A 144,179-nucleotide genomic window follows, 5' to 3' on the forward strand; every position below is an offset into this window, starting at 1 on the left:
GGGGTTACAGGTCGGCAGTGCCATGTCTGACAGCACTCAGGAGGCAGGGGCAGGTAAGGATCTCCATTATAGGTCAGCCTGCTGTGCACAGCAAATTCCAGGACAGCTGGGGTTACAGAGTGAGGTACTGAATGAAAGGAGGGGGAGGGAGAGAGGAAGGGGACTCAGTTAGAGGTCACCTTAGCTTATGTGGTGACTTTTAAGAGAGCTTGATCTACAGTCTGAGACACCCCCCCCTTTCCACACATCCACCAAAAAAGCACTAGTACTAGTGTTTTGGCACATGCCTGCAATTCTAACTTGCCAAAGCTGAGGCAGGAGGATTACTTATTGTCCAAGGCCAGGCTGTACTACATAGTAAGTGCCAAGCCAAACTCAGTTATTTATAGAAACTATTTCTCAAAAAGGGTAGTATTTTGGGCAAAGTACACATATTCATGAAATTGTGAAAAATATAAATTTAAAAATAAAAAATAATGAAAAAGGATGGCTTCAGTTACAGAATCCTGATCTGTGTTCTGTAGTAGCAGCACCTCCATAGAGCAGTCTCCACCAAGCAGAAGGAACTGCATGCCTGCTACCTAGAACCTATACTCTTGATTACTTTGCTCATGAAAGTAGAGGTAATGACCTGTTTCTGTACTGAAGATTGTATTCATATAGGAATTCTACAGAAATTGCAGAAAGGCTTTTACTACTATCCCCTTTGGGACTCACTGATGATTCTGATGAAAAGGAAACTAGTAAAGGCATTTGAGAGGAACTGTGTAATACACTGTAGTTGAGTATCCAGAATGAGGAGAAGAATTTCAGCAAGAGGGTGACCAGTACAATAACATATGGCCTGGTCCTAAGTCCTGGACTGGTTCATGGCAATCAGAAGTTCATGCATTTTAAGTACTCGTGACTCTCTGAATCTTAAGCAAGAGTTTTCTTGTAATAAATAGAATATCTTTTCTGTCATTGTCACATGCTTCAAAATTTCATGTCTTATATAATACAACCATTTTATATCCACTTTTAATTTATACTTGTGTAACTCCATACCATAAATTGAAAAGAGAGCCTCCCACAAGTTCTAGTATATCATTTTTGTATGGTATTGCCAGGTCTCATATTCACTAATGGTTTTGTTTCTACCTCCCAAGTGCTAGACTGTAGGTGTCCATCAACATGCAAGTTTTTTTCTTACGTGTTTCAGTTTTTAAAATTAGAGGTGGAAAATTGAATACAGGGTTTTATGCATGCTAAGCAAGTATTCCACTAACTGAGCCATATCTTCAGTCTTTAAAACATTATATATCTATGTGTGTGTGTGTGTTTTATTTATGTGTGTGTGCCTGCTTGAGTTTATGTGCACCATGTGCATGTAGGAACCTTCAGAATCCATAACACAGTATCAAGTCCCTTAGAACTAGAGTTACAAGTGGTTTTGAGCCACTATGTGGGTTCTGGCTAGAGAACTTGGACTTTCTATAAGAAAGCAGCAAGCTCTCTTAACCACTTTCACCAGGTTTCATGACCTACTCTTCTGAAATTTAATCTTTTGAGATCCTAATCCAAGTACCCTATTTTCCCTCTTCCCTTTCTGCCCCTAACCTTTCTCCCACATACTCTACCTTTTGCACTCATTCAAATTTGTGGCTTCTTTTTCTCTAATTATTACAAATATAATATATAGTACACACACACACATACACACACACACACACACACACACACACACACACCTGAACCTCATTGGCCTGGTAGCTTAGCCAAATCAATGAGCTTTAGGTTCATTATGAATGCCTATCTCAAAAAGAAGGCAGATTGGGTGAAAAGGAAACCTGCCACTGACATAGGTCTCTACATGCACACATATACACACATATACTGGTACAAGCACCTACACTCACATGTGTAAAGTACACTGAGTGTGGTCATTTGAATAAAAATGGCCCCCATAGGCTCATATATTTGAATGTTCAGTCATTAGGAAGTGACACTACTTAGAGGGATTAGCAAGTGTGGCCATGTTGTGGTGGGTTTGGCTTTGTTGGAAGAAACATGTCCCTGGGAATTGGTCCTTGGGGTTTCAAATGCTTAAGCCAAGCTCAGCAGCTATTTCTGCCTGCTGTCTACATATCCTTGCTGATGTAGAACTCTCAGCTCCATCTCCAGCACCATGTCTACTTGCATGACACCATGTTTTCTGCCATGACAATAATGAACCTCTGAACTGTAAGCAAGCCCCAATTAAATGTTTTCCTTTATAAGAGTTGGCATGGTCATGGTGTCTCTTCACAGTAGTAAAACTCTAAGACATTGAACAAGTATATACACTATACATATGCATTCACAGGTTTTGTTAAACATCATTAAGTATAGATTAGATTAGTGATGCATGCCTAAAATCCCCACATTTGGGAAATAGAAACAGGAAGGTTAGGAGTCATCTTGAGCTACATAGAGTTGGAGGCCAGCCTGAACCAAGATCCTGTCACACCCACAAAAAAAATGCTGGGTATGGTAATGCTAACCTGCAATTCCAGAAGAAGAAGCAGGAGGATTTCCACAAGTTCAGGGTCAATTAGAATTGTACATATGAGGCCTATATCTATGTCTACATAAATTATGTATATATATATATATATATATATATATATATATATATATATATATATATATATTCTCTCTCTCTCTCTCACACACACACACACACACACACACACACACACATCCAACATCAAGGAGGAGGCTTTCAGGTCAGATCCAGCTTAGGTCCTCTGGGTCTAGTGTCTGAAGTACATGGTGTCTTCAGCACTAGGAACGTAGTTTCCAGCTCTGGGGGACAACTGAGGACAATAATAATGGTTTGTAGTATTTTAGGGGTCTCTTGGACAACTCTGACCAACAACTTAAAAGAAATCTTCTCATGACAGATGTTGATGTTTCTTTTAAATAGGCTTTGACTCTTAAGGGGAGGATTGTCAAACCGATGGTAAAATTTCATTTAAACTATGCATGTATATGTACACATAGACTTCCATGTATTATAGATATTTTAAGTAGATAGGTAATTCCTTATGACTTATTTAGACATGCAAATATTTTACCCTCCTACCTCCTTCTTCTGTATTTATCTCTTCCCCGTCCCTAACAAAAGCTCCCACTCAATTTTATCCCTTTCCCCCTCAGATCACTTGTACCCTGCTACTCTCCTCTCTATTGCTTCTCCTGACCACAATGATTTCTTTTACTTTCCTGGTTTCTAAAGTTACTCTAGGTAATACACTCACATGGAAAGATTTGGTACTAGGGATCTCAGGTAATAAAGAACATACAACATTAGCCTTTCTGGGCCTAGGTAAACTCACTACATATGACCTTTTTTAGTTCCATCCATTTACCAGCAAAGTTTATTGTAGTGTGAATTCTAATTGGTCTTAATAATAAAAAAAATGGATCTAGATATCGAGTAAATAATGAAAGATCAGAGAGATAAAGGAACAAGCTACAGCCAGCTTCTAACTTGCTAATTCCTTAGCCATAGAAAATAAAACCCTCCATCTCAGGGCTGTGGGGTTGAGCCCCACATTGGGTGTCAGTTTATGATTTAATTTTTCTTTACAGATGAATGGTGTTCTTTAATGTATAATGCACCATATTTCACCATCTGTTCAACAGTTGAAGGATATTTGGGTTGTTTCCATTTTCTAGCTATTGTGAATGAACAACATGAATAATGACTGGAACATATGCAGAGGAATGGTATGACAAAGCCATATAGTAGATATATTCTTAGGTTTTTGATGATTCTCCACACTGATTTCAGGAGTGACTGGACCAGTTTGCAATTCCATCAACACTTAACAAGGGGTCACTTTTCCCAGCATCCTCTCCAGTATTTGTCACTTGTTTTGTTGATCTTTGCTATTCTAAATGGGGTAAGATGAAATCTCAAAGCTGTTTTGATTTGCATTTCCTCAACTGCAAGGGAAGATGAAAAGTTTATTAGCTATTTATTAGTTATTTTTATTTCTTCTTTCTAGAACTCACTGTTCAGATCCCAGGCCTGTTTTTGAATGGATCAGTTTTGGTTTTGACTTTGCTTTTTGAGTTTTTATATATTCTGGATATGAATCCTCTGTGAGATGGACAGCTGACAAAGATTCTTCCCCATTCTGTGGACTTCTTATTCACTCTGTTGATTGTGCAGATACTTTTCAATTGTATGAAATACCACTTGTCGATTATTCAGTTCTGGAATAATGGAGTCCTGTTCAGAAATTCCTTTCATACACCTTTATCATGTAGGGTAATACTTATTTCTTCTAGTAGTTTTGTAGAATGAATTCTAACTGGTCTTAATAATAAAAATACAAAAATAAAAATAAATAATAATAAAATAATAAAAACCCTCAGTCAGATATTAGGGGGTGAAAACTGAAAGATCAGAGAAGTAAAGCAGCCAGACTGGTGAGGGTGCTGGGATTGAGACACAGAGGCTTCTTTTCAGGGGGAAAAACAGCAACCTTTATTTTTCCCCGAGCTAAAGCATTTTATACCTCTACTGCTTCTGTGGAAAACCATTGGCCAGAAAGAACACAAGCATTCTTGTCAATTACAGACCATAAGGAAGTTCTGCTGTTGGTCAGGGAAAGTGAAGGCAGCTAGATCACAACAGCTAGCCACTAGAGAGACTTCTTACTTCTACCCAATCCTTGGACCGAATGGGCCTGAGATCCTATCTCCACCTCCATAGTGCTGGGATTAAAGATGTGTGTCTCCCAAGTACTGGGATCAAAAGCATGAGATCCCAAGTACTGTGCTGAGATCAAAGGTGTGTGCCACCACTGCCTGGTTTTTATGGTTAACTAGTGTCTAACTCCACCCTCTGATCTTCAGGCAAGCTTTGTTAGAGCACAAACAAAATATCACCATGTTTTCCCATTTTTGTCTAAAATAAAAAAGGTTATAACTAATAGAAGAAAACTATATACAATAAGTATAATAACTATATATAATATATAGACAATAAATACAACAACAATGTCTAGTCCATTAGCAATTCCCAAATTCAGAGAAAATACTCCATATCTATCCTATCTTGATGAGTTCAAAAGGTTGTACCTAATTTATTTTCTAATCTGACTTGACATTACCCAAACTATCTTTTAATGTCTCTCAACCTTACGTACTTTACACCTCTTTAGTGAATTTCTTTTCTGAATCTAGTAACAAGGAATGCCATATTCTGTAGATCTCTGAAGTGTTTGAAAATGGCCTGTCTATCTAAAATATATTATCTCTGTTTGACCTTGAAAACATACATGACTACAAGTTTGATTAACTACTAACCTGCATTTCCTTGTTATCCTAAATAGTTGGTAACAATAACTTTCAGGGCTAGAAATTTGCATTACATTGCTAAATGAGCTGTATAGTTACAACACTTTGAACAAGATTAGAAATGTATCTACAATATGTTTTAAGAAAAATAATCTTAAATTTGTGTCAATGTACAAAAATCCATATCAATGTAAAATATTTAAGACTATTGCTTTTTTGGTTTAAAAGTAGATTCAATAATCTACCCTTATCCCATCATATCTATATCCCCTTTTTTTTCTTTTCAAAACAAGAACCCTGTATCTAATCTTTGTTCAACATTTTTACTGACCACTACTGATGTGGGAGTGATTTCTTTCTAATCTGTTGCTTTCATTGCTTAATTAATAAAGAAACTGCCTTGGCCCATTTGATAGGCCAACCCTTAGGTGGGCAGAGTAGACAGAACAAAATGCTGGGAGAAAGAAGCCGAGTCAGTGAGTCGCCATGATTCTCCCACTCCAGACAGACGCAGGTTAAGATCTTTCCTGGTAAGCCAGCTCGTGGTGCTACACGGAATATTAGAAATGGATTAGATCAATATGTAAGAGCTAGCCAATAAGAGGCTGGAACTAATGGGCCAGGCAGTGTTTAAAAGAATACAGTTTCCATGTAATTATTTCGGGTATAAAGCTAGCCGTGCTGGTGGCCGGGTGCCAGGAACTTAGCCTGCCGCTCCTATTACAACACCACTACCAATAACAACTTGTAACCAGCCACCCTAAACCATGACCAATATTCATAACCTCCTGCTGTCCGGGGGCAGCAGCATTTTTAGGAGATCCTGAAAAGAAAATTTTGGGTTAATTGTCAAGTCTGGGTAGAGGTAGCTATATCATTTGTTATCTAGTCTCTGTGTAATGGGAAAGTGCAGGGCTTGTCTCAAGTCCTAGCTAAAGTAGTCTGTGAGACTGGATTATTTCAGCTAGCTACCTCGAAATTGTTCTGAGCAGTTTATACTCCAAAGTCAATCTTTAGGTTGTGTTTTTTCAGCTTAGTGGTGTTATCATAGTCCTGGTAGAATCGTCATTGTGCGTCCCAGCCTCTTTTGGAGACTTCAAAGGTTGCTGTTACGTTCGGACATGGTTCACTGTAGAAAAGTTAAGCATTTAAAATGTCATATGCAGCAGATCTCAGAGAGGTTGAAGGATCAATATTTGTTATGTACATCTACACTACTAAAATTTAATTTCTAGTTACCTTGATAGAGACTGAAACCTGAAATTATGTACAGGAAACTAAATGAAACCCTTTTCTAGAATTAGTTAGTACTAATTAGTTAATAATTAGTTATTAATAATTAATTAGTTAATTAGTTCGTAATAATTAGTTAATATCATGAAAAAAGTTTAAAAATATATTGATCTTATAAATTTTGAAATAATATTTATAACTTAAGAAAAGCCTTAAAGTTTCAAAATAATACCAAAGGATTATGAGATTAGTGAGAATACAATACTTTCTTAATTTTTTGTTTTTTTCTATCCCATATCAGGTAACTCTTTTGACATGAGACAGAGATTTTGTTTGTTTTGTTTTTTGAGACAGGTTTTTCTGTGTAGCTTTGTTGCCTGTCCTGAAACTAACTCTGTCTACCAAACTGGCCTCGAACTCCCAGAGATCTGCTTACCTCTGCCGCCCAAGTGCTGGGATTAAAGGAATGTGCCACCACTGCCCAGCAAGACCGAGATTTTGGATTTTTCTTTAACAAGCATGCTTAGATTTAGAGAAGGAGAGAGCCATATTCAACTTCAAGGCTAGGTTTAATTTTTAATTAAACTGGGATTACAAAAAGGCAATTTGCATTATATGTCTGTAGAGAACAGCAGAAAGAAACATTTGGGGAGATTTATGAAATTTTATCCTGTTGAAAATGTCATATACCAATAGGCTAATTTACTCTTTTTTTCTTGGGACAGTTTTTCTAGATGATTTGTCCTTTCTCTTTAGTTGTCACATTTTTCTAGGGTTCTTTGGATTCCTGAGATGGATGCCTTTATTCTCCTGAAAGACCAAAACAAAACCCTACCCTAACTCTAAATTTTGGGGAGGTTCCTTTTTGGCAAGTTATATATGATCAAATGAGAAGCATTTGTTAGTCATATAAGTTAGTTTAGATTGAATGGTAACAGTGGTTGGTGAACTATCTCCTCTTCTAATCAAGAGGTCTCTATTGTTCATATCTAATCTTTATAATATTTACTTCATGGCTTCTCCTGAAATTTTTGTTTTATTTTCTGTACCTGTTCTATCAGTCAGAGGAGTATGGTTTCTTACCGTAGGCATTAGGTTCTTTAATTGCTCTGGGAAGGAGTTTGCCCCACAATGACAGGAAATGACTGAACCAAATTTGACATGGGGGCCTGCAAGAGGCCCCTCAGGGTGTTTTCCAATGGCAAAGAGCTACCATGATTATATGCTGTTGATCTACATTCATTAGTACAACATTGGCCTTTGCCACACCTTCTGCTTACTTCAGAAGGGAGGGGTGTTCTGATTGGATTATGCTTAGAAAAAATAATGTTTCTAGGAACACCCTGTTTACAATTCCTTTTAAGGTGACCTTGTTCACCACAATTGAAACACTTGACATTTCAATTTTTCTTCAAACCTCTAGAAATCACCTCTTCTATGCAAGCATCATCTGGTTATGAGATTCAATACTGATTGTATAGCAGATACGTTCCTCCAAGGGTGCTGATCTTGCCTTTAGTGGTCTAATTACCCTTTTGTATTGCTCATTAGCATTTTCAAAAGCCACAGATTCAATAATTATTTGTCTAGCTTCTGAATTTGGTATCATTCTATTTACTGCTGAAGTCAATCTTTGTAAGAAATCAGTGAAGATTTCCTTTGAGCCCTTTATAACTTTAGTAAATGACTCAACTTTCTTTTCTGTTTCTCCAATTCTGTTCTAAGCATTCAAAGCTGCTGTGAGACATAAATCCAGGGTGTGTGGTCATTATACAGAAATTACCTTTGTACATGAGCATAATCATCCTCTCCAAGAAGTTGATATTGCTCTACTTCATTGTTCAATTGGTCCTCTATTGTAATTGCAGACTAGGCTCCAAGACTGCTGTAACCAAGTCTCCCCCATCTTGAGGGATAATTCTATTGCAAGGTGACCATGGATTTAACATCTGCTTCACAAAAGGTCAATTCATGCCATATGAAATTATTGCTTCCTTGAATCTCCTTGAATCCAACATTTCTACAGGAAAATCAGCTCTTACACAGCCTTGGGGATATCTATCATTTGGCGATTCCTGTAAGGTTACTGGATAAATTAAAGTTGGTTGTTTGAAAACCTTAGGCTGTTCCTCTCTAATGTTACAATGCAACGCTAAAATTGGTTCTCCTTTAAATTCCCATGTCTGGATTTGACTATCTGTTTTAATAAGTTTTTCTTTTAAGCCCTGTATCTTGGCATTCATATCAACCAACTGTTTTTAGAGATAAACCAAGAATTATCGAACCAATAATAAGAGTTATCAAAATAATAATCAACATTATGTCAATCCTGGTTGATTATACCTTCATTTATTTGTTCCATTTTTAAACCGTGCATTGCACAATCATCCAGAGACTTAACTCTCTCCATTAGAATAGTGTCTCCCATTTTCTTATATGGAAAAAAAAACTTTCTCTTTTAACTAATTTCTCCCTTTAAGGATTCCTAATTGTCTCACCAAATTGGCTGACAATGGCAATGAAGATGTGAGGTTTACTGCTGCTGCGCAGAACAGAAGAAGCGGAGTGGCTTTCAAGGCAGCTACCTAGTTTGGCAGCAGCCAAAGAAGGGAGTCCAGGAAAAGCCCACAACCTACCGGGAGAAAAGAAGCCAAAGAGCCGGCCATCTTCATCGGGGAACGTATGGAAGTGCCTAATCCTGTGGTGTTCGGAGCTCAAATGCCTGTGGAGTTTACTGCAGAGAGGCTGCAACAGAAAAATCCCAGACCTGCTCAGAGTGCTTGAGGAAAAGAAAGGAAAACCTAGCCTACAGGGTGTTGACTCTGGCTAAGTGCAGCTCTGGCCTATGCCAGTGGCTGCAAAGTCACAGGCAAGGGGCTATTTAGTGAATTTGTGCCCCATGTTGAGTGCTGGGTGCCAGATGTAGAGAAAATTCTAATTGGTCATAATAATAAGTTAGTATTATTATTATGTCAGATATTAGGAGGTGGAAGCTGAAAGATCAGTGAAGTAAAGCAGTCAGCCACTAGAGAGACTTTTTACCTCTACCAGATCCCCAGCCTGAATGGGCCCATGATCCTGTCTCCACCTTCCTTATATTCCTATCTCCACCTCCCTAATGCTGGGATTAAAGGTGTGTGTCTCCCAAATACTGGGATCAAAGGCATGAGATCCCAAGTGCTGGGATCAAAGGTGTGGGCCACCACTATCTGGCATCCACCCTCTGTTCTTCAGGCAAGCTTTATTTGTTAGAGCACAAACAGAATATCACCACATAGTTTCAGTTTTCATACTTAAGTCTATGATCTATTTGGAGTCAGTTTTTGTGTAAAGTGATAGATATGGGTCTAATTTCATACTTCTGCATATGGACATCAAATTTTCCCAACACTATGTGTTGAAGATGCTTTATTTTCTCTTATTTGTGTTTTAGCATCTTTGCCAAATATCAGATAGCTGAAATTATGTATACTTGTGTTAGAGCCTTTGATTTTGTTCTATTTATCCACATATTTGTTTTATGCCAGTACCATACTGGTCTTATCGCTGTGACTATCTTTGTGATATATTTTTAGATCTGTAATTGTAATCCTTCCAGCGCTGTTCTTTTTGCTTAGGATCATCATTCTAGGTATTCATAATCTTCTGTAGTTCCATATGAATTTTAGGTTTTTTTATTTCTGTGAAAAATGAGATAGGGATTTTTTTTATTGGTATTGCATTAAGTCTGTAAAGGAATTTTGGTAGAATGGTCATTTTCACAATGTTAATTCTACTAATTCATGAACATGGGAGATCTTTTAATTTTCTATGTCTTGCTCTGTTTCTTCAGAAGTTTAAGTTTTTCAGTGTAGAGTCCCTCCTTGGTTAGCCTTATTATTATTATTATTAATTATTATTATTATTTTATTTTCTCTTGTGAATGGAAGGGTGTTCATAATCTTCTGTGTTTCTTTTGAGTATATAGAAAAGCTATTGATATTGGCAAGTTGATTTTGAAACTTCTCACATTGCTGAAATTTCTGATCATTTCCAGAAGTCTTTAGGTAATTTTCTTTTCAGGCATCTCTTATTATAATATCATGTCATCTTCAGGTAGGGATATTTTGGCTTATTGTTTTCCTGTATTTCTTTAATTTCGTTCTTTTCTATTATTGCTCCACGTAGTGATATGGGCACACCATTAAAAAGAAGCAGAGACAGCAGACAGCCTTGTCTTGTTCTTGATTTTACTGGCATGGTTTCAAGTTTTTCTACATTTAGGATTAGGTTGTTTGTGGGTTTCTCCTGTGTAACTTTTATTATGTTGAGATTTGTTCCCTGTAGTCTTACTTTCTCTATGACTTTTTCTTTTTTCCTTTCTTTCCTTTCCTTTCCTTTCCTTTCCTTTCCTTTCCTTTCCTTTCCTTTCCTTTCCTTTTTTTTTTCAAGACAGGGTTTCTCTATGTAACAGCCCTGGCTCTTCTGGAACTCACTCTGTAGACCAGGCTGATTTTGAACTCAGAGATTCACCTGTCTCTGCCTCTTGAGTACTGGGATTAAAGGCATGCACCACCACCCTCTGGCCTTTCTCTATGACTTTTGTCATGAAGGCATGCTGGAATTTTATCAAAGGTTATTTCTGCATCTATTGAGTTGCTCACTTGATGTTTTTGTCTTTAAGTGTACTTACATGGTTTATTTCCTTTATTGGCTTGCCTTTGTTGAATCATCCCCATATCTCAACTTGGTCAAACTGGATGATCTTTTTGATTCATGTCTGTATTTACTTTGAAAGTATTTTATTGAATATCTTGAAACTATATTAATCCATGATGTTAGTCTATAATTTTCTTTTTTATTGTTGTTGGTCTTTACTTGCTTTTGATATTAGATTGATCCTGGTTTCACAAAGACCCTGTGAATATATGGTGTGAATTTGGGTAATCCAGGCTAATATCAGTATGTGCAATTCACCAGCAAATTTAATTCCTTCTTATAATGTAGTATAACATAGTCATTGTTTCTGAAAACTTAGTTATAAGTATGTTTGAAGGAGTATTATATTGCCTACTTCTGGGAGTTAGATATTAAACAAGTAAATAAATAACTAAAATATATTAAGATAGCTGTAATAAGGACTGTACACAGTTATGTTGACTCATTTCTGTAAACCAAGCACTCAGAAAGCTGACACAGTAGAATCATCATGGATTCCAGGAAAGTCTAGCTTACATAGTGAGCTCCAGGATAGCCTGGGCTACATCATCTCAAAACAACAATGAAAATAACAAGTTCCAGGAACGGAAAAACTTTTCCACATTACATTTACCACTTTTCCCTTTGTCAAAGAGAGAAATTCCATTTAAGAATTAAGGAGCAAGTACTGGAGATTGAAGGATGGAGTGGTCAATATCTGTGGTCCAGGAAGCAGAGGCAAAAGGATTGGGAGTTCCTTAGCTACTGGTAGGTTTCAGAGCTAGCTGAGGCTAAATGAGATTCTGTTTTCAAAAACAAAATTAATAGCAGCCAAACTAAGTGGGATTTAAGCTGTAGCAAGAAGAAAGGGAGGAGCCAGGAAGGTATGCCGCTGTAAGCAGATAGCAGAGGCACACATGCAGCCTTGCCTAGGAAGTGGGGAAACTCAGGTGGCAACAATTTACAAGAGTGAATATGGTATCTAGACATGGTAGCTGATATCATTGCAGCACTCAGAAGGCTGAAGCCGAGGACTGGCATGAGTTAGAGGCCAGTTTGGGCTACCTAGGAAGTTCCATGGCAGCTACAGTATGAGACCCTATCTCAACCAAAACCAAAACATACAAAATAAAACAATTTCAAGGAGTAGATGTGGTGATTACATCCCCAGTACAATCTATAATGCCAGAGCCCTCAGGATGGCAAGGATCTCCAAGGCCAATATGCTAGTCTGGGGCATTCTGTGTGGATGTAATCCCTTGGAAATGGAGGCAACTAGAACATTGGAGCAGCGGAACGCTGATAAATACAGTCGTGGCTTACGGGTGCAGCTAGGCAGTGGGTGGATCTAGACAGAGGCTTTGGCAGGGGAATCAAGATGATCTCATCTCTGTCGCAAGCATCATCAATCAGGAGGCCTGGCCTAGACAAGCTTCTAAAAGATGAAAAGAAAAAGCAAGCTACAGCCCTTTCCTTTGGGAGCTTTTGTTGGTATCTAGACAGCATGCCGCAGTAGGAACAATAACACCTCCATTTCCTGAGCATCTGCTGCAAAAGAGAAGCCCACGGACTCCCGGGCCTCAGATTCTGTCTCTAGAAATGCTAGGCACGTAGTCTGGGTTGTATCTTAACAGAAAAACCCACTAGCCAGCCTCTGTAGCTTTTCCCCAAAATATTTTAGTTTTTGTATTAAAATAGTTTCAATGCAGAAGATAAAGAACTACACAGCCATTCATCTTTTCTAGGAACTCACTTGAGCCTCATTTCAGAGAGCACTGGCTTGAAAGTGTGGAGTAGTCCTCCACCTTGAGAAAATTCATTCACTTCTCTTAGCCTTAGTTTCCCCATGGATAAAATGGAAGCATAAGCTAAATAGGGTAGTCCTGTAGTCCTTACGTTTCTGAGGCTAAGGCAGATGAATTACCATGAACTTTAAGCTACCCTTTGCTGCATTGTGAGTTCCCAGCCAGCCTGGTTATAATGTGAGAAATAGTATCAAAAAGAAGATATAATAAAACATCAAAATCAATAAAGAAATAAAACAAATGGAGGATATAAAGACTAGAAGATGGGAAAGGTGTGATCTTTGTATTCTTTTTGTTTGGAGCCAGAGTATCGCATGGCCCAGGGTGTTTTGTAACTCAATATGTGGCCTTTGCTGGCTTTGAATTCCTGATCTTGCTGCCTTTTTCTCCCAAGTGCTGGCTTTATGGGGGTACACCATCACATCCTCTATAGTTATGATTGCTTAGAATTGTGATTTCTAGTTTTTAGAGTTAGTCATTACATTCCATGAGCTACACACCGGATGTTTCCTTCTCTTTCAGATATTGCGATATACAAGATTAATGACTGGACAGCTATAGACCAATTCAACAGGGGAGACATTTAAGTCTTTATTGTCTTGAGGAGAGTAGAGCCAGATCTCTTAGACTCCCCAAACCCACATTTTTGGAGAAGGGGAAGCTGAACAGTTGGGAGTGGTGTGTATGAGAGGGCAAACTAGAGGACTGGTCCTTCTTTTCCCCTGCATCATTACATTGCCAGGATGGCATGCTTTAGAGTCACTAGGGAAACCCAGAAACACGTGATGTGGTTGGCTCAGGGGTCACTGCAACTGTGGAGGAGAGCCCTCCATTTTCGTCCCTGAGGCAACTACACATGGGTTCAGAGCTGCACTCATGCATGGCTGAGATGGGTATAAAACAGTCCCGTTCACACAGCGAGAAGGAAAGGAAGTCTTTTTTCCCCATAGATTGGGTCTCATAGTGTATCACAGATTGGCCTTGATCTCACGATTCTCCTGCTTCAGTCTCCACAAAATATGGTATTTTAGATATGCAGCACTTAATATAAATTTAGCAATGTTTTCAATCTGCATTTCTTAGCTGAAAGACTATAGAATGTTTTCTAGCCTGAGACTAGGATCTAAGGGACGAGGCAAAGTGAATGTGAGCTGTGAAGGCGGCCATTGTCTAATCAGATCTACCTGGAAATACATAGTTGGCCCAATAGTACACATGGAAGCAAATGTGCACATAAACAGGAAAGCCCAGGAGCATATGGACAATACACATGATCAAAGAGAAATACATCTGAACGCTAATGCTTATACCTGCAATTCACATAACTATAATCACTATTTTTCATTTGCAATTACTTTATGGTTTGCAACACACTTCTCAAACTTCCAGTCCCAGCACTGTTAAAGTGGAGGCAAGAGGATTATGAGTTCAAGGCCAGGCTGAACTACGCAGTGAAACCCTTTCCACACACTCTAGCTGTCAGACATGAGAAACCGATCTCAAATCAACAGGAAAATTTCCTTTTGGTTGGCAAGTGTTCATAGCACTGAGAGGTACGATGTAAGATAGGCAGCAGGATAGAAAATACATCCATGGACTTCCCAAGCCCCGGACCCTACATGCTACAATACCAATGTGCCAGGGTTGCATAACAGATAGGGGGTAACTAACAGATGTTTGATTGGATTTGAGGCCTGTTATGCAGAAATGAATTCATGAATGACACTGTAATCCTGGTCAAAAATCTATGGCTGGGGAGGTTATAGACCCTAGGGTAAAAGACGCCATTGTTGTTTTCCTAAAGGGTCATGCTGTCAAATTTTCTTCTAAATACATGTAGACCTGGGCTTTATAAACCTTTGTCAGAGAAAGTTCTTCTTGAAGTGGGCATCAATCAATGTGCTGAGAAGAGACTGGGTGCCCATCACTAAAAGGAAAATCTTTAACTTTCCACCAGCTTAGAGACCATCAAGGAAGCAGAGACAGGAAGGATGGAAGAAACAGAATGGGGACTTGTTCTGTGAAATTCTGTCTTCTGGACATGACATGGCCATTGTGATGACGCGATCACAACACCTGTAGTTACCCGCACAGGATTCAGTCAGCCGAAACTCCAACATGGATGGTGTCCTGGTTTGGTTTCTGTTGCTGTGACAAAACACTGCCCCAACATAATGTGGGGAAGGATAAAATGGCTTACTTTTATTATTTCTGCTTATAGCTTATAGTTCATCATGCCGTCAGGGCAGGAACTCAGGGCAGGAACCTGGAGGCAGTGACTAAGCAGAGGCCATGGAGGAGTGCTGTTTACTTGTTTGCTTCTCATGGTTTGCTCTACTGCTTTCCTTATCCATCCCCAGTCAAACTGCCCAGGGATAGTATCACGCAGAGGGCTGTGTCCTCCCGCATCAATCATTATTCATGAAAATATGAAATGGATCCTCTCCTTCCACTTTTATGGAGATTCTAAGATTAAACCCAGGTTGCCAAGCTTGCATGGCAAGCACTTTTACCCACTGAGCCATGGCTCCCTTTTGTTTTGTTTTGTTTTGAGACAAGGTCTTATGTAGCCCAGGCTGGTGGCAATTCACTATGTAGCTAAGGATATCCTCCAACACATGCATTAGCTCACACATGTGCACATAGCAAAGTACATGTCCAAAGGTCAGGTAACAACGTGTGAGAATGAATTCTTTCCTGCTAACACACAGGTCCTACGGATCAAGCTAAGGTTGTCAAACTTGCTGGCACCCTTACCCATTGAGTCATTTTCTTGGTTCTCTTCCAGTTTGTGTTTTACATTTTTTTCTCTTACTTCCTTTATCTTTACTTCTTTCTTCTCTACCTCTTCCTTCTTTTCTTCTTTCCTTCTTTCTTTCTCTGTTTTATTCAGTTACTTCATTTTATTATATAATTGAAATGGTGGTCATATATAGCCCAGACTGGTGTCCAATTCACTATATTTGAGGATAACTTGACCTTCTTGTCCTTCTGCTGAGATTAAAGACCTGTACCACCAAACTGAGTTTTATGTTATGACTACGACCAAATCCAGAGTTTTCTGAATGCTAAGCAAGTATCTTACCAACTGAACTATATCCCATCTCCCCTTTCAAGCCTGTATGTATGTGTGCTCCATATACATGTCTAATGTTTTTTGAGGCCAAAGAGGGAGTTGACTCTGGAATTGGAGTTACAGGTTTTTGGGGACCAACCTGTGGAGACTGGGAACTGAACAAGGGTCCTCCACAAGAAGAAATGCTCTTAAACATTCAACAATGCCCCCAACTCCCCTTCCTTTTCTTTTATGACAAAGTCTCACAATATATCTCAGATTGGCCTGGAACATTTTATGTATCCCAGGAATGGCTTCAAACTCACTGCAGTCCTCTGACCTTACCCTTCTGAGTACTACGATGATGAGTATGAGTCACTATGCATGGATTATTTTATATATCATTTTAAAGGTAGTTTGCGCTGGGCTTTGTGATACACACATGTAATTCTAGCACTTTGGAGTCAGAGGCAGTAGGAACACTGCATGCTAAAGGCTAGCCTGATCCACATAGCAAGTTCCAGGCTAAGTAAGAGTTTCAGAAGAATTACAGTATTCCAGGGGCCAGAGAAGTGAATCCGAGGTTAAGAATGCTTACTGCTCTTCCTGGGGACCTAGGTTTAGTCCAATATCTACCTCCAGCAACACACAACTGATGAGACTTTGTTGAAAATAAACAACTGCAAAAGAATACAAGAATACCATGCCCTAATTCCACCCTCCCTGCCCCACAGGAATTTATGGCAACTGAAAAAATCAACAATGTGTACATTAAGAAGCAAAAGCGCCTCATTTCTTTTAAAGCGTTTTATTTTTACTTTGTAAAATTTCTCTCTCTTTCTCTCTCTCTCTCTCTCTCTCTCTCTCTCTCTCTCTCTCTGTGTGTGTGTGTGTGTGTCTGTGTGTGTGTGTCTGTGTGTGTATAGTTGAGTACAGGACAAGGTTTCAGACCCCCGGAGCTGGAGTTATTAGGTGGCTATGGTCTGCCCAAGATGGATTTTGGAAACCAAATTTAGGTTCCCTGAAAGACCAGAATGAGTTCTCAACCACTGAGCCATCTCTCCAGCCCCCTTATTCTTCTCAATCCTGCTGTTTCCAGAGATAACTATTGCTATTAGCTTGCCATTCACCTTTCTCCTCTGGAGACTTAGAAATATGTATAATTCATAAATGGTATCATATCATTAATATCTTTTTGTGACTAAATAATAGACTGAAAGTTCATTTCATGGTAGTTTGTGTGCTCTTAAAAGGCTGAACAACATCCTGTTGAATTGCTATGCTATTTTTGTGTGACACCATTGAGCTGCATTTTCAGTATTACAATAATGTGTTTTAAAGGCCACTAATGATTGCCATTCAGATTGTTTTATTTAATTGTTATAGTATTGCAGTGAATGACCTTGCAAATGCCTCTGTGCACAACAATAGAATGTTTCTCTGAAGTGCACTAACCGCTAAGCTGGGACAGCGTGTGCTTTTTGTTGTTAGGAACCGAGAAAGTAGTGAGGAGACAGGAGAGGCTAACAGGAGAAGCTGAGCAAGTCCAAAGTGGAACTTTTCCCTTAGAAGGCAGTTATACTAACCATTATATCACCAGTACCATACCAACTTTTGCCCTAAATGGGCCAAGGCAGTTTTTTTTTTTTTTAATGAAAGTAACTCCTCCATCACCCTTAGAAGACCAAAACAGAATATATTCTATTTTAAACCTGCAGGGCTAGAAATAAGAGTCACTGTCCTCTGGAATGGAGGAAAAGAAAGAAAACAGCAGCAGTTGACGAGACAAAGCGAATGTGGAAGGGAGGCCTGATGAGCACTGTTAATTGACTGTGCGTGCTATAGGAGCTAAGGGGAAGCAGAAAGTTCAAGGAGGGAGCAGAGACTGGGGAGGGCTTCATGTAGGTGAGGCCCAGGTAGCCCAGGGACAAGAGGGAGCACACTGCCTGTGGCCAGAGTAGCCTGGCGGGAGGGCAAGGCCCGTGCTGGGGAGCTGTGGGAAGAAAAGAAGGCTGGGAAGGGAAGTGTGTGCATCATGGGGCAGGCCACCTGCCAGCTCTGAGGACAGGTCAAAGTCCCCGTTTCTGAAGATCACCATGCTAACCACATGGAGGGAGGATGGCCAGGGCGGGGAGCCTAGAGGCAGGAAGACCAGGGAGGCACCTGTTTTCACAACTCAAAACAGTTGGTTAGGGAGGACCTCAGGCACTGTTGGTAGACACGGCAGGGAGGAAGCTGTAAAGGACAGACACACAAAGAGCACGGCTTGGTGACCAACGGGAAGGGTCCAACAGAGGAGAATTCAACAAGATGATACTGTGCACATAACAGACGGTGCTAACAACAAAACCACTAACAGATACGGAGCTGCTGGGGAGGATGAAGATGAGCACAGCTCACAGAGCCTGGCCCCTAAGAGGTGGCCGGCACTGTGGGACACACAGCAGGATGGAGGGATGGGGCACGTCCTTCTCGAAGTGTAGAATGTGAACTAGGCATGTTTTGCTGAGAGAGCACAAGCAGCGCATGCAGACTGGTCGCAAATGACTGGCCACTGGTCTCTGGGGACAGAGCTGGGACCTACTGATTGGACTGGGAGTCCCTGTTGGCAGAACTCATTTCATATTCCAAGAGGACACTCGTTGATATCGAGCTGATCGCCCAGCTGAGGGAAGCTCCTGGATGCCTACGGCTTTATGTGAGGAAAAGGCAGGAAGAAAACCTACCCTCTCACTGGGGTCCATTAGTGTGATTAATAATAAATGTCCTCAGGCACTTGACGTTGGCAAGATGCCTTGTCCCTGCTGCTTATTACCCGTCCCCTGTGCCCAGCTTCTAGCCAGCCCATTAGGTGCTGTACTGATACAAATCATCAAATGCACCTCTTTCCTGACTATGCCTGTGGCAGCCTGGGACTGAGGTCATGGTGGAAAGAAAGTAGACTTAAATTTACACGACCCGGGGCCCGGTTTCTTATCTTATTAGTGAGAAACCATGTGATTTTCCAAAAGGTACTTTATTTCCCAGACTCTCAATCTCCTCATTCTGAGCTTGGAAAAGTCTTTTGTGATGCAATGCGAGTTACTAAATGGCTTCGCTAATATTCACTATATGGTAGACTGCGTTTTATCTGCAGTCATTCAAACTCTGGTTTTTGTTTCCAAGAAAAGAGTACCCTGTTCCTTTGGTTTGTATTCCCAGCCATATTGTGACACAGGGTGAACTTTATCTGTGGGGTGACTGCAGTATATTCTTTCAAAGTACTGTCTGGTTTCAGAATGTATACACCTACACACACACCACATCCCCCCCCCCCCCGTCAACACCCATAAGCTCATGCACAAAAAAAAGCCGGGTAGCATGTTAAGGAGCTGAGCAAACTACTTAAAAGGCAAGGCAGGCATAGGAATCCAAGTGCAGTGGGAGAGGATGCCGAAGGGTGGGGGAAGGCAGAAGAGTGAAGGCAGTCGTTATAAAGAGGCTGAGGGAGATGGGTGGGATTGGTCCCAGGCAAGGAGAGATTGCAATAGTGCAAGTGCAGATTTTGCTGATCAGAACTATAGAACTGTGGTAAGTCTTTTCTAGCCTGATTATATGGCTGATTTATGTAAATGTGTACCGCAAGATCTCTGGCTGATCTGGGCGCTCACTAATTTTCTTAGCTGGCTGGCCAAAGGGCTTCTTGGATCTACCTGTCACTGTCCTGTCGTCATGCACCTTCTTGCCAAGCTATTAGGGGATGGTAGAATTCAAATTCAAGTCCTCATGCTTATCGGGCATCCATTTTACCAACGGATCCAACTCTCAAGCCCCTAAATCCTATTCTTAGTCTCCTGTCCCTTGACTCTGATGTCTCCAGCTTTCTTGGACGCTGGGCCTAGAATGCTCCTGCGCTGCATCTCCTCATAGTGACCCTTGCCTTGCTTTACTGTTTGATGCCAGACTTGCGCAACCTTCCTTGAATGGTAGGAATCTACCTCATCTAAAACCTCAGATCTCTCTCTTCACGCTCCCTCTTTCTCCGTGGGGAGCCAATCTATGTGTGGACAGGTAGACTTTATTCTCATGTCTCTTTCTCCAGAAAGACTGGCATAAGCCAGATCATATATAAACTTAATTGTAAGGATTCCTCTGGTCCCAGAAAGACTGGTATAATTCTCAGGTCACATATGATCGCAGGAAACGGCTGCATGGAGGGAAGAACAGAAGTATTGATCATGGGAACAAGGAGTTGGTATACAAAGAGGAAGGAAACTAAGACGGATTTCCCTGCCTCTACTTTTCTCTGATAGGGAGACTAGGTTAGGAAGTCTAACCTCCCAGTAACGTCCAGTTGCTTGACCACAGTCACCATCACCACTTTAACCAGCGTCTGTTTGGTGAAGTGAGGATGCGGGGCTTTATTTCACTGGCTCTTTTTTGTCCCTGATTTTAACCATCATTTTTTTTTCTCACTTGTACTATTGCAATCTCTCCTTCCCTAGGACCAATCCCACCCATCTCCCCCAGACTCTTTATAACGACTGCCTTCACTCTTCTGCCTTCCCCCACCCTTCGGCATCCTCTCCCACTGCACTTGGATTCCTATGCCTGCCTTGCCTTTCTAGTAGTTTGCTCAGCTCCTTAACATGCTACCCGGCTTTTCTTTTCTTTTTTTTTATGGGAAGGTCTTTTCTCATTTGCTGTAGTATTTATTATCATTATAAGGAAACATCAAAGAACAATGAACAATTATTAGCGATGGGAAAGCCAAAGTGGTAACTGGATAGAATCTCCTAACCATTTCTTATGGTTAGTAATCAGAAGGATAAGGATAAGGTTGTATTCTAACTCCATAGGGTGGAAGATCAGTATTGGTGTCTACGGTTTTAATTGGCACATCTCAGCCATCACGCCTTTCACTTCTCTCACCATGCTTAGAATGGCTGTCTGAATCTTCTTTATTTTTTCGTGTGAGGGGAAAAATGAAGTGAAGTGGGCACAGAAGAGAGGAAGAATAAGAAGGAGAGTAAAGGGAAGAAGAAGGAGAAGAAGGAGAAGCAGTGAGAAGAAGAGTAAGGGTAAGCGCTCCCCAGTTTCTCTTTGTGCGTGTGTTTGCAGGGTGTGGCTGTGGATGTGCACATACACATGGGGCTTAGGGAATGGCATACTGGGGATTTCCACTTTCCACAAAGTTGAACTAGTCTATCGTGAACTTATTTTATTTTAGGTATTTATTTTAGCGCCCAAATCCTTTAGGTTCTAGGTGACATGAATGAAGAAATCAGTAAGTTCCTTTAACTTTTTGTAGGGGGAAAAGGTCCACGGTCCATGGCAGTGTCCAGGACTGTGATTGGATATGCTACCAAGGTCTTCTGAAAGGTGCTGCTCTTCCTTGGGGCAGATACTCAGGTTTTGTCAGAGGACACTCTTTTTCCCCTCCCAGCACCCGTCAGTGAACTGTGGTATCAGAGACAGAAATGGAGGCATGTTGACTCATGGGCTCTGTTAAGTTGTGAGAGGAGGAGATAGGACTGTTAGGTTCCTGAGTGCAAATGCCAGACTTTATGCAATCGCATCTTTTTCCTTTTTTTTTTTTTCTGTGCAGGCTACTTCTTTCTCCTCCTTTTATAATGTTTGACTGGGAAAGGACCTTGGAAACCCAGTAGTTTGGCCAGTTACAGAAGGGGAAGGGACTTACCCAAGAGAGTGCAGAAAACACAGAGTGAGTTAACAGCAAAACTATGATTTGAAGCCAGGTGGGTGTTCTGGTTGCCTCCTTCAAACGACCTTTCCACTATTCTGCATTTGGGTCTCCATCATTGAAGTGTATGGTACATTACCTCAAAAAAGACACACAATCTATGTTCCCGTACAGTTGCCAGAACAGGAGTGTATATCTCATCTGAGACTTATACCCTTATCAAAAGGTGAATCTGAGTCTGGTGTTGGGGTACCTGTAATCCCAGCATAGGGTGGCAGAAGCAGGAGGCTCAAGTCAATGGGTTACTGCTACTAGTGTTAAAAAAAAAAAAAAAAACAAGGAAATGTGTAGAAATGGTGGCACACACCTGAAATCCAGTAGAGACAGTAGGATTATTAGTTCTAGACTAACCTAAGATAATATAGTAGGATTGTGAGTTCAAGACTATCCTAAGCTACATAGTGAGTTTAGGTGCCAGCTCCGGCGACAAACAGATCAAATAAAACTAATGTGTTGGGGAAGGGCTAAAGAAAGGATTGTTGTACTAATCTGAGTAGAGTTGAGACTGCAAATAGGAGGAAAGAAAGTGAACTTAGAAGACAGATATTTGGAAATGATCTTAGTTCTGAAGAACACGAGGCCCAAACAACGTAGAAGGAAATGTGCCAGGTGAACGGAGGCCTGTAGAAGGGAATAGAGTGTTGAGGAGGAGCTGAGACAATTTAGTCAAGAGGTTTCCTGAGGAGAACTCTGAGGAGCTGGACAGCAGAGGCTTTGCTGTGTTCACAGGGAGCTTAGATGAAGCACAATTGGAAGTCACAGAGAAAAAGAGTTCAAACGTACACGGGGAACTTTCTAATCAGCAAGAAAGCTTAGGGAGGGAATAGGCAGTTCTAACGGGCAACTGGTGACCCAACAGTGGTAACTCACAGTCAAGGGCTGCACCAGCTACTGCTAGGGTGTGGCCCCCCAGTAATGCTCTGGCTCAGACTGGGGGCGGAGTCTGATGGTGAAAACTTGAAGGGTTAGGGACAGTGAGAAAGGTGGGAGGGGGGCAGAGTGGATTTGGGTGGGGCGTGGGAGTCCTTCCTGGGGCGTTTGGGACCCTGGCCTGTCCCCCACGTGGCCGGAGTGACTGCACTGGGCTGGGCCGGGCTGGGCGGGGCAATGCCCGAAGTCGCGGGCAGGCGGGAGGGAGGGCGGGGAGAGGCGCGGAAGCCAGGCCACATAAAGGAGCGAGCGGCGCAACGGGGGCGGCTCTTTCCTGGGTGGGGTTTGTAAAGTCGTGGCCCGTTAGCAGGAAGCGGAGCAGTCGCCCTACACTAGAGTGGGACCCAATCTGAGCACCCGGCTCTCCCGAGTCCTTGCCGAAGTGTACTGCGCGCTCAGAACAGCCCGACAGTTTCTAGCCAAACTTCACCAACTCGTCCGCCTTTGCCGCCACCATGCCGAAGACGGTGAGTGCCGGGGCACCGACTCTGTCCGTCCTGGGGGCTCCAGTTTGACCTTTGCAACTCTTTGCCTGGGGGCTTGCCTGGCCACAGGCCTGCCGGGGATGCCAGGCTGTCCCTCAAGGTCCTAAGAAGGAGAGGATAATGGGGTCCTGATTTGAGCGCTCTAGACGGCGAGGGGGTGTCCGAACTAGAAGTGTGGTTAAGGAGAGGCCAACCTTTCTTAGGGTCCAGCTCCCTGCCTATGGGATGAGGCAGTGGAAACTCGGGGTTGTTGGGCACTGGGACGAGACTCTGGAGAATATTTCCCCGGCCCAGGAATTGGCGCCTTTCTGAAGTAAGGCTACTACTGTCCCAGAAGAGCCCCATGGTAACAGAGAAGCAGGGAGGAGAGAGGAAGTTGCTCAGGGCGGATCCCACACGCCCATCCACCTTTCCCACAGCCGCCTCCCTTCTTCTCGACTCCTGCTCAGTCCCCTTCCACCGCTCCTCCGCTCAAACTGCTTTCCCCTGGGAGATGAAGGGGATGTAGGGGGGCTCATCTGCTGGGTTACTTCCTTTTACCCAGGGGTGCAAACACTTCACTAGGCACAAGTCTGTGGAGGGGCCCACTCAACCTACTGGAAGAGAGGGCAGGTTTCTCTTCCTCTACGAAATCCCTGGTAGACACAGTGCCTCTCTATCCCCTCAGGGCTGTTGTGTGAGGTACGGGTTTTCTCCTGTGGGGGCCACACCTATCTTGTGTAGTGGTTGATTAGAGATCTGGTCTCCACCCCACTGGCTGTTGCTAGAAGAGCAGAAGCCTCCAGGGAGTGAGGCCTAGGGGGGCCGGATGCCCAGTAGGGAGGGGTGGGGGAGGGGTGTGCTTGACTAATGAGCTCTGCTTGCTTTTGTGCAAGTCACGCCAGGTCCTTGTTCATGAAGGGCCGATGACCGCTGTGACTTGAGTCTCTTAGGTGAAGGAGCTTGCTGGGCTGCTATGTTGTATGTTGCTAACCCATCCATCTTCCTGGGACTACGTGAGCCTGGTGGAGCTCAGATAGTGACCAGGATGCTTAAGAAGGGATGAGGGCCCCTGGGAGGAGAGGAGAGTGAATAGCTAGGGGGAGGCCTTTGTGTCTCTACTGAGGTTTGGCTTCCCCCTTACTGCATTCAAGCTTCGCTGCTTGGTCGTTCTTGCCTTCATAGAGCTCGGTCCTTAAGGAGCACAAGTTTTTTTTTTTTTTTATTTTTAATTTTTTTTGAGAGAGTCTCATGGTCTTATGTAAAATTATACTTGCGAAAGCCTATACATATGTGAAAATATACGTCGTTCTCATATACTGCCCTCCTGCCGTCTCCGTTACCCGCAGATCTCTGGCAGGTTCTTTTCCTCCCCTCAATCGTAACTTCTATTTTCTTACCACATGTATTCCGTTGCTGGGCTTCTTGGTTTTGGCTCTTTTTGAAGCAGGATCTCGCCCTATAACTCAGGCTGGCCTGGGACTCCCCAATTAATGCAGATCGGTCCTGAATTTTTACTAGTCTTCCTGCCTAGGCCTCCACAGTGCTGAGATTACAGGCTTGTAAACAAGACACCACACTCCTGGCTTGTTTTGATGGTGGTCTGATTTTAGCCCAGGCTGGTCTAGAACTCACTCCGTAGCCCGAGGTAGTCTTAAAATCTCTTGGAAGACGCCCTGCTCCACCCTCCCAATTGCAAGGATTATAGGTTTGAGCTGTCACCAAACTTGGCTGCTACTCTTTCTCTATCGTGTACTTAACCATTTACTTCTAAATTATGAAAGACACAGAACAGGAGTGTAAAATCAAATGCCTTCGTTTGTATTAGCCATGGTCAGTTTCACTGTTAGAGCCAATTTTTCCTAGCCAGGCCAGCCTGCATTAAATCTGTTGAAATGAGACTTTCTTGGACCGTTGTCTGGTTGCTAGTTTTCGAAGTCTTGTCTTTGATGTTTATCGAGACAAGGTCCCACACTGCAGCACAGGCTGCCAACTCCTAGCTGTCTTGATGCAGTCCTAGGAATGCTAGGGTCACGGGCTTTCACAATATGGCCAGCCCATCTATCCCTTCTGGAGAGAAGGCAATTCTAAATTCAGATGTCTTTCCTGGGACTTGGAGAGGTGGCTCAACAGTTAAGAGCTCACTCTGCTCAGCATTGGGTCTCAGTGCCCACATGGCAGCTTATAACTGTCTGTAACTCCAGTTCTAGGGTTTCTGACTTCTTCTCCTGGCCTCCTTGGGCATCAGGCACAAATATGGTGCACATACATACATGCGGCCCAGACACTCATACACTCATGCACATAACAGAAACCCCTTTCTTTTCTTTTCTTTTCTTTTTTTTTTTTTGAGGCAGGGTTTCCTCTGTAGCTTTGGGGGCTGTCCTGGAACTAGCTCTTGTACACCAGGCTGGCCTCGAACCCACAGAGATCCACCTGCCTCTGCCTCCCGAGTGCTGGATTAAAGGCGGGCACCACCACCATCCAGCTCGAAATCTTTCTTTTGAGAAGGCCTTTCCCTTTCACTCCCAACTTTAACTTAAAAAAAGAGTTCAAAGACTTTGGATACTCTTTTGGATTCTCTAAAAAGAGATGGTGAATTTTCAGGGTCTTGAGGGTTTTTTTTATATTAAACTTTATGATTTATTAAGTGCTACAATTTATTTATTTACTTAACTTACTTAACTGGTTTTATGAAACAAGGTCTCATATATGCCACGCTAGGCTTGAACTCTGATGCTTTTGCTTCCACTGCCCACCCAAGTGCTGGAATATGAGGCATATGCCATCATACTTGAACAATTACCAATTCCAATTTTTCCCATGGCATAGATGAAGACATTGAAACTCGCAGTCGGGGAGGACCGACCACAAGTGATACAGCGTACCAACAGGAAGGCTCCAACTTGAGTCTAGGTCTTCAGTGGTCAGACTTGGAAAATCCCGTTTGGTTTACTGGGATTCTAGCTTTAGAGCATCAGCAGGTCAGGGAAAAGGTGCTCAGTGGTCGTTTGATGCTATCCTCCGGGATAGCAGACGCGGAGCCCAGCTCCTTGAAGTATTCAAAAATGTCTGGGTCTGCATTCAGCTAAACTTTAACAGGGGCTAAGAACTGTTTATTTTCCTGCCATTCCTAGCATTGCTTGAGCCACTGAAGTGGCACTAAAGTGATACTTGGCGAATAGGGGGCAGAATTTCAGGCTTCTAACCCTTGAACCAGCCCTGCCTGGACACTCGAGGGTGGGGCGAAGGATCAGGAATGAAGATTGTGTGAGAGGCTTCTGCCTCTATCCACTGCCCCACCCCCAATATGTCTCTCGTTTTTTGGAGACAGGTTCTTGCTCTGTAGCCCTGGGCGGCCTATAGGTTGGTTTTTAACCCACAGCGGTCTTCTGGACTCTGCCTCCCAACTGCTGGAATTACAGGTGTAAACTGAGGCTGTTTTGTTTATTTTGAGAGTCTCGTAGTGCAGCCCAAGTTGGACTTGATTCCAGGCCGTCCTACTTTCCTGCCTCTTGGATGGTTGAATTATATAGTCTCTCCCACATTAAAACATTATTTAACTTATTTGCATTGTTATTGGTATGTGTGTGTGTGTGTGTGTGTGTACGTGTACGTGTGTGTACAAATGGAGATTAAAGGGCAAGTTTCAGGAGTCAGTTCTCACCACTGTGGGATCTGGGAATTAAACTCAAATTTTTGGCTTTGGCCCGTAAATGGTTTACCCTTTAAACTGTCGGGGAAGCCATTTACTTTGTATTGTTTGTGACAGGGTCTTATGTTGCCCAGTTTGCATTTGAACTGAATATATAGCCAAGGATGACCTTGACCTCTCTGTCTTCCCACCTCAGCCTCCCACGTGAGTGTTACAGTGTCCAACTTTTCTCAACTTTTTGATTTTCCATTTTTTGAACCCGTTGTGAATGTGTAGGTGGTGGAGAACAGAACAGGAACCATCTTGGGGATTTCATCTATGCTTATCCGTGACAGATCTCTTGCACAGGGAGGGAAAAGTCAAGGCACAAAATAGTCTTTACTCTCACGTTAATCTTGGGGGAAAGGTTGCTCTGTGGATCAGTGATGGGGTGGTATTGACTGTTGCATTATTTTCTAAATGCCTCTAAGGCAGCCTGTAAGGATAGTGTTGCCAGACATGGTAGCTCATGCTAGTAATTGTAGTACTTGGGAGGCAGAAAGATTGTAGTGAGTTTGAGATCAGCTTAAGTGTTACAGAGGGAGGGTGTCTGAAATCTCCCCCACAAAAGGTGGTGTGTTTTCTTTGGTCTGCTTTTATCATCCAACTGCTTTGCTAGGTTGTGGAAGTGGAAGGGACATTTAGAGGTCTTTCCCCATGTTTCCAAATCTAATTCTCTATGGATGAGAAGTGATGACAGCTACAATTATTCTGAACTCTGTTCTAATAGTGTTGCTTGGCAACAGTCTTTCTTAGGTCCCATTGTATATTCCTGGGAGTCCACCCCCACCCCCACTGGAATTTCTAGATGCAGAGTCCCTGGAGGGGAAGATCTGGCTACCAACAGTACTAGCAGAGTTGGGCTTTTCATGGCTACACTGGCTCTGATCTTCGAAGATAGATCCGAGTGGGATCTTTGAAAGATAGAATTGAGTTTATCATGTGCTTCTTCCTTAACTCCCAATCTTTTCTCTCTGCTAACCCCACCTCATTCTTCTGTCCTGAAAGAGGGAAAACAAGCAAACAAGCAGTACAAAAGTGGTCTTTTGGGGGTCTGTCCGTTGGTCAGGTCATGATGGGGATAAATGACGGACTTTGCTGTTCATCCCTCTTACTTCATGCTTGATTGAGCTGAAAAGCTTCTCAATTCCCAGTTCTATTTGTGGTATCAATTTGTGGTAGAAGAACCCTTAGTTTGGAGAGTTAGCTCAGCAGTTTGGATGGTGGGTGTTGGGAAATAGAAAGTAAAACTGAGCTTAGAATATTTGTTCTCCTTCTATAGAAGACGAGATGTTCTTTGATTTTTAAAGATTTAGTGTGTGTTATTTATATTTGAACAAATAAAAACTTTGCTTGAAGTCGGGTGGTGCTCATGCATGCTTTTAATCCCAGGACTCTGAAGACAGAGGCAGGCGCATCTCTGAATTCAAGGGCAGCCTGGTGTACAGTGTGAGTTCCAGGACAGCCAGAGGTACACAGAGAGACCCTGTCTCAAAAAATTAAAAAAAAAAAAAAAGGAAAAGGAAAGTGTTTCTAGGACCTTTAAAGTTCTGTGAATGTATAGATACCTGTATAGTTTAGAATAACTGAAATTCTAAATCTTGACTGAGTCTGTTTACAGAATTAAGCAGATATCTTTTTAAAATTTGTTTTTTGAAACCCAAAGTTTCTGTTGGTTCATAATTGACCTGAAATGTATGAGAATCTTCAGACTCAGCCTCCTAAAAGTATCTCTAGTTGTCATATTAAGCAGAAGACTGAGGAAGATTCTACTTGTCTCATTTTCCTTAACGTTTGTTAAATCTACAGGCATATACGACAGAGTTAGTATAAGTTAATTGTGCTTATCAGTGTTGTTTCACAGCAGCAAAGATCGAATGAAACTAAGGGAAATAAAGTTCTGAATGATGAAGAAAGTCTGGGCGTGGTGGTACATGCTTGCAATCCTAGCACTTGGGAAGTACAGGCAGGATCATCAGGCATTCAGGGATATTCCCATCAAATAGGAAGCTTGGATACAGCTTAAGCAACATGAGACATTGTCTCACAACACAACAGAAGAGTTACTCACAGTGGGCCATTTAGCTGATTTCTTTCTGTCGGCTCTCAATATCTCTTCCAGTTTATCATAAGGGACCTGTACCAATAATAGGTCCCCTACTAATACTGATATTCTTGACAGCCTTCACGGTCTAGTGGTGTAGCCTTGGCTTTCCTGATTTCACATGCATTCTTTCAGACAGTCTGTAGGATTTGAGTGTCTTTGCTGTGCAGAGGGTACTGGGAATGCAGAGTTGATAGTGCTTGCCCAAAGCTATTATCTTGTCTTCCTATGCTTTGCAGTATGGTTTGCTGAGGACCAGTTCAGCATGCGGAGTTTCTGGTTCACTTCATTAGATCCTGCCAATATTACTGGCATGATTACTCTTGGCTAGTTCTCTGTTGAGTCTTGAGGTTTGGGCCACTTTGTATTTTTCCTTACTAGGCAAGAAAGAAACCAAATGACCCTACATTGTGAAGGTGGTAAGTTTATTGAAGAGCTCTAGAAAAACAGGAAAAGCTTTAGAAGAGTAGGGTGTGGTGGCTTATGCCTGTAATTGCAGCACTCTGGAGACTGAGGCAGGAAGATGCAGTGAGACTGAGGTCAGTCTAGGCTATGTAGTGAGTTCAGTGTCAGCCGGAATAACAGCAAAACCCTGTCTTCATAAAGAAACAAATAAAACCTTTGTAGGTTTCCCGACTTCTCTCACATTGTATAGTGCCAGCCTTATAGAGTCTCACTGAAAGGTTAGGAAGATACTAGGTTCCTTTTTTGTGGGGAGAGAAAGCTATATTGAGACAGATTTCACATAGCCCAGGCTTGCCTTGAACTTGTGTAGAGGAGGATGTTTCTACTGCTTCCATCTCTAAGTATTGAGATTACAACTGACTGGAAGTTATGAAGCTCTGTCTCAAACTTATTTCTAAATATGATTGAGTAGTTAGAGATATTGGTAAATATTAAGAAGATGGTGAAGATAAAACAATCTAAGGTGTATATATTACCAGTGAGCCGAAGACTGAGTACTACGGGGTACAGCATTTCAAATAAATGCATCTGCACTTGGAACATCCCAGAGCTTCCTCAGCCCTAAGATCCACTTAATCTAGTTTTTTGTTGTTGTTTGAATTAGGGTTTCTCACAAAAGTATGTTGAGTTACAGAAAATCTGAGCTGGCCTTCTAGTTCATCCTTCGTATTTTTGATGAGGACACTGAAACCCACAATAAGGAAGAGATTTGCGTGGGCTGATTCTAGGTCCAGGACATCTTGCCTGATGCCACTATCAGGGAGGATGTTTAGTGTTTTCTGACTCAGCTGGGGGTGACTTGACCATCATGTTAGTGACTGTACAGCAGTCCCCAGGGACTCTTAAAAATGGACATAGTCACGTCCTGGACTTTACTTGGGAACTCCGTAGCACTTCCCAGATAGCTGTTTTATCTTGACTGTGAACGGTTGGTAGAAGACAGATGATTGAAGGTACCTGGGGAGAGGATATTTTCCCGTTTTCCTGCTTGGGATAAGGCCTTCCTGTCCTAAAAGCCACATTTTTCTTTGAAAGAGGATTTTGAGTCCAGGTTGAACTTGATCTAGTTATGTAGCTGAGGGTGACCTTTTGAATTCTGCTTCCACCTCTCCAACTGCTGGATTACAGGTGATCACTACCATGACTCAGTGTTTTGAGTCCCTTAAAATTATTTATTTATGTACATGTATCTCCCTCTCTTCTTTTCCCCTTCCTCCCCAATCTGTGTGTGTGCGCACTCCCCCCCCCCACCTATGTGTGGCATTGTCTATGGCATGTATGAAGGTCAGAGGACAAGTTCCAAGAGTCAGTTTTCTCCTTCCACCAATTTGAACTTAGGTCATTAGGCATAGTAGCCCTTTTACTGGCTGAGACAACTCACTGCCCTTGTATTTGTTTCTTGTTTTGAAATAGATCTCATGAGCCCTGGTTGGCTTTGCACTTGGCTTTGTAATCAAGCCTGAATTTGAACTTCTGACCTCCTTATCTCTATCGCCAAGTGTTGGGAGTATGGACTTGTACCTCCATGCTTATTAATCTCTGACCTCTTTGAATTCAACCTTCCTCTGTCTCTTGCATTATAAGAATACTATGGTATTTGTCTTTCTAATTTGATGCTGTAGCAACTGTTTCAGTATAGTCTAGAGTCAACTGATCTTAGCTCTCAATACTCACTTCTGGGTGTTTTACTAGTGACTGGGTCAAGTCTGGGGAAGGTAGTTAGCCAGAAAATGACATTTTAGGCTTTCTTAGAAAGGATGTAGGATTAACAAGTACCAATTCTAGAACTAGACTGTTTGGACTTAGATTCCAGCTATGTGACCAATGATGTGTTCGTAACATGCACAAAGCCCTGGGTTTCATCTCAGAACTAAAAGGAAAAGGAGCAAAGTAACGACCCCAGCTATAACTCATTAGTTGCATGTGCATACACCGAAATACACATGTGTGCAGGCACACCTACATGCATATATGATGAAAAATTGTTTCTTCCTTCATGCTTCTGTTTGAATTAAGTCAAGAAATAGAACTCCCTGAAGACTTTCTCTTCTCCCGTTGGCTTTGTTGTGAGAGGAGATGTCGTGGGATTGTGACAGATGGAGGAGTACGAAGCTTGCTGACCAGAGCCTACCTACGGCATGGGCACCTTGGATTCTGAGACTATGATTTGGGGATAATATTTTGAGTACTGTTCTTTGGGTATACCTGACAACAGAAATTGGAGATTTAATTTGATATAAAATTTGTGTGATTGATGAAAATTTGTATGGTACTGATTGAGGCAAATTATGGGAAGAGTTGAGGTTTGAGCATTTGGACAAAGTAGAGTCCTGAAAAATTACATCTTGATTGTGTATTTGGGAGATAATAGGAGCCAACACCTGTGAGAGAAAATAAAGCTTCTTTATGGGGCATGGCCAGCATTTCTTCTCTTTAGTTCTGGTCTCCTTTAGAAAGATGGATGAAGCCTCATTCTTACTAGTTGTATAAGGCAGGGTTTTACCATGTGGGTCAGTGTGGCCTCAAACTCACAGAGATCTACCTTCTTTTGCTTTCTGAATTCTGAGATTGAAGGCATGTGCCACCAAGCTTGGAAAAGCCATGTTATTCTTAAGATCGCTGAAGTAGTTTCTTCTCTTGTCATTTTGTTCTAATCTACCCCCATCTCTGGGTCCAGGCCTTTTTCACAAATCTTAGGCAGATTTAAGTACATCTAAAGGCTCTTTTTTGATGGTTATAATCTTCAGTTAGTCTGTGAGATGGGGTTGGAGGTGTCAAGGGGAAATTCAGTATGATTGTCGTTAGTTAAGTTGCATAAGTCTTTGCTATCTTCAAGGGTTTAGAATAAGCTAAACACCTAAAATCATCATAATAGACACTTATGAGGAGACTGACAAACCTATAAGTGTTTTACTAAAACTAAAAATTACATGGCCGTTTTGTCTTGGATTTGCTCTTTCTGCAGCATGAAAATATCAGCGACTTCAGAGACATGTAAAGGTAGAACTTCCTCCCCCATGTTCTTTATTGTTTTTGGTCGCTGGCGGCGTGGGGAATCTAGCATGTACCCAGGAAGAATATCGGGCGTTTGGCTTCACGGTTTCTTTACTTCTCTTCTTTGGGTCCTCGGGGGGTGCTCATGAAGCGTTTGAGGTGGCTCTGAGAACACTTTTGTCTATTTGTCTTCCTGCAATAACCTAGGCATTTTCTTATGATTGGGAGTTTGCTTCCTGGCCAAAGGCCAGTTGCCAGAGGAAACCAGTGACTAAAGGCTTCCTCCCTGTGATGTCACCTTCTGGAATCATTCCTCACGATTCCCTACGAATCAAGTGACCTTATTTGGCTATTTTTGCCCCCCTCAAATACCCATCTCACCTCACTTAATCTCCTGTTCTTCATAGCAGCAACTGCCTTCTTCAAGTTTTCGCAACTCTACCTGTGAACTGTTCTCCTTAGGTAGAGCCCTGAGAGAAGGAGGAGGAGGAGGAGGAGGAGGAGGAGGAGGAGGAGGAGGAGGAGGAGGAGGAGGAGGAATGGGACGTGAGGAGGATGAGAGAGCGGGTTCTGGAATGCCTGTGATTTCTCCACCCTGCTTGCTTATCTTTTCTTGCCCTCTTGTTCCTGCATAGTAAACCCCTCTTTAGTTTCTTACCAAGATTTCTGACTGCTTAAGTGTGGTCTTGCTTGGCCTGAGAAGGCATAGAGGGTGGGGTCGGACTGGAGCTCGAGCTCTCAGCATCTGAAAGTATTCTTTTGGAGTAGGGAAAGCCTTCCAATTAATAAGGCCAAGTCTTGGCATGTGCCTGTCGTATGCCTAGGTTTCATTTGGCTTTTTTTGAGCTGAGTTGAAGGTCCATCTGCCTCCTTTTCCCAGTCCTCAGATAAGGTTAGAAGAGTCGAGCTTTTGCTGCAGAATGCTTCAGGCTCTTACCTCATTGTCTTTTCTTTCCTGCTTTAAATTTCCCTTTCAGATGATTTTAGTTTATTATGTGTATAAATGTTTTGCCTGCCTGTATGTCTGTGCACCGCTTGCATGCCTGATGCTTAAGGAGGTCAGAAGAGGACATCAGAGACCTTGGAACTGGAGTTAAGTATGGTTGTGAACCACCATGTGGGTGCTGGGAACTGAGCCCTGATCCCCTGCAAGAACAGCAAGTGACGACTAAGACATCTCTCCAGTGCTGTGCTCCCCTGTTTCCTGCTTTATAGTAGAAATTGTGCAGTGGAAGCAGTAGTAGCCTGAATCAGGATATCTGGGTGACCTTGGACAAATATTTTCATGAACCATAATTTCTTTGTGTGTGAGACAGATCTTCTGATAATATGTTTACTCTTAAAGAGAATAGAAAGATGATATTTGTGTAGTGACAGAGAACAGTGAGTGTTTGAAGTTGTCCTATCCCCTATTAACGTGACTTTAAGGATGTTTTCTCCTCCATGTATCAGCACGTAAACATTCATTTCAGGAACTCTACTGTGGGGACAGTGACTTTGGGAAACAGCTCTAGACAGTGCGCCTTGGGAAGGACCTTTCTGTCCACCCTGAAGACTAGAGTGGCTGGCTAGTTTTGGTTACAGAGAGAATCGAAGACCACTGGAACAGCCATACTTCTCTCAGGAAGGGGATGGCCAGGAAACAAGCCAAAACTGATTGCGAATGAGATTTCCCCTCTCTTTATACAAGAGCCTTTTTGGGGCTATGGGGTTACTTTTATTTCGAGCCATGCATTACTAAGATTTCCTCTTCTCTGAGTCACTGGTGTCTCTCTGCTGCTCTTGTAGAGGGAGAACTTCATGTGTGGCATTAGGTGGAAAGAAGAAGAATTTCTAGGCAGGGAGTATTTTCCCCACATACTCCTGATGCTTGGTGTTGGGCTTTCAGCTGATCCCGCATTCTGTGAATATTGTTAGGCCTATACACCAAAGGTGATGAAATCATGAATTTGTTGTGAGGGCATGTTCCACTGATAGAGCATAAGAAAGAACATGCTTTTACTTCCTCCCTAGCTTCTCTGTCTTTGGCTCAGTACTTGCCTGTGAAACCCGCCTTGCATCTTAGCCATTTAGAAAGTGGCCCTGAACATGAACCTCATGGGTTCTGAAGTACTGGTAACCGTCTTCCTTTTAGGAACAATTTTCTTAGGCAGTTTGCCTAGAGATGACTTACTTGTGTAAGGCTTCGTAATGCTGTTTGGAAGAAGTTTCTTTCCCAGCATTGAGCTGGACTGGTTTCTGGGTCGCAAAGGCAGTTCATTTCTTCTGCTTTGTTGGCAGCTCCTTACTCTTCCATGGTCCCCATATGGGATCTACCAGTTGCAAGTGGTAGATCAAAATGGCTTTTGGTGAGAGACCATAGGCAAGCAGGTCACTAAGGAAAGTAATGTGTAGTTAACCAGGAGAAGAATGGCCATATTTTTCTATTTCTTCTTTTTGTAAAATGTCCCATGGCATATGAGAATGTTTAGCTTACACAGAGAACAATCCTTCCAAAACCAACTTTAACATACTAGTTCTTATTTAGATTTCTTGTCATATGTTACATTCATACCTTAGTTTTTCTATGGCACATTGATTTGAACATAAGAACTCCTATTTCTTTACCCATCACTAAAAATGATTGGATAGATGTACATTTAGGATTATTTTTCTCAGTATTTCATCAATATTCTTGATATTCCAAGCTTGCCTGTAATTTACTGTGTTGTCCAAACTGGCCTTGAACTTGGGGAAATTGTCCTGCCTTGGGCCCTGAAGTGCTGGGAATATAGTGAACATTACCACTCCTGGTCACTTTCTTTTTAACAGTGGGCATTTTTTAGGGTTGGGTTGTAGCTCAATTGGTTGAGTGTTTGCTTTGCATGAAAGAAGCCCTGGGTTTGATCCCTAGTGCTGCATAAGCTGTGAGTTTGATCCCAAGCACTGCATAAGATGGGGCAGTGGCTATATGCTGTAATCCCCAGTTATTTGGGTGGTGCAGGGCCAAGGACTGAGTGTAAGATCATCCTTTGCTTCAAAGTGACTCTTAGGCCAACTTAAGGTACATGATATCTGAACTCAAAAAAAGAACATTTTAATGGCTTTATAAAATTCCATCCAATGGCTATGTGTTTCTGTAGACGTGTTGAGTTGCCATTTTTTTTTACTTCAGTAAACTTGTAGATTTAAAAGCTTCTAGCTTGCCTTACCTCAAGAAGTGGCTATCTCCAGATGGAGATTGTCAGAGACATACAAAATTGTACAAAATTGTAGTCAGAATTTGCTTTGGGTTGCCAGCTCACAAAAACGACATGGAGGCTTATTATTAATTATGAAAGCTTAGCCTATAGCTCAGACTTGTCCCATTAGCTCTTATAACTTAATCCATTTATATTAATCTATGTTCTGCCTCGTGTCTTTTCACCCCTCTTCCATCTTGCACCTCCTGTTTCCTCTCTGTGTCCTCTGCTGTTTCTCTTGCTCCTAGATTCATTTCCTCATCTCTCTCTATCTGGAAGTCCTGCCTAACCTCTTCCTGCCTAGTTAATTAGCCATTCAGATCTTTTTAAAAACCAACCAGGTGTCTTGGCAAAGACACATCTTCACAGTACAAAAAAGATTATTCCATAACACAATTTTTTTTTCTGTTTGATACAGTATCTCTTCCTGTCAGTCCATTGTAGCCTATGCTCAATGTGTAGCCAAGGATCCAAGGATGACCCTGAGCTCTTTATTTTCCTGTTTCCATCTACCAAGTGCAAGGTTACATGCCTGTACCACCTTACTCATAAGTCTCTATGCCCAACTTGTGTTTGAAATAGGATGCCACTTTGTAGCCCATGGTGGCCTAACATACAATGTAGCCCTGGTTGATCATTTTCTTGCCTTAGCTTCTTCAGTAGTAGGATTTCAGGTATGTGCTACTGTACTCAGCATGGGCAAACCTTTTGAAAGGTTTTAAGTCAGCAGTAGACATAGAGAGGGAGGAACGGCAGAAGTTTATGTAAGGGATCCTGCGGGACACATGGGAGGTGCTGGTATCTCTCTCTCTCTCTCTCTTTCTCTCTCTCTCTCTCTCTTTCTTTCTTTCTCTGTGTGTGGTATGATGATCTATTATCAGCTATAATGAAGAAGGACCTGAGTCAGTGCATAGAAAGCCAAACTTTTTTTTGTAACCAATTACTTATTTTCTTTTAAAAGGCAATCTGTTCTTGATTCACTTGTGCTTGTTTACTGTGCCACTCCACCATGATTTTGTTGTTGTTTTGGTCTTTGGTATTTGCTCGTTTTGTTTATTCATTCATTCATTCATTTGTTCATTCATTCACTTATTGGTTTATTGAGACAGAGTTTCAGTCTATCACTCGGGATGGCCTGGAACTCATTAGGTGTAACAGGATATTGGCCTCATACAAGTTACCCTCTTGCCTCAGCCTCCCAAGTACTGGGCTTGTAGGTATGAATCACCATGTCCTGTTACTAAGCGGCCTCTTAAAGGGCTGCCACTGTGTGACTCCTATCCTAACCCTTTCCGAGTGCAGAGATGCTGCAGCTTTCCTGAGGCCCTCATGGGAACCTCATAGCCTAGTTCTTTTTATAAGGATGTATTTGTAACATAGTTCCATCTAGCCCAGCATGGCCATGCTCAAGAATGACTCAAGATGGGAGGTGCTCTCTTTAGCAGCAGGTGAGTGTGCTAGAGAAGGGTTCCTCACCCTTGTTTAGATAAAGGTAGAAGGATTTGTAGAAGCTGCAGTGAAACTGGGACCCTTCCAGGTCTCCTCGCCCCAGGTTCTGCTATGGATTCTTAGAACAGTGTTAATATGCCTGCTCATCCCAGCTGTGATGGGCCAACAGTTTAGGGGGGAACAATCCAAACTGAGTTCAAGGTCTTTGGGGGATAGGTACTCTTCTTTTCTTTTTTTTTCCACTAGGGTATCATGTATCTTTGCCCGACCCAGAAATCTGTATGTAACTAAGGATAGCCTTGAATTCCTGATCCTCCTGCCTCCGTCAGCCAAGTTTTGGAATTACAGGTGTGTGCCACTACATCTGGTTCATGCAGTGCTGGAGATTTCACCAAAGGCTTTGTGTGTGCTAGGCAAGTACTCTATCAACTGAGCTACGTCCCTTAGCTCTGGGTAGACATTCCTGCTACAGCATGCATTTTGTCTTTACCATATTCTACACATAGCTTTTTGCTGCTCTTTTGTTTATTTGCAAGGACTTTACTCTAGGATTTGTGTCTTGTAAAGAAGCACATGATTTTAATGCGTGAATAATATCTTGGTCAACTGTAAAACACAACGGGAAGGGTCTTGTTCAAAGACTGATAGTAGGGCTGGGGCTATAGCTCAGTAGAGTGCTGGGGTTCATCAGTAGAGTCCTGGGTTTGATTCCTAGCACTGCGTAAATCATGTGTGGTGGTATACACATAGAGTGTTAGCATGTAGGTAGGTGGTATACACATAGAGTGTTAGCATGTAGGTGGTTATACACATAGAGTGTTAGCATGTAGGTAGGTGGTATACACATAGAGTGTTAGCATGTAGGTGGTATACACATAGAGTGTTAACATGTAGGTAGGTGGTATACACATAGAGTGTTAGCATGTAGGTGGTTATACACATAGAGTGTTAGCATGTAGGTAGGTGGTATACACATAGAGTGTTAGCATGTAGGTGGTTATACACATAGAGTGTTAACATGTAGGTGGTGGATGCAGGAGGATCAGAAGTTGAAGTTCATATACAATTGAGTTTGAGAGCAGTTATGATAGGTGAGACTCTGTCACAAAACAGGGTCAGAAAAGTCAAGTCAGGCAGTTAAGTCAGCTGCAGCAGAAGTGTTTTTGAAGTTGAGACCACTCTCAGGATTACATTCTTAATACTGTATTTGCTGAAACTGCTAGACCAGCTGTTCTTAACCTCCCTAGTGCTTTACCCTTTAATAGTTCCTCATGTTGTGGTGACCCCCAGCCATAAAATTACTTTCATTGTCACTTCATAAATGTAATGTTTGGAATATAAATGTTATGAATCGTAGTGTAAATAAATATCTGATAATGCAGGATATCTGATATGTGATCCCAAAGAGGTCGAAACCTATAGATTAAGAACTGCTACACTAGTGTGTAAGCTGAACCCACTTGAGTGAGATTGGTTCTCACTATCCATTATATAGCTTCTATAGCATAGTGCCTGGCACAAAATCGGTACTCAAGAAATGTTTGTTGACTAGATACATTTAGCATTCATTAAATAGATATGCCAGCAAGCCAAACAGCTCCACAGTGTGCTGGAAAGCATCTAGCATAGATTTCTTTGGGTCCTGGCAGAGTGGAGTGTAATAGTGCCAAGGCATGGAAAAGCAGTGTCCTTGCTGTGTAACTCAGAGTGCCCATTTATCTGGGAGTATTCAGCCTGATTACAGTTAATTTCCACTCCCCCTTTCCATGTCTTCACACAGCAGTTTTCATGCTAAGGGGGAATATTGAAATAAGACCATTTAGTGGATTCCAATAGGCAGCTGTGTGAGCATTTCAATCTGCCTTTGTGGAGCAGCCTAGAATTTGGCTGTAGAGTACATATTTGAGGCATTACCTAGTGTAAATTTTTTTGGTATGTGTAGTGCTCATTATGGCACAGCCAGTAGGCAGGACTGAATTATGTAATCAAATCTGAAGAAGTTAGGGCAGAGTCAGGCATAGATGGGTTGGATAACAGGGAAACCCAGGAGATCATCTTGGAGGACCCAACAGCGATTGCTGCCTGAGAGCTCAGCGCTGCATATCTTTGCAGATTTGGGCATGTTTTGTCAAAGTAGGATTCTTTTATGGGACACAGAGAGGTTTTTTATTCCCCCACTCAATTCTGAGATAGAGGTATGGATATCATTGGGAAGGTCTAGTATTCTGTTTGTTAGGTAAGGGTACACGTTATAAAATAGAGCCTCTGAAGGTTATCTTGCTTTTGTTCTGTTTTATTTTGTTTTTGAGATGGAATTTCACTAAGCGGGTGTTGTATGGCCCAGAACTTGGAATACAGACCAGGCTAGTTTTGGACTCACAGAGATCTGTCCTCTTCTGTTTCCCAAGGACTAGAATTAAAGGCACGTGTGACAACACCCAACAGTTAGTTACCTTATTATTAAGAGACCTTTCCCATTTGAATTTAAAGTAATTTTCCCATCTCTTTTGCAGTTCTGAGCTAGACATTGTGCCAAGAATATTAACAGACATAGACTATAGGATAGATTTAAATGTACATTGTCTTTATTTTACAGTTTCAGACTTGACTTTTTGGCAGTACTAGGAATTCAACCTAGGGCATCATATATGCCAGTCAAGCACTCTGTTTCTCAACTACATTCCTAGCACTCTTTCTGGTGCTTGTTTTTATTTTATTATATACTATGCTTAAGATAGTTCGTGTAGACCAGACTGGCCTTAAACTTGCTGTATTGCTGAGAATGACTTTGAATTTATGATCCTCCTGTTTCTGCTTCCGGAGTTCTGATATTACATGCCTGATGTATACTCTTTATTTTGGGAGGCCTCACTAATTAAACTTAAACTCTCTCAGTAGGTCAAGCAGGCCTTAAACTTGAAATTCTACTATTTTAACCCACCCACTGAGTAGCTAGGATTACAGGCACAGCTGTGAATTTGTTTATTCATTCATTTCTTTTCTGTTTATTTGTTTATTTTTGAGGCAGGGTCTTTCAGTGTAGCCCTGCCTGTCCTGAAATTCTCACTGTAGACCAAGTTAGTCTCAAACTCACAGATATCCATCTGCCTCTGCCTCCCAAGTGCTGGAATTAAAGGTGTGTGCTACTATTGTTTTTGTTATGAAATGATTACATTATTTGCTTTGATGAAAAAACACAAGCAACAAACCTAGGGCCAGGCATGGTGATGCACATCTGATCTGTAAATAGAGCATTGCAGAGGCAGAAGGATTATGAGTTGAGAACAGACTAGTTTACATAGTGAATTCCAGACCAATGAAGGCCACTTAGCGGGACCCTCTGTCTTAGTTTGGGTTTTTATTGCTGTGAAGAGGCACTTTGACCACAACAACTCTTACAAAGGAAAACATTTAATTGAGGGAAGCTTAAAATTCAGAGGTTTAGTCTGTTATTGTCATGGCAGGAAGAATGATGGAGTGCAAGCAGCTACCTCTGCTGGAGAGTTAGCTAACCTACATCTTCATCCTCAGATAGTAGGAAGAGAAAGTGACATTGGGCTTGGCTCCAGCATTTGAAACCTCAAAGCCCACCCCCAGTGACACACTTCCTCCAACAAGGCCACACCTTCCAATAGTATCACTCCCTATGAACCTGTGGGAGCCATTTACATTTAAACCATCATACCCTCACAAACAAACAAACAAATAAAATAAAAGACAAAATTGAAAAAAAAAGGTGAATTCTGTCTTCTGTGTCTGACTACTCTTCTGAGAGGACTACTTTTAACCAATATAAATGTAGACTCGACCTTTCCTTTATTTTTTTTCTATTCTTTGTTTTTCTATTGAGTTAAAGTCTCTACATAAAGCCCAGACTGACCTTGAACTTTGAACTTTTCATCCTCCTACCTTAACTTCCACTTAATGGATTACAGGTGTGTGCTGCCATATTCTGCAAATGTAGACTATTTTAAATACATTCTTATGAATGAACCTTTAAGCATGCATGTTGCACTAACTAATCTGTGTTGTTTTGAAACTTGCTTTGCTTCCAAAGAGCTACGGGGAAAACTCCATAGGTATAGGGTAGTTAAAATTTTGAATGGGCATATTAATAAACAAATTAAGAAATAGGTGAAACTTGGTGCACATAAAGAGTGCATATGTTTTCTCTTCCTTTCTTTTTAAAATATTTGATTAAAAAATTGTGTGTCTCACTGGGTGGTGGTGGCACATGCCTTTAATCCCAGCACTTGTGAAGCAGAGGCAGGAAGATCTTTGTGAGTCTGAGGCCAGCCTGGTTTATAGCATGAGTTCCAGGACAGCCAGGGCTGTTAAACAGAGAAACTCTGCCTCGAAAAGCCAAAAAAAATGTGTCTCTGTGTGGGTATGTGCGTGTGAGTGCAAATGACCTTGCAGTCCAGAAGAGGGCATTGGATACCCTATAGCTGGAGTCGCAGGTGGTTGCAAGCTATCTATCATGTCTGCTGTGAACCAAACTCAGGTCCTCTGGAACAGTAGTGTGTACTTTTTTAACTGCTTAGCCATCTCTCCAGCCCCTGCCCACATATTTTCTTTTTGAGACAACATCTGTAGTGATACTTCATTTGTATTTTAATAAATAAAGCTTGCCTGATGTTCAGAAAAGCAAAACAGCCAGCTCTTACCTCTACCTCAGTCCAAAATGGCGATCCTGCCTCTAGTAATCTCAGAATGAGACTGTGAGTGAGAGCTGTCTCCTCCCGTTTTACATTCCTCTCTGGTGCTGGGATTAAAGGCATGTACCACTACCACCCGGTTTCTGTGGCAAACTAATGTGGCTACTGGGATTAAAGGTGTGTGTCACCACTGCCTGGTCTGTAAGGCTAACCAGTGGGGCTGTTTTACTCTCTGATGTTCAGGCAATCTTTATTTATTAAAATACAAATGAAATGTCACTACAAACATCTCAATATAGTCCAGGTTTGGCCTCCTACAGGCAGTGTAGGATGGTCAAGTCAGATGACCTTGAATTTAGGATCCCTTTGTCTCCACCTTCTCAGTGCTGGGATTTCAAGGTTGAGCAACGATGCTGTGCGTGACCCACACTCTTTATCAAAGGGAAAATAAAATATATCCTGAGCACTTGTTTGCCTAGGAGAAAACATGCACTGACAGTGGGATTTGTGGCCCTTTCTACCGCAACAAAGGATATGGAGAGTTGCTTCCCTTCCTGCGCTCATCCCGAAGGAGAAATTGTTGTGGTTTCATGCATATCTAAATGCTCTGTGAAGTACATGTTGGTAAGGCTACTCACGTTCCTGTGCATAAAATGGCCTCTTCCCCTGTTTTGCGGGTTTCCAGTTTGGAGTCGTTTGTTTCTAGGCAGTACCTAGATGAGAAGCCTAGTTCTCGGAAGACTGCTGGAAGATGAAGCTGTGTGAGATGAAAGAAACAACGGAGTCTATCCATATGTGTGATGGTGGGTACTTGCCTTCCAGGCTCTAAAGAAGACTGGTAAGAAGCCTGTCAGTTAGCAGTGAAACAGCTAAACCTTCTCCCCCTTTTAACATGCATATTAGGGATTTCCTCTGTGTGGCACCAGAGCGGGCTTTGCAAAGTGCTCCCAGGTGCCAGAATCAACAGCTGAGGGAGACAGTCATTTGTGAAGCACAGATGTAGAAGTAAACAAGCAAACAGATAAATCCAGCCTCTTTGTTGCTAGTCCTAGTCTTAGAAAGTTGCTCATTTGAGAATACTGATAATTTGGTAATACCAAGCCAAGAGAGGAGAAGCGGAATTACCTCCAACGCTGCCTTCCTTTTTCCCACTGTAGTAGACCGGCCTGACTCCTGTATTGTCAGTTGCCAGGCTTCCCCAGTGTGTGGAGAAGACATTCAGTTTTGCCCTCCTTTTAATCAAGCAACCTCCCCCACCAGAGGTTGACATCGCCCCCTCCCTCCCGCTTTGCTGGGCCTCCAGGCCATTGTAGGCCTGATTGCTTTCCCCTTTAGACAAACAGGAAGTGGCCTACAGACTGAGTGTTGGAACTTTCTGACTTCTTGTGAAGCACAGAAAGCAAAGGTCAGAGGTCACATCCCAGAAAGAGAAAGGGAAGGGCATTTTTCTTCCTTCCTTCTTCTTCTTCCCTCCCTCCCTCCCTCCCTCCCTCCCTCCCTCCCTCCCTCCCTCTGCTTCCCTCCCCTATCCCCATCCCCCTCTTCTCCTCCCTCTCCCCCCTCCCTCCCTCTCTTCTTTCTTTCCTTCACACAGTTTTAGTAAGTAGTAGTGGCTGGTCTAGAACTCATTACACTCACTACGTAACCAAGGCTGACCTTGAACTTCTTCTGATCCTCCTACTTACTTTGCAAGTGTTAGGATTACAGGTTTGTGGTGTGCTGTCATGCTCAGAAAGAACCATGGGTTGGGATTTTTTTTGAGTGTGTGTGTGTGTGTGAGAGAGAGAGAGAGAGAGAGAAAGAGAGAGAGAGAGGTGTTCTGGGGATTAAACCTATGGCTTTGTGCCTGCCAGGTTAGAGAGCTAAACCCCAGGTGTGCATCTATATGCTTTGTTGTTTAGCTGCATAAGATTTGCATCCAAGGTAGCACCTGGCATTAATTGTGGACCAGCCTTGTGGGAAGGTCAGTGCTTCTGTGTTGTCTGTGTGACTTTAGGGTAGTCCTTTAACGTCACTCAGTTTGGTATTCTCCCATTGGTGAAGTGAGGATGATTGTGCTAGCTTCAGAGTTAATGGACAAGTTGAATAATGTCAAATTGGAAAGCTCTCAACTGTTAGGTCTGTAGAAAGTCAAGCATATAGGATTCAAGTGCTCAGAAAAGTTTAAATCATGTTTTAATGGCCAATGTTGACAAAGGCAGCAGAGCATGTCAGATGAAAAACATTCAGCTCTCCATTAGGAATGGTTATGATATTTAAAAGGGTAAGCTTCGGTTATCAGAGAAAGTTCACTTTGGATCAGCTTATTCATAGTCCATTTGGGATCAATGAGGCATTGCTGTATAATCAGCTTTGAACTCTCTATTGCCTTTCCTAAGCCATGTGACCACAGGGCATGGAAACTGTTGGCTCTTTCAGGGGTAGTCCAATAGAGGATGTAATTAGTCGAGTAAATATGCTCCCTCAGATTTCCAGTGTAAAGGGTCTAGCTTGTGGTTGCTATAGAACCTCTTGTGTGCGCCTTTGTTTTTAAACCAGGGTCTTGTAAAACCCAAGAAGCTGCCTTGGAATTCAGCCTGTTTAGACCAGGCTGGCCTCAAACATCTGGTGGTCCTCCCACCTCTGTCCCCCAAGTACTGGAATTATTAACCCATCTTAAGTTGATGTGGACAACTGAACTTAACCACAAAGAAATAGCAAAATTTACCATCTAGAACAAGGGCTTTTCTCTTGTAGGTCATTTGTACTCTCACTGACCTATCCCTCTAGGCTATGAACTCAGGTCTAGTTGGCAAAGTTAGGAGGTAGGGATGCAAGCTAGACCTTGTGTGAGTGTGCCCTGTATGGACTGGGTTCCAGGGAAGGTTTGAGTAATTCCTCCCTAAGCTCCACTGGGATTCACCCTTGGTATGAAGAGCCAAGCTTGCAAGATCTTGGAAGTCATTAAGACCCCTTTTAAGCAAGATCCTTTAGCTGTTGAGTGTTTAGAAAGGGAAATTCTAAGGTTAGGGAGCTGAGATGGAGTTCTTCTTTTAGGGGATAACTGTCTGCTTTATAATAGTTTCCTATTTAAAATGGGCAAGTCAGTTATGAATTAGACACCCCCATCAGGTTTTCTAGTATTGCTCTATATTTTCATATACCCCCAACTTTCTTGCTTCCTTACCCCATGTCTGATTTTTTTTTGCCAGTATGCACCACTACCTGCTTTAATGTTGGGGATTGAAGGAGTGCAGAGAGTTCATGGGTGGTATCTAAGCGTTCTGCCAACTGAGCTATATCCATTCCCAGCCCTCTCACTGGTGGCCCAGATAAGACAAATAACACCAGCACAAATGGTGGTAATTCCTTGCATTTGCCATACGTTTTATAGTTGTAAAGCCCCCCTCCCCCCTTTACTGTTCTTCATAAATCATTTGATATACACTAAGTTTTCTCTGCTTAGCAGGTTAGGAATGATCTCTTCATAGGGAAATCAAGGCTCAAAGTGGGTAAGGAATTGGAAAGATGATCTAACGAGTCCTGGGGGAAGATTTCAATCAGGAGGAAGAAGATGAGTTTTGGACTCTGCAGGATACCACGTGGGAAAGGGAGCACACATTGCTTCCTAAAGGCTTGGACTTTCTCTCACGAAGTCAGGGTTCAGAGATTTGCAAGGAAAAATCTCTTCTGAATAGTTGGTCCTTCCCCATTCTAGTAGCTGTTAATCTCCCCCAATCTCTCTGAAAAATTTGGATCAAAAATGAAGCTTAAAAAATGAAGTTTAAAGAGAATTCTCGCATTTGAGGCTTTTGTGCTTTTGGCCACCTGTTCCATTGTTTGCTGTCTGCTTGGGGCCCCTTTGATTGGCTTCACAGTTGTCTCCTGGTATCACCCACCCTGTTGCTGGTGTCAGGCCTCTGTTTTCAAGGCGAATTACCCTTTCCATCTGGTTGAGCCAGTAACTTGCTTGGCTTTGTTATGCAGAGTTGCTTACTAGCAAGTGAGAATTGCTTGGCCTTTGCTTCTGACCTAACAGGTCAAAGTAGCCTCTCGTATGTTAGTACGAATATGAACATTGATTTAGTTTTCTTTCCTTTTATTTATTTTTGTTTTGAGATAGAATTTAAGGTACCTCAGACTGGCCTTGAACTCAGTATATAGCTAAGGGTGACCTTGATTCTCTCGCCTTAGTTTTCCAGGTTCTGGCGCATGCTAAGATGCCCAGTTTTTTTTCCCACTTTTTTTGATTCACTAATTAGTTCTCAGAATCCTTTGTAAAAAGGATAGATAGTAGAGGCAGATGCATATGTTAGTGAAAATGCATTTTAATATTTTTTTTGTGGATTCAATGGAAGGTTTAAAAACGGGGATCTTAGTGCCAGCAAAGTAGCCTGATCATGGAGTACCTGCCTAACGTGTGTAGTCTTTGGTTGGAGTCAAACTGCTGAAGAAACGAAAAGGAGTGGGGGTTCTGGGTTTGGTGGCACATGTCAGTAGTCACAGCCTTATGGAAACTGATAAAGGAGTATTGCTGTGTGTGAGGTCACAGTCTCCCTGGGCTAAATAGCAAGCCATCCAGGACTACATACAAAGCAAAACAGAAATAATTCAACGAACAAACAAAAAATCGTGATGAGGATCTGAACTCACGACTATAGTGGCCTAAGAACCGAAGTAGGGAGATGACTAGGTAGAGCAACTCTTCCTACAGTAGGAGCTGAGTGCTGTTTGGAGCGAGCTGAGCCTGCTGTCTTCTGACCTTGTGTTCGAGAAACTCAAGCTTGCCTGTGCAGTAGGTCTTGGCATATTTGTAGAAGTTCATGTTGGCTCTAGCTGGTATGAATTAAGACTGGGTATAAGGATTTTTGTCCAGTTCCCTATGGGATCCCAGTGTCGGGTAAAAACTAAGGTAACTGTATCGCTGATGGGAACTTTTCTGAGAAAGGAGAGTCCTATGTTAGTGGACATACAGCATAAATACAGTTGAGATGAGCGAAAATTCTATTCTGGACTCTTCATCCTTTGGTCTCTGGAGGTAGATGTGGCCCTGATAGTTCAATTAGGAATTCTCTAAACTTGGTCAGCGATGTAGGTAATGGAAATTGCAGCCTTCAGCCCCAAAATGCTGGAGGAAGGTTTGGGGTTCACAGGAAGTAAGGAGCCTCAAGGGAGATGAGTAGCTCTCTTTGGAGAGTGAGTTCACTGTCTGGGCATGTCGCAGGACTGGGCTGGGGTGGGGGTGGGCCTAGCACAGGATGGGAGGTGAGTAATGCTGGGGCAAAGGCATTCAGTCAGTAGGAACATTCAGGCAGTTGGTGAGTAAGAGCCCAAGGACTTGGTGACTTCACCCCTCAACTCCATATGGAAGTTCTGGCATAATGCTCTTGGGAATTGAATGCTGTTTGTTCTCCACTTCCTGTTTTAACTGGGTAGCCTTTATACCTGACTAGGGAGTGGGGCCACCCATAGATCAGCCTCTACTAGCTCGCCGCCCCTTCTGCTGCCCTGCATTCCAAGTGTTCGATTTCACAGTGTTGTCTGGGATTGTTTCCCCACTGCTTCATCTGTGTGGTACCCTGATTAGAGACTAGGCTTGTTTGCTTAGGGTCATGAGAGGATGGTTATGGGAAAAAATGAGGCTACCTTAGGCTTTCTTTTCTCTAAGCAGCTTCTAAGGGAGCTGCCTCCTCTCCCCTGCACCCATTTCTCTTCTCACTTTCTTGAAACAGAAATCATTATGTAGCCAACTTAGCCTTGAAATCACTTTGTTCTTTCTCAGTCTTTTGAATGCTAGCATTACAGGTCCGGGTGACCATACCTGCTTCTGCTCTCTCTCTCTCTCTCTCTCTCTCTCTCTCTCTCTCTCTCTCTCTCTCTCTCCTTCTCTCTCTCTCTCTCTCTCTCCTTCTCTCTCTCTCTCTCTCTCCTTTTCTCTCTCTCTCTCCTTTTCTCTCTCTCTCTCCTTCTCTCTCTCTCTCTCTCTCTCTCTCTCTCTCTCTCTCTCTCTGTCTCTCTCTCTCTCCAATAGGACAGTTGTAAAGAACCACAGTGAGCCATCAGAATGTGGGCATGCCTGAATGATGGGTTTCTTCTCTTTAGTCCTATGAGAAAAATTCCCAGCCAGATCACAGTTTCTTAGAGTAGTCACAGAAGAGAAGCTTGAAGGCAGTATTGACTACCGAATGTAAACTGTAAAAGTGAAACACACAAAACCTTCCAGCCAGTGGGCTAATGAATTGACCAGGCAGTTCTCAAAAGAAGAGGCAAATGGCCAATACATATATCATGTGCATGGCTGTTCTGCCTGCGTGTTTATCTGCGAATCACATGTGTGCTTGGTGTTCATGAAGGTCAGAAGAGGGCATCAGATCCCCTGGAACTGGAGCTAATAGGTGGTTGTGAGCTGCCATGTAGGTGCTAGGAATTAAATCCAGGTCTTTGGAGGAACAGTCAGTGCTCTTAACTGCTGAGCCATCAAAATTAATTTTATTTATTTCTTTTTGTTTAATCTTGACCACACACATTTATTTGTTTTGTATGGGGGACTGGTGGGAGGCATTCATACTTCTGTATGTGAAAGTCAGTGGACAACTTGTCGGAGTTCGTTCTCTTTTTCTACTTTGTGGGTCCTGGGAGTTGAACTAAGTTTGCCAGGCTTGTCAGTAGGCACCTCTTAGCTACGGAGCCATCTCTCTAGCCCACCAACACATTTTTGAAAAATGTTCACTATCCTTAGCCATCAAGGAAATGCAAATTTAAACCATTTAGAGATTCCACTTTACCCCAGTCAGAAGGGTTATTTTATATAAAAAAGTCAAATGACAGAAAGTGGTGGTGAGGTGTGGGAAAAGGGGAATCCTTCTTCATTGTTGGGAGTGTAAACTGGTACCGTCACTATGGAAATCAGTGTGGCGGTTTCTCATGAAGCTAAAAATAGAACTACCATATGACTAAGCAATATTGCTCCTCTATATACCCAAGTCACTTACGTTCTACCACAGAGCTTCTTATACATCCATTTTAAGGAATTTTTTTTTATTCTTTGAGATTTTCGTACATTGGTACAATGTATATGTATGTAGCATATCCATCCACCACTTCCCTGCTTGACATCCGTGAGGTCATGTGTGCAACAGCCATGCCACGTCCTGATGCCAGCGTTTTATAGTTCTCCTCCCCAGCCACCAGTTCTCCCATTCTTATCACCCTGTTTTCATCAATGTTCCCTGAGACTTGACATGGAGGAGATTGGTCACGATAACTCATCCATGGCCGAGCACTCAGTGATACTTGTTTTTGGCACTTTGACCAGTTAGGAGTCTCTGTATTAACTACTAACCACCGCACAGAAAACAGAAAAAAGGCTTCTCTGACCAGAGCTGAGAGCAGTGCAAATGCAAATCTATAGGTATAAACATAAATATTCAGAATGCAGTTTGACAGCATGAGCCTTTAGCAGAGCATGTAAGTAGGTTGCCCTCTAGGGCCTATGATCGACTCAGGCATGGACTTTTGACCAGGTAACAGTACCAGGCATGGAATCCTTCCTGTGGAGGAAGCCTCATCCAGTCAGGAAGCAGTTGGTTTACCCCTAGAACTGGTATGCCGCTGTTTTTATCAGCGGGCACATCGTGTCAACATGTCAGCACATGACATGTGGGAGTCTAGCACTGGGCAAGATCATTTTTTTGTTTGTTTGTTTTTGGGTTTTCTTGAGATAAAGTTTCTCTACATAGTCTTGGCTATTCTGGAATTCACTCTGAAGGTCAGGATGGCTTTGAACTCGCAGAGAGACTCCTACCTCTGCCTTCCAAGTGCTGAGATTAGCGGTTTATACTACCACACACAGCATAAGACAATTATTGAAGATCCATGTATATTGCTATGCTGTTCATGATAGCCAGGAAAGAACCAGGCGAATGGAAAAAGTAAATGGCTATATAAACAGTGGAGTTTTATTCAGCTGTAAGAAAAAAATGAAATCATGGCATTTGCAGAGAAATGGGTGGGACTGGAAATCCAAATAAACAAAATATTACACATTTTTTCTCTTGTGGATCCTGGGTTTTAAGTTAGACGTATATGTATGTCAGTGAGTGTGGGCATAGGGCACACAGCTGGAAAGGGGAGAAAGAGATCTGAGCAGATGGGCAGAAGGGGGAAAGCAAAAGCAGGATGATAGAATACTGGCAACATGAAAGCAGAAGGGAAGTTAGTTGGAGGGGGTTCAGCAGGAAGAGGACAGAGGTTAGGGGGTAAGGAGGAAGTCAGAAGTGAAGGGCAAAAACAGTGTGAATGAAAATGCTATAAGGAAATCCATCACTTTGTATGGTGATTAAAAACATAACTAATAAGATAGCATTGTCGGCGTGAGAGGTGGCTCGGCACTTAGAGCACTTGCTGCTCTCTCAGAGGACTTGACTTGGATTCTCAGCACCCGCATTAGGCAGCTCACAACTGGCTGCACTTTCCAGTTCCAGGCTATGTAAGCCTATAGCCATGGGCACCTGCCTCCATGCACATGTTCCCACATGCAGACCCGTAGACCTCCGTGTAATTAAAGTTAAATCTCTTTTAAAGTATTGTTAAGAAAAAAAAAACCAGAAGAATATGTAACAGAGACTGTATGTGGCCCAAAGAAACAGTTGTCAGCCACCTATAGACTGTGTGCTTTGGATTATCAATTTAGTATGCATCCATTTTTTTTTTTCCTGAGAAAGTTCTCCCTGTGTGGCTCAGGCTGGTCGCAAAGGGTCCTCCTACCTCAGCAGCTGGGACAGTTGGCTTATACACCATGTTCAGTTTATGTCCACTTCCTAGAGATTCAAAAGTCCTCTATGGTCACTTGAGCCAGGTACACTGTAGGCCTTTTACTTCTGAATTAGGATTTGGCTGCTTGTTGCAAATTAAAAATCATGTTGGTTGCCAACTAACCAAACTCCTCTCTCCCCTTCTGGGGTACAATTGGAGGTCATAATTACCTAAGGTTAGAATTAAAATTGAGTCTCTGGAATAGGAAGTAAACCCTGTAGACAGTGTGTTCCCTCACCGCACTGTTCCTTTGTGCACATTTGCTTTGCATTACAGGTGGCCCCAAATCTGGTAAGTATGTAACTGCTGTTGATAGGAATTAGAGAGCTCTGGAAACAAACGTGAAAGGCCAGGCTGTATTCAGTGTGGGCTTCTAGGACTCCAGCCAGCATGTCCCGTTCCTTCTTCCGCACTCCATCCTTGGCTGTTGTCAGGGCCACACAGAATCCACCGCGTCTTTGTGAAAAGGGCGCCTTCTTTGTGTTGTCGTGGGACCACTTTAAACATTAAGAATGCTGGAACCTTTCGGAGTTGTGGGGGTGATACCCTGGTGTGGCTGTAGTAGGGGCCTACACAGCAAGAGAGACATCTCACTTCCTTTGTGGTTCTTTTGCTCATTGCACGGGGTTTAGCTGTTGTGTGGTTCTTTGGGTATGGTGTATGCCTGTTTGAGCAGTTTTGCCATGCTGTGTCTTTGGGAATCTTGTTGTGGAGGGAACATAGTTCCACTCCCCTCTAAATGTCAGTGTACCAGGAGTTGACCCAAGTCTTGCTAGGAATGCCTTCTCTTCTTCTTGCTGCTCTGTCTGCCTCATCTAGACATACTTAGAACCGTAGGTGTTCACCTCGTCATGTGCTGCTAATCCTCAGAGACAAAAGCCACTGGAATTCCCGGCCAGCGCTTCCACCCAGGGCACAAATGAATCAAGGCTTCTTAGTCTTATCCCTTTCCCGAGTCATGCACCTCTGCCCCAGGGATGAAGTGATTGCCAGGAATCTGTAAACATCCTTCTGCTTGTCAGGACTGACACATACTTGTGGCTAGGGAGTGAGTGAGGATGATGTAAACCATCTTCTGGTGGCAGTGGAGATTATAGTGACCCTTCTTCAAGATGAGGGCACGGAGCCTGGTCAGCATTAAGGTGATTTGAGGGGAGGAAGAGTAGCAGCTGTAGATAAATGAGCTAGGCCTATTTGTAGGTGAATTCTCAACCATTACATATAGCTGTAAGTCCTTGGGTGTAGTGCCTTAACTGTTGACACTCAGGTTTCCAGTTGTGAAAGTTCAAATTGATAGGGATACTTATTTCATTGGAATTTATGAGAAAAGTACATGACTATGTTAATAAGCTGGGTGCTTAATAATGTCACATCTCCCTAAATCTCTTATCATATTTTCCCTCTAAATATGTAAGATAAAAGAATTTTAGGACTCTAGTTATGTACTGCCTCTAATTAATTTTTTGGTATTTATTTATTTATTTATTTATTTATTTATTTAGTGTGTGTGTGTGTGTGTGTGTGTGTGTGTGTGATAAATACGCTCATGGCAAAAGAGGGTCTTTGATCCTCTGGAGCTGGAGTTACAGATGGTTGCTAGCCACCTGAGGTGAGTACTGGGAACTGAACTCAGGTCCTCTTTGCAAGAGCAGTAAGTACTCTTAATCTCTGGGCCATCTCTCCAGGTCCTCTTTCTCTACGTTTAACGATGTCCCTTGGACTGCAGTAGCTCCCTTTGATTTTCTCTTAATAGATGGGGGAACTGATATGTGAACCAGTGATGATCATGACTGATCTGTTTTGCAGTGGACACACCTCTCTCTGAGTCCGCTGCTGCTGTTTTCGGGTGGAAGGGTGAACAGTTTGAGAATCTGTGGGTATTTGTCACTTTGTGAAGAGGAAGCCCAGATATGCAATTTAAAAAAGTCCTAGGCTGAGGGAGTGCCGTGGGTGGAGGGGGGTGGAGGGGGGGAAGAAGTACGTGGGATCCGAGGTAGAAAGGATAGTTCCTGTATGAGGGAGACAGAATGCTCAGAGGAGAGAAGGATTAGAGGAACCCTTACTCAAAAGGGCAAAAATAGTTTGTGAAATCAGTGACTCCCTGCTCCTCGGAAGAGGTCAGGCAGCCTGGGCTGGGGCCCACGCCCAGGCCTTTTTGGTGTTGGTAGATTTCATTTCCTTTTTCTGTGTGTGTGTTGGGGGTGAATGGGTGAGGGTTGAGCATCTTGCCCTGGTTGCCCCTCTAGATCTGTCTGTAGGAAGATAGGTTCTCTATGTGAACTGGAGGTGAATTGTAGTTCTTGTGTGATCTATAGGTGTTAGGCTTATAATGCTAAGCTGGTATCTCAGCGAAGCAGCAGGAACAGCCTCCTCTCTGTCTTGTACATTAGCCCAATTTGTCAGACCTTTCGCTTTAATATTTCTTTCTCTGCCTGCGACACACCTCTTTCCCACATCTGATGAATTGGTGTAGAAAACCAGGTTGGTGAGGTCTCTAATTTATTCTCTTCTGATAGATTCTGGGAAGCCTACGAGATGGGGAAGGAGACTTTAACATTTAACTTGATGCCCTTTGGAAGGGTTTCATTTATCACATGTATCTCTGTGGCATTTGGAAGACATGAATTGTTTGTCTTTGTTCTGCATCCTCCATTTGGTCTCTGTGTAACAATACAAGTTCCCTTTTCTTTTTCATCTATTTCTTGTGATTGTTTTATCCTTTAGAATGTGTTAGCTCTTTAGAAATGTACTTAGATGTGTCAGTGAGATAAAGGCTTCTGCTGACAAGTCTTGTGACTTGAGTTTGATCCCTAGAACCCACATGGTGAAAGGAGAGAACTGATTCTCAAAGGTTGTCCTTGGGCCTCCACAGGCGTGCTGTGGCATATGCCTGCAGACAGACAGACACACACACACACACACACACATGCACAGTAACAAGTTACTATCTGCTTAGCTATTTTCCTTGTCTATAAATCTATCTCCCTTGTGTCTCTCCTCTGCCCCAATGGCCTGGATGCCCCTTCTTTGTGTTTTCTCAGCTGGTTTTGATTATTTCCACCTTTGCCCTTGCCATACGGAAGAACAGTTCCACATTCACTGATCTACATATTACCTCCAGCTAACAAAAATTTCTTTCAGAAAGAGGTGGTGGGGAATACTTGTATTTCCAGAACTTGAGTCAGGGGAAGGGTGGTGAGTTCGAGTCCACCCCCTATCTCACATGTGCCTGCGCATGCCCCCCTCGTTATTGTAGGAGTATGGGTCCTGTTTGAAATGTCTGAAGTGGGTTGAGAGGTAGCTTTGGTTAATTTTCTAAGTCCTGTTAGACTTACAGATTTAAACACTTCGATTCAATTACATGCCTTGTCCATGCACTGCCTCCAGGGACAGACCTGAGTAGGCCAGCTAGGAGATGAAGAAAAGAGAAATACACAGAGCCACAGAAATAGGCAGGGTCAGTTTGTTTGGGCTCTCGGCTGGAGACACCATGGCACCCTGGAAGCCCAGTGTATTTACTGTGTAGATGTGAACAGAAAGGCGGAGTTAATGCATACAGCTGGACAAGGCTTAGGCAGGTTGTTAGATGTCAATAAACAAGGAGGCAGGATGTATGGCATGCAGCTGGCTCAGACTCTGATTTAGCTAAGCTCATTAGGAGTTGTCTCTGTGGGAGAGCAGTGTTCAGGTCGTGAAGGCTGAGGGGCTGAGGGTGCTACGGTGAACAGTTTCTAAATACACTGTCAACATGCGCACTCAGAATCTCCATGGGTCTTGGTGCTCATGTCAACAACATACATGCACTCAGGATTTCACTCAGTCAGGCTTCCTCTGCTCCCTAAAATTGCACAATTATGTATGTTGCTTAGGTCATTTGAAAAACCGTTGGTAATTTCTGGAGAGATCCTGGTGGGCTTGTTTTAGATAAAAGTTAAGATAATGGAGAACAACGTTCTTGTATTCAGTTTCTTGTACATTCACTTCGGTTCTGGAGCATGGCTGGGGCACGAAAAGTGTTGATATTGTTGATGGATAGGCTAAACAGTTGTTCCTGGTTTCAGTAAATTGGTAGGTCAGCTTATAAGTTTAGAGGCTACGGCTTTACCAACTCAAAAGAAAACAACAGCAACAGCAACAACACCCCCCAACAGTGTTTAGAAAGGTTATCTCAAGCTATGGATTGTCCAAAACCATTACGTTCCATGTCATATATTGTCTCACAGAGCTTCCTCCCTTCCTTTTTATTAGAGCTCACTAGGGCCTTTTCCAAAAGTAATCATAGCTCCACAGGCTCCTACTACACTCTGCTGGAAGCAGGTATTTTTGAGACTCTTCATTTTCTCAAGGCCTGTGTGATAAATGTTCAGTTTTGCTGCAGCCAGAAGGTGAACTGAGCTGTTGCACTGTAGGTTGCTGTGCTCAGTGAGTCGGTACTGAAGAGTGATAGCTGACTTCTGACTTTTGCCCTTGGATCAGTGAGGAGGCCCTCCCTAAATGTGGAATGTTCAGCCACATGCTTTACTGTATTTATAGGCTAGGAAGGGAAGACAGAGGGGAGCCAGGGAGTGAGCTGGTTAGAGAGATGTGAAGACATCAGTAATGATGGGGCCGTGGGACTTCGCCATAACTTTCAATTTGTTTGGGAGCTGTTCTTACAAATTCAAAGTCTTTTTTTTTTTCCTCCTAAGTTGGCTACTGCCATGCCAGGTCCATTAAGTTGTGCTGCCTTAGCAGAAATGCCAGAGCTGGTATTTAAGATTACTGTGGGATACTTGTGTGACACTTGGGAGCCTTTGGAAAATAGAATTGTACTGTCCTTTGTGTCTTCTGGTTCACTGATCAAAGAAGGATGCTGGCATGTCGTCTTCCAATCTTGGAATGTAAAAGAAGCTGGCAGCTTTCTTTTTCCCTCCCAGAAGGTTCATTTATTTTTTCTGTGGAAACAATTTGGGCTATCACCTTTTATCTCGAGGTGCGTCTTGTCTCCTTCAGTGTAGCAGGTGCTCTCAAGCTTATCTAGTCCCTCTTCCTGTCTCTCTGTGAAAATAGGAGATTTACTTCAGATTATTGAGCCTGGTCAGGCAGAGAACTCTGGCTCCCTCTCCAGCCAACCAGATCCTCCTCTGCAGAGGGGAAGTGTGGTAATGACATTATCTTTCCCCAGGCAACCACGTGTTCTCTGAGAACAGGATGTGGGGAGGGCTGGGGCCCAGTCACAAGGTGTGGGGGATGGCCGTGGAAAGTGGCTGGCATGTAGCCATGAAGGTTGGTGCGGGCTTCCTTGGATTTGAGATTAATTAAAAGCCCCTATATTCATTCACAAGTGTTCACTCACGTGTATACCTCACCCCTACCAAAGGCATGGCTCTATTCTTACCCCAGGAAGGACATACCAGTGAAACACCTGTGTCTGTGAGCGCCTCATCTTTGCCCTGCACTCCAGTAAACTAGCCAGATCTGCTTACTGTTATGGGCCCATTCCTAAATGATCCTGCCAAGGTGTTGTCGAACGGCTTGGCCTTAGTAGGAATGGGGACTGCCTCTGCTGCTCTTTCTCAGGGTCCTCGTTCATTTCCTACCCTAAGATGGCTCCTTAGTACACTGAGGTAATTTGCATGTTCGGTTTCGCTTTAGGCCTCATCTTCTTCCCCCTGCCCCCACGGCTTCAGCTGGGTTCGACTGGAGATGTGCTGCTGAGGGTGGGGAAAAGAGGATGTAGCTAGCTTCCTGTGCAAAGGAGGGTGGGGCTGCCGCCTTCCTGCTTGTCTGCCCACCCAGCTGCCATTCACCCAGTGCTTAACTGCCTGAAGAGGTCAGCTTGGAATGACCAGAGGCTGAGGGAATCTGCCGGGCATATTGAAGTGGGGATTTGCTCACTGGTTCCTCTTTTCAGTGAGGCTAGATGGACCCTCTGAAAGCACCTTTGGAAGCCAACTAGTCTGACCCCTTATTTCAGGCAGGGAGATGGAAGATCCAGAGAGTACTATAAGGAATTTGTGGCAGAACCAGGATCAGTAGAGTTCTAGGAGGACCAGAGTTGGAACTAACTCTTCATCCTCCCAAGATGTTAGTCTAGTAGGGTTCAAACCGGCCAAACTTCCTGGTGGACTGTGGCACCCTAACTTGTAATTGGAGGTTCCTCTGTTTCTTCTGTCCTGTCCTGCAGCTGCCTGGCTAGCTCAGGCGGTAAAGCATGAGACTCTTATTCTCAGGGTCATGGGTTCGAGCCCCATGTTGTACACTGTATGTAACTGGTCTTTTCCTGTCCTGCCAGACTGAGATGCAAAAGGATCAGACATGCAGGAAAAGAGGTAACAAGCCATGAGGCATGTGGTAGCACAGAGATTAGTAGAAATGGGTCATTTTAAATATGAGCTAATTAGAAACTAACTACCTAAGCTATCGGCCGAGCTTCCAAAATTAATAATGTCTCGGTGTTGTGATTTGGGAGCTGGACAGGACAGAAAAAGACTGATTACACTAGGCGACAGCTTATGGCTAGAGAACACTTGATTTCTTAAAGTAAATGATAACAGGCAAGCTTTTGACAGAAGGATCTTTGTAATTTTAACTAAGAGAGCTTGAGAATGGCAAATAACAGTCAGTAGCTGTAGAAACGCAGGCTCTAGGTTTATCTCTGAATTTGCACTAGATGCTTTTTTTCTTCTGTGAAATGTGCTGATTATATAGCCCAAGGTAGTCTCGAACTCATGACAGTCTTTTACAGCATGATGCTGCTATTATAGTTGTCTCCGTAAAGCCTAACTAAACAAATTGCTTTTACCTCACTGAACCTCTGTTTCTCCCTTCCATGAAAAGTTGCATTACTGCCTTGCCTTTGATGTTTGTTCTTTGTCCCTTAGCTCTCAGAGCATCCAAGAAAGGGTGTTTGGTGTTTAAGATTTGCTCATTGCCTGAAAATTCCCCTGGGAATGATTATGTGTGGAATGTTTACAAGGCAGAGAACGCAGGAAGACTCTGACAGGGGCCTTAATTAGAGCATTTTGATCAATATGTTTTGGCTACTGAAGTATCTGTACCTCCCACTGTCTGGTTCTTAACTAGATGGAAGGAAGGAAGGTTGAAGACTCTGGACCATAGCTCAGAGGTTTGACACAATTTTCTGATCAGAATTTCAAAGTTTCCATTTCCCCTGCCTGTAGCACCTGATCTGTTAGGTCCTAACTTCACGGTCCCTGAATGAGGATTTCTGAGCCAGGAAACATTTTGCACCTAGAAGCCTGCTCATACTGTGCTCTGATCTCACCAGCATCTGCGCCAGAGTGTGTTTCTTTAAACTCAGGTAGTAAGTATCTCTTGGCACTTTTTGAACTATAGATTCCCAAGACACTTCTCTCAAGAGTCTGCTCCAGTAATCCTGGCTTGGGGTTCTAGGCATCTAGGTTTTTGGCTAATGGCAGAAATGATGTTGACGAGCAGTTAAAGGGCACCATCTCATTAGCACCAAACAACACGTTTGCTACATGGGCATCATTTTGCTCATTTTACAGGTGGGGAGAGTTAAGATCCCTTGGCTCATTGCTAGTGGAGCTAGATCTTGTATTGATGGTTTTAGAATATAAATCTATGTTCTTCCTACTATTGAGATATTACTTCAGTTTGTGGCTTTAGGTTGTGGTTGTTGTTGGTAGGAAGGAACAGGCATGATGATCACTCATACTTTACAAACAAGGATACTAGGATGTAGAGGGATACAGTGACTATGGAGAGACACTGCCATCCTTGGTCTTTTTGGGTATTATGTTCAGCTTTGGAGAGAGCCTTCTACTAAGCCACCAGCCTAGATGTCTTCTGGTTAACTTTAATTGTCTGTGTTTCCCTTCAACCAGATAGTTTTCTGGCCAATTTGTCATTATGAGGCTTGTAATTAATTATCTTGGTGGCTTTTAATTTCGGATGGTCAGCCCAAGAATTCAAGATGGCTGTCCAAGTAGCCAAGAAGCCAGAATGAGGAAGGGACTCTTCCAAAAAATTTTCTCAGGTGATTCTATTGAGTCATTTTTAAGCCTACTTTATCGTGGTTGGGATACCAGCTGAGATATTTAGGATATCTTGGTAAGTTGTATTGAATGGTAAGGGTTAGTAATACAAGACAATACAGGATTAAAAAAAAAAACTCAGGCAGAATTCAGAATAAGCAAGGAAGGCAAGGCAGCCTTTGAAGAGTATTATAAATGTAAAGTATTATAAATGCTCTGCTGTATTCACTAATCCTTTATGACTCTGTTTCTTGGGAATTTCCCATCTCTCCTGAGAGAGAGAACATTAAAAAAAATTCTAGGCCAGGCTGTGTGGTGCCTGGAATCCCAGCCGCAGAGTTGTGAAGGGCAGGAAAATTAGGAGTTAAAGGTCAGCTTTGACTACATACCAGGTTAGAGGCCTGCTTAAGCCACAGGAGATCCAAATAGATTAATAAATAAACGAAGAAATACATGCAGAGATAAATGTGTCTCACTGTTGTATATGGCTTTGCATTATCTAAGTGACTTAGAAATTTCATTACATAGTAGAATTTGCACTCAAAGAGTTCTAGAAGCGTTCTTTTGAGGCCTCTGGTATTCAAACAGACTTTTGCTTTAACTCATCCCTACAGAGAGGATATTAATAATGCTAATGGCACAAAGGAAGGGGGGGGTAAATAAGCATCCTAATCTATTTATGATAGACTAGGTACTTTCTTATCTATTACTTAAGTTTAGTCTTTCAATAGCCCTGTGAGGTTGAAATTAGTAAAACCACTGTACAGAAAATAATTTTTTGTTTTGGCAAAGCTGGGCATAGAGCTCTGGGTCTTGCATACTAGGCAACCACACTGCTACTGAGCTGCACCCCAACTCTGGAAGTGAATGTTAGAAAAGGTAAAAGAGACCCCCAAACCCCGTTCCACTCCCTTCTCTTTTGCTCTTGATAGACCTGGGGCCATTATTCCCGGGAGCAAGCCCTTTCAGTATTGGTGGGTTCCCTTTCACCAGGTTTGGAAGTCTTCTCCCCACCAAAGTGGCTAGGAAGTCAACCTTAGCCTAGCCCTGGGCTTGAAAACAGTACTTTCTTATTAATTAAATTTTTTTCATTTATTTTACATACCTACCAGAGTTTTCCTCCCCTCTTTTCCTCCTGTCTCCCTCCAGCCTTCCATTTGCCCCCTCCCCATCCACTCCTTCTCTGTCCCCAGTTAGAAAGGGGCAGGCCTCCCATGGGCATCAAAAAAGCATGGCATATCAAATCGAGGCAGAACCAACTCCTCCCACTGCATTAAAGCTGGATAAGGCAATCCAGCATGGAGAAGAGGTTCCCAAAAGCCAGCTCAAGTGCCAGGGGCAGGTTCTGATCCCACTGCTAGGAGCCCCACAAACAGACTAAGCTACGCAACTGTCATACACATGCAGAAGACCTATGTCAGTCTCATGTAGGCCCCCTGGCTGTTGGTCTAGAGTCCGTGTTCCCATGAGCTCAGGTCAGCTGTCTCTGTGGGTCTCCTCCCTTGTCATGCCCTTGATGCCCCCTAGTTCTTAGAGTCCCTCCTCTCTCACTTCAGCTGGACTTGGAGTTTGGCCCAGTACTTGGCTGTGGATCTCTGCATCTGCTTCCATCAGTTACTGAATGAAGGCTCTATGATGACAATTACGGTAGTCACCAATCTGATTACGGGGCAGGCCAGTTCAGACACCCTCTCCACTATTGCTAGGAGTCTTAGTTGGAGTCATCCTTGTAGATTCCTGGGAGTTTCCCTGGCACGAGGTTTCTACCTAACCCTCTATTGAGACATCTCTTTCATTACTCTCCCATCAGGTTGGGTGGAAAACAGTACTTTTTGACTAGGCTGATAAGCTTCCTCCAGGCCCTTCATTAGTTTACTGATCCTGGCTTTAGCAACTGTAACACCGAGAGACACAGGGCTTGGCAGGATTCTGCTGAGCAGTTGAAGGAACCTAAGCTTGGTTCAACTGCATTGTTTTTCTGAGACATGATGTTGAAGGTTGAGATGCTGTGTCCCTAAGAAGAAGGAATAGAGCCCTCTTCTGGTGCCCTGGGCAAAGCCGGCATCTTCAGGCAGCCAAAAATGGTCTGTCTCCAGTCTACAAATAACTTCCTGCAAAACTTGCTGGGAGGAGCCTGGGTCAAGTAGGAAGCTGACTGGAGAGAGTGAAGGCCAGCTGGGTGTGGTTCCAAATAACAGTTTCTCACATTTGGATGCGTGTGTTATTAATGATGGGCTTGCTTCCTTTTCATTTTGCCACTTTCAGAGTTGTATGGGGCTTGAAGGACTCTGTTATTCTTTGCTACCTAGGTATGACCCTGTTTCATTTATCCCCATTTCTTTATGTTTTTGCCTCCATAGTATTAGAAAAGATTTTGTCTCCCTAGAATTCATGGTAGTACATTTCTCAGCATGGAAGTTAGATCTGCCCCCTGTTGAAAACCCAACTTCCAAATAGTGCTAGCTTTGGGTTCTTAGTGGAAGCAGACTGAAGCTGCCTCCTCCACATAGTATCTCTAGATGCAAAGGGACATGTATGGAGGGGCTACTACTTAGGAGATCGAGGATGGCATGAGGGCTCATTAAATGTGCTGTGGGAACAAGAGCCATTCTTTTAAAATTCAATCTTATTATTTCTGCTGCTGGAGAGGGAACACTAGTCTTCGTTAATCCTTGGCAAGCCTCTGGTGCCGAGCCACACTGCTAGCCTAAACAGGCAGATTTTAATCTCTCTTCTCACACTGCACGGGAGCTGTATGACACAGGGCCAGTGCTCTCTTTCCCGTACCTCTCTATTCATATTCAGCTGTTGGCTTTGAGTCAAATGATCACCGAGGGACCTTTCAGGTTTTAGAGTTTGTTATTCCACACTGAAGCTCTGAAGGGAGAAAGCAGGTGAATTTCTGGGGACTGGCCATGCTAAGGGCACTGTGGGCCACCCCATGTGCCTGGAGGAAGATAAGAGCTGCAGTTGGTCTTTGTTTGTTTCTAGGGCATGTCTCGACTCATGAGCTGCTTTTGATTAGTGAGACTGTAATTAGTTGCGCGCGCACACGCACACACACACGTAGTTTCTTTCCTGACTTTCACATGAGAGGAGTAGCACAAGGGAAAGGATTTGAGTCTGGAGCTGAGCAAAAGTCCGTGAAATTGAGGCTGCATTGAGGAAGATGACATCATCGTTTCTGATTTTTGTCATCTTAAGCCTTTGTGCTGAGCTCTTCCCCCACACTGATAAGGTGCTTGGTTGTATTCTCGCTGCTGAGAAGGTTTAGTGCTCCAAACATGGTAACCGAAAGAGCAACCCTCCAGTCTCTAGTGGGCTCTTGTCTGTCAGTTGAAATGCTTCTTGGAATTTTTCGGAGGGCAGGGCTGAGCCAAAACAAATGAAAGAGACTCTTGTCTCCTCTGCCGTTTTGGAGCAGCTCGAGTGGTTGGAGAACTAATGTTGAGTCATGAAGGTATGGGTGTGGGTCAGTCGGGATTGGCGTGGTTCTCTTTTATAAAAACTGTGGGCAGCAGACACAGGCATAGGGAAAGTGAAGCCCAGGAAGGTCTAGAAAGGTCTGGGAATAGGTCAAAAGAGAGGGAAGGGGTAATCGCACCAGGTGCAATTTCCAAATCACTAGGGAGAAAGCAGAAAAAGTTGTTGCATAGTGAAAGTGTGTGTGTGTGTGTGTGTCTGTGTGTTTGTGTTAGAGGAGGGGCCTGGTGAAGGACTTTCCAGCTCCCGGGCTTCAGAGTCAAGGCAACTCTTGTTTTCTTCCTAGAGAAAAGAGGGGCTTGAACCTGTTCTGGGATCCTGAGGATCACGATAGACCAGGCCCTGCTGCTGGAAATGCTGGGGGAAGGTGAATCTGGTTACACTGGTGACTAAGGAAGAGATTGGAGTTCTGGGGTTGCCCTAGTAAGGCTTGTACTTCCTCTGGCTCCTCTCCTCTCATCATAATTGTCTTTCTTACATTATCAGTCCCCATGAAAGCCCAGAAAGAAAGGCCACTCCCTCAAAATTCAGAGATGGCAGGTAGTCGGTGAGGCTGTTGAACTGCCCCAGAGAGACAAGGGAACCCTCCCTACCCAAGCAGTGTTTCCCAGATGTACCCAGGCTTCCTGTGCTACAGTGTGTGGGCTTTGGCAAAATAGTTACCAAGGCAGTGTCTGAAGAGAGCGGTGAAATTGCCATGACTAGAGAGGTGGGTGGAGTTATGGAAGGAGCTCCAGGAATGTCCAGAAGACCCGCCTCCACCAACTGCTAGCAGAGGACATTTGGCTTCAGTGATGTGAACTGAGCCTGTGGGTGATGGGGCTGACACAGGGTTGGTATCCAACACGTGTCTGTCACCTGCCCCTATATACTTCAGTTTTTTTTCACTTACGAACTGACAATATTTACTCTCATCTTTCCAGCAAGTTAACATGTGATTATTTCTCTCCCCTTCTCCCCTCTTCCCCGGGGGAACATCTATTTTATATAGTTAGGAACGCCCAACAGGTGGGGACAGATTACGGCGAGACCACTTTGCCGTGGAGGAGTGCTGCTTCCATGGGTGATCTAGGGAAAAGGGAGTGTCTTTTATTTGAAGCTACTGGACACATCAAAAAGCACCCTCAGCTACTGCTACCCAGACAGAGTTGGCGTCTGGCCTGATTATGTTTCAGGCTAACCAACTTGGGTGTAGGAGTGATCCTGGTGAAGGCTTTGGATGGGAAACCACCAAGATGAGTTCATTTGCACAGAGGCTTCCTGTGGGAAGTATCTATGTTCGATTGTTCAGCAAGCTTCAATGGATTTATTGTTCTTGGGCTAGAGGTGGGAGGGCCAGTGGATGTAAGAGGATGACACACTCTTGAAATTCGTACCCATGATGTTTTTTTTTTTTTCTTGATCCTTAAACCCTTCTGTTCTCCACAGATACAGTCTTCGACCTCAGCCTATGTCTGCATACTCAGGCCCGGCTTAGGCAAGGATTTAGCTGTGTAAACAGTTCTCTCTACTGCGAATTATGCTTTAAATTGCTAGTTTACCCAGATCAGCTCCTTTATTCCCTGCCAGGGAAATTTTTGCTGGATTTGGAAGCTTCAATTTCAGGGTTTTCAGAAAATTTCTGAGTGTATTTATATGTGTGCATGACCATAAGTGTGCAGAGGTCAGCGGACATCTTATGTTAGTGGGTGCTTTCCTCCCAACATACAAATGCATTGCTTGAACTCGGGATGTCAGGCTTGGTGCTGGGCACCTTTTCCCGCTGGCCACCTTTTTTTTTTAACCTTCCCAGACAAGATGTCACCTCAGTGAAATAGAAGGGCCAATTCCAAAAGGAGGACAGTAGGTTCTCATGCCCAGAGGGCCAAATGTGACATGGGTCTGTAATGTAGCTTGCCTCGTCTATGTACATCTTACATTATCAAAGAACAAACCAACCTTCCCCAGTACTCTTACCATCCGCATCACTTTTAGGCTCCATTTATTTTACTTAAATCCGCTTTCCTCACTTTTCTTTGTTTTAGTTTTTCTATTTTGAGTCTCACTCCCAAAATTAATCCTGTCCTTGGAGATCTATGGAAAAACCACCTTAACATGACTCTTAATTCACACAAAAGATTTTTCTGTTCTGCTTTTCAGGGACTTCCCTGTGTAGTAGCATTGCAGTTCTTTGGTAATTCAGTAATTGCCTCAAGGTCAGAGAATAATTCTACAGTTCTCCTACACCCTTAATTCTTTAAACACTGTGCTGCTTCTGTATTAGGTGAATTGAAATAAATTTCTAGGAAGTTCTTTAACCAGAAGTCCTTCTGTCCATGAATAACATTTGAAACAGGAAAGACCCATGAATGTGGAAACAGTTGGCCCTCAACCAACTGTGGGTTGAAAATATTTGGGGAAAAATTGTGTGTGTACTGAACATGTGCAGACTTTGTATGATTATTCCTGAAACAACAAAGAATAGTGGTTATTTACATAGCATCAACATTGTATTATAGCATTGGTTTATGTTGTCAGAGACTGAATCCAGGGCCTCTGTGTGCTAAGCTGTGGCGGTACCACTGAGCTACATTCCCAGCCCTTATATTTGGTATTATAAACTATTTAGAGATGATTTAGAGAACCCAAGAGGATGTATGTAGATTATATGCAAAGGTTACACACTTGAACGTTTGTGGAGTTTGGTCTCCATGGGGGTCCTGTAAGCAGTCCTTTACAGATACTAAGCCAGCTTTTGTTTTCACTAAGCTCTAACTGAAGAGTTATCCTTTTAATTATAAATATAAACAAAAAATTTTAGTATTAGTGGTACCTATGATACTGTCATCAGTGGAAGTCTTTAGACATTTAGTTATTCCAGCTCTCCCAAAATATCATTTAGACTAAATTTAAATTTACAGTAGTACAATAGCTATGTTGTATTCAGAAGACATGTCACCCTCCCCTGGGACTATTGACAAGGTATGCTGATTGGAGGAGCGGTGTCACTCTTTTAAATGATGTAGCCACAGACGAGCTGTCCTTGCTGTATTCACAAACTTCCCATCCATGCTTGGGCAAGGAAATCCAATTAAACTCAGTGGACTAAACAGAAAAAAGAAGCCATAAAAACAAGGAGAGGGCCTCTTTGAGAAGAAGAGTGCTAATGGAAGATGGAAGGGGATGAGAAATGTATGGATCTGTCAAAAATAAAAATATCTTAAAAATAAATCACAGTAGTAATTATTAAGACCCAATACTCGATAATGCTAGGTAACTTAATATGGTATATAAGTACACGTTATTAAATTTGACCTCTGTTTCAATATAAATTGTCTCCTTGTATTTATTTTATGCCTTTAAAAATATTCTGATATGTGTTCCATTGGCTTTGCTAGATTGGCAAGAATGGTATCTGACATAAAAAGGTCAAGAAATGCCCTCTTTTCTCTCTGTATGTAGTGTAGGTTCAGGCTGCCTGTGCCTCCACCCCCATACCATCTATGAAGCGTTGTGCATGCTGGATAACTGTTCTAACCACTGAACTGCATCCTTACACCTATATCCGTCTATTTTATAGCCTCTTATTTGATGGCTATTTATGTAACCAGCATTTTCTTGTGCCTACTTATAATTACGGAGATGTAATTCTAGAGTGCTCACCATTACACCATAGAACCACACAAGATGCAATTCTAAATTGCAAATAAATATTGAGATGAGAATAAACCAATGTATTAGAAAGGCCACTATTCCTTGCTCATATATTCCCTCCTCCTCTCATCGACTGGATTTCTGGAGCTTATTCTAGTGTTTGGCTGTGGATCTCTGCATCTGCTTCCATCAGTTACTAGATGAAGGTTCTATGATGACAGTTAGGGTAGTCACCAATCTGATTACAGGCAAAGGCCAGTTCAGGCACCCTTTTCACTATTCCTAGGAGTCTTAGCTGGGGTCATCCTTGTGGATTCCTGGGAATTTCCCTAGCACCCGGTTTCTCCCTAACCCGTAATGGCCCCCTCTATCAAGATACCTCTTTTACTGTTCTCCCTCTCCATCCCTCCCTCAGCAGGGCCATCTGGTTTCCTCACATTCCCATCCCCCATCTCCTCCCTTTTACCACCCCCAGGACCCCAGTTTACCCAGGAGATCTCATCTAATTTCCCTTTCTCAGGGCGATCCTTTTGTCCCTCTTAGTGTCTGTCTTCTTTGTTACCTCCTTGGTCCTGCCTCAACTCAACTGCCAGGGTTTGTTGACTCCCCATGGGAGGCCTTGCCCTTTCTGAGGAGTGAATTGAAGGTGGACTGGGGGAGGTGAGGGGGTATGGGAGGAGGGGTGGGAGGGATAATTGTGGTTGGAATGGAAAATGAAGCATATATATGAAGAAAGGCCACTATCCCCATTCCTCTCTCTCTGTCTATTCTTAGTCACTGTTTTTTTTTTTTTTAATTTTTTGGTTTGCTTGGCATGTTTTAGTATATATGTATGTGTGTGTGTTAGGTGTATATGCATGCTTGTATGGGTATGTGCATGTGTAGAGGACAGAGGTAAATGTGAGATGACTTGCTCTATCACTGTTTTATTTTATTTGTATGAAAAGGGCTCTCCTGCTGAAACTGGAGCTTATTGATTGACTAGGCTGATGAGCCATCGAGTTCCAGGAATCTGCCCCCCCCCCCTTGCAGTGCTGGGACTGGAAACACGCACCACTAATACCAGCTTTTATGTGGGTGCTGAGGATTGAACTCAAGTCCTCAAAATTGCACAGCAAGAATTCTGCTCGCTGATCCATTTCCTCATCCCCATTGGATAGTTTGCTGTCACTTTTCATCCAGCACAAGGTGACTTGAGGCTGTATTTAACATGGCAGCCCCTTTCTCCACAAATTCTAGCCCACTGGACCTTTCTCTCCATACTGTGTGAGGACTCATTACTATAGGAAGTGTAGGGTAACACCAAGTAAGGTGGCTAACCTCGCCTTACTCACAAGGCGCTTGATTTACTTGTTCCTACCTTCAGGGCCGTTCCTGTTTCATTGTCCGTCTTGAAATAGATTTCCTCCCTGAATCTCTGGTGAGATTTATTTACAAAGGTATTCCTTGGGTCTGGTATTTATCAGAATTCTTTTTTTTTGTTGTTTTTTGATTTTTTTCGAGACAGGGTTTCTCCATAGCTTTTGGTTCCTGTCCTGGAACTAGCTCTTGTAGACCAGGCTGGCCTCGCACTCCCAGAGATCCGCCTGTCTCTGCCTCCCGAGTGCTGGGATTAAAGGCGTGCGCCACCACCGCCCGGCTATCAGAATTCTTTAGCTGGCAAAATGGTGTCTGCTTCCAAGTTGGTGCTACCAACTTTTGTGCTTGGAAAAAGCCCAAAGTTACAAAGACTTAATAAGGTTTAATATCATAGCTATTCCATGGGGATTTACATCTTTGGCAATTCCATATTTTGGTTTTTCCTCAATAATGTGAATTTTTTATAATTTAAACAAGGGAGAAAACACAAAGCCTAACTAGCACTAGGATATTATTCCATCTGTCTGTCTGTCTGTCTGTCTGTCTATCTATCTATCTTACACATCTTATGAAGCTCGACTTGTATAGTATATGAAATATTGTTTATAATTTTATTACGTGTGTGTGTGTAACATGGAAGCACAGGGAGGTCAGAGGACAATCTCCAGAGTTGGTTCTCTTCCTCCATGTGTGTCTGAAGGCTTCAGTTGAGATCATCAGGCTTGGTAGCAAGCACCATCTTTAATAGCCTAAAAGCATAAAATTTTATGAAGTCTGGACACAGACATGTATTCAGACTTCCACTTACTAGCATTATGTATATACATCTGTGATATAATATATAAGAATATGTTAATATTTTTTCATTTAAAATATTTTTGAATTAAAATATACTTACATCATTCCATCCCTCCCTCTTCCCTCCTGCCTGATAGTGTGGTCAGTGCCTGGCTCTCTCTCTTTGTGGTCGCACGTTTGTATTGTCCACACTCACCTCTGCTGATGCTGCCGTCCTCTCATGTGCCCGGAGAGAACAGTGAGACACAAATACAGGAACTATTAGCAGACCAAGGCAGTATATAGAACAACACACTTCACTATTAGAATGATCCTTAGTCATTGCTTTGATGTCTGTCTGCCCTTGTGCAGATGAAGGAAACTAAAGCCCCCCCAAAAAGATAAGAACTATTCATGTTGGTAAATTGAGACCATTATACTGCTAGCATTGGAACCCAGTTCTAAATTTGTTTTTAGTTTTTTAGATTTTTAGTTTTCCAAAATTTCATGTACACACATGTGTGTGTGTATAAAATCATGTTTGTGTGTAGACACTTTGTATACATGCACACACATTTTGATTATATTCTTCATGTTGTCCTTTCTTATCCTCTTTACCTTCAATAGTTTATTTTTGTGCTCTACTGCATTTAATTAGGGTTTCTTGCATGAGCACATGTTGGAGGTTATTTACTTGAGCAAGTACAACTTGCCAGTGGCTGCACCAGGATGACCCCTCCCCCTGCAACAGCTAATTGCCTAGAGCTCCTTGCGGTGGCGGGGGCGATGAAGTTGCCTTAGCTTCTGCCCTATCCCTGTTGATGTGCCCAGTATTGTGCAGGTCTTGTGGAATGTGCTCAGTATTGCTGTGAGTTCATAGTTGCAGCTGCCATGCCATATCTAAAAGACAGTGTTTACAACACTCCTCTCCAGCCTCCAGCACTTCGTACCATTTTCTATGATGTTCTCTAGGCTTTAATTTGGAGTGGGTAAATGCAGGGCCAAGCACTTAAAAACCATTTAGTCTCAGCACTTTGACCAGCTCTGAGTCTGTGTTAACTGAAAGCTACTGCAAAAAGAAACTTCTTTAAGGTTCAGAGTGAAGCTAGTCTATGGATACAAGCACATATTTAGAGGCCACTTTGACTACACGTCTATTAAGTAAATCAGTGGTAAGTAGTAGGTTCCTCACTAAGGCGTATGGCCTCCCTAGTCATGGGCTTTTACAGGTTTACAGTATTGAGCATGACTTCCCTCCTGTGGAGTGGGTCTCAGAACCCACTTTGAACCAGAAAGTGGTTGGTTACTTCCATAACCATCATGGCTCTATTTCAGTGGCTCTTAACCTTCTTAATGCTGCAACTCTTTAATACACTTCCTCATGTTGTGGTGACCCCCAAACAGAAAATTGTTTTCATTGCTACCTCATCACTGTAATTTTGCTCCTGTTATGAATTGTAACATAAATGTTTGTGTTTCCTGATGGTCTTTGACCCCTGTGAAAGTGTTGTTGAACCCACCAAAGGGGTCATGACCCGTATAGGTTGAGAACCGCCACATCAGTGGCACCTTTTGCTTGCAAGGTTGCTATTGTAGCTTAGAAAGTCCACAGCAGAGAACCCAGTATTGTTTTTTTAATTTTACCTTGTTTCTTCAACCATCTCCTAGTGCCATAGATGAGCCAGACTGTAGACCAGAGGTAGGGAACACTTTGTGAAAGAAATATAAACAATGTCAATATTTTACCTTTCTCCACACCATTTTCTTATTTACTCAGCTTCTTGGCATTTGGATTTTTTCCTTCAAAGTTGAACAGAGACATTTAAAGCCAAGGAACTAATTTGCTTTCTTTCATCTCATCCTAGATCAGTGTGCGTGTGACCACCATGGATGCAGAGCTGGAGTTTGCCATTCAGCCGAATACCACTGGCAAGCAGCTGTTTGACCAGGTAAGGGAGACCTTGTTCCTTAACCACTTCTTTTGCCGGTAGGCCTCATCACAGTGCAGACTACCTACTCCTTCTGTGTTTTGGAAAAGGTCTCTTTTTCTACTTGCCCTTCCAAGGAAGGTAAAAACAAAGGCTGATTCCAGACTTGATTAAAAAGGAGGAAAAGTATAATTTTGGCAACTGAAATCTCAATCTCACTGCCCTAATAATCCTATCCTTGATCCTGAACAAAGGAGACAAGAGACAAGGAATGTTATTCTATGCTAGATTTGTTGAAAAGATGAATATATTTTCTTTCAAATTTGAAAGATGTGCTTAGTTATCTATTTATGTCTATCTATCTATCTATCTATCTATCTATCTATCTATCTATCTATAGACAAGTCTCTTTAAAAAAGCCCAGGGTGTCCTTGAAGTTACTACCTAGCCTAAGCTGACTTCTAACTCAAAGTCTGTATTCCCCAGTTTCCCAAGTGCTGGGATTATGGTTAGGTGTGTCTCTCCATGCCTGCAAGTTCCTCTCTTACTTCCATAAGCAGACTGTGGCATGCGTGCCCATGTACATACACAAATATGAAAGAAAGGGGGAAAATTCTTGTTTATATGCCTTTTGTTTTTATAAAAATGTAATATTATTTATATCTTTACCATTATCCAAAAAACCCTGATTACTGTGACATACAAGGTTGCACAAAATACCGGATCAGAAATAGACAAGACAATAAGAAAGCCCAAATATCTTGGAAGAAAGCATTATGTACAAACACGTGGCAGAGTAGTAAATGATGGGTCCCCTTCTAATACTATGATGCTTTTTGTCTCATTTATGAACTAGAATTGGGAGAGAGGCTTGATGATCTAATTTTGGATTTAGTTGGAACTTATTCCTTCTCTGGAGTTTGTTTTGTGTTTTTGTTTTGAACAGTGTAGGGTAATCACTGATGGTTAGTTTGTGAAAATACAAGTTATTCTGAAGAACTTTGAAACACATAAGTAATGTTTTGACATTCCCTTAGCTCACAAGTAATTACAGTACTAGTCTGCAGTGACTAAATGCATTTTGATTATATTAAGGTTTTCATGTGGGTTCTATATTGGAGAGCTTTTAAAGGGACAGCCTAATGAATTGGCAAGAACACTAGCTTGACAGTCAGAAATTCTGATCTCTAGAGCTGGCTTTGCCACTAATTTCTTGCTTCCTGCAAACATTTCTTCAGGCCTCGGTTTTTCAATCTGTACATGTTTCCTCAAATTTGGTTGTCTCTCTAAGATTTATCTCTGCCCCCTTTTTGACACATCTGCTTTTCTCCCTTCTGTATTTTCATTGTTCAGAGTTCAGATGACTCTTTTCTGTAAAAAGAAAGGAAATGTCTCATTTGAGTTGGTAGGAGAAGGGAGCTGGCAGAACATCACTTCTGGATTGGCTTCTAGCAGTCCATGAGACAAACATGAGGGGACCACATAGACTGCTGGACCCCTTGTTTTAGATAGTAAGGTCTTAGGAAGAGGTGCTGCGGGGAGAGTATCAGTCATGGTGGATTTTACTTTGATCTCTTCTTAGACTCCATCCAGAGTTCTGATTCTACTCATCTCCCAAACCAAATGATCCTCCTTCCTGTTCTTACCACGGGGGTTTGTCCTTTTGCTTTGGAGGGGGCTGACTAATGAAGACACGGCTTAGAGTCTGGGGCAAAAAATAATCTGTGGGTCAAGTTTTATTAATTTCAAAAAGCCTCTACTTGGTAATTTATTATTAGAATTGATTTGCTTTATGCACTGTGCATGTAGTTCTGTAGGAGGCCACTATGGCTATGAGCCCTGGGCAGATTGGAATGGTAAATTTTTGTTGGGTGTGGGGGGTTCTTAGTATATAACTCTGGCTGACCTGGTACTTGTTATGTAGTCCAGGCTGCCTGGAACTCAGAGCAATCTCCTGCCTTAGCCTCCTGACTCCTGGAATTAGACGTACGCAAGCATTCCTGGCTAGCATGCCGCTCTTAAGGTTATTGCCTCCCACACAGAGCCCTGAAGAGATTTTGATCTTTCATAATCATCGAGAAAAGGAATGAGAGAAAACCCGGATGATTTATCACCCAGATGAGCAGTGTCTTGAGAAGCATATTTATGAGCACCTACCATAGATTATCCCTGGTAGGTGCTTGAGCTGAAATTTCATTCAGATTAGAGTGACTCTGAAGTTGGGTGTGGTAGCCAATTCCCTGAAGACACAGGCAGGAGGATCAGGAGTTCATGGCCCTTCTTGAGAGTATAGTGAGCTTTAAATGAGGCCAGCCTCAGTAAGAGGAGATCCTGTCTCAACAGATAAAGGAAAAAGTGACCTTGAGTTCTATTATACAACATGCTGACTCTTATTAGTGACAGCACATTATAGTCTTAAAAAATGGTGAGTTGGGTTGGAAGTGATAAACATGTGAGGTTTTGCATATAACTGGGTTCCTTAATCATCACGATGCTCCTGTCCCTAAGAGGATACGAACATACCTTGGTATGTTGGAATATGAAGTTTCAAATGCAGTTCTGAACAGTCATACTTTTCTCCCACTGCACTGCACTGTGTGGAGCGAATGAGGGCGTTAGAGCTTGGAGATGTCTCAGAGAAGATGTGCTTTCTATCCGTAGGTACCCTGACAGGCTACCAAGGTCAAAAGAACACAGCCACTCTCTGTGAGGTCAGAAGGATCAGAGCTGTGATATTGTCGGTGAAAATTGTCTGAATAAAGTATCTGAACTTGACAAGATACTAAGCAGCTGTCTGTCTGGAGATGGTGGGAGGATGTGAGCTCTTCCCTTTCTGTAGCTTGATAAAGCCTAGGGAAGAAATCCATTCTATCCGACTTTGAGACCCATCATTCAAGGAAGCTCTTCTGCCCGAGCTGGGGCTTGAAAGGAACTGAATAACGCTCTAGGGCCATTCTGGAACTCAGCAGGCTTCTGACCAGAGAGGAAGTAAAATAAAGAGGAAGCATATATCTTGGCACCGGGTGATAAAAGCAGTGGGAAAGCGTAGCTTGAGGAGGCCCAGGGCCTGGTGGGAAATGGGAATGGGGCCCACAATTGCTCCCACTTACTTTGGTTTCTTTTTTGTGAGTGTGCTCTCTGCCAGAAAAGAGAAAGAACACGTTTTGCTTCAGGCTTGCGGCACTTGCTTGCTTTAATCTCTTAAGGCAGATTCTTCAAATGGCTTCTTCTTGAATTTTGTACCGGCCACTAGGTGGCAGGGCCACCACTATGAATAAGACTATGTTTGCCTTTTGAGATTATAATATAATTACATTTCTCCCTTCCCCTTTCTCCCTTGTACGAACCTTCCCGTATACCCCTGCCCACTCTCCTTCAGATTCGTGGTCTCTCTTTTTCACTAATTGCTATTGCACATATATATGTATATAGAAATCCTGCCTGGCATCTCAGCCATTCTAATAATTGATCTTTTAAAAAGCCAAACGTATGTGGAATGTCCTGGGAGTTTAGTTGTGGGAACCATAAAAATCACAAAGCTTTCTGATTCACTAAGGTACTTATGACTGGCTGACTTTGCATTAGGACTTTTTTTTCTGTTTATTTTTTATAGGACGATTAACATCTATTATGACACTAATATGAGTAGCAACCCCATTCTACAGATGAGGAAGTGAGGCTTAGTGAGGGGGAATGTTCTGCTTAAGGTCACGTAGCTCTAAGGAGTGGTATAGCTCGAGCTTGAACCTGGGTAGACTCTACTGTTTCCCAGTGCCTTCTGTCAACTATGCCCTGTGTGAGCCCCCTTTGTTTAGCCTCTGCCCTAAACAGAAGCTCAGCTCAGTGGCATCTGTTCTGTGAAGAAGACGCTCACTGGAACACAAGCTGTGCAGAGCAGAAGAAGCAGAGGTTGTGGTAGCGTCTTACAGATTTTTCCAGTTAAATATTGATTTGCTTTTAGATGGGTGGTGATGCAGCTGCTGCCAAGCCTGTAATAGAATCTTAGTGCACCTCAGATGTCTGGGCTTTGATGCAGTTTTGCACATAATTTTTCATGCTGTATTTTTCTTAAGGCTCTGGCCTTGCTTCTGATGCAGCTCTGGGCTTCTGAGATGGCTCATGATGCCGCCGGTTTCTTACACAGATACACGAGGAAGGTGGCACTGACTCTTGAATTGATTTCTGCAAGTAAAAAAAGAGATGAAAAGGATTCTGTCTTATCCCCCAAAACGCCTAGAAATTAGCAACGATTTTCTTACAGGCAAATCTCTTCCTTTTATTGGACTTCAGTGTTCTTTCCTGATAGTTTTTTTTTATTATCATCTGTAAATTGCACATAATAATTGCTTTTCTTTTTTGTTGGTATTTTTCGAGACAGGGTTTCTCTGTCCTGGAACTTGCTCTATAAACCAGGCTAGCCTCAAAGTCAGAGATTTACCTATGGTCCCCTTGAGTGCAAGGTTTAAAGGTGTGCACCACTATGCCCAGCACAGTAACCATTCTTAATGTGTTTTGGTATATTCACCCCTCCCTTATTCCCACTAGTCCTGCTGCCGGTCTCTTTCCTCCTCCCAGCTAGTCCCTCTTCTCCTTTCCTGTCTATCCCCGCCCCTAACCAGTGAGTTTCCTTAGGGCCATTTACAGAAGCCTGGGTACTAACCAAACTGCCTGTAGATCTTCAGGAATGGGTGTGGCATCCCAAAGCCCTTTCCGTGACAGGATCCTAGCTCAGATCTTCCGGAGGTCTCATGTGGGTAGTCACAGCTGCTGTGCCTTCCTGACTGCCCTGACCAAAGCTGAGAGCAGTTGTTGTTATGTGTGGGGATATGCACTTCATTTGACAGCAATTTGATAGGCACATCACTGGACTTCATTTTACCAGCCTACGCTGTGTTAGCCCTGCTTCCTCTCCACAGTCTATCTGGGGGAAGAGTGCAGAGTACAGAACAGAATTCACAGTTTCTATCGAGGCTTTTTTTTTCTTATTCTCCCAAAATGTGTTTATTGGGATAGCTTCCCACTCATCTTGATTCATGATGCTTTTAGTGCACCTCTCAATTCTACCATACCCCTAGGCCTCTTTGGTTATGATAGTCAACTGCTTAAGGGTTTTTGTTTTGTTTTGTTTTTGGGTTTTTGAGACTGGGTTTCTCTGTATATCTTTGGAGCCTATCCTGGATCTCTCCCTGTAGAGCAGGATGGCCTTGAATTCACAGATATCCATCTACCTGTGCCTCCCAAGTGCTGGGATTAAAGGTGTGTGCCACCATCCAGTGTTTAAGGGTTTCTTAAGGGCAATCTTGAGAAATACTAGCATAGGTCATATGAGCAGGGTGTTTGCTACCAAAGGGAGCAAATTTTTTTTTCATCAAGGAAACGAGCCATTTCTCAGCATTATAAGGACTCTACTCACTGGATCCAGAGAGGTTTGTTCCTAGAACAAAGAGCTAGATACTTTTCTCGAACTTGAAAAGCAGGACCTTTCCTACCCCAAGCCCTGGCCCACTTTGACTAGAGGTCTTGGCTACTATAGGAACTGGAAATGAGTAATTCTGGCCTCAATTTCCTTGTTCTTGAAATTGGAAATAGATCCAGGAGTTGCCTGACCAAATGGCCCCCATCACTCTCTGGACCTTAATTGGAGATTTCCTTGTAGCCTGGAGACACAGGTCATTTCTTTTGTCTTTGTTTTTTTCAGTATCAGTTCTGACTTCAGACTGTATTTCCTTCCTCCCATATCCTCACGTTGGAGCTTTAGCATAGGTTGAGAGACTGCTCATCTCTCCAAGCTCAAGAGCTTAAGGAAGTGGAAAATTCATATCATTTTGATTTCCCTATGCTCACAAAAGAAGAGGCAGTGTTCATATCAAAATCCCCTTCAGTCCTAGGTTTTCTGAGCTGCCACAACTGGCCTCTTGGTTTAGGTTAAGGCCAACTGTTTCTTTATCACTTCTCTTGCTCTTTTGTCCCACTCCCCCAGTACCTAGGTATGTTAGCCCTGTGGTCTGTACTGTCTTCAGTGGGTCTTTTTTCTCTCCAGGATCTGAATGTTTATGGAACTTTTCTTCTTCCCACCAGTTGCATTTCAGTTATAACTCTGAAACGACAGGGAAAAGTCAGAATTATTAGTTGGGTCCTGTGTTAAATGTAGGATGAGAAAGAGCTTTTTTTTTTTTCAAAAAAAGAAAAATCTTCCCATACCCATCCTTAGGTGTGAGATCATTTAACAATTATCCTCCCAACTAGATAATGAGGAAGTTGGGGCCAGCAAAAGAAATATACAGGCTGCAAATTAAAGACAGAAGATTTTTGTTCATATTTCCTGATATGTGACATCAAAGTATAAAGAGAAAGTGTGACATAGGAACACGATTTCTCCTCAGAGTGATTATTGTACGAGATGGGAGAAGGTGTTGATTTGTTTATTAGAAAGAACATTGGTGACTCTGGGTCCTTGTTTTTATCTCTAATTAAGTCTCATGGATTTTCTGCTCACTGCATCCTAAAGATTTATTTGCATCCATTTATATCCAGACTAAAAGATGAGAACTGTCTGATGTGGCTCTCTCTAGTGCTGAGCGTGCCGGTGTGGAGACTGCACCTGGACCATCAACATGGCGTGCTAGAGTCAGGGCCCAAGAACAGACTCCATCTGTTTTGGCCTTGCAGGCTCCCATTTCTTTTTTGCGCTCTGTTCAGTCTGAATGACACTGGGCAAAATAGGGTCCTTCAGCTTCTTCACAGACCAAAGTTTGGTCCCAAATATTTCATTACCCAGGAACAGCATAGCTTTGGGGTATGGGATGCTTGTACACTGTGCTCCCCAATTTGTCTTTTCAAGTGTTCTTTCTTGGGATATTGCAAGAGACTTTCTTTGTCTTAGATATTGAAATGACTCCCACTTTCTAAATAGAAAGGACAGCTATGAAATTTGAATTGACATTAATAACTGTCAATTCAGTCAATTATAATGAAGTAATTTTCTAACAAAACTAAAAATAGCCTGAGATGGGAAGCTTCTAGGTAGCTGGACAGGTAGAAGTTGCTGAAGGGACATAGGAACCCTGCCCTCCTCGAGTTGCATCTCTGTGCCTTTTCTGTCTGTTCATCTGAGTCTTTTTAAGTGTGTCTCCTTTGGTAATTTGAGACAGACATTTAATATGTAGCCCTGGCTGGCCTGGAACTTGCCATGCAGACAAAGCTGTTCTTGAATTCACAGAGACCAGGGACCAGTCTGCCTCTGCCTCCCGAGTGCTGGGATTAAGCACGGCCCACACCTACTTTTGGCACAGGATCTCATGTAGCCCCAACTGGGCTCAGACTCTGTGTAACCAAGGATGTCAACACTGAACTTCTGATCCTTCTGCCTCCACTTTCTCTTGAGGACTGGGATTACAGGCATGCATTACAATTCCCAATGTAATATCCTTTAGACTAAATAGAAAATCAGAAATAGCAAGGAACACATGAGAGTACCCCAGAAGGATATGATACAGGACTTAACCCAAGAATCTTTGTCTACAGCCTCTAATCCATTCTGGGAGCAGACAGCTGTATAGCATTGTCGGAGAAAGCAGTGGTAGAGAATTGGCTTGATTTAGAAATATGACAATTTAAATCTTGCCTTTGTCACTTCTTATCTGCACCTTGGGCATATCGTTTTATTTCTGGGCTTTTAATATTACTATCTGTAAAATGCACATCACCTACTTCTGTCATAGGGCTCTTTTGAGAATTGAAGATGATAATGCATGTAAGGTTATTGATGTGGACCGGTGTTCACAGTAGTGCTTAGTGGGGAAAGAAGCTGATAGCAATTCTTTCTCTTTCCTTTTTTGTTGTGTATTAAGCTTATGTTAATTGTAAAAAAATAAGGGATTCGTGACATTTTCATACACGTGTATTTTATTTTAATTGCAATGACCCTCCTTTCATCTATTGGTCCTGGTCCCTTTTCAAAATAGTTTCCTTTCTACTTCCATGTTCTTTTTTTTTTTTTTTAAAAAAAAAAAACAACAACAAAAACTAGACTCCTTATATGACATTAATTCCTTTAAAAATACATTTTTTTAATTATTTAAGAAGTACATACAATGTATGCAATGCATTTTGATCATATTTACCTTCCTTCAGCTAAGTTTAGACCCTCTCCCCCCAATTTTATGTACTCATTTTTTTTAACCCACAGAGTTTAGTTAGTCTTGCTAGTACTTTCATAGGTATAGAGCCATTCTCTAGAGTACGGGAAACCTACTGAAGGCACATCTCTGAAGAAAATGGATCCCACTGCTCCAGAAGCCATCAATTGCCAATGGACATTAGTTCTTGACAGCCGCTCTCCAGACTTAAACCTTAAACCCTTTCAGGGTCAATTAAGTTCCTTCTACTTTTCTGTTCCTCGATTCCTGGCACAAAATAGCTATTAAACGGTGACTGTTTTGTTTTTTCCAGGTGGTGAAAACAATTGGCTTGAGGGAAGTTTGGTTCTTTGGTCTTCAGTACCAGGACACAAAAGCTTTCTCGACTTGGCTGAAACTCAATAAGAAGGTAATCACTTACTGATCTGTCAGAAGTTCTTCCAGCTACTAACATATGCTAGTTAGCAAACCCGAGATCCTTACTCAGTAATATATTCAACAAAACAACAAAGGAAACAGTGTTTAGAGTTCTAGTTTAAAAAGTTATCTGGAGGGGAACAACCAGACTTAGTCAGCTGTCCTAAGTCAGATATGTCCATTTTTATGTAGGATTGTGTTTTCTCAGGTCTGCATGGCTGGTTTTGGAGCTTCCAGAACTCCCACCCTCCTTTTGTATTTAGAGAAAGGGTTTCTTGTTGTAGGCTGATCTCGAGCTCCACACATAGCAGACGGTGACCTTGAACATCTGATCTTCCGTTTTTTTAGAGTGTTGGAATTACAGGTAGCCCAACACCATGCTCCCCCTGATTACTTTCAACAAAATAGAGGCAGAGGGCTCAACTGAGGGAGGGTTGTTGCGTTGCCACTTTGACTTCTGAGCAAGATGACCACGCCAAAAGGAGTGGAGATGATTCTTCATTTTAGACTTGTTGCAGACCTAAGCTTTCAGTGGTTTTAGGTGTTGAGATCCCTTTCTCAAAGCCTGTAATTTGTAAGAAAGAGCCCAAATACCACTCCATGTAATATCTGCAGACACCTAGCAGACTTTTCTCCCTATACCTCCAAACTGTTTGCCATTGACCCTGGAGGTCTCAATACTGTGCTCCGGCTCATTTTCCTGATTGTATCTAGAGGTGGGCGTCTCACTTCTGCTCCAAAGATCTTGTTCTATTAAAGAATGGAGCTTTGTAAAATTACATTTATTTACTATGTCTGTGCATGTTTATGTGTGCGTGCATGCACGTCATGGGAGCCATGTCAATCCTCTCTTCCATTTTGTTGTTCCTTAAGATCTAAATGCGGTCATAGCCTTGGAAACAAGTGTCTTTACCCGCTGAGGCATGCCGGTGGCCGCAGCAGTAGCCACTTTTGCTGGACAAATTAGGAATGATTTTTCAGGCTTTGCACGGTCATCTGGTGGCTGTCTAACCTAGCCAATTCTGCAGCTTCGACCAGATTTGCTCGTCTCCAGTAGTTTATAGCGTAGGAGAATAAGATTCCCCAGTGAAAGTAATGCAGTGCTTCTGTGTTTTAGTTGTAGTTTAGTTTTGTTTCGTTTTAAATTACGAGGAGAGTGGCCTTCCAGCCTTGGGAGATTACCTGAACTTAAGCTCTCTCAACGCTCCTATCATTCCCATCACAGACTCGCTCCCATCACCAGAGTCTATTGTTCGAGAGCCTCTATAACCTCCGTGTTCCTCCCAGGTGACTGCACAGGATGTAAGGAAGGAAAGTCCACTGCTCTTCAAGTTTCGGGCCAAGTTCTACCCAGAGGATGTGTCTGAGGAACTGATCCAGGACATCACCCAGCGCCTGTTCTTCCTGCAAGTGAAGGAGGGCATTCTCAATGATGACATCTACTGCCCACCTGAAACTGCTGTGCTCTTGGCTTCCTATGCCGTCCAGTCTAAGTACGGTGACTTCAATAAGGAAGTGCACAAGTCTGGCTACCTGGCTGGAGATAAGCTGCTACCCCAGAGGTGAGTTGGTACCCTGGTCTTCTTTGACCTGGCTAAAGTGGGTCACGGGTAACAACAACCAAACACTGGCTAATTCCCACTCCCTATGGGGTGCCAGAGAAGTTTCTTTTCACTAGGTTTTGTCTAAACACTGCTGTGCTGCTCAGAGACACATTTGCATATAGTCTTATATCCTATTGGATTTCTGGTCTTCAAAAAGCGTTTTCCCCCTTTGTCTCCCTGATTTCAAAGCTTCATTACCCTGGAGATAGGCGCTTACATAGAACCAAAGATGGGTTGATTTGTTTTGTCCTCTCCTGTTTCCATTTCTTTTGCACTGATGAGATTTTATTTTAGAAATTCACGAGAGAGAGAGAGAGAGAGAGAGAGAGAGAGAGAGAGAGAGAGAGAGAGAAATAGGCAAGCCACGGGTATCATTCTATACAGTTTTCTGATTTTGCAAACTGCAAAGGTGAAAGCTCTTAAACACTTAATATTTTTGTTTTAACATCATGACAATGCCAAATAAACAAGGCAAAAGGTTTCCTTATTTTCTGGCTCAGCAAAGAGAAACACAGGGGTACTCATTCTGATTCGCCCCATCTCCCACATTTGAGCCGGAACTGGCCTGAACCCCCAATGTATTGATGATTCTTTTTTCAACCTCGAAGGTTTTGTTTCATTTTGCATCAGATGGCTATTTATTTCCATAAGCCTTTGGATTAGAGCAGGAGAAGAAAAATGAAGCAAGCCTGACTCAGGGATCCCTAGCGGAATTGGTGCTGTGATCTGTACACACACCATCAGGAGATCTTAGGGATAGGAATTGTGCCCCTGGAAACTTTTGTGGTCAGGTCCACAATGTCCAAGATGGCATATTTAAAGCAGGCCTTGTTTAATAATCTGGTAGAATTATGGGTCAGACCTCTTGGTTCTTTCAGAGTAGTTTGGGGCTAATTCCCTGCCCAGTACCCAAAACTGTCTTATAAACACCAACTCTTGGCCCCAAGGGGATGCAGGAGAGAATATCTCTGCCTGTCTCTGCTGTTAACCACTTAATATGGACTCCTGATGAATTATTGTTGAGTTTGGGATGCAACACATTATTAGCTTTTTGGTTGAAGGAAGAAAGAGGGCCTGGCCTTTAATGCCAGCACTTGGGAGGCAGAGGAGGGGGGAGCTCTCTGAGTTTGAGGCCAGCCTGGTCTACATAATCAGTTTCAGGACAGCCAGAGCTATAAAATAGAGAGACCCTGTCCCAAACAAACAAACAGATGAATCCTGTCTCAGGTAGGTAGGTAGATAGGTAGGTAGGTAGGTTGGTTGGTAGGTAGGTAGGTAGGTAGATAGGTAGATTAGATAGATAGATAGATAGATAGATAGATAGATAGATAGATAGATAGATAGATAGATAGATAGATAGATAGATAGGGAATTAACTTATGAATGAATAAAGAGAATGATCCATTGTCCTGTTTGGTCTTCTGTTCTTGGAGCTCTTATTTTAGGAAGTCCCTTAGGTCTGTTTAGGTATGTTCAACTCTCATTGTCTGTATGAATTCAGCAGTACCTCAGTGGTCTAACTTTATATTTGCATCAACTCTTTAGAGAGCTGAGTGTGCTTCCCTTCCCTCCTGTCTTTCATCTGCAATTTTTTTTTTATCATTCATTGTCTTTCTAGAGTCTTGGAGCAGCACAAACTCAACAAGGACCAGTGGGAAGAGCGGATCCAGGTGTGGCATGAGGAACACCGAGGCATGCTCAGGTAAGCCTCGCCTACCAGCTGTGAGCTTCACTGGCCTTGCAAGAAGGATGAGGATGGGGCCTACAAAGAAGAGGCAAATGATTAGGGAAATTGGTGCATTTTAAGAAAGAGAGAGAGGAATGATTTTGGGACTTAAATATGGAAGGCAAACTTGAATCATTGTAAGACTATAGTTTTAGGCTTTTTTTAAATTTATAAGATCAAAATTTTAATGTAAAGGACTTTAACTTGAAAAGATCATTAATGATCAAATCAGGGCTTCATCTTTTGTTTATTATTTTGCATGTGTGTGTATATATATGCGCGTGTGTGATACATATTGTGTGAATGTGGGTATGTGTCTGAAGGTCATAGAACAACCTTCATTTTCAGTAGTTGGTTCTCTCTCCCTCATGGGTTCTAAATATTGAATTCAGGTAGTCACGTTGTATGTCAAGCACATTTATTCACTAGCCCAGATCAGAGTTTTTTTAATTATTACATTTGTCTATGTTTTGTGTGATGCACATATGCAAGTTCTCTTTCTCTCTCTCTCCCTTCCTCCCTCCTTCTCTCCCTCTCATGTGTGTGTGTGTATGTGTGTGTGTGCCTGAGCACCTATGCTTCATGCTGGGGTGCACATGTGGAGGTCAGAGGCAACTTTTTGGAGTCTATTCTCTTCTTCTACTCTACCTTGTAGGTCCCAATAACTGAACTCAGGTCCCAATATCTGACAGACTTGCTAGTGCCCTGACCAACTGTACCATCTTGCTAACCCCATAAATTTTTGAGAAATGATCTCAGTATGTAGCCTAGGCCAGTCTTGAACACACAATCGTCCTAGCTCTACCTTCCAAGTGCTGGGATTACAGGCATGTTCTATGACTCCCTACATCCTAAACAGTTTTGACTCCAGTGAAAAGGAACATCAGGATCTCAAGGAAGTTTCTGGGCTGCTTAGTGATTCCACTCCTAAAAAGAAATTGGAAAGGAACTCTGTAGATGGAAGTTTCTGTCTAGTCTGGTTCCACTGCCATAGATTCCCAAATAAACATATAAGCTTATATTAATTATGAGCTGTTTGGCCTATTAGCTCAGGCTTATTATTAACTAGCTCCTACAACTTAAATTAACCCATAATTCTTATCTACACTTAGCTACGTGGCTTGGTACCTTTTCATAAGGCATTCTCATCTTGCTTCCTCTGCATCTGGGTGGCAACTGACTCCCTCTTCCCAGAATTCTCCTAGTCTGGTTATCCTGCCTATAGTTTCTGCCTGGCTACTGGCTAATCAGCGTTTTGTTAAACTAATACAAGTGACAAATCTTTGCATTGTATAAGAGCATTATCCTTCAGGAACACTCTCTAAATATTGTAAAAGAATTTGATGGCTGTGGAACAAATCTCATTTTACTGTCATCACTCTGTCTCAGTTCTGCTAGGAAGGCACTTCTATACAAAGATGTCACAATGCAAAGGAGGGAGAACATAACTTCTGTAGGGCTAGTATTCCAGAAGACAAGGGACAACTTCTCCTTGTTCTTTAGGTTCCTATCGGCAGTCTTTGTTTAACAGAAATCATGTATATTCCTGTTACTCATCATTTGCTTACAGTCTATTTCCCAATCCTACGTGCAAGACCATTGTCAGAAACACAGATCAGGCTGACTTTTTTTTAATATTGCTGGAGCTCTATTTTGTGATAATCCCTCTCTCATTCTGCATCATTTAGGGAGGATGCTGTCCTGGAATATCTCAAGATTGCTCAAGACCTGGAGATGTATGGTGTGAACTACTTCAGCATCAAGAACAAGAAAGGCTCAGAGCTATGGCTGGGTGTGGATGCCTTGGGACTCAATATCTATGAGCAGAATGACAGGTATACCTCAGATTTCTCCAAGTTATTTGGATTAGTCTTAAACTTAGATGCGATCCCTTACTGCAGAGCAAGGTTGTACCATTTGAATCCCATCTCAGTTATTTTTCTACCTAATGAAGTCCAGCCATATGTTTGCACAGCTTCTTTAGTCTTATATTGACTAGAGTTGTACGGTTATTATGGTAGTCACTCGCCAGATGTGAGTATTGAACATTTAAAATGTCATTACAACTGAGATGTATAATAACTGTAAACAGCATACTACATTAGAAGAACCACTATGAGAAAAAGATGTGTGCTCATAATCTTTCTGTGCCTGTAAAAGAATTCCTGGGAGGAATCAGCTTAAAGAAGAAAAGGTAGATTTTGGCTTGTGCTTTTAGAGTTTTGAATCTGCAGTTATGTGGTGCAGTTGTTTTGGACCCGTATTGAGGTAGAATTGTGTTGTGGCGAGCACGTAGTTGCTCACCTCCTGGCAGCTGAGAAATAGACGATGAAAGAGGAAGAGACTGGAATCCCAGTATTTCCTTCAAGGGCATGCCCCCAGTAGTCTACTTCCTCCATCCAGGCCCCATTCACAAACATCTGCCACCACTAATAACACCATTATCTGGGAGCCCACCCTTTAACAAATGATCTTTCGGGAGGCATGTGATAGCTAAATTATGCTGGGTATGGCAGTGCGTGCCTGCTATTCTAGCACTCAGGAGGTGCAGGCAGGGAGAATCAGGTGTTCACAGCCAGCCTTGGATACATAGTTAATTCAAGGGTGTTAAGACTAAGGTTTAGGATTGCCACTTCTCCGATGAAACACCATGACCAAAAGCAACTTGCCTGGAGGAAAGGGTTTATTTCATTTTCTCTTCCATATTTATCATTAAAAACAGAGAGGGCAGGAACTGAATAAAACAGGGCAGAAACCCAGAGGCAGGAACTGATGCAAAGGCCATGAAGAAACGCTGCTTACTAGCAAGCATGGCTTGCTCAGCCTGCTTTGGTATAGAACTCAAGGCCACCAGATGCCACCAACCACAATGGGATGGGCCCCTCAATCACTAATTTAAAAAATGCTCTACCACCGCCAGATCTTCCAGAGGCATTTTTTTTTTCAGTTGAGGTTCCGTCTTTTAGATGACTGGAGCTGTGTCAAGGTGACCTAAAACCAGCCAGCACAATTGCTGTCCTGGACTATGTGAACCTTGTTTCATCTGCTTCCTCATGTGAAAATAATTCAAACTACAGCAGTGTAAAATGTACCCATAGTTTTAAATGTTGATATATATGTTCAAATGATAGTATTAGGATCTATAGTGTTAATTAAACCTTTATAATTAGATCATAATATTTCCTTTTTATCCATTTTTCTATAGCTCCTAGGAAATGTATAAATGTGAGCCTTATATAATTATATTATTATATTATATAATTATAATTTTTGAACAGTGCTGACCTAATATCAGTTTTTTTTATTGAAAAAAAAAATTTTCCGCTTCCTCCCCGCCTCCCATTTCCCTCCCCCTCCTCCCGCCCCTCTCCCCCTCCCCCCACTCCTCTTCTCCTCCCTCTCCAGCCCCAAGAGCAGTCAGGGTTCCCTGCCCTGTGGAAAGTCCAAGGTCCTCTCCACTCCATCCAGGTCTAGGAAGGTGAACATCCAAACTGTCTAGGCTCCCACAAAGCCAGAACATGAAGTAGGATCAAAACCCCGTGCCATTGTCCTTGGCCTCTCGTCAGCTCTCATTGTCCACCCCTAATATCAGTTTTGTGAGGGTTCATAAAGTTCAAGCCTCACCTTATGATTAAGTGACTTTTGGCCTATACGTCTTACTGTACTGTTGTGTTTTTTATTTATTTCCCTTCCCCCCAGTCTGCTCTTGGTGAAATCATGAGATTATTTTTCCATTTGCTGACTGAATCTTAGAGTTCGTTATTTATCTTCCCAAAGTTAATGATGAAGTATAGAAGGTTTTCAGTTAAATAGTGCTGCAGATTCTCCAGAAGGTCTTTACAAGGTATTTACTTCAACCCCAAATGGGACAAAACAAAGGGCAATAAGTATATTAACAGTAGCCGAGTTGACAGTAGGTCTCTCTCATCAAGGGAGAAGTTTGTGTTAGTGGATAGAGTGGGATTGGCGGAGGTGAGGCAAGGTGCTAGGTCTGTTTCTTTCTTGCTTTCTCCTTGTCATGGTGTTGTTGACTCCTGTTTCTACAGACTGACTCCTAAGATTGGCTTCCCTTGGAGTGAAATCAGGAATATCTCCTTCAATGATAAGAAATTTGTCATCAAGCCTATTGACAAAAAAGCCCCGGTGAGTGACTCCTCTCTTTGACTCTGCTTGGCACATTTTTGCCAAGGTTTAGATAATTCTAAGAGCAAACACGTCATTGGGTTCGCCTGCCTCTCCATTTTCTTTTGTGTGTAGCTTGTTCACAACAGAACATTCTGTCAGAGGAAGTTAATGCTGAGAACTGGCCAGGTCATACCTGTTATTCGGTCGCTCTCTATTGTCAAGCCCCCTTTGTGGGTGAGCTGTGCTACAGGAAGTCTTAAGTGCTGCTGCTTTGCAATTATCTCAGCTTCCTAAGTCCCCAAAATGTACTCTTCGTGTACTTGGCTCGTGTTTAATTGTGGAAAGAAAGCAGAGCCAGAAGTTCAAATTCAAAGGTGACATTACAAATTTACCTTGTAGAACTTTCAATAAAAGAAGATTAAAGCATTTACTTTACACATATTTCTTTACCCATGAGTTTTTAAGGCGAAGTTTCACTTTAGCCCAGCCTGGCCTTAACTTAAAGTCACCCTCAGGCTTCAGCCCCTGAGTGCTTGAATTACATCCATGCATCGCCAGATCCTCTAAAATGTGCCTTTCTATTTTTACATTTCATTTGTTCGTTTATTTAGTATGGGACAATAATAATTTTGAAAGAGATCATGAATTTGGGGGAGGCACATGAATAGGGTGGCATGATGGACATGAAGTGCTAATGTATGTAGTTTTCAATAAAATTAAAAGCCAGGTTAAATCAAAGGCTTTAAAAAACAAATATCAATCAAGGTAGTTGATATTTAAGAAATTTAGATACTTGTGTTCTTACAGCTTGCTTTCTTGTAACTAGAACACACTTTTCAGAAATTATAGAAATGGTGTCGACACCCATGGTATACCTGTTGACTAGAATATTGCCTCTCATCCAGGAGGCCCTTTGAGACTCATTTGAGAACTGTAGCTAGACATCTAGGTACAGAGACATGGCATTGTCTGCTCCCTTAAGAGGTGATCCAGTTGGGCCAGTTAATCACTCATCCAAGGGAGTACCACTCAGAAAAGTCAATCCACCTTAAGCTAAGGTAAAGAAGTAGTAGGAGTAATTATTATCTCCTTAATGAGCTAGTGTACTTTCCCTTCCCCGAGTGCCTACCCCGTGGTTGAGTCTCTGTTAGTTGTCACAAGGTCTGTCGGATGTGCGTATCTACTGTATTCTGATGCAGAAAACCATAGCTCTTCCCTTTTGTTCTCTTCCGAGGTTTGGTCTCCAGTGCTGACCAGAACCTAAGTATGTGTTCTCTGGTGCTTTGGGCTTTTTCACACTTTGTATAAAGATCCCTCTGTCATGTGGCTTCTTTCCCACTACCTGGCTGACTTCCATATTGGCTTAATTCAAGGCCATGGCCCTCTTACGCTCCCACCTGCGAATCAATAAGAAATTAATTTCAAAACCTGAACAAAATACTGTAGCAGAAAAACACACTCCCGATAAAATATTAGAGGGTGTTATTTTTTTTTAAGATTTCCTTTTCTATTTTCCATGTTTATTCTGTGTGGAGGGAGTTAAAAGGATATGCATTCCATGATGTATACATGGAGGTCAGAGAACAACTTGAGAGAATTGGTTTTCTTTCTTTATGTTGTTTTTGGGCATCAAAAGTCTTATTGTCAGGCTTGGTAGCAGGCTCCTTTAGTTCCTGAGCCATCTTGCTGGCCAAGGGCTGCTTTACATTAACAGAGTTGAAGAAATACTGGTGTCAAAGATAAGACATGGGTTCTAGCCTTGAGTCTGCCACTACCCTGGCAATTGACTCTAGGAAAACTCCTTTCCTTACTCTGATATAGTATTCCCAGTGGAGTGCAAATAATTGGGTTCTACAATAGGTCCAGTACTTTGGGGTTTAGCTTTACAGAAGCCGGAAGGTCACTTCCTCCAAACTTTAAAAATTTTGAAATTTGGTATGCTGCTTCTGGTGTGTGCGTACATGCATTGTGTGCTCAAGGGCATACGTGAGCCCTCTTGTCAGCCCTGAAAAACTCAGCTGCTTTTTTTCCCTCCAGGACTTTGTGTTCTATGCACCTCGTCTTCGGATTAATAAGAGGATCTTGGCCCTGTGCATGGGGAATCATGAGCTGTACATGCGTCGGCGTAAGCCTGACACCATTGAGGTTCAGCAGATGAAGGCACAGGCACGGGAAGAAAAGCACCAGAAGCAGATGGAGCGGTAGGTGCCGTAGCGCTGGAATTCATAGTCCCAACTCTATGCTGTGATAGGGAAGTTTCCCAAAGCTTCCTATACTGCTTAGAGTGTCCCATCAGCCCAGGACCAGGACATATGAACTGTGGGAAGGAGGAAACCCCATATATTCAATCTCAGCACAGACGTTTTTGCTTTTTTGTTTGTTTATTTGTTTGTTTTGTTTTTCCTCTGTAGCTTTGAAGTCTGTCGTGGAATTAGCTCTTATAGACCAGGCTGGCCTCGAACTCACAGAGATCCACCTGCCTCTTCCTCCTGAGTGCTGGGATTAAAGGCGTGTGGCACCACAGCCCATCATTCTAGTAGTAGGAGACAGATAAAATACACGAATTGTTTAGCATATGCAATAGGGAAAAGTGCATGCCAAGCATTCTGAGAGGTCTGAGAGTAAAGACAGGTAGAGCCAAGGTCTAAGGATGCTTCCTAGGGGCTGGAGAGATGGCTCAGCAGTTAAGATTGCTTGCTGCTCTTGCAGAAAACCCAGGTTCAGTTCCCAGCACCCACATGGCAGCTTTCAACCATCTGTAACTCCACTTATAGGGGATCTGGCACCTTCCGGTTTGTGTGGGCTCTGCGTGCATGTTGTGTACTTATATACACATAGGAAAGCACACACACATAAAATAAAAATTCATAAAGTCTTTAAAACAAAAAATAATGCTTCCTTGAATAAGTAGTGAGGCCAGAAAAAGCAAAGACATATTCTAGATAAGCAACAAAATCTGGGAAAGGGGAACCTAAAACTAAGGTTTAAGGCAGGCCAAGTTAGCCCTAGCTGTAGACTTGAAGCGTAAAACCTAACCTCACCATGCTATAAAGCTGTAAGACAAAGTGCAAGCATTGCAAACCATTGTACAGATGGAAGGGTTGAGAACAAGAGCAAAGCCATCTGATCTAGTTGGTTACTTACAGTACCAGCAGTCCCGTTTAGGCTCATGAATTCAAGGTAAATGGACTGAGCATGAAAATCTGTGTGGGGCTGCAATGAGATGGCTAGATTATGGAGGAAAGTGAGAGTGGTCCTTGATCACAAGCTCTGCCTTACGTAGAGAAGATGGGAGCTAACAAACTCAGGTCGCGGAACTCCTCGAGGCTCCATGCACCTTGCTGTCCTGTAAGCATCCCTCCTTCTCTTTTCTAGTGCTCTGCTGGAAAATGAGAAGAAGAAGCGTGAGTTAGCAGAAAAAGAGAAGGAGAAGATTGAACGGGAGAAAGAAGAGCTGATGGAGAAGCTGAAGCAGATCGAGGAGCAGACCAAGAAGGCTCAGCAAGGTGAGACTTGGCGTCACTGTGGAGGCCAAGTTTCCTCAGAACCTCACCCTAAGATGTATATACCCTTTTCCCTGAGCTGCAGAATAAGACCACGTGGTCCAGGTGTGGCCACAGAGTAGATAAGGAATTTGTCGAGAAAAATTGTAGGAACCACTGGGCCTTGAAGTGCAGGGTTCGTAGCAAGCACATTAATGTGTCATCTTCATCTCTGAGCCCTCTATCAATTTCCTCCTTTTCTACCAGAACTGGAAGAACAGACCCGCAGGGCCCTAGAACTTGAGCAGGAACGGAAGCGTGCCCAGAGTGAGGCTGAAAAACTGGCCAGGGAGCGTCAAGAAGCTGAAGAAGCCAAGGAGGCCCTGTTGCAGGCTTCTAAGGACCAGAAGAAGACCCAGGAACAGTTGGTAAAGTGGCTTCTTGGGCTGGGGCTGTGTGCATGCAGTTTTCTTGCTAGCCCCCCTACTGGTTTATAAATTCCTTTGCCTGTGTAGCTGAGTCCTTCTAGCTCATTTGCATCCCAAAGGTCTCTAAACATTCATTCAAAAGCAAGCTGAAGTATCATTAGTATGGCCCACAGTCTTCCATAGCCCTTGGGTTTCATTTATTTTCTTAGATAGAGATCTGATCCTGTAACCTAAGAAAGGAAAAGGAAGAGGACCTGCCATGAATTGGTTTAGCCGTGTTTCCTCATTTTTTGCTTTCTTCTGTTTCTTTCTTCAGTAGCCCTGTGCAATTAAACCCCATAGAGAATAATGTGACTAGACAAGGAATTTGGGAATCATGGAGGCTGAGAGACTTGTCAGAGGACACTGCTGTGTGTCATCACGGATTTCCAACCCTTCCAGTCTCCTTTGGAAAGATTCCCTCCCTGACATCATATATAAAACAAGGGTTCTGTGACTTGGAAGTTAAGCATCTAGGGCCAAATTTCCTTAAGATAGCCCCTTCCCTTCTGTAGTATTGATGAGTTAGTATCTCTCAAGAAAAAGATGTCATGAGAAATTTGCTCAAGGGATATGGGCTTGTATAAACTCTTCCTCACTGCATAAATTGCCTTATGATATTAATAATTCATTTATTTGTTCTGGTAGCAGCAGTCTTGGTGGACCCCTGAGATAGCAGTGAAACATTTGCTCCTTGAAGCAGTGACTTCCAAGCTTTGCTGAGGGCCACTGCATATACATTTGACAACATTAAGAGGGGAAGAGGGGCAGAGATGACCAATTGTCTGCCTTAAGGAGGCCTGTAGTCTAGGAGGGGAACCGTGACTTATGAAGGGGTCAAGAGTGGAGTAATTTAGTTTCAAGAGTCCCTAGGGCGGTAAGAAATGGAGTAGCCAATTGCGTACCAGTTCCACAGAAGAACTGGGGTTACAGGCTTCTGTCTGGATCCTGAAAAGCCAAATGTCAAGCCCTTACAGGCTTCTAATATGCCTATAGGCTGCAGAAATGGCAGAGCTGACATCACGGATCTCGCAGTTGGAAATGGCCCGAAAGAAGAAGGAGAGCGAAGCTGTGGAGTGGCAGCAAAAGGTAAGATACAGAATCTAGAGCGAACCATTGTGGGAAAGAGTATGCTGTGTGTATATTCCAGTCCTTGCCTTTCTTAGATTTAGACTCCCCACATTTTAGACAAACACCATTTTTTCAGTCCTTATGGGAAAAGGTATTCGAAGCTTTCTCAAATACTGTAGAATTCCCCAATACTCATGGGAAGTTGATACTATCACTCTTATTTTCAATTTAAAAAAAAAAAAACTTCAGAATCAAACCAATAAAGTCATTTGTCCTAACTGGTCTCTTACTAGACTTGTCTTCCTAGGTATGATTAGGTTAGCAGAAGTTACCCAATCTGACTGCCGGTCCTTGTTTTTCTGTCACTGGCCAGGCCCAGATGGTACAGGAGGACTTGGAGAAGACCCGTGCTGAGCTGAAGACGGCCATGAGTACCCCTCACGTTGCTGAGCCTGCTGAGAATGACCAGGATGAGCAGGATGAGAATGGGGCAGAGGCCAGTGCTGAGCTGCGGGCTGATGCTATGGCCAAGGACCGCAGTGAAGAGGAGCGTACCACTGAGGCAGAGAAGAATGAGCGTGTGCAGAAGCATCTTAAGGTATCCAGGCTGTGCCAAAAGGTCAAGGAGACTGTGTGATGACTTAATAGCTCATGACCTTTGCTAGAGCTAGGGTATATGTCCTGTGGTGATGTCCGTGCTGAATAGGAGGCTGGGACAATAAAAACCTAAAGGGAAGACACTTTCACTTACTAGGCATACCCTAGAATGCCTCATTTAGCTCTCTCCTACTTCCTACTTCTCTCTGTTCAGAAAACACCTTGCTAACCAAATTACTACTTGAATATTTTGAGTATTATTCTGATTGTTCTACTCTCAAGAGATAGAACACCATTAATTCATTCTATTCTGTGTGTATGTGGCGCAGGCTCGTGTATGCTCATGCACATGTGGATTATAAGGCTAGGAAAGAGGAGATAAAATAACAAAGGAGAGAAATCTGATCTAAGGTGTGGAATTGGGATGAGAAGAAGCCATTGACACTTCACTCCTCTTGCATCCTCACAGGCCCTTACTTCAGAGCTGGCCAATGCCCGAGACGAGTCCAAGAAGACTGCCAATGACATGATCCATGCTGAGAACATGCGGCTGGGACGAGACAAATACAAGACCCTGCGCCAGATCCGGCAGGGCAATACCAAACAGCGCATTGATGAGTTTGAGTCCATGTAGTGGGCATTCAGCCTTTAGGGACCCCTCCTCCTCCTTCCTTGTCCCCACACTCCTCTAGTTTTGCCTAACTAACACTGTGCTGGAGCCACTAACTAGAAAAGCCTTGGAGCCATGCCAAGCATTCAGTATAGCCATGGGACCAAATTTAGCCCTTCAGTCCCCCGACTCAGATCCCTGGGCAAACAAATGGCCCACTGTGGTGCCAATGGAACCTCCTTCTTTTCTGTCACATTCAGCCTAGCTTTCTAGAGTAGGTCCTGTTTCCCCAGCTCACAGGCTCATTCCTTTTGATTTGGCAAGCACTCCCCACTTACTGTCTTCCTCTGGGACTCAAGTGTAAAATAGGCTGATAGCTAGCTCCCATCCCTTGACTTTTTTCCAAGTCTTGTGATTTGCAGAGTTAGAATATTGTGTGGTTTAGGGACAGAAGTACGGCCTTGGCTCTATCTATTAGCATGTCAGCTGACGAAGGATTTGGCCTCTTCCTGTCCATCCCTTATAGAGTAATTTAGGCTTTGTAACAATTGGAGGGTAAAGAGATGTTTAGTCATTCTTATTTCCTCTACCTCCTGTGTTGGGCTATTACAAATTCAGTCCCAATAAGCCTCGTCCCTGTGCTCGGGGACTCATTTTCTAATCAAGGAGAGATAAAGGGATGACGGAAACAGTGCGTTCAAGAGAGCACACTAACAACCTAGAAAGCCTCTTGCCACTGTGCATCTTTAGAGCCTTTTTTTCTATCAAGTTAGGTCTATGGGTAGGGCTACCCCCATGTTAGTCCATGTTCCTGGTTCCATCTCTGAATCTGTCCCTGTCCTCTCCAGTTCTCTTCCAGCTAGGACAGAGAGGACGAGCACCCCCAAACTTAGCCAGTTACATCTAAGGCTCTTGCCACAAAGGGAGACATGGTTATTCCTGGCTTAAGTATTTTCTCTGCCAGGAGTTCTAGACTCCTCCCACCCAGAGCTGATTGGACCACTGTTCCTGCTTCACAGATAGACATTATGACAAGTAAGAGTAGCTCTTTTTTTTCAGTCACCCAGTAGTCCTTCCCCAGCTTACCCAGTCCCGAGTGGTGAGTGGGTCCCGCTTCTGACAAATCTCTAACCCAGGTCGCATCACTAGCTATGCTGTCCCTTGGAGCTACATCCAGAAAGCCGCTGTGTGTTCTGGTCTTTCCCTTCACAGCCCCACACCCTTCCCTCCACTTTGGAGCAGCTGCTTCCTCTTTTTGTCACATTGTGCTCTTCTAATTTTTTACCAGTATTATATATTCTAGGGATAGCTAACTCGATATTGATTTGTACTTTTTTTTTTTTTTTGGCTAATGCACTATTAGAGATGCTAGTCTTGGAGTGGGATCATTTTAGCTTCATTATTTTGACTCCCCCTACCCCATATCTGGGAAGTATATACTGTTTTAGAAAATATTTTGCCAAAACCAATATGTATGAAGACTTCAGTATTAGTGGTTTACCTGTCACTATAGGTCATACAATCCATTTAAAATGTGCTTAATATTTGGTTTTATTGTTCTTATTTGCCTTTTCCCCAGGGTTGAGTCCCTCCATTCAGTATCCCGAGCCCAAAGCCTCCCTCAGCCCATGCCCCTTACTTAACCTTGGGTAATCTTTTATGCGTTGCTGTGAATTATATTGACACTCGGTGAGCTGCCCTATATTGGCTAAATTCAAACCTGGAATTGTGGGGGCAATCTAGCTGCATTAAGGGCAATAACCCACCCCCACAGAGACTTGGGGGGTTAGATTTATATTCAGGTTTTTTTTGTGTATTTTTGTTTTTTAAATAATTGTTTTGGAGGGGTTTGTGCTCAATCTGTGTTCTATTTCAGTGCCAATAAAATTTAGGAAGACTTCACTGTGACTCGGTCTTTCTTTCTGCATATTTCACAGTAATTTCTAGTCCATAGGCTACCTTTCTATCTTTTAGCACATTTTACTTTGACTTAAGTTCTAGTGGAAGAAGGAATATAATTATCTTTATTTTAATAGGAAGGACTGACTTGAAACACCACTAAAGCAAGAGCAAGCAGATTCAGTCCTGAGGTTACAGGTGTGATGGAGCTGATGGATCTGTTCCTTTTTTGCTGCTTCCTGACATGTTTTGCCAGTATGGGTTGGAGAAACAGCTCATCTGTTGAAGGCTCACAACCCAGTTGTTTGGTGTGGCTACGAGACCTGCATTAACCACGAGATACTCCTAGTCTTCCTTGGCAGTGGAGCATGGTGCTTTGAGGCCTGGTAACCCAGGCTGGCCTTAACTTTAAGATCCTCTTGCTTTTGCCGCCTCTGTGCTGACTGACATTCCAGGAATTTGCCATCAAGTATGGTTAGGCTCCTTATCTCTGGCACACTCCTGGGAGGGTCAGCCCCTGTTCTGCCTCCTTGTCTGGAAGATTTCTGACGCATTTTGCTCCCCACCACCCTTCCTTTACTGCACTGCTAACGAAAGACAGGGAAACTCCCTTGGGTCTTGTTAGAGAAGGCAGTGGAGGATGTTGACTGAAGTGGGTGGTACTTGGAGTTTATAAAGCGTGTAAATTCTGTAGCTTAGAAGTGGTTGTCTTCGTGTAGATGAAGAAATTGAGATCCAGACAACAATGGTCTAGACTTTCTTGGACCTGACATTCCCGCTTGTTCCCCTCTTGGGATGCAAAGATTTGGAAGGAAAGCTAATTTACTACACCTACATTGTGAATTCTCTCAACAATCCTTTGTCAGCATGTCTGCTAAATGTAATCCTTCAGAGACCCAGTTTTCAAACATTAGAAAACTTTTAGCTTTTGAGGCAAAGTATCAGTTACGTATGGAGTTTGAGGCCAGCCTGGGCTTATTGACACTGTCTCAAAATATAAAATAAATAAAAATTCTCAGACCCAAAGGAACCAGGCCCAGTGGCACAGATTCGTAATCCTACCTTCTCAGAAGACATGGGCCAAAAGATCACACACTCTGCGGGCTGGGGTCCAGAATGAGTTCTAGGCTATCCTTGACTTATTAAGAGCTCTTTTTTTTTTTTTTAAAGAAAGAAGTATTTGAGGAAAGGGATGAATGCAGACAAGGGTGTCAAGGTGTACAGGAGGAGAGGAATGAATGAAAACAAAGTATAGTGATGAATACAAATGCCACAACGAAATCCATTTCTTTGTATGTTTACCACAAAGTACTAATAAGGAAAACTCAAAGGGCAAGAAGAGGGCTAAGGATGTGTGTAGTTCAGTGGTAGAACACTTTCCTAGCACGCATGAGGCCATAGTTCAACCTCTAGGGCTCAAGAAATGAGCAATAGAAATTGAAACAACTACATGAGTGTGGTTAGGCTAAGGGTTTTGAGATAGATTAGAGATGATGCTGTAATATCCAGATCATTCTAGCATGATCACAAGACCTCTTAAAAGATGGAGAGGATGAGCTAAAAGAAGACACCGTGTTGTTGGCTTTGAAGGTGGAGCAGGACACAAGGAATTTCATTGACCTCTACAAACTGTGCCTCCCCCCCCCTCCCCGCCAAACTAAGATAATACAATGTATTGAGGGTTTTTGTTTGTTTTGATTCATTTGCGTGTTTGAGACAGGCTTTCAGACTGCACATCAGATTATCCTGGAACTGACTATATAGACCAGGCTGGCCTCAAATTTGTGACGATTCTGCCCTTACCTCCCACATCCAACTACTACAGATGGGAGGAATGTTAGTTATCAGGTTTGCATTTGTGTTCGTCCAAATGACTATGTCACACTGCCTTGTCATTCTAGGAATGACACTATTGCAGAAATAAAGAATAGGTTAGTGCTTTCCAGTAGTTAAGAATCAAGGTACAAAAGCTGACCATGGGGCTACGGCACTGTAAGAACAGTGCTGGAGGAGGTCAGCCTTTGTTGTTGCACAGTGAGTTCCAGACTTTTTCCTAGACAAACAAGCAAACCAAGAAAAATTAGCTAAATGAATAGAAAAAAGGAACAGGGTAGAAAGTATGCAGAGTAGAGCTTGTATGTTGTGTTCTATATCATAACTTTCTGTTATTATCTTGGCAGTATGCATGATAATGTATAGGATGCTACCCCCAGACAGACCTGAGTGAAGTGTCTTTGTAGTGAGTCTCTTCATTGTTTCTTTTTAAAAGATACTTTTTATTCTATTTTATGTCTATAAATGCCTTGTCTGCATGCATATTTGTGTGCATGCCTGCTGTCCTTACCTTAGAGAGCAGAACTGTGTAACAAATCCCTTGGAATTGAAGTTACAGACAGGTGTGAGCAGCCATGTAGGTGCTGAGGTCTGAGCCTGCATCCCACAAGAACAACAAGTATTCTAAACCTGCTGAGCCTTCCCCAGCTGCTCTTTATTATTTCTTACAACTGTGTATGAGTCTTTGATGTGACTTGGTTTAGAGAAATGAGTGGGAAGGGAGGGGGTTAGTGGGAAAGTGAGTAAGAGAAAAAATATCACAATGCAACTTGTTATTTTGTACACTGTAGGTAAACAGTAGCTGCTTGTAAATGCCAAATGCCATGGCAATACTATGTAAAACGATGTTTATTGGGAGACATCTCAAACAAGTTAAAGAGAATAAATAATTTCCAGCATATTTATATGCTACATTACTCAGGAACATAAGTAAATATACTACTGAAACATATAAATGCACTCACAGATATTCTGTTGTATAAAACAAGGAAAACATAAAAGAATATGTGTAGTATAATTCTTTTTTGATTTAAGAATCAAGCTTTATTTTAAAAGTATAGCACATAAAAATTTTATTAGTGGTAGAATCCTGGTAATCCAGGTAAAACCCTGCAGCAATATTAGAGCATGTGGCTCCTTTGCATTTACCATCAGAAGACAAATCCAGCATGGGTAATAAACACAGCGCAGAAATCCAACATTCAATACAATCCCAACAATGAGTCATTTCATGCAAAAATAGGTCAGGACTCTAAGTCAGCAGGCGCTCTTGCTGTGTCTAATTAAAATTTTTGAAGCAGGAAGTGTAGTTAATGCTTGAAGTTTTAATTTCAACAAGAAATTCTGAAAATGCCTCAGCATCCCCAAGTGAAGGAAGGGAGCCAAGCTCATTGTCTACTTCTAAGAGAAACGGAGCTTGTTCCAAGCAGAGAGCAAGCTAGCTGTGCCTAAGAGGAAATGCTGCTATCTGTCCTTAGAAAGTGCCATCTGGAAGATAGGAAAGTGGGAGCCATGATGTCATTCCTCCATCTGTCCTCGTGCCCATAAGCATACTTTAATCAACTGTCAATGACTTGATACTCATATTTTTAATGGTAAGTGGGGGTGTAGCAGTAACAGAAAGAAATGTCACTGATAGACTTCTGAAATGACAGCATGAGATTCCATTGAGTTCTAGAAAGAAATGACCGCACATAAACAAAAAAGGGGGGTGGGGAGAATTCCACATCTGCTTCCCATCAGCAAACAGCCAAAGCACAGGACACCAGAGAGGCCAAGTTAGCTGACGTGCCCAAGAATTTAAAAATTCTTGCATCTGGGTGCCTGGCTCGACCAAAGCAATTCTCTGAGAAACTTGAAATATACATCACCTGAAGCCCAGGAAATTCATGTGCCTGGAAAAACATTTCAAGAGGGAGCCTGATTTTAATGACCCCTGTTTCTCTAAGACATAGTCCTGTGCAAATCCTTCATTTCCAGTTCATGCATGTTGTCATCGTCACAGCCGGAAGGCACTGCTCAGGCATGCAGGCTTAAGCCGTGTCCATCACTACTCCGTCCTTTCCCAGGAGTCCTTCCTACATGGCACCAGTTTGGGGAACACTTAGCCATGTGCCCCACAGTGCCCTGCATCCTTGGCCACCAAATACAACAGGCCACCCGCTAGCCCTCAGCCCTCACTATTGTTTCACCAGCACTTAAAGAATCTGAATGCTGGCAGCCCACTGCCTGCTAACCAGGGAGAAAGTGACTCCCCAGTAGCTGCCATTCTCTTAGAATTCTACTTCTATGGTGTTCTAGAGCAGGTGTGGTTCCGTGGAGCCAGACTGGAGAAAGCTGACTGGAAAGAACAAAACACCAGGATGGTGAATGCAAAGAAATCTTTTTAAAAGAAGGGGTCTTTCACCATGGTGGATTTTTCAGGTCTGGCAGGAAGAAGCGGGTCTAGCACTTCTGTTGGTACTGACTAGGAAGATAAGGGAGTTATACTATATTATCCTTGCTATATCCCTCCAGAAGAGCATAGCTTCAGGGGCCTGGTTCCTGAATTTGAACCTTAGTTCTGCTTGCCTAATCCCCTGCAAGTGCTATAAGTTCTTGCTGTACTGGGCTTTGTATCTACAAAGAAATAATATCTGTATGCTTCAGAGGTTTGTGGATTATTAAATAAATTGTTACATGTGAGGATAGTAAGATGTCTTTCACTGAAAAAGTTGGAAAATACTATCTTTTTTTAACTTAGTTTTTATTTTTTTTATTAAAATTTTCCACCTCCTCCCATTTCCCTTCTCCTCCCTCCCCATCCCCCTTCCCCTCCCTCTCCAGTCCAAAGAGCAGTCAGGGTTCCCTGCCCCGAGGGAAGTCCAAGGTCCTCCCCCCTCCATCCAGGTCTAGGAAGGTGAGCATCCAAACAGTCTAGGCTCCCACAAAGCCAGTACGTGCAGTAGGATCAAAACCCAGTGCCATTGTCTTTGGCTTCTCAGTAAGCCCTCATTGTCAGCCACATTCAGAGTCCGGTTTGATCATATGCTTTTTCAGTCCCTGTCCAGCTGGCCTTGGTGAGCTCCCATTAGATCAGCCCCACTGTCTCAGTGGGTGGGTGCACCCCTCGTGGTCCTGACTTTCTTGCTCATGTTTTCCCTCCTTCTGCTCCTCATTTGGACCTTGGGAGCTCAGTCCAGTGCTCCAATGTGGGTCTCTGTCTCTATCTCCATCCATCGCCAGATGAAGGTTCCCTCCGATGGATCTTCTGGTACAGGATCAGGGCCCCTTGCTGGCCAGGGACCTTGCAGACAAAAGGCCTAACTTGTTGCCTGCAGGCTTAGTGAAATGGGAAAATATTATCTTATTTTTCAAAGTGTATCGTAATCATTTGGTGCATTTACAATAGATTGCTGGATGTGGAATATGCCACAGTAAGTGTAGTGCACATCCAAGAAAACTCAGGAGGCTGAGGCAGAAAGGTTATAGGTTCAAGGTCAACTTGGACTATAAAGCATGACACTGTTGGAAAGTCACTGTTCTGGAGTCTAGAGTAGACCAAAACTTGCATGGGTGAAGATTTAGAGAGAAGGAACTCATCTCTATTCACAAAGTTGCCAGCCAGAAATCCACTTAGAACTTGTTTTATGACTGTGTTCTCCGGGTTTTAAAGGTCAGGACTTCCCTATTCTTACAATGTTGTCTTAGATTTGCAATTAGTGCTGCTTTACCAAACTTAATTATAATGTCTGTTATTACACCACCCCTACTATCTTCTTTTACTCTAGAGATGGTCGTGCTGAAATCAGGAAGGAGCACTTGCCTGCATTGGAGGTGGTGGTAATGAACAGTCCCTGTCTTTCTTATGATGGCCATCTCATGACTCTGGGTTGCTTTTCACATACTTATTTCAGTCTGCCTACCAAAATAAATGCCAGGTGTGGCTGTGCATACCTTTAATACCAGCACTAGAGACGCATAGGTGCATCTGGATGAGTTCCAGGCCAGCCAGGGCTACATAGTGAAACCGTGTTTCAACAAACAGCAAAAAAGAATCACATACTAATTTTGGTAATGTAAAGTGGTGTCACCACTTTAGAAAACAGATTTACTGTTCCTTTAAAACAATATAGAGGATAAAAATGTGTCATAGTGGTAAATAAAAAACTTCATTAGCATGCATGAGACCCTTGATTTTATCCCTGAAACCTCAAAAATTATAGTTACCATATGTCCTTAGCTCTATCCTCAAGAGAAGTAAATATATAAAATAATAAAAAATAATAAAACTTACATGCAAGAAGGTTTGTCTATCATGTACAAAGATCTGGGTTCAATTTCCAGAACCACAAAAACTTATACACAAATATTAATAGTCATATTATAACCAAAGTTGAAAAAATTCACAATCTTTCTCAACTTGGATAAGTATAGGAAATCTGATGGAGGTATTTTCTTAATTGAGGTTCCTCTCTCCAGATAACTCTTGCTTGTGTTCCGTTGATGAGAACATAGCAGAAAACCATTTCACTCCATTCAGCTATTACCAAAAAAAACTGACAACAAATGCTGGCAAGAATGTGAGAGGAAAAGTAATCCCTAGTCATTGCTTGTGGGAGTATAAACTAGAATATCCAACAATGGAAGTCCGTGTGGAGTTTTCTCAAAGAGTTAAAAATAGAACTACCATATGTCCCAGTTATACAACCCCCCAGGGAGTTTGTCCAAAGAACTGTATATGCTACTACAGGGAAACTATGACGTCCGTATATACAATGGGTTTGTATTCAGCTCTAAAGAAAACTGAAAGCTTGAAACTTGCAGAAAAATAGAGCATCAGGAAAGTACTCAGACAAGAAAAAAAATCTGCATGTTTTTTCTCGTATAAAAAAGACCGTGTGTGTGTGTGTGTGTAATATTTCTGTAAATGCCGGTAAAGCCTATAAAACTAGAAAGGAAGCCAAACGAGGACAAAAAGATGTGCAGAGGAATGGAGATGGGTATCACGGCACCATGAAAGCTGAATGGAGAATGGAGATAGGATAATATAAGGGGAAGACAAATGGAGACCCTGAAGAAGATGAAGGATCAACTAGAACAAATTTGGTGTTTGGAAATTCTATAATGAAGCCTAATATTTTATAGTAATCAAAAATAAAAATAAATGTGACATGCATCATGCTGAAAGAATGTCACCCTAGACAGCAACTCGATCCCATACATGGAAATGAAAAATACTCACACAAATGCATATTCTTCTGCTCTCTTGTTTCTAGTTTTTACTTATATGTAAAAAATGAAAATAGTGAGAGTGAGAGAGGGGGGGGAGGGAGAAAAGGAAAGAGAGAGATTGTTGGTTTCTGTTGGCAGAAACCAGAAGAAGGCATTGGGCTACGTGGAGCTGGAGTTACAAGTAGTTGTGACATGCCTGCAGTGAAGACTTGAAACTGAACTCAGATCCTCAGGAAGGGGAGCAAGTGCTCTTAACTACTGAGCCTTCTTTTCAGCCCCTTTTAATTGATTTAGGCAATAATTAGGCAAAGAAACATGTGTATTATTATAGTGTGGATTCTATAAGATACATTAATAGAATTATAATATATTTGGCATTATTAAGCAAAATGAGATGGGTATGGAGGTATTTGATCCACTTGAAGCTAGTTTTTAAAAATTTATTTACTTTTATCTTATATACATTGGTGTTTTGCCTGAATGTATGTCTTATGAGGGTGTTAGATCCCCTGACACAGGAGTTACAATAGTTGTGAGTTGACATTTGAGTGCTGGGTATTAAACATAGGCCCTCTGGAAGAGCAGTCAGTACTCTTTCCTTTTCTCAAATTTTAATGATTTTTATTGAGCTCTACATTTTTCTCTGCTCCCCTCCCTGCTTCTCCTCTTCCCTTTAACCTTTTTCCAAGGTCCCCATGCTCCCAATTTACTCAGATGATCTTGTCTTTTTCTACTTCCCATGTAGATTAGATCCATGTACGTCTCTCTTAGGGTCCTCATTGTTGTCTGAGTTCTCTGGTTTTCTTTGCTTTATGTTTTAAAAACCACTTATGAGTGAATACATGTGATAACTATCTTTCTAGGTCTGTGTTACCTCACTCAAAATGATGTTTTCTAGCTCCATCCATTTGCCTGCAAAATTCAAGATGTCATTATTTTTTTCTTCTGTGTAGTACTCTTTTGTGTAAATGTACCACATTTTCCTTATCCATTCTTCGGTCGAGGGACATTTAGGCTGTTTCCAGCCTCTGGCTATGACAAACAATGCTGCTATGAACATAGTTGAGCACATGTCCTTGTGGTATGATTGAGCATCCTTTGGATATACCCAAAACCCCTTACTGGGCCTTGAGGAAGGTTGCTTCCTAATTTTCTGAGAAATCACCACACTGACAACCAAAGGGGCTGTACCAATTTGCACTCCCACCAACAATGCAGGAGTGTTCCCTTCCAGCATAAGATGTCATCAGTGTTTTTGATCTTGGCCATTCTTACAGGTGTAAGATGGAATCTCAGAGTTGTTTTGATTTGAATTTCTCTGATGTCAGTCAGTACTCTTAATCACTGAGCCATATCTTCAACCCATGGAGCTAATTTTTCCACATAGTCGTAGATACAGGTCTAATCTCATACGTTTTTGTGTGGCCACCCAGTTTTCCCAGCACAATGTGTTGAAGATGCTGTCTTTTCTCCAGTGTATGCCTTTGCCTCTTTGTTAAATAAAAGGTGGCTGTAGTTGCAAGCACTCATGTTATGGTCTTCTAATATTTCAAGTTGATTAGATGCCTCAACCTGAAACCTGAATGCTAAAACTGCTAGAAACAAATTATGGGCAGTAGCCTACAAGATTTAAGTGTAGGGAAGGACTTTCTGAAGAATACTCCATTTGCTTAGAGACTAAGACCAACAACTGACAAGTGTGAACTCAGAAAAGTAAAAAGTTTCTGCACATATAGGGATGCAATCAGTCTATTGCAGAGGAAACTCAGAGAATGGGAGGTAATCATTACCAGATACATATCTGACAGAAGATTACTATCCAGACTGTGCAAAGCACTCACGAAACAAAGAACTGAGGAAACAAATGGACCAATTAAAAATGGGCTAGGGATCTAAACAGAGAGTTCTCATAAGAAATAATAAAAAAAGGTTACAGAATACATCACAAGTTGTTCACCATCCTTGGCAATTAGGGAGTTGCAGATTAAAACAACTTTGACATTTCATCGCATCTCAGTCAGAATGACTAAGATCAACAAAACAGCTGACAGCAATTGTTGATGTGGTTTTGGGTACAGAGGAACCCTGTTGGGGGGAGTGAAAATTGGCGCAGTCACTCTGGAAATCAGTACGGATAATATTAGAAAAAAACCCTAAAAATAAATCTACCGTGTGATCCACTAATACTGCTCCTTGGCATATGCCTGAAAAATGTCATTCTTTCTCCACAGATACTAGCTCAACCCCGTTCATTTCTACACCATTCACAATTGCTAGAGAGCGAAACCAGTCTAAATGTCCTTTAACAGATAAATGGAAATTGAAAATGTGGTACGTATATGGTGTGTGGGGGGTCATTCTGTCTATGTGTTGCTTTTATTGGTTAATGAATAAAGAACTGGCTTGGCCTATAGCATGGGAGGAGGAAGGTGGAGTTGGAGAGAAGTGATGGAGCCACTGCCAGGGACAGACACTGGAAACTTTACCCGGTAAACCACAGCCATGTGGCAATACACAGATTAATAGAAATGGGTTAACTTAAGATGTAAGTGTTAGCCATTAAGAAGCTAGAGCTAATGGGCCAAGCAGTAATTTAAATATAGTTTCTGTGTGATTATTTTGGGTCTAAGCTAGCCGGGTGGCCTGGAACCAACAAGCAGACTCTTCCAACACATATACACAGTGGAATACTATTCAGCTGGGAAGAAAATTGACATGGAGTGATCAAAGCAAGCAGGAAAGTATAAAGGGACCATAGGTGGGAAAGGTTGGAAGGGGGATAACAGGATATAGGGGATATGAAGCAGAAAATGGAAAAACAGTAACGGGGATGCTAGCTGGTTGGTGAGGAAGGGAGATCAATACAGAAGGAGGAGCAAGGAGCCATATCAGCAAGATTGTTTGATAAAGCTTCAATGCATCTTATTATTTAATATTTATTTAAAATAATACATAATGCATATATGCATATCCATATATTATATATAATAGATATAATATATACACATGTGATATATATTAAGAGAAGTTATGGAACTAGGACTGACAATGCTCCTTATGAAAACCATAGACTAACAAGAACCCCAGTTTGAGGCACAAGAATTCTCCTTTAGAATAGTTTGTCTAAGTAGTCCAAGTGACACCCCAAACATATAGACTATAACTTTTGCTCTAGGTTGCCTATCAGAACTTGAAGGTAAAATCCTATTGCTGAAGACACTGCACACTTAGGTCACAGGATTTAAATAAGTGGAACTGGATAAAACCTGAAAGAAAACCAGCTTCTTGCAGTCTGGCTTCCATGGTTTCAAAAAAAAATTATGCAAACTACCAAGGCAGGGAAGCAATTAATAGCCTTACTCAGCTCTGGCACCTATGAACCACAGTATCTGTATGGCAAGATGTACAGACAGGTACAATAAATGGCACCCATCTGTTGATAGTAACTAGTATTAGAAACCTAGTACTATTTACCATGTCTGGTACACCTAGTCAGCATCCTTGTCATGAATATTAGAAGAGACTCTTTTATCATCACTTTGCTAGATTAGCATAGTTCCTAATCACATTGTATATCTTATCCCTATGACTACAGACAAGTGTAGCTATCACCTCTCAACAAAGAAGTCTCTCTTTGCATCCAGTGGAGAACATCACAGAAAACCACAAGTGGACACAATGAAGAGATCAGTGATAATGGGGATTACAGGTTCAATGGATACATCTACATCATAGCTCATGCATCTATGGCTCAGGGAACTTAGTGGAAGAGCGGACAGAAAGATTATGAGAGTCAAAAAACCGGGAAATCCACTGTGAAACAGTCTCTCATAGAAATGGCTGCATGAAAAAGATCTGAACATTAGTATATTAATAGATATGCTAGCCCAGAAGGGGAACTATCTCTCATGGGATCTCACCCGTGGATAAAGAACTATAAGCCACTGATGAGAAAGTTGGCCTTTCTCTGGAATGAGTCTTGTAATTTGTTGTCCAATACAACGTAGTCAGCCTTGAAACCATATACGCACAAAGAACAAAAGTGAACTCAACAGGTTGTGTTTATATATTAGTATACAAGGATCAGGGGTTTGGGAAGGGCTGGGATGAGGAAAGGGATGGGTGAAACTGAAGTAATTAAAAATAAATATATGCAAGTAATTTGATGAGATTGATGAAACAGATTGTGCTTAAAGTATAGGTATCTCTGGAAATTTACTTTCACAAGACCACATGAACAAACTGGAAATATGACATATTAGTTCCTTTTCTCATTACTGTATTCAAAGGTCTTACAAGAAACAACTTAAGGGAGGAAGGGTTTGTTTGTGCTCAGATTCATGAAGGGAATGTGGGGGCTTGTGCTCGATCTAGTGGTCATGGATTGCAGAGTGACTTGTTATATCTCAGCTAGCCTACCAGGAAGCAGAGATCGCAGGTCAGAATGGGGTTGGCTATAATCCTCTCTAACCCTGTATCTGCAAGCTGGATCCTATGTCCAAAAGGTTACATCACATTCCCCAGCATCATGGTCATCGCAAGACCAACTGTCCAAACATATGAACCTATGGGGGACATTTTTATGTTCAAGCTACAATATAGGGAAAATGAGGACACAGAGACTCAGTTTATCCTTTTCTCTCATAAATTTGATTTCTCGTATTTTTCTTCAAAGTATACATAATACAAGGTCATCTTTGCTAGATTATTATAAGAAGTAGGATAGAGGATGTGGTCATGTTCAAGTTATTTTCTTGGAACCTTTGTGTGTGTGTATGTGTGTGTGTGTGTCTTTTGTAGTTTTCTTGGATCAGCAGTATTTCTGAGAAGAACATCAGATTACCTTGTGAACGAAACCAGGTTCTGTTTTATTATTCTATAGTACTTGATGGGAAATATCATGAAAGCTGGGCTATGTGGTTGCCTTAGACATTGTTTCTGCTCAATGGAGTCCACCTACACCATTATGGTGAGTTTCTTTGTCCCTATATCTGGGAGCTATGTTGACGAAAGTAAACACAGCAGGCTTAAAGATGGGCCCTACTTTCTCCAGGTTAAGGTAAAAAGCATCACAGGCTCAGGTCATAACTCTCAATATGATTTTGACAATCACATTATTAAAGAGCTGGTTCATATGAGAAGAGACTTTTTCTGAGAAGAGTATGAAAGTTTTGAAAGTTATTCAGTGATTATATTTGTCATTCATAGTAAGCTTAAGCACATTCATAGTCACTCTAGAATTATTCTGAGTAAATATGCAATCTATTATTACTATGTCTTTAAGAGACAAACAAAAATAATGACTCCATTAGTAGTTAAAGACTGTAATGATGTTGAATGGGTATACATTTTGATTGTAAGGCTAAAAATGTCACACATAGATAATAAATAGAAATTACATTGATGTATTCAGGAGAACTTTGTATTGCTATGACTAATGCCCAAACAAAGAAAAAATTACATGAATAGTTTAAATTATAACAATTCTCTTAAAAATAATTTCCCTGTTAAAATGGAAAGTACAAAAGGTAAGAAGTAATTCTAGTCCAGAGAAGTATGTAGGACAATCTAACCTTATTAGTGGGACAGACTTATGTAACCAGAGTTACCGAACAGTAAGCCAAACAACACTAATTGACAATTTGTTCAAGATATGACTGTCAGGAGATAGTATGATAAACTTACAGCTGTTTTGAGATTTGGAGCAATGAGAGCCATAGGTAACCGTGACTAATTTATTTTCAGTCCTTTTTGACACCTTTATTGGGAATTTTAGAATTTCTATTATGCAAAGGACCGGAAAAGCAGCAAATCTACTTACAATGGTTGTGAGCAGGTGGCTTATCAGGAGGCTGTATTTGCATATGCAATTATACTCTTTGACTTAAATTTTGTGTTTTGCTCAGGCAGCTCAAGGGAAGGCAGATCAACACTGGAGGTGAACAGAGTTTGATCTTCTTGGCAACATGGCTCCTAGCCTAGCAGAAACTCCTTCAATCGTGAAATGTTTATCGAATCCCATGGCAGAGTTGATTTGGAACACTTCGAGTTTAGTCATCTACTCTATTGTCTGCATATTTTAAACATATGCCTAAGTACTGATATGTAAGCAAAATGGTGATGTCCAATATGCTCAAGATATCCTTCAGAGTTAACAATAAGTATGACAAAAAGCAGTGGATAGCGACTAATGAAAGAAAACAGGACTGCTCAAAATGCTGGCAGTAAGTGACTGTGGGTGCTGAGCCACAGCTAAACCGTGTACACAAGACTCCTGCCACCTAAGGGAGCACCATGGGGAAAAAAGTAGAAAGAACGTAAGAGCTGGGAACAAGGAAGACAGCTGTGAAATGCTATCGTACAAATGTGCCATGGTCATTGCACACATGAACATGCAGTAGCTGTGGTTGCCTGCACAAGACGTGTGCTAGATCAAGTCAGCCCAAGTTCCAGGGTCTACTGGGGATGGGCTCCTTGAAGTACCTTTCCCAGCTGAGGAGCTATTGCCAGCTGATAGCAGTTGGGAAAGGGATTGTCATTTTTATTTTGGAATGTGGCTGCTAGTAGTTTGTCCATGCTCCACAGATAGCAAATGGACCCATGTGCAAATGGCCAGCACTCACTGATCTCAGTGGGTTGTTTTAAAATGGAGGACATGGAGGTGGGTTGGGGAGAGTTTGAGAGGTGAGGTGAGTATAGTGAGTACAGAGGTCATCAAAATCATCACATATCAGGATTATTGATGAGAGAAGAATACATTTTTAAAAGGAGCAAAAAAGCACATCATATATCTGCATGAAACTTTCAAACAATAAATAAAAATATTTGTCAAAAATGTGTTGAGGGGTCAGCGAACGAAAGGGCTAAGTGGATAATGGTGGCTGTTGCCATGTCTGATGAACTGGCTTTGATCCCAGAGGTTCACAGTGTGGAAAACAATTCTTGTATGTTGTTCCCTGATATCTCCATCCACACATCCATCCACACACCCTTATAACCCATTTCTCAACATCAGGAAGGTATTAATTGCTGAGGATTTTTGCATCTAAATTCATCATGAATATGTGTGGGTGTGTGTGCGTGCACGCATGCGCGCGCGTGCGTGCTCATGTGTGACATGGAAACAGAGGTAGGGCTATTTAGGGTGGCATTGGTATCAGCAGGAGGGAGTAAAGTGACTTGGCTAATAATGGGAATGGCGAGGCCCTGGTTACTCTCCTGTGTTCTATACTTCTTCCCTGTGGAAAAGGCAAACAACATCCAACCATTCAAGCCCTTTCTTCTTCTCAATTCAATGTATGCCTTATTTCCATTCAGCCACCATGTTATATATAGCCATGACTTATCTTACCCTTGTGCATCACTTGCTATTTTACAAAGTCATGTCATACATAATAATTCATTACTACTTCTTAATGACTATTCTCATTTTACAGATGAGAAGTTAAGGCACAGAGAAGTAAGGGATCCTATCCAGTATCAAACAGCACATCAGTGATTATGTTGAATTTTCAGCCTCTTTCTAACTGAATAAGCTTTCCACTTGTCCTTAATTAAATTGAACCACCTGTATATAATCATACTGACCAGAAAATAGATTAATGTGTACCTACTCTGTGTCAGAGGATTTCTTTTTTTTAACATAAGGCTTTGTCAGGTAGCCTTGAATTCACCAGGTAGCTCATGCTGGCCTCCAACTCATGATCCACTTGCCTCAGCCTTCTGAGTGCTAGGATTACAGGCATTCACCAGTTTCACATTGTGCCTAGGGACTCTTTCATATGCTAACTCATATAATACTTACAACAGTTCTAGATGATAGAGAGCAGTGCTGTTCTCATTACAAGATAAGGAAATCAAAAGGGTAAAAAGCTTGCTAATATGAACAGCTTCAAAATAGCAAGAACTGAGTTCTGAAAACAGGGATCTCTGGAGACTGTGTTCTTTGTTTTGGAGATACGGTTTCTCTGTATAGGGCTGGCTGTCCTGGGACTTGCTCTGTAGACTAGGCTGGCCTCCAACTCAGGGATCCCCCTGTCTCTGCCTCCAGAGTGCTGGGCTCAAACGTGTGTGCTACTATGACCAGATTGGAAATGGTGTCTTAAACTATCATGCAATATTTTATGCTCCATTTCTATTCCCTGAAATTTCTGAACTAGGTGTCTGGAGTACAGATAACTGGTTTCCAGAACATATTCTGTCACTGGTAGATTTTTGGCTGTGACTTTTCTACTCTGGGTCTGTTTCCTTTGCCAAGAAATAGAAACCTTAGACCAACCGAATTATAAAGCCCTTTCAGTAACAAATTGAACTGGAAAATGGTCAATACCTATTTAAAACCAAAATAGCATTATTAAATGTATTGGAAAAGTGCTTTGGAAATCGCAATACTTCGTAGATTTCATAGTAATGAGACACATAAGGGGGATCCAGCTCTCTCTGGGGGCATGATCAAGCATCAACCACTATTAAAACAATACTAATGTTAGTGACAAATTCGTTGAATTTTTACCGTATACATGTCTGTTGTTCATTTTCCTATAAATAAATGAAGGTACTGGTGATACAGAAATTTGACTCCTTAATTAACGTCCTAGACTTGATGCCATTGCTGGCTTAAGCAAGGATTATTAGCCCCAAGGCTACCTGGACTATCCTTTTGCCAGCGCCGACTGTCTTTACACTTTACAAGTACAGAAAAATTACAGATGGTTGCCATGGATCCTGAAGGCAAAGCCTCTGCCAGGGCTGCTGCTTTTTGTTTATTTTTGACAGGGTCTTATGGAGCTGAGACTGTTCATGGACTCGTTATATAGCTGAGGCTATGAGGGTGACCTTGAATTCCTGTTTTTCCTGCCTCCACCACTGTCAAGTGCTGGGAATACAGGTGTGTGCTACCGTCCTCAGAATAGCCAATTCCCTTTGAAACATTTTGTGCCAAATGTTTGTCATTATAAATCAAAATAAATTTGAGATGACATTGCAACCATTTCCATCTTTTCCAGAGGGATTGCTTCTCCCCTATTGGTCCATCCAAGGGACAGTTGTGACTGGTACTGAAGAGAAAAACTGTGATTTGTCCAAAAAATAAACTTCAGTGACTGTGATTGCTCTAAGAAGGGGGTGTGTGGTTGGCCCTAATGTTTGTGACTGGTCTAAAACATGGCTATTATTGGTTCAAACACTCCTTCTTGAAGTATATAAGCAGGCTGCTTAGGTTCACTCAGTGAGATAGCCAGGAAACTTTCTCCTGTTCGGCTCAGCTTTAGCAGTGTGAGCTGAGCTCGTAACCTGAAAGGAGAAATACAGAGCACAGAGAGCAGTGGTGATGCCAGAAAGAGAAGAACAGCCTGGCAATACCAGCTAAGCATTTTGCAGGCCAGCCTATAAGAACAGGAAGGCAACCATCTACTTTTCAGCATAGGAGGGAGTGCAGTCTTGCTGGGCACAGTAGCAGACATATCAAGAGCAGTGTGCTCTGAGCTCCTAAATGATCTGGTTTAGAATGGAACCTGCTCCTGAATGGCTCTAATGGTCTTGCCAAATCCCCGGCAGCCTCTACAGGTACCCCTAAAGAGTCCTGGTCGAGACACTACCCCTCTATTCAGAGTGAGTAGCTGTGTGACAGGTGTCAGGTTGCCATTTGTGTGGTGGCTGAAGAATCATCTCAACAGTTTAAGGAGTGGCCAGGGCAGTAAGAAGAAAGGCAGTAGAAGGAGAGACAAGGAGAAAGAGAGTTGTGGGGGTGGGGACAGAAAGCCAAGAGTGAGGAAAGATAAACGTGTATAAAAAGCAAGAGAATAAAAGCTGAGTGTCCTGGTCACCACAATAATTCTTGAGTTGCCATGCTTGCAGGGACAAAGATCTCAGTCTCTTTACTAAGAGTTGCAGCTCAGGCTGCTGCCAAAGGCCAAGAGTCCTGAGGCCTAAATGTCTACAGTACTTAGAACACTAAAGATGTAGATACCTAAGGCCAATGTGAGAATTTAACACTAGGGGGTGCACTTGCTCCCGCATCTCCCTACCTACTGCTACTGCAGCAACCAAGTACTCAAAATTGAAAGCTGATGCGAACCAACTCTTGAACAGTTTCTTGTCTATACACAATTTCTATTTTTTCTTCTGAATCTTTTTGAGATCATAATTTAATTACAATAATTATTCCACGTTTTTTCCCTCTAAATTCTTTCATATACTCCCTCCCTGTTCTCCTTCAAATCCATGGCTTATTTTTCATCGTTATTACATGTATATATGTATACATATATATACGTATGCATGTATGTGTATATATATATATATATATATTTCTAAATACAATATTCTCAGTCTGTATTGTTACCTGTATGTATGTTTTCAGGGTTGCCAGTTTGGCACTGAACAACAAATTGGTAGGATCTTCCCTTGGGAAGACCACCTCTCCCACCCTCAGCTTTACTCAGTTGCCTATGGTTCTTTGTGTAGGGTTGAGGCTTCGTGGGCTTCTTTTTTTTTTTTTTTTTTTTTGCTCAGTTTGGTAATTTCATTGGTGTCATCCTTGTTCAGCTCTTGTTTAGGCAGTCATGTTGGTGAGTCATATGGATGAAGCTTCCGATACTGCTACTACCCTCAGTTTCTACCTGGATAGAACAAAACCTTCATCCAGAGGATTGGTGATAAGGCAAAAACCCTTTAGTCAGAGAAAATCCTTTAACCTTACCTCATCTTCTTTATCTCCCGTAAAACATGCACAGTTTAAACTCAGTCCACAGAAGTATGTAAAACATTGCTGTCACCCCTCAAGACAGAGTATTTTGAGGGAGACACTAATCGTCTGGTAGAAAAGGCAGGCCGAATCCAAAAAGTTATCAATCCAGTTTTTTTTCAGGATGATACATTACCTGGTATTGTAGTCTTGTCTCAGGTCATGAAGACCTATTTGGACCACATTCCTATCATTCAACTGATGAGATTTTTTTCCCCCAGTACAGAGCAGCTCCAAAGGATGTGGAGGATTCAGAGAGAATTGGGTACTTCTTTTGAACATGAAGTGATTCTCTTCATAGCCTACTTTGGGAGCTCAGGACAAGTGTCAGAGGACTATTTGATGAGACTGACATGAAGAATCCATCTAGATAGAGGAAAATAAATGAGTCAGAATCACTCAGTGTTCCACATTGTAAATTTTGGTTTGAGCCATTGAATAGAGTAAAATTCAATGACTTTTCAAAAACTCTTTTCAAAAGAATGAGCAGCGATAAGATCTCAAAAAATGCCAAGGTCTTGGTGCAAGAAAATTGCCCAGAAGCCTACAAGGATGACTCCGGCTAAGACGAATAGCAACAGTGGATACATAGCCGGAACTCACCATCTCCTGTGACCTGGCAAGACCTCGAGTGGAGGGAGTGGGACACCAATCCAGCCAGCCACATAACTTTAGATCAACAGTCTGTCCTGCCTATGGGATGGGGTAAGGGTGGCCTAGAGATTGAAGGAGTAGCTACCAATAACTAGTCTAGTTTCAAATCCATGCCAGAAGAGTAAGCCCATCCCTGACACTACCTGGAGCACCAGGACCCACAGGCTGGATAACCCAGAGACCTAAGATAGAACCAAACATGACAGGAGGAAAAGAATGTCAATAATACCTAACAATATTTTGCTGTACACATAGATTGGTGCCTAGCCCAATCATCATCACAGAAGATTTATCCAAAAACTGATGACTCACAGCCAAACACTGGACAGAGCTCGGGGAATCTGTAAAAGAGGGGTAGAAAGGATTGTAAGAGCCAGATGGGTCAAGGACATGACAAGAAAACTCATAGAATCAACTAACCTGGCCTCATAGGGACTCACAGAGACTGAACTGATAACCAGGAAGCCTGCATGGGACTGACCTCCACCCTCTGCATATATGTGTTACAGTTGTGTAGCTTGGTCCTCTTGTGGGGCTCTTAACAGTGAGAACAGGGGTGGTCTCTGACACCTTTACTGTCTTTTGGGACCTTTCTCCTCATACTGGGTGGCCTTGCCCAGCCTTAATATATGGGGAGGTGCTTTGTCTTACTGCAATTCGATATGCCATGTTTTGTTGATATTCATGGGAGACCTGCCCTTTCCTAAACATAAACAGAGGGGGAGTGGTTTGCAGGTGGAAACAGAGAGAGGGTGGGAGAGGGACTGGGAACAGAGGAGAGAAAAAAAGAAAATAAAGTGTCAAATCCACCTGGGCTCTGTTCTTAGGTGTGGTTTGTATACTTGGCAAGACTCCCTTGGAGGAAAACAGTATTTCCTTCTTGAGTGATTATCAACTAGAGATAACTTCTGGGTTAGTGGGTTAGGGACTGGAAACTTGTGTCCATTTCTCTTCTCAGCACTGGGACCCCGTCTGGCTTCCATCTGTGAGGCACAGAAGTGGAAGACTTGCTGGTCTCTCTTTACGCTATCTGATGTCTGAAAGGCACCTCAAGTTAAAGTATCCATTGCCTATTGCATAAACCACACCTCTGCATGTGGGGTTGCAAGGCAAACAATACAAACATCATCACAGGAAATGAAAAAAATCAGAAATATTCTGCCTTCAACAAAAGACACTGGTCTAGTTTGCTATCTGTGCTGTAACAAACATGACTGAGTCAGCTTGGGAGAAGAAAAGGTGTTTTCAGCCTACACTTCTAGAAAATAGTACCTTGCTGGAAGAAGATAGCACAGGATCAAGGCAGGAACTAGGAGGGAAACTATGGAGCAAGGGAAACTATGAAACTATTATCATGCCATGCTGGTCATTTTATGTCACCTAGGTGTCATAACTGGATAGGATCTCTGTTTGCTTCCAAGTTCCCAAGTGCATCCTGCATTCAGCAACAGGGACTTCTCTTTTACCTCCAGTGGACAACCAGGGACAAGAGCAATAACTTATAGTATTTGAGAGTACATTGGACAAAGGCTACCAACAACTCATAAGAGAATTTATGCCTGGTGTTGAGGATCTTTTTAAAGGTGCTCTTTCTTAAAGGAACCATTGCCGACTCAGGTGAGAGAACTTCATTTAAACTGTATATATATATTTATATACCTACTTACATGCATGACCGATTTTTTAGGTAATAGTAGTTTGATTTTAATGACCTTTTCACACATCCTTAATGTTTACACTCTTTAGAATTTATTTCCCTCCATCTCTCTAATTAGATTCCCCCCACCTTTTATCCCAATCTGATCCCCTGTGCTTATACCAAGATATATACTCACATCTGATGATTTGGAGCTAAGAACCACAAAGGAGCGAGAAAATGCAGCATTTGTTTTTCTGGGTCTTGGTACTTCACACAATATATTATTTTCTTGTTTGGTCCATTTACTTTATAAATTTCATGACTCTATTTTCCTTTTCATCTGAATTGTATTTTATAATACATATATATGATATTTTCATTATCACTTCAATCAGTGGAAGGACATTTTGATTGTTTCCATTTCCTCACTATTGTGAACATGGCTGGGCAAGTATCTGCAGAGTAGGATGCCAAGTCCTTTAGGCACATGCCAAGGAGTGGTACAACTGGTTTTGACGGTAAATTTACATTTAGTTTATGTAGATTCTCCACACTGATTTTCATAGTGACTATCCGAGTTTGTAATCCCACCAACAGTGAATGAGGATTCCCTTTCTTCCACATCCCCTACAGCACTTGTTGTTTGTTGCTTTCTTGATCTTTGACATTCTGTCTCTTGTAATATGAAACCTAAAAGTTATTTTGATTTTCATTTTCCTAGTTGCTAGGGATGATGAACATTTTTGGAGATACTTCTTAGCTATTGTCCCCCCTTTTTGAGATCTGTTTGTTTAGATCAAAGACAGGCTTTTCAAATGGGTTGTTTTTAAGACTCGTTGTCTTTTGAATTCTTTACATGTTCTGAATATTAATCCTTTCTTAGATATATAGCTGGAAAAGCTACTCTCCTATTTTGTGAACTTCCTATCCACCCAGCTGATTGTTTCTTTAGCTTTGCAAAGCTTATTAATTTTAATAAAATCCTACTTGTCAATTGTTGGACTTAATTCCTGGATAAATTAAGTCATTTTCAGGAAGTCCTTTTGTATACTTATATTATGTCAGGTAAAGACAAGATGTATTTCTTGTGGACAATAGATAGATAGTTGGATTTAGTTTCTTCATCTATTCAGCCAGACTATGTCTTTTGACCTGAGAATTGAGGCCATTAATCTTTAGTTATTATTGAAATGTGTGTGTTACTTATGGTTATTGGGTTGTTGTTTTTTGGTATTGTTTTTTTCCTTAGTGAACGTTTGTGTTTTAGTAATTATGGCTTTCCCCCCACAATTTCATTTCTCTCTTCAGCCTGAAGCATCACTTCCTGTATTTTCTTTAGGTTTTATTTGTTGGATATAGTTTTTTAGGCTGCTTATATCATGAAACGTTTTTCTTTCTTCAACTATAGCAGGTAGTTTTTCTGGGTAGATTAGTCTTGGTTGGTCATTAGAGTCTTTTATGACTTGGGATGCATTGCTCCAGGATCTTCCAACTTTCAGTATTTCCACTGAGAAGTCCACTGTTATCTGACCCTTTAAAAATTGTTGCAGCTTTTTTTTTTTGGTTCCGTATAATTTGTGTTTTATCTATCATATTCTGTGGAGATTTTTTTTCTGACCTTGTCTATTTTGTGTTCTGCCTGCTTCTTCTATTTGTATGGGTCTGGCTTTTTCTCAGTTTGGGTACTTTTTCTATGATCTTGTTGAAGTTCTGGTCTATGCCATTGACTTGAGCTTCTTCTCTTTTATCCATGTTTATAATTTGAAAGCTTGGTGTTTTCATATAGCTCTCCAGTTCCTCTATGCTCTTTTGTGTGTTTATTTTTTTCATATTCTTTACTAAATTAATCTAAATACTCTATCTTATTTTCAAGTCCTGATATTCTGACTTAATGCTTGATTCATTTCTGCTTGTAAGCATTCCCTTTCGTTTTCTAATTGCTTTATTGGGTTTTTCTACTTCATCTTCATTTCAGCTTGAGTCCTCTTTAACGTTTCTCTCTCTTTTTTTTTTTTTTTTTTGGTTTTTCGAGACAGGGTTTCTCTGTGGTTTTGGAGCCTGTCCTGGAACTAGCTCTGTAGACCAGGCTGGTCTCGAACTCACAGAGATCCGCCTGCCTCTGCCTCCCGAGTGCTGGGATTAAAGGCGTGCGCCACCACCGCCCGGCACGTTTCTCTTTTTTTGAATTCTATTCTCAAGTCCTGGATTGTCGTCATCATTTCTACCAGCTTTATTTTCTATTTTCTTAGGTATCATTCAGTTGTTTATTCTCCTTAAGTTATTTTTTCTTATTTCATTGAGTTGTTCCTTTGTGTCTTCTTTGAACTCCTTGAATTCTTTGATTAAGTTTTTGATTTTGTGTGTGTGTGTGTGTGTGTGTGTGTGAGAGAGAGAGAGAGAGAGAGAGAGTTTTTTTTTTTTTTCTAAATTTTATGTCCTGAGGTTCATCTAAGTCAGTGGTTCTCAACTTTCCTAACTGCAACCCTTTATTTCAGTTTCTCACATTGTGGTGATCCCCACCACAAAATTATTTTCGTTAGTACTTCATAACTGTAACTTTGCTACTATTATAAATTGTAAATATTTGTGTTTTCTGATGGTCCTAGGCAACTCCTGTGAAAAGGTTCTTCAACCATCAAAGAAGTGGTGATCCACAGGTTGAGAATCACTGATGATTCCTAGAAGTTTTCTCTTGGGATTTTTGGGATAGCTTATGTGTAATATCCCACCTTCTTCAAATACAGCTAGTTTTATTGTTTCATTTCCTATTTGCATCCCTTTGATTTCTTTCTTGCATTATTGCTATAGCTAGAGCTTCAGGTACTATTTTGAAAAGAAATAGGAATAGAAGACAGTCTTGTTTTATTCTCAATTTAGTGGGATTGTTTCAAGTGTTTCCCCTTTTAAATTTATGTTGATTTGGGCTTGTCATACACAGCTTTTATTATGTTGAGATAGGTTCCCTTCAGGAACTTTTATTATGAAATCCTGTTTGAATTTTGTCAAAGGCCTTTTCTGTATCCATGGTGATGATTGTGTGATTATTATCTTTAAACACATTTACAAAAATTTATTAAATTTATCAACTATCTTATGTTTAACTATCATTGCATCTCCAGAATAAAGCTTACTTGTTCATGGTGGATGATTATTTTGACATGAAAATATTTTCTGAGTATTTTGAATATAAGTTTACAACAGATAATATGGTTTTACATTTATGAAAGTTAGTTGTATCTATCAGCTTTTGACTTATAACTATTACTTATAACTATTCTTTGAAATTTTGGTAGAATTCTTCTGTGAACCAATCTGTACCTGAACATTTTATTTTATTTTATTTAATGTTGGCGCATTAGTCAGGGTTCTCTAGAGGAATGGAACTTACAAAATGGTTTTCAGTTCCTGCTTAATCCTTTCACGTGTTTCTATTTTTTCACATTCTTTGATTGAGGAGCCCAATTCTACTTTATCCTCAAGTCCTGATAATCTACGTTGTACTTTATCCATTCTATTGGTAAGGTTACCTGTGTGTTTTCTAATTGGGTTATTGAATTTTTCAATTGTACTTCATTTCAGCTTGAGTCTTCTTCAGTATTTGCATTTCTTTACCGAATTCAGTTTTCAAGTTCAGAATTGTCTTCATCATTTCATTTAGTTGTAGATTTGTGTTTTTTGGACAGCAACTGGGTATCATCCTTTAATAATTTAAAAGAGTTGCCTATTTGTGTCTTCTTTAAACTCACTGAATTCTTTGATAATGCTTAAGAATGTTCTTTTAGATTCTGTGTCCTGTGATTCATTTGGTAATTCTCGCTGGAGAACGTTTCTTTAGGACTAGTGGGTTTGATGAGACATATGTTGTTTTTGTAATGTCACCTAGGCATGCAGACTGCTTTCTTTGGCTTGAGTACGAAATTCTTGCTTGCCTTAGGTTGGAGCAGTGCAGGAGCTGGGTGAGCAGAGCTGGAGAGACTAGGGGAAGCCAGTAAATGAACTGCTTTATTGGACCTAGGTCAGAAAAATCCAGTTTGTGAGCTGCATGTCTGGAGGAAGGTCTGCAGGTATATAGAGAGCAGAGAGGTAGATCTTGTTGCTGTAGTTGGGACCTGACATGTCCGTCAAAGACCCATGTCCTAAATAAACATTTGATTCTCAGTTCGATGCTAATAAAGAGGTGGGAACTAAGAGGTAGGGCCTGATGAGAGAAAGTTAAGTCACAACAAGCTTATTTCTCTGCTTCCTGGTCATCACGGTGTTGCTCTCTCACGCATTTCTAATCTTCTACACTGTCTCACTATTAACCCAAGAGCAATGGACTGAAATCTTCAAAACCATCATCCAAAAGAATTGACCCCTTCCTTGTCATCTTTGGTAGAAATTGTGGTGGTATGAATGAGAAATGTCCCCCAACGGCTCGTGTATTTGAACACTTGGTCCCTGGTTGGTGCTTTTTGGAGAGGTTGTAGAAAGTTTGGGAGGAGGAGTCTTTCTGCAGGAAGTACATTGTTGCAGTCAGGCTTTGCTGAGTGTTTCGAGCCTCAACCTAGGTCCAGTTCACCTTTTTGGCTTTGTATTCGAGGTTGAGGATGTGATCTTTCAGCTTTGTCCTCCTCTCCTGTCACAATACCTGCTGCTTGCTACCATGCCAAATGCCACCACAATTGATTCTCACCCCTCTGCAACTGCGATCCAAAACAAACCCTTTCTTCCATCGGTTGTTTTGGCCCTGCTGTTTTACCACACCAACAGAAAAGTAACTACGACAGAAACAGAAAGCTGACTACCTAGTGCATAATAGGAGAAAAGTTAGAATTCTGATGGGATGACTCACAGATTTTGGTCTTGCATAATTGTTTGAGTGCTATTCACCAAGAGAAGAAAAGACAGGAAGCGATGAATTGACTATTCCTTTAATAGTTTTGATTACATTGCTCCCTGAATCAATTATTTTCAATTTGCTACAAAGATAATTTAGGGTCTTTGGAACAGTCATTTAGAACTTCCATTATTGAGAATTTCCTACCTTCTCACACATTGCTCTCACTTTGAGTACCACATCCGTTCCCTCCCATGCATTAAACAATTTGTCTTGCCTTAAATAAAGCCTCTATTAATGAGCATTTGTACATGTACTCAAATTTGCTACCCATTTGGAGATTGCCAAACAGATATAGCTTAACATATGTTTTTTGCTAGTCCATTGAAAAATGCTACATTCCCAGAAATATTCTAATCCTTAGTGGGCATAAATATCTGTTTTCCTTTACATGACCATGACAACTTATTTATGCTTACAGTGAAAGTACTTATTAATTCATCCTGTTGACTGTGTCTCTCTGCATAGTCTAAGTTTGTGTCTAAATTAATTCTAGAAAACTGCCAATAATGATGTGCCAATGACATGTATATATTCATTATTTTAATGAAATGAATTGTTCCATGTGGCCTTAGGTAAATACCTCTTCTTTTTGCATTTTAGTAGGAAATTATTTTGTTCTTCAATATTTTCATATATAAATATATACCTTGTATTTTGGTCCTTTCTCCACACTTTCTCTCCTATTTTCCTCCTGCCCATACCAGCCCCCTTCTCCTCTATAGATTTTTCTCATGTTTATTAGTTCTAGTTTTGTTTACTGTCCCGCCAAATTTAAGACAGGCCATCTGTGTGATGCTGAGTTAGGAACTAACCTTCAGAGTCTGGTGGGCTAACCAGTGGATACACTACTGGATATCATGCTTCCTTATATGGCAGGGCCTCATGAGTCCTTTCCCCATCAATTGCTGTCTGCTGGAAGAGGGGCATGACTTCTGTGGACTCAGTGCTAGCATACATGGTCACTGTATATTGGTGATTGCCATGTTTATGTTCTGTTGCCTGATTAGAAGATGGTATTTTGTACCTCCATTCCTTATCCTTTGGCACTGACATTCTTTCTTCCCTTTTCTGACAAATATTCCTTGAGGCTTCCAGGAGTGATGTAAATTTTTTTTTTTTTATGTCTGAACCTCAGTTGTCCTTTATTCTCAACATCTTAAGCAGCCACAAGCTTTTGGAGTTATCTTAATTTACAGCAAGAAGATGTGATTTAAGGGTGAGAATTAAGGGTGAGAGTAGTTTCTGTGTGCATATAGTGTGTATATGTAGATATACAGGGGCCATGATACGATGTCAATTTAGCTAAGCAGTCATCTTGGATTCCTCTCCCCAGGGTCTTAGAACCCTCTAGTCATAGGATTTGAATGAGGTTCATAGTATCAGGCATGGATTCTTTCTTGTAGAGGAAGAAAAAAAAATAATTACAGAGCAATCAACTTTTGCTGTAACAGTCATAACACCATTACACTAACGGGTGCCTCTTGCCTGACAGGTTGGTAGGATAGTATGTAGAGCTCGTGACTGGGTTAGACTTTTGATGCTTCCATCCCACAGCAGCCTGCAAACAGTCATCTGTCACGACTAGAGCAAGTCAGCCGGGAGGAAACTTGTAGCCGATTCTCGCTCGACTTCTCTATGCCTTGCATCCATGGTGTCTGAAATCTACAGCAACAGGGTCTTATCAACTATTGCTTGTGGGTAGCCAAGAGCCTGTACTGTTTTGCTGTTCATTAGAGCCTTTCTGATCAATGACTACTGAAGTGTCTCACACTCGACTGTTTTTAAAAATATTTCTTTTTATCTTATGTATAAGGGTTGTTTTGTGCACATTATACATACCTGGTACCCACAGAAGTCAGAAGAGGGTATCAAATTCCCTGGAACTAGAGTTACAGATGATTGTGAACTACCATGTGAATGCTGGAAACTAAACCCAGGTCTTCTGAAAAAAAGCAGCCAGTGCTTTTAACTACTGACCTATCTCTCCAGCTCCAGCATTAGGATTTTTTGTTTAATGACCCCTTGCTATTAGAACCTGTACTGTCTGGTCTGAATATCTTTACCTACAAATTTTCTTTTATTCTTTTAAATTATGGTACCAGATAGTAGGTTACCAATTTTTTTAAAATCACAATCCCTTCATATTGTTTGACCCTTCCTTTCATCCTCCATTCCTCTTTATGTCTCAACTTTTCTATTCCCTAAATGTCTGCTTTCCACTGTGTGGTATATCTGCCCTCTCTTAATAAATGAGGCCAGTGCTACTTTTTAAGTATCTTGGGTTTATGAGGTAGTCATACATATAAAACAGAAGCATTTAAAGCTAGGATCCACATATAAAAATCTGTAACATTTATCTTTCAGGTTCTGGGTTATCCCAATCAGCATAATTTTTCCAATTCCATTCATTTTTCTGTAAAATTCAGTTTTATACCTGAGTAATATTCCATTATCTATTTATCAGTTTATGAACATCTAGGATGATTCCATTCTTAGTTCTTGTGAACAAAGCTACAATGAACATGAATATGCAAGCGTCTTAGTTGTAGGCTATAGCTTCCTTAGGGCATATACCCAGGACTAGTACGGCTGAGTTCTATGGAAGATTTACTTCCATTTTTTGAGGAACTTCCAGCCTGATTTCCAAAGCAGATGCAATAGTATACACTTCCACCAGAAGTGTACAAAAGTTATTGTTCCCTTCCCATGTTGGTACTTCCTGCCATTTGTAAACAAGGGGTTTCTTGTTGCTACCATGTAAGCATTTGTTGTCATTTGTATTCCTGATAATGGCCATTTCTGACTGAAGTGAGCAATGAGATGAAATCTTGAAGTAGTTTTAGTCTGTGTCACCTTGATGGTTAAGGAGGCTGAGCACTTTTCAAAGTGTTTCATAGGCACTTGCTTCTATTTTAAAAAGTTTCTTTACTTATTTTATGTATTTGTTTATGCATATGTATATGTTTATATATGTATGTTTATTTATATGTTTACTCATTTCATGTATAAGTTTATGTACATGTATATGTTTATGTATATATATGTGTGTTTATGTATATGTTTACTTATTTTATGTATATGTTTTCCTGCATATATTTTTGTGCACCAGGTGTGTCCCTGGTGCCTGAGGAGGCCGGAAGGCGTCAGATTCACTGTCAGTCAAGTTACAGATGGTTATGAACTACCACAAGAATGCTGGGAACTCAACCCATGTTTCCTGCAAGAGCAACAGGTAATCTTAATTGCTGAGCCATCTCTCCAACCCTAAGCATTTGTAATTCTTTTTTTTTTTTGAGAAATTTTTGTTTAATTCCATAGCCCAATTTAATTAAGTTGCTTGTTTTCCTCACATTTAGCTTTTTGATTTCTTCATATATTTTAGCTATTAATCTATACCTAGTGGTATACAAATATTTGTTTGCTATTCTTTGGGATCCCTCTTGAGTAATGGGTTCGAATCAATTCTTCTAAGAAAGGTAGAAAAATAAATTCATTCTGAAATTGTGAGCTTAACTAGACAAAGGCAAGGAGATATAACTGGTACACAGTCATGTGACTCTATTAAGGTAGCATGTAAAGAAATATTCAAAGGAGTTGAAGAATTCTGTACTAAGACCCCATGTGTGTAATAATAACTTTTTCTATGTCTTTAGAAATCATTTCAATAGGTAGGAATGGTATGAATATGCCAGTTTCCCTTAGATTAGAAGCACAGTCAATATTCCTACTTCTTTATTGCTTTCTTCTACTTTTTTTTTGTTTTTTGTTTTTTTTTTTTTTTTTTTTTTTTTTGACAGGGTTTTTCTTGGAACTCACTCTGTAGACGAGGCTGACATTGAGCTCGCAGAGTTCTGCCTGCCTCTATCTCTCCTGTCCTCGGATTAAAGGAATAAAGGCATGCACTGCTACCACTACCCAGTGCTTTCTTCTTTTTTATTTAAATGTTTCTCTACTGTTCATAGACCTGATATTCTTTAATACAAGAAGAAAGAAAATAAACCCAATAATTTTTGTATCTACAGGAGTCAGCATTTATTTCAAAAGACTGCTAGAATTCACGTGTCCACATCACTGAGCTCCAGGGTTCTAAGGGGGTAGGCTGATCGCAGAGGTCCTATTCTCTTTGCCAAATACCTTTCTTGATGGAGGACTCAGCAAGACTTTTAATAACGTTTTAGAAACTTCTTCCTCATGTGTTATTTATGTTAAGAAATGTGATGTGATTGTTCATTCGTGGACAAATTATTGGTGATGGGTTTAAGCCTCTCTTAAGTCCCTGACTTAGTGTGTAATCCTAGCCTCACTTCTCTCATTTTGAGATGGATAAACGTGAAGTGCTTTCATAAACTATGTGACAAGACAGATATGAGATGCAGATATACCTGTAAAGACTGTTTTCTTAATTCAAACTTAAAGGCTTTTAGATAATATTTTTATTTGTTGTTTGAAGTTTTAAATACATGCAAACTATATCTTCTGCTCATATCCACCTTCTCGTCACCCCTACAACTCCTTTCCCACCTTTGCATTATGTGCATTATGACTCCTTTCTAAACTTGTGTCTTCTTTTTTTTTTTTAAAGTTAACCCATGTGTCTTCTTTTTTAACCCAATTAATGCTGTTTATAAGTGCATGTTTATAGGGTCCTCTACTGGGGCATGTGCAAAGGGTCAGGGGCTGCACCTACGGCAAAAAGTAACTCTTCCTTTCCCAACAACCAAAAGTTGCCAATCGCTCCTCCCCTAGGGATGGGGTCTCAGGAACCCTTCGTCACACGTGCTCAAATCTTGAGTGAATTGATCTTGTGCAGAGTAGTAGCGCAGCTGCTGTGAATTGGTGTGTGTAACACCCATGTCATGCCAAGAAGATGGCATTGGCATTTTGCAACACCCCTCCCCATCCTTCAGCTCCTTTTTCTCCCTGAGGAAGTGTTTTGTTTATGAACAAAGCTTTTAATGGCTTTATTTTCTAATAAAAACAGGATGTCAGAATTAGAAAGGTTCTTAGTCCTGTAGAATTTTGTTAAAAACAGATTTCTGGGCTCCACTCCATATTCAATGAATAATATTTTCTGAGTCTGTATCTCAGTTGTAGATTTGATAAGAAAATTAGAGTGCTCTTCACATAGCCAGATTTGAGTCTGTTGTAACATTCACATGAAGTGATCCACGCATGGTAGTTTTGCATCTTTTAAGGGAACACAAACATGGTTAGATACTATGTATACCCATGAAACTCTAGTTATAGTGCAGTATCCCAGAAATTTTATTCTAGTTCAATTTCTATGGAGAGAGGAAACTGGATCTAACTATATCTTTATACATTTTCTGACTTGCCATATTATTATATATCTTTAGTAAAAGCACTATGTAGATATAATCCACACACCATAAAACACATTCATTGAAAGCAAGAAATTCAATGCTTTTAAAAAATACATTCACATGGCTCCCTTAATTAAGATATATACTTCCCTGCTCCCATATCCACTCCTCCTCCATCCCAACTGCCCCATTCCCCCAAGCTCTCCCCATCCTCCCCTTCTCACTTCTCTCTTCCCATCTCCCCTTACCCACACCCCACCTCACCCCCAACCCCAAGCTCTCAATTTTTGCCTGGAAAACTTGTCTACTTCCAGTATCCAGGAGGATAACTACATGTTTTCTTTTTTTTGGGGGGGTGGTTCACCTTTCTATTTAGCTTCTCTAAGATCATGAATTATAGGCTCAATGTCCTTTATTTATGGCTAGAATACACTAATGAGTGAGTACATACCATATTCATCTTTGTGGGTCTGGGTTATCTCACTCAGGATAGTGTTCTCTATTTCCATCCATTCGCATGCAAAATTCAAGATGTCATTGTTTTTACCACTGAGTAGTACACTAATGGTATATATTCCACACTTTCTTTATTCATTCTTCCATTGAGGGGCATCTAAGTTGTTTCCAGGTTCTGGCTATTACAAATAATGCTGCTATGAACATAGTTGAACAAATACTTTTGTAGTATGATAGAGCATCTCTTGGGTATATTCCCAGGAGTAGTATTGCTGGATCCTGGGGTAGGTTGATCCCGAATTTCCTGAGAAACCGCCACACTGATTTCCAAAGTGCTTGCACAAGTTTGCATTCCCACCAGCACACCCACTGTGATGGTGGGGCTGATCTATTGGGAGCTCACCAAAGCCAGCTGGACTGGGACTGAAAAAGCATGGGATAAAACCGGACTCTCTGAACATGTCAGACAATGAGGGCTGATGAGAAGCCAAGGACAGTGGCACTGGGTTTTGATCCTACTGCATGTACTGGCTTTGTGGGAGCCTAGGCAGTTTGGATGCTCACCTTCCTAGATCTGGATGGAGGGGGGAGGACCTTGAACTTCCCACAGGGCAGGGAACCCTGGAGAGGGAGGGAGAGGAGAGGTGGGGATGAGGGAGGGAAATGGGAGGAGGAGAGGAGGTGAAAATTTGTAATAATAATAATGATAATAAAAAAGAACAAACAAAAAAATACATTCACAAACCATTACCACTATCCATCACTTGTCAACCTTTCCTGTCCGTGCACCCATAAGTAGTCATTAAGTCCTCTCACTCCTAACAAATCTTCAAGCCCTGGCAACCACTAATATGTTTCCTAGCTCTATGAACATTGCTATTTTGTTTAGTAATACCAGTGGAGTTTAGATAATAAGTGATGTTTTGCTAGGCTTCTTTCAGTTAACCCCCACTCAAGGGCTCAGTACATCACGGCAAGGAAGTCATGTTGGCAGGAGCATGGAGTTTTCAATGTGTGGAGTCTTGTGCTCAGGCCACATTTTGTGTTGTCTCAATGAAGAGTACCACTTTCTCTTCATTGGCTCCAATCTCTTCAACATTTACAAATTTTTTGTTACCTGCCCACTTTTTGTCTAAGGCCTAAACTGGGTTGTACATCTTTCCTCCCCACGCTCCACAGTTTTCCTGTTTTTCTGCCCCCACTTTTTAGTGATTCTAAATTGTGTCAAGCTGGCAAAGGAGACCAACTTGCACAATGGTATTTAGAACAAACGAATTACCCAGCAAAATTCAGTGTTGTGTCTTTGCCCCCCTTTCCCCATGGAACTCATCAATATAGCTAAATTTAAAGAGGATAAGGAATGTGTCTAAATACCAAGCTCTTTACATGTATGTTTAAATGTAACCCTTGGGGCAAGATAAAGTGTACAATAAAGGCTTTATATTCACTGTATTCTGGGTCTTGGGATCATTTCATGATGGAAAAAAAACCCACAAGCATTATTCACAAAAGTCAAGTTATGGAGTCAGTCTGGGCACTCATAATAAAGTCTCCCTCCCCCTCCCTCTCTCTCAGTGGAGTATTATTCAGTCATAAAGAAGAACAGAATTGTCATTTATATCACAATGGATGGGACTGGAGTTCAACATATTAAGAGAAACAAGTCAGATTCAAAATGATAAATACTGAATATTTTCTCTCATATGTAGAATTTAAATAAAAAGATAAAAAAATAGAAGGGTGCCCAATTAGAAATGGAGGGGACCAGTAGAAGTTGTGAGGGAGACAAGAAAGTGTGGAGGGAGGTATGAATGATCAAATTATGTTATATATGTATGTGAATGTCTCTTAAAACCTATTATTTTACACAAAGAGAATAATCTTAATCTTAATTTAAAGGTTCAAACCACTCTCCTACTGCTTCTCCCTGTCATGCCAGTAGAGGGGGGAGTTGAGAAAGAATTGCCTTATTTTTATAAACCGCTAGATTAAGAGGAGGCAAAGTTACAAAGATAAACTGGGATCAGATTCTAGAGGGAGAAACATATATGTAATAATGTTCAGTTGGAAAGGACCAGTCTTTTGAGAAACAGTTGCTTAGTCACAATAAAGCAACGAAGCATTCTTCTTGTGCTTCTTCTGCCCTGGACAATGGCTCTTTGGATTTTGCAGAAACACTTGAGACTTAGCAGAAGCATGGATGCATGTACAGGTTGCATCTGGTTCTTGCTTATCTGTTATTGACAGGATGTTGGGCCAGGGTTCATGTTGTTCTTAAAGACAACACATCTCTCAAAAGTATCCTATGTCTTTGCTTTATCCTCTAAAGAATTTTGTTTGGCTTGCTTTCCACTAGGAAGACTGGACCAACACACATGGAATGAATCCAGGTTGACTACCTGTGCTCTACTCCCTCCCAGCCAGCATCTCTAGTTCCTCCCTCCCCCACTCCAGCATCCTAGTCATACCCAATATCCAGCTCCTCTCAAGGCCCCACACCCTGTGCCCAGATCAAGTCTGGTGAGTTCCTTGAGCTCTAGCCTGTCTTCATCCTCTCACGTTTCCAGACATAGCCCATGTAGCAAATTCTGTGCACCAGCTCAGTCTGAGAAGTCCCAGCTGATATGTCCCTCAGCCTCCAAGTTGGGTCCCAATTCCACATCTAATAGGCCAGCCTAGTCTGGTCAGTACTGACAGCACCAATATCAGTCCTTAGGCTTGGCCCAAGCTGAACATCTTGTACACTGTTCCAATCTGGTGAGTTCCCTGGACCCTAGTTCACCTGCATCATATCCATGCCCTATGCCTTGATGCATGATGAGTCCCTGGAACATCTCCTGCCTGTGCCAAGCCGAACTTCAAGCCATGCCTTGGCTGCGTAGGCATCCTGTTTATGAATGAAAAATTTGTGCTTAGAGAAATTGAAGGTCCTGTTTAAGAGCTGTAAGAGTATTAGGGAATGGTTCTTTATGCTTGTCATTCCAGGGGCTGGGAAGCGGTGGCATGAGGACTATGAGTTAAAAGCCTGCCTTGGCTACATAGCAAGTCTTAAAAAGCACAAGCCAGAAAGTTTCATAACTGATCATGGACGGAGATAAATACAGAAGATCTCTTGATTACAAACCCTGGGTTTGTTATTTTTAATTTGTCTCTATCTGAAAATTAGTAGGAATTTCTATCTGTCCTAGCCCATCCATGTTTGTCATATCTCTTACTATTTCTAATAAACTAATGTGTGGAAAAAATACACAAATGGCAAAGTCATTGGTCACTTTCTTCCTACATGAAGTAGAAGATACAAGAAACGGTTGGGTTCTGCTGCTTCGGAAGTGGCTTGGGCATAGTAATGAAAGAGGCTATAAGAGATCATAGTAGAGAACAAAGAAGGCCTCCCTTCTAAAAGTGGTCTGTGTTTGCATTATTTTGGTAGGGATGCCACCCACCATATCACAGATTGGTGTCTTAACAGAAATTATTTTACAACTGTTCTGGAAGCTAACGTGTTACAGCTTAGGTTTTTCCCAAGTCCTCTCTTCCAGGTTTGTAGGTTGTCATCTTACTTCAGTGGCCCCGCTTGGCCTTTTCTCCAAGCTCTGTGTACCTCTCTTTGTGCTCATTTCCCTTGTTATAACAACATCAGTCATATTAGAAAAAGGTACTGCCCTCACATTAACCTAATTACTGTTCAAAAGCCTTATCTCCAGATACAGTTAATTTTTTCGGTATGAGATAGGTGATAAGGCTTCATGCATACATATGAATTTAGAGACGAGGCTACAAAGCAGTCCCACAGAACGCTTCTTCAGATCTGGGGATGAAACATTTTCACGTTTCTAGTTCAAATAAATAGTTCAAAGGAAAGACCCACAAACAATTTGGAAGTGAATCATTTGTACTGGGAAAGATCAGAATATTAATTGCTCCCAGTCACGTACACCTCTCTCCCCATGTTCTAGTTCTTTCACTGCAGGTAAGTGAAGAGTTTTAGTAAGCACGATTCTCTGCTGGCTGAAAGAATTACTCTGTCATTTTAGTCTTTTTCTGCAACTATCTGATCCCTTGAGAAAAGTTTGGGCTCTTAGTTGTCAAGAGATAAGTAGAGAAAATGAAAATTCCGTCTGTATACTCCGAAATGTATTCTTTTTGTCCTTAGTCTATGGCAATCACAAAAACATCAGACATAGATTTCAGGTTTCCTGGCATCACCTCACATTGAAATTCTTGGTCATGCTGCTCCGGTAAGTACACATACATTTATCAGACTGAGTTTTCTAATCTGAGACCAGATAATGTGGTTGGGGAGGGTGAGAAATGGATTTTATTATTATCTTTAAAATTGCCATTGTTTGGGATACAAATCCACAACACCATTAAGAATTCTCAGCTTATCTATACAGTTTCATCTCCTGCTACTCTTCAATATAACTCTTACACTCAAACAATATGAGATCTTAGCCCTAAAAATTGCCAGTCTGGTTCATGTATCCATATCTTTGCACATTCTGATTTAGGACTCCCTTCTAGAATACCAATAGCATTCTTTCCTTCTTTACCTACAACATGCATTCTATCCTTCTCTTTATTCTTTAAGTCTCAGTTCAAATTTCTTTTGTGAAACGGTTCCTCTCCTCCCCAAGAGCTAGGCATTTCTTCTGTTTTTGTCACTGTAGCTTGTGTATTGTCTGTGTTGGAACATATTTTAGCAACAAGAACTTTGAACTAACTGGAATACTCTGTTGCTCTGACAACTTATAAGGATCTGGCTCAAGGTAAGTTACCATGTGTTCCTGAAATTAATAAATTCAAGCATGAGACATTGCCAAGGATGAATGCTTGCCCTTTCTTAAATGTCAGCATGATCTACGGAATTTCTATGATTAAGACAGAGAGATGGGTGAAGCTTAGTTTAATATTTGATTCATGCTACTTGACCTAGGCTTCAGTTGTAGGAGCTAATCTAATCTAATTTAAGCCATGTTTCCAAAACTAAGCCCGAAGAAGAGCAGTTTCCATTGTCATACCCCCCCTACACTCCAAAGAGGTAACTAAGTTAAAAGAGTGTACAATGTACTGTCAGGTATTTTTCTGGTATAATGTTGAAAAATCAAGAAAATCCGGTTTCTCATATGAGAGGGTCGCTATACCTAGGGTCTCCAAAGAGAGCCTGAGAGGCCAGAACATTGCCACATCAATGAGGAAATGCTAGCATGGAAATTGCCACATATAGACTGTGGAGATAGTGTGGAGGAAGAGTGGAGGGTGGGATGGTGCAGAAGGACTGATGCAAAAACCAACTGTCATTCTTGGGTAACTGAAGTGCTATGGGCTAGAAATCCAGACAGTTACTGCTCAGACTTCCGTTCAGCAATGACTCTGCAGTCCAGAGGGTAGGAAGGCAGTTACAGAGCCTCTTGATGCCCAAACTGGAGTAGAGGTAGTTGCAGAGAAGCCACATATCCATGGCTTCCCACTCCACCCTATTTTTATATACTCTTACATCAGAGCTCACTGGAGCTTTGTATTACAGGCACGAGAGGGAATATGATCTATTTTATACCCGAGGATGTTATGTCTTACAAAAGATAACCATGAGGCAGCCAATTTCTTCACACTTTGCTGGCCAATTTCCCTTTCCTTGTGGACCCTCCATGCTCACATCTTAAACTCTTCTCTGACTGAAGTCTCATGTTTTGCCAACACAAAATATTCTTGATCTTTCCATACATTCAAACTCTCCACTGTAGCATAGCCATAACATTGGCTCCAGTGTTGTCAACTTCCTTACTCATTTTGTTTAATATAGCCTCCCATGTACCATATGCTCTTCTACATGTTATTTGATGCATGAATGAATAAAATATAGTCTCTGTTGGTCACAAAGTATTTCAAATTGCAAATTGAATTGTCTCTAGAATTAGGGAGGTGAACAGCAAGAGACATCTAAATTATTAAAAAATTAAATTATAAACTTTTAAAAATATTTTGATCTTTTCAAATTTTATGCTATTATATATATGTGTGTCTGAATGTATGTTTGTGTACCATTAGTGTACAAGTGCCTGCAGGGGACAGAAGAGAGCATCAGATTTTCTGAAAACTGGAGATACAGGTGGTTGTGAACTGCTTGATTTGGGTGCTAGGAAATATATCCTGGCCCTCTGCAAAAACAGCCTCTTATTTTGTTTAGTATTTATGTGTATTGTGTTTGTGCACATGAGTATGAGTGTCTTCAGAGGCAAGAAGAGGGTAATTACTTGGATCTGGGGTTAGAACACATGTGAGTCACTTAGCATGTATGCTGGGAAAACTCGGATCATCTTCAAGAACAGCAATCATGACCCCCTTCCCCCTCCGCTCAATAGGCTGCGTTCTTTTGGAACGCACGCACGCAGATCGGGGTTCTGGTGACTTTATCCGCGTTCGCTCCTTTGTCCTTTCACTTACCCACCGCCGTACCCGGCAGACCCACCCCCTCCTGTGCCAGGAACTTGCTGCCACTGGCACCATGCCCTACCCATACCCAGCACTAACCCCGGAGCAGAATAAGGAGCTGTCTGACATCGCTCACCGAATTGTGGCTCCGGGCAAGGGCCTCCTGATGAGTCCACTGGAAGCATTGCTAAGCGGCTGCAGTCCATTGGCACTGAGAACACTGAAGAGAACAGGCGCTTCTACCGCCAGCTGCTGCTAACTGCTGATGACCGTGTGAACCCCTGCATTGGGGGGGGGGGGTGATCCTCTTCCACGAAACACTCTACCAGAAGGTGGATGATGGACGTCCCTTCCCCCAAGTTATCAAGTCCAAGGGCGGTGTTGTGGGCATTAAGGTAGATAAAGGCGTGGTACCCCTGGCAGGAACCCATGGTGAGACCACCACCCAAGGGCTGGATGGGCTGTCAGAACGCTGTGCCCAGTATAAGAAGGATGGAGCTGACTTTGCCAAATGGCGCTGTGTGCTCAAGATTGGGGAGCATACTCCTTCATCCCTTGCCATCATGGAAAATGCCAATGTTCTGGCCCGTTATGCCAGCATCTGCCAGCAGAATGGCATTGTACCCATTGTGGAGCCCGAAATCCTCCCTGATGGAGACCATGACTTAAAGCGCTGTCAGTATGTGACTGAGAAGGTACTGGCTGCTGTGTACAAGGCTCTGAGTGACCACAATGTCTATCTGGAAGGCACACTGCTGAAGCCTAACATGGTCACCCCAGGCCATGCTTGTACCCAGAAATATTCCAATGAGGAGATTGCCATGGCAACTGTCACAGCCCTGCGTCGCACAGTGCCCCCTGCTGTCACTGGAGTCACTTTCCTGTCTGGAGGGCAGAGCGAGGAAGAGGCATCCATCAACCTCAATGCCATCAACAAGTACCCACTGCTGAAGCCATGGGCCTTGACTTTCTCTTATGGCCGGGCCCTGCAAGCCTCTGCTCTGAAGGCCTGGGGCGGGAAGAAGGAGAACCTGAAGGCTGCCCAGGAGGAATACATCAAGCGAGCCCTGGCCAACAGCCTTGCTTGTCAAGGAAAGTACACCCCAAGTGGTCAATCAGGAGCCGCAGCCAGCGAATCTCTCTTCATCTCTAATCATGCCTACTAAGCAGAGGTGATCTGAGGCTGCCCCATCAACACTCCAGGCCCCCGCCTACCCACTTGCTTTTGAAGAGGGGGCCTTCAGGCTTTCCCATCCATCTCTCTTGCTGCCCTCGTGACCGGTGTGGTGTTGTCTGCGAATGCTAATTCTGCCATCCCTTCCAGCCCACTGCCAATAAACAACTAGTTAAGGGGGAAAAAAAGAATAGCAATCACTTATCCACTAAGCTATCTCTCTATCTCTCAAGCTGCAATAAATGATCCTAAACTGCAAGAATTACCCTGAACCGAAGCAGTAGATTCCAAGCAAAAAGAACGGTAAGTAAATCTATTCTAACTAGGTTTTGCAGTGAAACCACTCCATGGAGATGATACTTCAGGTTAAGATCTAGATGATGTGAAGGGAGAAACTGTTGATTGAATGGAATTTCAAAGGCTTTGAGGTGGGAGAAAGTTAGCAAGGTACATAGCTGAGGCATCAGCAGTGCGGAAGGAGCATGGCATCCACAAACGCATTCCTTTTAAACCTAACCCAAGAGCTCTTTAAGTGGAACTGAAGGGGACTGGAATTGACTGTTTTGTCTTTCTGTATTAATCTTGATCTAGTCATTTTCCATTAAAATCAGGAGTTCTTGACTTTAGGATGTTTTGATAAATCTTTTGGTCAATCATGTTATCTGCTTGTTGTAATAGGAGCGGTGGGGCTGCGTCTTGTCACCCGGCTAGCTTTACCAGAAATAATTACACGAAAACTGTATTATTTTAAACACTGCCTGGCCCATTAGTTCTAGCCTCTTATTGGCTAGCTCTTACATATTGATCTAACCCATTTCTAATATTCTGTGTAGCACCACTAGCTGGTTTACCAGGAAAGATCTTAACCTGCGTCTGTCTGGAGTGGGAGAATCATGGCGACTGACTGACTTGGCTTCTTTCTCCCAGCATTCTGTTCTGTCTACTCCGCCTACCTAAGGGTTGGCCTATCAAATGGGCCAAGGCAGTTTCTTTATTAATTAACCAATGAAAGCAACAGATTAGAAAGAAATCATTCCCACATCATCTGCTTGTTATTTTCTTTTTCTTTTTTGCTTACTATGTACTTAATGAATCCAATTACCACAAACAAACAAACAAAAAACATGGCCATGATAGATTATTCTCCAAACTGTACAGAACAGATGCTGAGGTACTTTGGAAGATGAATGCTTCTGCCATATGTTGTCTAATCAAGAAGCCGAGTTTTCAAGTCTAGGCAAAAACAAGTAGAATAGGATGAACCTACTAATCTCAACCAAAATTTAAGTGAACCCTTGAGACTTTCCAGGAAGAAATTATAAAGTTTTGCGTGAGGGGGCTTTGTAAACACAGAGGATGGACATTATCTGTTGAGGCCTTTGACAGTGTGAACGCTTTAGCTATAGAAAAGCTGTTCTTGGTAACAGATGTTTCTAGGAACAGTAGAGACTGCAGTATAGAGTTGTGGCTAGATAGACCTATTTTGTTGGGGACAGAGACCTTGGAGTAGGATTAAATATGAAGTTCAAAATCTATGTGTTTTTCTAGGAGGAATACTGACATTACAAATGTATTTTAATTTGTTTCCAATAGCCATCATGCTACTTCTGATTATACTAAGCCTACTAACTTTGAAATTTGTGGAAGATATACATAGTTATAACTCTAGGCTGAGGCTCAGACTCAGCCTAACACTCATTGAATGCCACTGAAAGAGGGGAGAGAAGAAGGTAAAGGAAAAGAGGAAAGAAAATGGACAAACAAAAGAAGGACAAGATATGTACTGTCTTTGTGGGAGCCTAGTCTGTATGCTCACCTTCCTAGACCTGGATGGAGTGGGGAGGTCCTTGGACTTCCCACAGAGCAGGGAACCCTGACTGCTCTTTAAACTGGAGAGGAAGGGGGAGGGGGGTTGGGGGAAGGGGAGGGAAATGGGAGGAGGTGGAAATTTTTAATAAAAATTTTAATAGAAAATTAAAATAAAAAGAAGGACAAGATAAGACAGGAATGAATAGAAGAAATAAAGGAGACAACTTGAAATCAGATGAAGGGAGAAGATAGCCTCTCTTTTTGTCCAGAAGGCTTATCAATCTCACCTCATTATGGCATTTCTCTAAGGTCTAAAGAATTCTTCATAGAATATAGCATTTCAACTTGATAAAAAAAAAATCCAGCAATGGGTAGCCAAGATTGTCAAATTGATTTGCTCAACTAAAAACCTGCAACATCTTTGAATTTTTCAGGATCTCAAAGCCAGAGGAACTAACAGAGCTCCTTGCACATGGGACAGTGAGTAACTGAGATCATCATTCTACTCGTCTTCCCGACCCAGAGAAAAGCTTCCCTCTGATAATCTAACCAGTAAAACCATCATATAACAGCGTAGTCATCTGGAAAAGTCCAGAAAGAGATAGGAAGTTTCACTACTCAAAGTAGAACAGAACAAGGACTGGTTGATATCTAATTTAAGGTGGAATCTCCAGTGGTCTGATTGAAAGTTAAATAATTCATGGAAATGTTGTTACTAGGATTAACTCAGCTGCAGAAAAAATATTAAGAAGGACATGTAAGATTTTGTATGAAGAATAAAAAAAATCCATGAACTGAAAGTGTTCATTGTAAAAGACAAAAGACAAGTTATACTGACCCCTTTATCCCTCTTTAGTTGACAAGGTTTGGAGATGAGAATTTGTTAAGTTTACATAACCCCCACATTGTCATCAAGCAACCTTTGATTCATTTAGTTTTCAGAATACTTTTTCCCAAACCAAATAGAAATTGCTACTTAGCCAACATGATCTCTACCAGCTGTTAAAGGGGATTTTTGAAAGAAATCTCCCTAGTTTTTTTTTCTTCTTCTATAAATTTGACTTGCTTGAGTCACCTCAGGGAGTATGGTCAGATCAACTCCAGATGTCTTCTCAAAAGAACTTGAAGGTTGTGTAAAACTAAGTCTTGTGGTCTGTGGTTAAAGGTCTCTATTTGTGAAGTCCCACCTTTGGAGGGCATTTATATCTCCAACTTTCTCTGATGTCAAGAAGCCAAGCCTTTTACTTTCATATTTGGAAAATGAAGCCTAAAGAGTTTCCACAGTGGGTCAGTATAAAGCCCAGAGTCGTCCTATACTTATCTTAGATAATTCTGTGACTAGATTCTGCAATCTCTCTTAGGTTCTAATTCATAATACTGTGAACTCTCTGAAAATTCCAAGTTTGTTGGATTACTTATTTATTTTATTGGGAGGGGGGTTGGATAGAGTCACACTATGTAGTGTAGAATAGTATCAAAGTTATTATCTTCCTGTTCCAACTTTTTTAGTGTTGAGAATAGAGGCATGCAGGTTATAAATCAATTGCATTCAACTTTTCTAGCATCTTTCTAAGAGACTAAGGTATATTTGCAGCTTTGCTTTTTGACTTTAGATAATAAAAATTTCTTTTCTTTTGCCCACCCATCTTTTTCTACTTCCTCTTGGCTTTTATTTTGTTCTTTTCATCACTAAGGGTAATAGTGTAACTGGTTAAAGTTACATTTGTGTTTGTTTTTCATTGAAATGAGTCTCATCATGTCCATAGGAAGAAAAAGAGAGTTGTAACATAGTTGCTGCACTAATAGGTGAAAGTTCACTTCTAGCCAGATCTTAATTCTGGGTCTTTCACCGAGAACTTCCTGTGTTGTAGTATGAAGTCTACAGGAAGACAGCTTGCCCTTTAAAGACTTTTCTACTACAGTAGAATCAGAGCCATGGTCTTAACATGGTTCAAAATTATTTGTGACCCAAGATGGAATAAAGCTATGAAAAACAACTCATTCAACAAGTGCGTTAGTCAGATTTAACTAATATTGACAAAGTATTTGCTTCATATTGGGGCTTATTCTCTGGAACTTCAAAAATAAGTAAATCGAGGAGGATTCCTGATAGAGCACATTCTTCTAGCCTTGTAAGCAGCTAGCATACATGTTGTATAGTCAGTCTTTAATTGAGGTACATACAGAGTAAAGGAGAAAAGAGTCAGCCATTTCCTAGATGATAAGTAATAGAGAAGATAATTGAATTGAGCTTGAAGAATAAACATAATATCTCACAACAAGACAGTTGTTAGTAGATCAGAAAGCTCTCTAGTTTCAGTGATGTGTATGTGAAAGTTAGACGCATACTAATGTACATGGCATGTAGTAGTTGGAATATGGAATAAGTAGAGACAGATGAACATATAGTTTGTGGTAATATTTTGAAAAATCTTGACCACTTGACTGACAAATTCAGTATGACAGTGGAGAGCCACTCATCCTTTGAAAGCAGTATAATTAGACCAACAGATTTGTGTTTTTAAAAAGACCACTCTGGCAATAAATGTGAAACATTAAGGATAAAGACTTTATTGGAAGAAAATGAACATCATAATCAGTTTTTCCTTCCATTTTAATGTTTGCTATTAGAACCACATCATCTTGCCCCTCTATAAAGCCTTCTGGAACTAATGTCATCACTGCTTTTTAATATTTGCTAAGTAATTTTTCTGGGTCAAATAAGATCTTTGTCCTTGATGAAGCTGCAGGCTACTAATGAAGAAAGAGTGGGGGACATAAAATATCACATTATAAGGCAGTAGGAGTTATGACTGGAGAATTAAAATATTTGATGATGATCAAAGATAACATATTTCCAACATGCATTCCTTCCATGAAGATAAGGCACACACAATGATGAGTATGTTTGTTTCAAATATGGTGGTAGGCATTTGAAGACTTAGATATTTAAGGGTATGGGTGATACACAACTTGATCATACTGATCCAGAGATAGAAGAGATAAGGACTCATGATATGGGCACCTGTCTGTTGATGTTTTGAAAAATATTCAGGAAAAAAAGAAGGAAATCAGTCAGTAAGCGTTCAAAACCACGAGAAACAAAAAGGCAAAAGTACAGAATCATACAGAGTGTCAGTATGTGATATGAAGTAAGGGGCCAAAATGGTAAGGGAGATAAGAGAATATGGTAAGTGTAGGTTCACAAATTTAAAGCTATTCTGCCTGAAACAAATTACTGTTTTTTTTTTTTTTTTGGCAAAGAATTGATGCTTACATCATATTCAAATGATGCTCACTTGGCTTTTGTTGACCAAATTGAGTCTGAAGCAGGGTGATGCCCTGTAAACATGTTGGTGATTGCATTATTACACTTTGTATGTGTACACAGGTATCAAATTGAAACACTGAACACTGTATGTAAGTGCAAACATAATACATAATTTTCAAAAGAAATAGTAGTTAATTGAGATACCAAGAGGGATTCAGACTCATAAAAAGACTATTTCCTTTCATTATTAGAAGTGTGTGATAATTTGATGATACTGGATTGAAAAGCAATTCAGAAATGCAGATAGTGAACACATAATAACTAAATTATGGCATATTAGAAGGTGAAATAGTGAGACAATCTATGGACCTTGCTTTTTCTAAAATGATAGTAATAAGTTCTCTGAAGAATGATATGAACATTGTAAGGAAAGGGATTTTGTAAATGCCATCTGTGGCTAGAGTGCACTTACACTCTGAAATATCAACAGACAAAGGAGAAAATACGATGATGTCTCAGAAGGGGCCTTTGCCTTAATAAAATTGGTGAGAACCCAGCCTGTGGAGTATTGGAATAAGATGAAATGAGACTGGTGAATTCCAGTTCGGATACCTCTTTGATTCAATTAGGATGAACTGAGAGGTTCACAAGAGACGCCAGAGTCTTAAGGCTGCAGCTTGCCATTCAGGGAAGAACATTTGGAGAAGTAGGATTAGGGGAGAGGAAATTGACTTAAACCACAACAGGCATGGTTCAGATAAGATGTGCGGATCAGCTTCCTGTCAGCAGAGCATAGCTCATGGAAAGAGAAGTGAGAGAATCTCATTATTTACGATCTCCACCCCCAAACTTAGAATCAATTCTGCTTTTGAAAATAAAAAAGGTTAAGGTCTCAAGTGGGGTTAGTGGAAAGGAATAGTGGCCCTTCCAAGTGGCATATGGCATGAAAGACAACAGGAGAGATGATTTGAAATCCAGCTCTGCTGAGTATTGAAAGACTTGAAATGTGTCTTCATTTAGGTAGTCTAAAATTTAGTTTCATGATCTGTAAGAAGGTCATAACAATACCTCCTAGAGTGGCTTTGAAGATTGCAAAAGAGGATGTATGGGAACCGCACAGCAAGGTGCCTGACACGCAGCCATCTTTAGTTGCTGGCTCTCTTTTTCCATTTTGTTTCTTTCGTTCTAGCTATTTGGGGCCCTGAAACCTCTGTCTGTCCCTGGACTCTTTTACCTCTTTTTCTATTTAAAAATTATTAATAGATAATGAAAAATTCCTGGACTTATGGATTCTGGGGATTCATATTGTCTAAAAGATAACCATCACCAAGATAGAGTCATGCTTGCTGCAAAGTCATACAAAGCCTCTTATCTTTTCCATTCTGCAGCTCCTGCTAAGCTTTGAGAATGCACCAGAAAACCTTCAAGATTCCCAGTAGCGTTAATGAATCACAAAGTGGGCCTACTGTGAGGTTAGAGGCTTTGCCAAGCTTTGGAACTTAACTTTCCTCATTAGGGATATATGACTGGTAAGTGAACCTGTAGATTCTCCTACGATTTCAATGTTGACACAGACTCAGGTTTAGGCTTAGTCACAAAGATCCCTTCAATGAGGGCCATCAATAGAGGACCCTAACAAATCCAGATATGGTCTAAGACATAGGATAAAATATCCCTTGCAATCTTATAGCCTTGAAAACTTTTTTTTTTTTTTGGTTTTTCGAGACAGGGTTTCTCTGTGGCTTTGGAGCCTGTCCTGGAACTAGCTCTTGTAGACCAGACTGGTCTCGAACTCACAGAGATTCACCTGCCTCTGCCTCCCAAGTGCCTTGAAAACTTTTTCACAAATGTTAGGTAAGTATTTAAAATAAGTAATGTTTATTATATAATATAATAACAAAATGAAATAGCATGTAGGAGAAAAGACAAATGAATGCATCAATATTAGTTTTTTATATGCATGCCATATTACACACATGCAAGGTTCAGAAATTTACCTAGTCTGGCTCAACTTTCAAGACTTAGTTTTGAGTATTCTTTGGAGAAAATCTTTTCTATACTCACACACTATATTAAATTCATTACTATTTCTCTTATAACTTCTTATAATTATTTTATATAACACATTATTATTGTGATATTATTTTGTATCTGCTTCTTTTCCTCATTTAAATATGAATTCTAGAAGGCAGGATTCAATTGTACGTTTTGTCTTTGGTATCCACATCTCTCAGATCAATTGACAAATTCATGAATCAGAAAGGAAGGCACTTAAAAACATTTCAGTCAGGTTCATGTATAAATGAGAAGATTGGTACCAGAATAAAGAAGAGACATTCCAAATTTCATGCCACAAGCCATGACATAGGTGAGTCTAGAACTCAGGCCTTTTGATACTCTCTATTCAGTTGTTCTTAATGAAAAGGTCAAGATGGCATGAAAATAACTATTTAATTACTTACTGTTTTGTAGGAAGAACCCTGCAAATTCTTTAGTTCAATCACTACCCTGAGCCTTAGAAAAAGGGAGCTCTTTTGGTAAATTTCATGCTCTGTGAGAGCAGGAACGATGCTTGTTAAACTCAGGTTCCATTTGAGGTGTTAATTTCTTTTCCTTAATTGATTTTCTGGAGTTCTTTGTTAAAGAGATGTTCCCGTTGTATATAATGCACACAACAGACCCATCACCTTGTCATTTCCCTTTTGCCTTTGTTTCTAGTTTTATACTTCTCTGTGTCCCTTACAAAAATATGTTATCAATGGCAATGATTTTTTAAAATCTATTTTTAAGACTTATTTTCTTTTTAATTTTATGTATATCTGTGTGTGGGTGTGTGCATGGAGTGGCGTTTTCTGAGGCTAGAGGCATAGGGTCCTCTGGAGCTTGAATGACAGGAGGTTGTGAGCCACCTGACATGGATGCTGGGAATCAATCTTGGGTCCTTTGGAAGAGCAACAAGAGGAGCAAGAGCTCCTATGACTGAGTCATCTCTGTAGCCCCAGTTATTTTTATCTTATTAACAACAATATGCTACTAAATACTACTGCTTTCCCTATAATAGATGCTCAGTTCATATTTATTGGTGAAAAAGGATTTTATTCAATTTCTTTGGAATCCCATTATGTTAGTTTGCTTTATTTTGTTGTGATAAACAATATGACCAAAGCCAACTTGGTGAGGAAAGAGTTTATTTTATCTTTCACTTCCACATCACAGTTCATTATTGAGAAAAGTCAGGCTAGGAACTCAAGGCAAGAACCTGGAGGTAGGAACTAAAGTAGAGACGATGGCAGAAAGATGCTTACTGGCTTGCTCCCCATGGCTTTCTCCGGCTGCTTTCTTACATGATTCAGGAACACCCAGGGATGGTACTGTCCACAGCGAGTTATCTCTTCCCACACCAATAATAAGAAAATGCCTCACAGGCTTATTATCACAGGGGTATTGCTATGACAAACCTGATGTGTATTATGGAAAGGATTATGGAAGTTTTTCAGACCTTGGGCTAGAAAAGCCGTGGAGTCATCAGAGCTTAGCGGGCTGTTCTGGGTGAGCTTGGAAGATAAGATGATGGAGGCTTGGCTTGTGAAGTTCCAGAAGCAAGTTTTGAGTCCTTTAAAGATTGTGTTGGGCTCCACATCTGACATAAAATTGATCTCCATAATATATAAAGAACTCAAGAAACTGGACACTAAAATACTATATAATCCAAAAAAAAATGGGGTAAAGATCTAAACAGAGAACTCTCAATAAATCTCAAATGACCAAAAAAAAAAAAAAAAAAAAAACAAAAAAAACAAAAAAAAACCATAAAACAAAACAAAACAAAAACCACTTAAGAAAATGCTCAACTTCCTTAGCTATCATAGAAATGCAAATCAAAACAAGTCTGAGATTCCATCTTACCCCTATAAGAATGGCCAAGATCACAAACACTGATGACAACTTTTGCGGAGAGGTTGTGGGGTAAAGGGAACACTCCTGCATTGCTGGTGGGAGTGCAAAGTGGTACAGCCCCTTTAGATATCAGTATGGCAATTTCTCAGAAAATTAGGAAACAACCTTCCTCAAGACCCAGCAATACCACTTTTGGGTATATATTGAAAGGATGCTCAATTATACCACAAGGACATGCGCTCAACTATGTTCATAGCATTATTCATAATAGCTAGAACCTGGAAACAACGTAGATGCCCCTCAACCAAAGAATGGATAAGAAAAATGTGGTACATTTACACAATGGAATATTATTCAGCAGTAAAAAAAAAATGACATCTTGCAATTTACAAACAAATGGACAAAACTAGAAAAAATCATACTGAGTAAGGTAACCCACACCCAGAGAGGCAAATAAAGTATATACTCACTCATAAATAGATATTAGACATAAAGCAAAGAATAACAAGCCTACAGTTCACAACTCCAGAGAGCCTAAACAACAAAGAGGACCCTAAGAGAGACATTAGAAAGGAGAAAAAGGACAATATCTCCTGAGTAAGTTGGGAGCATGGAGGGCAGGATGGGTGTGGGAGGGGAGAGGGGAGAAAAGGGGGAATGAGAAAATTTATAGCTCAATAAAAACAATAAAAAAGAACACTAAAAATTAATAAAAAATTTTAAAAAGACTGTATTGGGCTACTGAATTATGAACCAATAAAGCAAAACCTCTGCTTTACTGAGACAATTGATACTTGTCAGCTGGGGCTGAAGAATCAAGAAGACACCAGCATAATTGAGGTGAAACCTGGGAAGCATTTCCTCAGAGCACACAGAAACTGTTCCAGATGTGGCTAGGTATGTCATGCTGGCAACTGAACTTGGTAGTGTAAGATTGTCCCAGGTTGCATTTTTTAAGCCTGAAGGGATTATGGGGAACAGCTGGAGCTTGATGCTGTGCTTCAGGGTTGGAGACTGTGAAGTGAGCCCGGGAGAAACCAATGGTGAAAACGTAGCCTCAGTTGCAGTAAAATGCCCAAGGTGGAAATGGTCAGGGAGAGAAGTTGAGGCTCGGCATCACGTGACAGGATTAGAGTCCAGAATGAGATGGTTGAGTTGAGGGGGAGGGACAGTGTGGGAGAGCAATGAAAGAGATATCTTGATAGAGGAACCCATTAAGGAGTCAGGGAGAAACCTGGTGCTAGGGAAATTCCTCACAATAATGGAGAGAGTGCCTGAACAGGTCATCCGCTGTAATCATGTCAGTAATGACTCAGCTGTCATCATAGAGCCTTCATCCAGTAATTGATGGAACCAGATGCAGAGATCTACAGTCAAGCACCAGGCCAAGATCCAGAAACCCAATCGAAGAGAGGAAGGAGGAAACATATGAACAAGGGAGGTCAAGATCATGAAAGGGAAATCTATAGAGACAACTGAACCAAGCTCGTGGGAACTCATGAACTTTAGACCGACAGCTGTGGCCCCTCCAAGGGACCGAACTAGGGCCTCTGCATGTGGGAGACAGTTGTGTAGCTTGTTCTGTTTGAGGGATCCTTGGCTGTGGGACCAGGACATATTCCCAGTGCATGAACTGACAAGGTCCTTGACTTAACTTAATGTGCTAGACTTTGTAGACTCCCCTTACTCTTTCTGAGGAGTGGATTGGGGGTGAGCTGGGGGAAGGAGGGGAGAGTAGGAGGAGGGGAGAGGAACAATGTTTGGTATGTAAAATGAATAAAAATTTAAATAAAAAAGAAGTTGATGAGAGGCTACTGTTAAAGGTACAACCCAGATGAAGTGGAGACTCAAGCATTTGGGAAATAAGAGTACCTAAGATGATCTTCAAAGACCGCATCAGCTGTGGAGTAAAGTTGATCTGAGCTTCCTTTGGAGGAGTCCCGAAGATCATAAGGGAATCACAGACCTTGATCAATGAGTTCTTTCCATTGGTGGAGTTTGGTCTTGTTTTATTCAGATTGAGACTGTGTCCTGGTTCTTCTTGCAGTAATAAAAATTTGAACTTACTTTGATTTTACAAGAATCTACAGTTGAGAGACTTTTGAGTTGTAGAGATACTTTGGATAGTTTAGAGACTTTAGATATTTTAGAAAGGTAATGAAATTAGAAAACCACTTTGGATGATTTAAAGAGACTGAACTTTGTCTTTTTGGTAGCGAGCTAGTTTAATTAATTATGGCATATATAGACAAGGAATACATGACACTCATTTAAAATGAGATAGATTGGCATGGATATACTGAAATGAATGTTCTTCAACAAAATACAGTGATGAGCCTGGTGTGAGAAACATACCCATCGTCCCAGCCCTTCAGAGGTAGATGCAAGAGGGTTAGGAACTCAAAGTCATTCTCAACTTTATAACAAGTTTGAGGCTAGTTTGGGCCATGTGAGACTATTTAAAAAAAACAAAGCATACCAAAACAAAGAAGGAAAAACATTAATTGAATTTTTAAAAAAGCCTCTTGGGTCGGAGATTGTAACTTTTAAAGTGTTTGAATTTGTAAAGACTATGGAACTGCAAAATATTAGAATGTTTTATACTGTGGTATTTATATTAAATATGAGATTTTGGGGATGAACAAGAATGTAAAGGGAATGTAACAAGAATGTAACAGTAATGTGCTTGTGTGTCACACTGACAAGGCGTCAATTGTGGGAGTTAGTTTTTATGTCAATGTATCACAACTTGAATTTATTTTGGAAGAGGGAACCTCAACAGAGAGAATACCTATTTCAGATTGGTCTATGAGCAAACCTGTGGTACATTTTCTTGACTGTTCATTGATGTGGGAGGGCCCAGATAACTATGGGCAGTGGTACCCCTGGTCTGGTTATCCTGAGTGCAGAAGAAA

General features: G+C 41.6%; 1 protein-coding gene, 1 non-coding gene and 1 pseudogene across 2 annotated transcripts; 2 read left to right on the top strand and 1 right to left on the bottom strand.

The window, feature by feature from the left end:
- The first annotated feature begins 23,026 nt into the window (after positions 1–23,026).
- On the top strand, positions 23,027–93,938 carry Msn (moesin). The gene is made up of 13 exons (XM_057759939.1): positions 23,027–23,244; positions 69,737–69,820; positions 78,251–78,346; positions 79,642–79,916; positions 81,577–81,660; positions 83,373–83,519; positions 85,731–85,827; positions 87,847–88,010; positions 89,185–89,315; positions 89,559–89,719; positions 90,755–90,847; positions 91,203–91,427; positions 91,896–93,938. Exons 1-13 carry the CDS (start codon positions 23,233–23,235, stop codon positions 92,058–92,060), a joined length of 1,734 nt encoding a protein of 577 aa, XP_057615922.1. The 5' UTR covers positions 23,027–23,232; the 3' UTR covers positions 92,061–93,938.
- On the bottom strand, positions 78,480–78,592 carry LOC130868735 (small Cajal body-specific RNA 3). Its single transcript, XR_009056551.1, has one exon. It is a non-coding gene; the product is annotated as a small Cajal body-specific RNA 3 (non-coding RNA).
- Positions 93,939–131,153: 37,215 nt separating the features above from the next.
- LOC130867616 (fructose-bisphosphate aldolase A-like) lies at positions 131,154–132,464 on the top strand (annotated as a pseudogene).
- Positions 132,465–144,179: the final 11,715 nt, after the last annotated feature.

Source organism: Chionomys nivalis, chromosome X (assembly GCF_950005125.1).
Source record: "Chionomys nivalis chromosome X, mChiNiv1.1, whole genome shotgun sequence".
Classification (NCBI taxonomy): domain Eukaryota; kingdom Metazoa; phylum Chordata; class Mammalia; order Rodentia; family Cricetidae; genus Chionomys; species Chionomys nivalis.

Excerpts from the sequence above, each read along its gene's own strand:
- Msn (XM_057759939.1), top strand. Across the intron at positions 78,347-79,641 it reads GGCTGAAACTCAATAAGAAG|GTGACTGCACAGGATGTAAG; the intron begins GTAATCACTTAC and ends TGTTCCTCCCAG. Across the intron at positions 91,428-91,895 it reads GTGTGCAGAAGCATCTTAAG|GCCCTTACTTCAGAGCTGGC; the intron begins GTATCCAGGCTG and ends GCATCCTCACAG.